At 27.5% G+C, this 130,063-nt stretch overlaps 4 protein-coding genes across 8 annotated transcripts; 3 read left to right on the top strand and 1 right to left on the bottom strand.

The window, feature by feature from the left end:
• The first annotated feature begins 29,769 nt into the window (after window positions 1-29,769).
• Window positions 29,770-43,070, top strand: LOC129987734 (uncharacterized). The gene is made up of 7 exons (XM_056095678.1): window positions 29,770-29,790; window positions 30,466-30,547; window positions 31,141-31,251; window positions 31,379-31,440; window positions 39,112-39,196; window positions 41,781-41,919; window positions 42,945-43,070. The coding sequence occupies exons 1-7, from the start codon at window positions 29,770-29,772 to the stop codon at window positions 42,958-42,960; spliced, it is 516 nt and encodes a 171-aa protein (XP_055951653.1). The 3' UTR covers window positions 42,961-43,070.
• A 4,788-nt stretch (window positions 43,071-47,858) lies between these two features.
• LOC129988286 (dipeptidyl peptidase 3-like) lies at window positions 47,859-87,693 on the bottom strand. 2 transcript variants are annotated; one of them, XM_056096473.1, is made up of 19 exons: window positions 87,536-87,693; window positions 86,915-87,075; window positions 85,272-85,421; window positions 79,257-79,376; window positions 78,428-78,517; window positions 70,333-70,470; window positions 64,927-65,001; window positions 63,523-63,622; window positions 62,286-62,431; window positions 61,924-62,054; window positions 61,254-61,312; window positions 60,599-60,793; window positions 59,196-59,299; window positions 55,774-55,926; window positions 53,099-53,223; window positions 51,284-51,404; window positions 49,947-50,123; window positions 48,191-48,356; window positions 47,859-48,019 (listed from the first exon to the last, which is right to left on the bottom strand). In XM_056096473.1, exons 2-19 carry the CDS (start codon window positions 87,056-87,058, stop codon window positions 47,886-47,888), a joined length of 2,328 nt encoding a protein of 775 aa, XP_055952448.1. In that variant the 5' UTR covers window positions 87,059-87,075; window positions 87,536-87,693; the 3' UTR covers window positions 47,859-47,885. The 2 variants fall into 2 exon arrangements, with proteins under 2 accessions (XP_055952448.1, XP_055952449.1); XM_056096474.1 differs by having other exon boundaries at window positions 86,915-86,963; window positions 87,536-87,689.
• Window positions 87,694-87,918: 225 nt separating this feature from the next.
• On the top strand, window positions 87,919-95,504 carry LOC129988287 (multifunctional methyltransferase subunit TRM112-like protein). The gene is made up of 4 exons (XM_056096475.1): window positions 87,919-88,133; window positions 90,042-90,143; window positions 92,840-92,932; window positions 95,236-95,504. Exons 1-4 carry the CDS (start codon window positions 88,056-88,058, stop codon window positions 95,335-95,337), a joined length of 375 nt encoding a protein of 124 aa, XP_055952450.1. The 5' UTR covers window positions 87,919-88,055; the 3' UTR covers window positions 95,338-95,504.
• A 4,051-nt stretch (window positions 95,505-99,555) lies between these two features.
• Window positions 99,556-128,239, top strand: LOC129989048 (dipeptidyl peptidase 3-like). 4 transcript variants are annotated; one of them, XM_056097360.1, is made up of 20 exons: window positions 99,556-99,622; window positions 99,721-99,870; window positions 102,386-102,570; window positions 103,521-103,670; window positions 105,799-105,918; window positions 106,801-106,890; window positions 106,973-107,110; window positions 110,218-110,292; window positions 112,282-112,375; window positions 115,850-115,971; window positions 116,088-116,218; window positions 117,309-117,367; window positions 117,993-118,187; window positions 120,118-120,221; window positions 120,853-121,008; window positions 122,782-122,906; window positions 123,093-123,213; window positions 125,312-125,491; window positions 126,474-126,636; window positions 128,030-128,239. In XM_056097360.1, exons 3-20 carry the CDS (start codon window positions 102,415-102,417, stop codon window positions 128,164-128,166), a joined length of 2,316 nt encoding a protein of 771 aa, XP_055953335.1. In that variant the 5' UTR covers window positions 99,556-99,622; window positions 99,721-99,870; window positions 102,386-102,414; the 3' UTR covers window positions 128,167-128,239. The 4 variants fall into 4 exon arrangements, with proteins under 4 accessions (XP_055953335.1, XP_055953338.1, XP_055953337.1 ...); XM_056097363.1 differs by lacking the exon at window positions 99,721-99,870 and having other exon boundaries at window positions 99,604-99,622; XM_056097362.1 differs by lacking the exon at window positions 99,556-99,622 and having other exon boundaries at window positions 99,643-99,865.
• The last annotated feature ends 1,824 nt before the right edge of the window (window positions 128,240-130,063 follow it).

Below are 130,063 nucleotides of genomic sequence, written 5' to 3'. Positions count from 1 at the left end.
TTTCGCTCAAAATATCTTTAAGGAGAGAGGCGGACATCAGGAGTTCATATATGAGAAACCTTGTTTCCTTAAAGGCTATATAATAATGATGATGGGAATGTGTCGACTATATCCTGATGATGGGTTACACTATTTCAGAGAGATGTTCTTGCATTTATCAGTGATTGTTATTTCATAATTGACCTTGTTTTATAACTGATCTTAGATCTGATTATTCATGTTATCCGTTTGATCATTTTAAAGCCCCGAAGAGTTTCATATTAGGATGTGACGATTTTAGTTGAATTCCTCGAGACTATAACCGAAAATCTTCCATTAGTTACTGCGACTCGACATCTTTCTGGGAAAAAAACTCAAAAGGAACTATTTTTTGTAATTGTGAATGTAGATCTTCCATTGTGCTGATTCAGAGATTCTAAAAGGAAATTGAGAAGAAATTTAAAAGTGATTGAATTGCATTTACAAAGTACCACTGCATTTTTTCTTTATTTCATTTGATTATATTTTTGTTTATTGATATATTATGTTGTTTACGGATAATATTATTTGTGTTTGCAGTTTGATATGTAAAAATATATAATAGCAATTTTATGTATTTTTCTAGTTAAATAGATTAAACAAAGAAGACCACTATATTTGCTCCAGAATATTGAAATGAATAAAAGGAACAGAAGGGATAAAAGTTGAAACACCAGTTTTCACTTTTAAATGCAAAAGCTATTAATATGAGAGTAAAAATGGACAAATTAAAAAGTTGCTGGTACAGTACACTCCCGATTATCCGCGGAATTGGGTGGCGCGGCCGCCGCGGATAACAAAAATCGCGGATAATCCGAAAAAAAGCTAAAAACGGGTATTGCAAAAGAGAAAACAGTCATTCCAACTTTGAAAAATCGTTTTATGTACAATAAAACGTAAAATAAACAGCAGGAAATGTTTAACTAACGCTTAATATTTTAGTATATCACTCAAAACTAACCTAAAATGCATTTTGTTAATGAAAACAGAAAAGTGCTTAGTATTTACGAGAGGCGTCAAGGATACACAGAAAAATGAATACATATGTACTGTTTTAATACTGTAATGTATTATGTAATTACAAAAGCATAACTGTAAAACTGCACCTTTTTGAAACAATCAGTCAAAAAAAAAAAAAAAAAAAAACTTTAACCCGCCCGCGGATAATCGGGAGTCTACTGTATTAAAAAGATTTATATAATCAGCTAATAAAATCATCAAACATTATGATAGTTTAATTCGGTCAGAAATAAATTTTAAAAACTAAAAATGTGAAAAAATATTTTTAATTTTAATAAATTTTATAGTTCCATTTTGTATTCCGTTTTTACATAGAAGAGAATAGTAAAAGTTACAGATTTGATAGCTACGCGATTTTTCGAAAAATTCGTCTTTATAAAAATAAATAAATAAAAAACGAAGTCGTCGAAAAGTATTAATACTTTTATATCTGAATTTGTTAACCGAAAAAAATCCTATTTTGAAGAGGCTATTCTAAGATTTCAGATAGCAGTAAAGGTTGGTTTGCCGAAAAAAATGGTGAAAATTTAATTTGAATTTCACATTTTGTCTCAATCACTACGTCTGAACTCATTTCCCAAATATCCTTAAGCCCGAGAACAGTAATAATTCACTTTTTTCTAGAACTAGACTCCACAAAGCTAGAATTTTTTCTTGTCTAAATGTAATTTTCGATGTTTCTTTTTTCTTCTTAAAATCCACTACTATAATGCTATCTAAAATACTGGAGCAACTTCTTTTGAAAAGAGCTTTCTTTTCAGTTGGCGAATTCAAACCGATGGAAAGGAATTTAATAGACATTTCTTAATATGTATATTTTCATTAAAAAAAGTTAAATTCTTCAAAAATAATTTAGGTATCGATTTGAAATTTTTACCGGGTATTCTTTTCTCTGCAATTCATTTTTATTTAAAATTATAAAATTTTTGTTCAAATTAAAAACAATAAAAAATATCTTTCCAAATTTATGTCTTTTTAAAATTTGCTTCAGCCTCACTAAAACAATTTAAAATTCGATGACTCATTGTAAAGACCTTTTTAATATGTATAACTTTCTGATTTCAACTTTTTTTTTCTTAGATTAACAGCCTTTTATTTAATCACGGAAAATCGTTGTTACAACTATCAATTCACTCTTTTTTTATTTTCAATAACAGATAGCAAACAGAGTGGCTTATTTTAGATGAGTATCCCAAAAACTTACATAAGTAAAATGGCGGTTACGTATTTTTTCTCCACATTTTTGTATTGTTTATGACAATTGAACAGAAGGATTTAGACAAGCTTTTGCATTTACTCCATATACATAATCCTTTACTCCATATTCATAAATCTTCAAAATCAATAAAGCAGACTTCAAATTATTTTTCTTTAACATGCAATTTTTAATTTAGAATTATCAAAATTTTTATGTTACATTTTAGTGCTGTATTTAAGAATAAAAAAAGAGTTTTAGAGAAGTCGATATCTATTTCACTGTCATTTCTTAGAAACTATATTATATTTTATGGCCATTTCAGATTTATAATTTTCTTCTAAATTAAAGTATCTTCTACGGGTGTTCCAGTTTAAGTATTTAGAAATTATTTGTATTCACATTTCAAGATATAGTTAAAAAAATGCCTGTACTTTATTTTTAAATAACTGTACTTTATTTTACTTTACTGTACTTTATTTTATTAGCCTTTATTTAATGCCTTATTTTCATTTATAGACATAGAAGTTACCATATTATCTTGTAATAATAATTAAGAATATAGACATATTCTGGGAGATCAGGCTCTATTTCCAAAGAACCCTGTTTGGAAATAATTTTCGCTTCAAAAATATTCGAAATTCTTTTTTTCAAATTCTTGAAAACTTACGATCCGAAGGGATTCTGAAGTTTGACTGAATCCTCTAACAATGCTTCAAATAAAAATAGTTTTTGTTCCATGTAATTTAATTCGAACTTTTCATTTAAAAAAACCTCATGATATGATGATTTTCACCTTAAAATAATCATATTTTGATGCTACATTGAAATAGATGAAATTTTAAATGTCGCACATTTTAAAATAATCTTTATAAGTAATTTAAAAGGCTTTCTATTCAAATCTACATTTTAGAAACGCAAAATTCTCTTCTGAAAAATTGCACATAAACTACTAAAATTAAAACAACAAAAAAAATCTCCGCACTTTTGGAATAATCTATGACAATTATTAACTATTACTAATATAATTTTATTTAATGATAACTTGTATTGCTTATAGGGTAATTTAAATTGCAATATTTTTGCAATGTGCAATTCCGGTATTCTTATTTCTTTCTTCTTCTTTTTGTCACTCCAGTTCTCTCGTATAAATACTTTATATATATATATATATATATATATATGTGTGTGTGTGTGTGTGTGTGTGTGTGTGTGTGTGTGTGTGTGTGTGTGTGTGTGTGTGTGTGTGTGTGTGTGTGTGTGTGTGTGTGTAACATATTTTGGTTTAAGTAGAATGCAGGTTCGAATCAGTGAAGACTTGGTATTTTTACATTAATTTTAATATCCATTCAGGGAAAGTAATTTATTTACAAGCAAACGCAGCGCGGCATAAAAGCAGAAGTAAGAAAGAAGCGTGAAACAAATGCTCACTAGTCTTATATAATATAGGATCTCCGGCCACGCGCTGATGGAATACATATAATGACCTCGGACAAGGGCAACGAAAATATCACTTTCATTTGATACGTAGTACTGATGGTGTATTATTTTCCGATGGTGGATTAATTAAACCGAAAGTGGAATTGGATCACGAAATAGAGTTTAAAATATCATTAGATATATATGTAGGCATAAATTTTTTTAAAAATCAGAAGGCAGTTTCGAATACATTGAAGATACTTTCGATTTTTTGACATCGTTTTATTTCATCCGAGGGAGGCACGTATTATCTACAAGCAGGAGGGTCGAGCACACACACAACACAGAAGGACACAGAGCGAAAATGAGGGAAAGCTCATGAATATTTTATCCCTGGTCTTATATAACATGAGATATTGATAGGCAAAATATTTTTTCACGGTGCTAATACAATGATATTTATATAAGGATTTTCTCTACAAGCGCGCGAATCAGGCAAGAGAAACACAGGGATCTTTTAAAAAAGAATTTGTCAAATCAGCGGTATTTTGTCCCTTCACTCGGAGTGTGGGAACGTGAGGCTTTTAACCGATTCAGCAATTTTACAAAGCTTCTGCTGAATTAAGTAGATAGAAAAAGTGGAATGGGATCAGGAAATAGAATATTCTAGAATAGTTAATATGGGCTAAATTGAGCTAAAAATTAAGAAATTAATTAAGTTTAAATTAAATTTTAAAATATTATTACATATATATATATATAGCATAATTACAGTAGTTACGTGGTCAAAAGGAAGAGACTTTTTGAACGGAAAATTAATTTTTTTACGGGGGATATAATTTTTGCTCCGGAGTAAAGGCGCAATGCGTATGTTCGCACCAGAAGGCAAGAGCAAAAGAAGACAGAATTTTTCCCATTTGTGGGTTATTACGAGAATCTGATAGGTCTACTTAGACAAGGGAATTTTAGGTTTCTCTGAAAAAAGATGCGTAAGTGGCAACTGCCAAGCAAACAACTGAATAAGCAATTTTTTAAGCACGTTAGAAATAACTAAGTAAAAAAGTGGAATTTGGATCATTAAATAAGTGAACATTTTAGAACGAAATTAACATGAGCAATTTTAAGATAAAAATTAGAAAATAAATTAGGATTAAAATTAAATTAAGAAATATCATTGTATACACACGCGCAGGCATGCACACACTAGCTAATACACCTGGCTTGGACTACAAATAATCAAAAGTATTTAAAACAAATAAAAAAGTTTTCGTTACGGTGTTGTTTTCTTTCGCTCTCAATCGTGTCATAAAGACCCTAGATCAACAGCTAAACCCCTCGTCTCCTTACATTGAATAATCTAGCGCGAATATAGAGTCCTTGGGTTCCCCCTTTTCCTGCTCACCATTGTTACGGTGACAAAAAGAGTCTCTTCAGCGTTTTCATTGTCATGATCAGAATTAAGACCAGATTCTTTTTGTACGGAAAAGACTGTACGGAAGAGACCTAGGTCCTCTTCCATCGGTTGGAATGGAATAGAGTAACCCTGAGTGTCCTTACACATTCATTGAGCTTATTTTTTAAAAAGTATGAGCGATGAACAGAGAGAGAGAATAAATTAATTTCATAGAATAAAAAAGACTTATAGTCTACTAGCCGCCTTTGGCGACCAGCCGGTTCGCCAATCTTAACGTTCGTTTAAATTTTAATAATTAAATAGGTTGAACCGGAGTTTAACCCCCTTCTTCGCCAAGTTGCGATAACGCACCAAAGCTGGCAATCTTTATTATGCACTATAATTGAACATCTGCTTCTTTGCTTTTGAACATTTCGCAAGGCCGTTGTTTGCGATTTTTAAAAATTTCGCCAAGCAGGGGATAAAACTCCGGTCGTACCATTAAACATTTTACGCAATTCCAACTTTAATAGATTCTTCAACAAAATATTTTAAAACTTCAAATTTTGATAGTCATATAATTCACTCATAATATTATAAAGGCCTTCAGTTATAGCGTGATATATCTCTCTCTAATTTTCTGTTACCCCTCGTAGAAATTATGCTTTAAATTAAAGTGTAAATGATTAATCTGCAATTAATATAATAATATTTTTTACTGAAACAAAGCATTTTTTTTAATAATATGATTACTGATAATAGAGTCACTGAGCGTTTAAACTTTATGGTCACTAAAGAATATCTTTCTTAATTTATGTAATATCTCAAGAATTTGTCAACAAAATTTTCTCAGATTCATCATGAACAGATCGATTCATTAACAATGTTTAATTTTAAAGGCATCAAACACTAAGAAAATAAAATGAATCGTTTAAAATAATCGGTCGAAAACAGGTTAAAAAAAAACTACTTAAAAAACGATGCACTTAAAACTATAAGCATATACAAAAAATATATAACTAACATAAATACATTTTACTTACAAAAGCATGCAACTAACCTAAAAATAATTTAAATCGTCCGTTGGTTGTCATGCCAACAATCAGAACAATGCGCATGCGTGGATTTTCTTCGCCAGTTACGTTAACACAAATGAGTAAATTTTTCTACGCCAGTTGGGGTAACGCTATGCAGATTAGACATTTTTAATTTCCTTTATTCTGTGTTATTTTAATTCAAAAGTACTTCAGAATGAATCTGAAACATGGATTAATTAACAATGTTTAATTTTAAATGCATAAAACATTAAGAAAATAAACAGAATCGTTTGAAATAATCCGTCGAAAAATGTTAACCCTAGCCTAATTACTGTTGGGAGAAAGAAACAACTGATGCCTTACTTATTTGGCGATGGGGAAAATGGAAGATTTTTTTTGGCGGAAAAGTTGGCGGTGGGAAAAATGGAAGATTTTTTTGGCGGGAAAGTTAGTTTTTAATTAATAATTAAAATTCTAATTAAAATTTCAAAAAAAGGGACCCCAGGTGCACATTCCCGACCTCTAAGGTATACATGTACCAAATTTGATAGCTGTATGTCAAATGACCTGGCCTGTAGAGCGCCAACACACACACACACACACACACACACACATTGAGCTTTATTATAAGTATAGATGAAATAAACACGGAAGTAAAAATTTTGCTTTTCTATGAATGCTCGAAGACAGATACATTTTTATCGTAACTGTGATAATGTCAAAAATTCATGAATGGAGGATCTAAAGAAATTATAAAATAAGACTGGATTTAATTACAAAAATTGAAACAATTGAACCTGGCTAGCAATAAAATTAATTTTGAAAAAATTTAAAAAAAATTTTTAAGTTGTAAGGCAGTTAAACTGGCATCATTAAATATAATTATATATGACATATAAATCATCTTTATGGCATAATTTTTCCGAAATTTTTGGCAAAATATTGAGTTAGCATGTGGAGGTTTCATATGACTCTTGTTTAATTAAATATCTTAAATAAACATTAACAATTAAGAAATTTAAGAATTTATTATTTTTTAACATGAAATTGAAATGATTATACAGTACAGTGATGTAGTGGCGGTAAGTTGCGCTCAGAGTATAATATAATTTTTTTGACCTTTATCTCCATTGTTGACTTTGCAAGTGCAAACTGCGCTCGACGTATGATTTAATATTTTTGTGTTTTCATCATATTTTTCTTTCAAAAATGAAATACAAGCACTAAATTTTGTTTCTAATACCACTCATAACTAGCGCCGGCGGAATCTATATCCTCCTTTTCTTTCTGTTATTATGCTTCTAATATGCAAAAGACAACGAACAATTATAAAATTGTAGTCCCGAACAGTTATAAGTTTTAATGGCCCTATAAATGAGAAAGATTCTCTATTAAGAAAGTACTGAAATTGTAGAGAATTATTAGAATAATAAGGCTTTAATGTCTATCATAACTAAAGTTTAAAAATATTTTACTCATAGAATTACGAAAAGCAAGGTGTAAAGTATTTAATCGAAATTGAACGTAACTAATACGCCCAACAAATAGATTGGTTACCGAAGGTAATGTTTAGAATTTATCGAAGAAATTTTTATAGTAACCCGCGGGAATGGTCTCCCCAAAACTTTCTCACATACTCTCTAATAGAGATTTATCCCAAAATCCTTGCATGGCATTGGCGGACATTAGTTACAAAATATTAGCTTTTGGCGCGAATTAAGCATTTTTATGAATCTTTAGTGCGAATTTTGGCGAGTATTTTGCTATTAATCCCTGGCTAGCAATCAAAAGTATCCAAAAATAGAATTTGGGTTTGAGACGCATTCTTCCCAATCGATTGACACAACAAATTGACACAAAATTGCACTTAAAGTCGCGTCTTGAAAAAAAATTGATATAATTAAGTCTTTGCATTTTTGAGGTATCGAGTTTACATGTTTCTAAAAGTTCGGAACGACAGGCGGTCAACCCCTTGGTATTAGCTCAAAATTTGTTAGGAGTCTAAACTAAAAACGTTAAACCTGTCTACCGAATTTTATCTTCGTTTTGTAGTTATTGTACTAATATATATTTGAACAGGCAGACAAATAGATTTCTTCTGAAAAAATTTTGTTCAAAATTTGATAGAAATTTACAAATTTGGTTTTAAGTCTGTACACCAAATTTCATCCTTGTAGCTAAAAGTGTTTTGGAGTTATCTTTGTCATTGACAAACGGACATTTTTCAAAAATATGTTTCTGGAACTCGGGAGGTCTAAAACATGGAGATTCGTCAAAATCTATAATTCGAATTTTTTGATGATTACTATACTTTGTATACGAGAAAGTAGAATAGGAGAACGTGTAAGTATATGTCTGTCTATTAGTGCCCTGCAGATTGTATTTAACTTAAAATTATCAAGTTTGACTTGTCATACTTAATAATATGAAAATTTTCGCGACGAAATGTTTTTCAAAAATTTTACAAACTAAAAGTCAAACGAAATTTTGGTGTTTTCCCCTGATGACTTTGAAAAATATTGTCCCACAAAACGGAATTGCATTTTAAAATCTCAAAAATTATCTTTTTAATTACACCAATTTAGTTCCTGCGTAATTTTTTTTTCCTGAATTCTTACAAAAATTTAAAACAATTTTTCGCATAGTTTTCAATAGTAAATTCGACGGCTGAAATAAAATCCAAACAGTTTTTATTGTTTCATCAAATATGTAATTACTTGATTTTCTTTCATTATTGGAAACTAAGGAAGAAGGAACACGGAATCAGTAAGTATGAATTCCATGAGGAATATATATGCACATAATTAACAGAACAGGCGAAGCTATTGAAATTATGAGTCTTTAATGTCTGCGACATTTGGTGTTGAGGGAATCATTAAAATCAAATTTTGCATAATACAGAGTGATTCGAAAGTCCGTTGACACCTGAAAATGCAATAATTTACGGAATATGTAGGTAGAGAGATAAAAATTGGCACACGTGCTTGAAATGTCCCAGGGTTTTATTGAAACCAAAAAAGAGGGGAAAGAAATGGCCAATAGATGGCTCTCATAAGATGACGAAAGCAATAATTAGCTTAAAAATTGATTTTTTTTTTATCAAAGATTATGTTTTTTATAAAAAATGTTCAGCAAATCGGCCGTCATTCACCAGCAATACCTATAATTGAGGAATAATGTTGTGCACAGCATATCTGTAGTTGTGGTGAGAAATTGTTGTCTGATATTATCTTTTAGCATTCCTAATGAGGTCGCAGTAAACTTGCGCCTTCAAATAACGTCACAATCAACATCCTGAAATGGAGTTTCCACGACAGTTATAGGATTTTCAGTAGCCCAAATTTCACATTTGTGGGAGTTGACGGATCTTCAGAGTATAAAATGAACTTCCTCGGTTCACAACACGTTAGATACACAATCGCTATCTTCTTCCATTTTTTTAAAGAAAATCCTATGTCATTTCAAGCATGTGTGTCAATTTTTACCTCCCTATCTTCGCGAATTGATGAATTTACTAATGTTAACGGACTCTTGAATCACCCGGTATATTAAATTAAAATAATACACAACAAATATTCCAGGTGAACCAACTTGGTTAATAGACGACAATTTTGCGACAATTATAGGCGACAATTTCGAAATTTAAAAAAAAAAAAAAAACTTTGAAAGCTGAAAATAAGAAGCTTTGAAAGCTGAATTTCGAAATGTTTGATCCAGCTTGAAAATAATTACTAACACAGTTTGATCTTGCGGATGTGAAGGCCAAGTAAGTGAAGAACTCGAACGCCTTGTTGCACCATCCTTCCTAGACAGAAAAACAAAATTCACTCATTTTACGGCTTTCGTAATTTTCCTTGGAAAAGCTGTCCTCTCGGCCTTACTTTTTTCCTCATTGAATCTTTCTTGAATTAAGGTCAGTCTGGAAAAACAACTGAGAAAAATCAATAACATCACCTGAGAATGTAATTTTATTAGAACGAAGAAACGTGAAGACAGTTTCTAAAAATAATATTTATTGTTTAATTATTAAGAAGTAGTAGTAATTAAACTTGTGCAAATCTAAATTATGTTTAAAGATCAATAAAATATTTATTTTTCTTTTATAAAATATCAACATGAGATAAAAAAAAAAGTAACGTTTTATATAAATATATTCAAAATCGTCTGGTATTTTATACTGAACAAATGTAAATAATTATAGCACGAATTTGCTTTCTTGCGAATAATTTTTGAAGATACGGAATTTGCTTAGTTTTTTTACAATTAAAATCAATATTATAATCGTGAAATGAATGATTTTTTTAGTAAGAGGAATATAAATTAAAAATCGACAATTTCATTTAATCTTTTTTGTGCAGTTGTAAATAGAAATTATATAGAGTGTTTTAGCTTATAAAGAATGACATATTATGGAAAATAAATAAAGTTTTATTCAAAATAATCTTTTTGTTTCGACCTAAAGTGACGGTAAAATTTTTGGTTGACTTTTCCGGTCTTTTTCAGATTATTGGTAAAATAAGAATTTCATCTGTCTGTTAATTAAGAAAATTAAAATAAAAATTTAAAAATGATTTCTGATATCTAACTATTAAAAATGAAAGTATTTTGTGACTGAAAAAAAGATACAGGATTTAATATTTTATTTTAGAAAGGATTTTCTTTGATTTTTTTAACCAGTGTGAATGGTTTCCCCAAAACTTTCTCGTATAATATCTAATAAAAGTGTTATCCACCTTGCATAGCATTGGGGTACAATAATTATGAAATATTAATCTTTGGCGTGAATTTAACACTTTTACTGAATCTATCGCGTCATCCTTAACGAATTTTTTGGCAATTAATCCATAGCATGAGATAATAGTATTCTGATATCGAATTTGTGTTTTAGATTCTCTTTATCCAACAGATTACAGCAAAAATTTGACACAAAATAACATATTAAATTTGATATATTTAAATCATTGCCTGTTTGAGTTATTGCGTTTACATTATTTCTAAAAGTACAGACTAACAGGCGGTCAATCCTTTATTGGATTTGGATCAACATTTGGCAGGTTTCTAGACAATAGATGTTAATTCTGTGCATCGAATTTATCTTTTTAACTATTTTTGTTTTGCAGTTATGTTATATTCGAACAGTCAGACAGATAGATTTCTTCTGAGCGGATTTTGCTCAAAATTTGATAGACATCTACAAATTTAGCATAAAGACCATATACCAAATTTCATCCACCTAGCTCAAAGCGTTTTCGAGATATTTTTTGTCAAAGACAGACAGACAGACAGACGGACATTAATGTGTTTTTCGAGAAAGTAAAAAAAAAAAAAAATGTAGCGACTTATAAAAAAAAATACATCTTATTGAAAGAGAACAATGAACTATTTTTGACACAATGTTTGAAAATAGAACTTAATAATAGAATTTAATCCAAAATTTAGAAGTATTTAAATCATTTAAAAATTAATGGAAATTAACTCTTCATTCAAACAGATTATTTAAATCAGTAATTTAATATAAACAGGCAAAGAAAGAGTCCCTCAGCCACAATCATTGTTCCGATTTCGCCAATTTGTATTTCATATGCAAGCGCATGACCCCTATGTATACCTTCAGTGATTACATTTCTCCCAAACGTCTCATTTCAAAAGAACGTTACTTTACTGCACATTCTTTTAAGGAGGGGGGGGGGGACTAGAAACCCCATCTTCAATCATCGCTCCGATTTCGAGATTTTATATGTATGATTTTATACGATGACTCTTACCTCTAGATATGCATTATGGTCGCCCTATCACCCTCCATTTTTTCAAAGATGTCATAAAATAAAACTTTGGCACAGTCCTACTCCTCTTGAAATGAACTGATAACACAAACTTATTAGCCAAGTAATTATTATGACTAGAGATAAGCTATCAAAATGCTCTATGTTTATAGTGCACGTATGATAAGAAATAGTATCTTTTTTCCGGAGATAAAATGTAGCCTTTGAAAACTGGTTGACGTATCCATATTAATATTATCAATACCGTGAGAGAATAGCTCATCGTCAAAGGGCGTTGTTTAATTACTTATTTTAGACTTGAAATCATCATTTTTAATGAAAGCCGTGTTCTTTTAAAAAAATGATCATCATTATTTTAATTCTGATCTGTTAATTACTAAAGAAATTATTTTTTGGAGAGGTATATAAATTGAAAATTTTATTACTCTTATTAATTTTTCTATTTCGTGATGATACAAATACAAGGAAAAGCACAAAGTTGCTAAAAATCGAAAGTTGAGGTATGAGTAAACTGAAAAATAATTTTTCTAAGACCTTTCATAAAACGTCTTCTACAAGTTCCATGGCCACCGTAGTTTATATTAAGTAACGATATACCATAAACATCCATAACAAATTCGAAGCTTTGATTTCGAAATTTTAATTGATCAGCAGATAAAGAGCATTTGATTCAATAATTTTGTATTCAAACATTTTTGAAATTTCCTTAAGTTCTTAAATGAACTAAAGAACAAAAAACTAAATTTGCTGGCTCTAAATTTGAAGCTGTAGACCTAAACAAAAATGCAAATAAAATATTTCTCATTTAAGGACCTTTAATGATTTGTATGCATCTATGTTCTAACTCACATTAACCAGCAGGTATACATGTATATAAACTGCAAGATGGAAAAATATATAGTATAAAAAATGATGTATTAAACTAAAATCTTATGATTTACATGGGAAATAGAAGAATTTGAATGCTATAGTGAAAATAATAACATTAATTGAATCATGACACCATTTATTTATTAGTTTATTTGTAATTAGAATTAAGAATTTAGTTGCAAAGGGACAATCTCAATAAAAAAAGCTTAAAAGCGCTATAGTTAAAAGTTTTCAGATAAATTTTCATATTGGAAACTCATCTAAAAGACGACACGGGTAAAGTAATTTGATACATGTTTTGAAAGAGGCAGAAAATGAATATTTGAAACACTGTTTATTCGCTCATGTAAACAATTTCTGATGGCGAAATTGAAAGTTTTGACAAAATGCTCTTTCTCGTGCCTGGAATTGCAAAATAATACACAACATTATGAAACATTCAGTAAAGGTCAAAAAACAAAAATAGCTGATTCGATCTTGGCAAAATATACCACATATTACGAAAGCCATTCATAGGAAATATTTTTTAAAACATAGATTGTAACCATCTTTAATCAATACGACAATAAGTTAAAATAAATTTATTTTCACTTTTTGATATTTTGGAACAACCAGCGGGAGTGGTGGTCCTGAAAACTTCCTCGCATATTCTCTAATAAAGGTTTTATTATTTCTCCCTCTGCCAAAAATTGTAGAGCCTGTGCAAGGACCTAAACGTCAAAAATGCACAAATTTTATAAACTCCGAATTTCCTTTCCTATATGAGATTTATGTGCTACGTAGTATATTTTAGAAACCAAGTATGCATTTTGAACACCTCCTTTTTGGCAAATTGAAACCAAAATCTGACACGGAGCTGTAATTTTAGTAACAAAATCAGATTCGAAATTTCACTTATGTGCCTATTATTATTACTCCCATATGGTATAACTTTAATCGACCATCTAGAAGTGTTATTTTAGCTTTGGGACCATCTTAGGTAGACTAGCTTTGAGACTATTTATAATAAACTAGCTTTGAAACCATCTTAGGTAGCCCAAAACCACCCTAGAACCATCTTGGGGAGTCTACTTTGGCACCATTTTGGGTAATTGAGCTTTGAGACCATCTTAGGTAGCCCAAAACCACCCTAGAACCATATTGGGGAGTCTACTTTGGCACCATTTTGGGTAATTGAGCTTTGAGATCATCTTAGGTAGCCCAAAACCACCCTAGAACCATATTGGGGAGTCTATTTTGGCACCATTTTGGGTAATTGAGCTTTGAGACCATCTTAGAAAGCCCCAAACCACCCTAGAACCATATTGGGGAGTCTACTTTGGCACCACTTTGGGTAATTGAGCTTTGAGACCATCTTAGGTAGCCCAAAACCACCCTACAACCATATTAGGGAGTTTACTTTGGCACTATTTTGGGTAATTGAGATTTGAGACTCTCTAGAATATCACCAAAACTACATATATGTAACAAATCAGGTTACGAGATGATCTTCTATCGCTGCATCTATTCATGTATATTGATAACAGAAAACTTCAATTCTCTTGAAGAGATTAATTTTTGTTTGTGATTTTTGTATCTTTAACTAATTTGGCTCTACATATATCATCAGATATTGATTATCTGCGCGAAAATTCACAAATGCTGGAAATTTGCATCCGATTTTGTAGCTGATTGTATAACAAGAAGAGGCTGAAATCTATTGTGACGATGTATGATGTATGAAGCTAAATGTAAAATATATTGCTTCTTCACTTTATCATAATACACAAAAATTGTACAAGTACGCAAGAAAATTTAGGAGAAAATACTATTGCTAGTTTTTATATGTAATTGCCTAATTTCAGAGCAAAAATTTTTTTTAAAAAAAATTCATAATTATAAATATATGATTTAATTGGTTTATAGAACTACAATTGTAACTCTAAATAGTATTTGGATATCTTAAAAAAATGCTGTGTAATTTTGCAGTGAGAAAACTTTCAACGCATTTTTTAAAACAGAATGAAAGAACCTTTAGCTTAATTACATTTACAAAGAAATTCAGACAAAATTTATCAGGCAGAGGGCAAAAGCATATCTTAACAAAAGCTCTTGAGTCTTATAGGAATTTAATAAAAATATTATCATTTTAAAATGATTTATTATTTTTTCAACTTTATATATAATTTAAACATTTTATATAACATATCGCTTCCTCTATAATGTCTTTGTACTAGAAATTTCACTTTTTGTATTTTATATGAATGGTAATGGATGTAATATATCTTACGTGAAAAAAACTTCTAAAAAATCTTAATTGCACTACATTAATTTAACATAATAATATATGTAAAAAGGCTTACAATTTATAAATTATATTAAGTGACATACAGTGTCTCACAAAAGTGATGGGACACTTGCGCTTTACAAAAGGAAACTGTAATAAAATAAATAAATAAACATGTACAAAAATTTTTTGGGTGTGTTTCAGATTTAAAGTTAGTAACAATTATAACATAACATACATTTTGTCAAAATATTAAAATATTAATTTAATAAAAATACAATTGTTTAGAACGGAGCAAAAAATGGCTCACATAAGTGATGGGACACTTACTTTTCCATCAAACATTTATCTAAAAATTTTACTTTTTAAAAGGTTTTAATATTTTGTTAGATTTTCTTTTACTTTTAAAACATGATTTAATCTTCTTGGGATGGATTCGACTAATTTTTTTGTGATTTCTGGAGTGATTTTACCCCATTCTTCTTGAAGCACCGATTTTAATTGTTGTTTTGAAGAAATGGTATGTTTGCGAATTCTTGATTCCAATTCTTGCCAAATATTCTCTATGGGATTTAAGTCTGAAGATTGTGGTGGTGTTTTTATTATTTCAGGACAGTTATACAGCAGCCAGAGTCTAACGTTCAAAGCAGTGTGATTGGGGTCATTGTCCTGGTAGAATTTAAAATCGTTATGAAGGTTCAATTTTCGTGCTGAAGATTTCAAATTTTGCTTTAAAATGTCAATATACTTGTACTGATCCATTATACTGTCAATAAAAACAAGATTACCAACTCCAGTGGACGACATACACCTCCATACCATAACTCCTCCTCCACCATGTTTTACTGTTGGCACCAAGTTCTGTGTGCGAAATTCTTCCCTGGGTTTTCTCCACACCAAGATTCTATCGTCAGTACCAAATATATTAAATTTACTCTCATCAGCAAATATAACTTTATTCCAGTAATCAGAATTCTTATTTATGTTGGATTTTGCGAAAGGTAGTCTGAGTTTTCTATTCTTTTCATTTACGAAGAAGTTTTTCCTGGCTACTCTACCGTGATATCCAGCAGATCGAATTACCTTTCTAATAGTCTCAGGATTAACAATTATTCCATATAATGCTTGTAAATCAGCAGCAACTTTAGGAGCACTCTTTCTTGGAATTTTTTTAATATTTCGAACGATAATTCGCTTTATTCCATTGGATAGCTTTGATGATCGGCCAGGTCTTTTATCCTGAATAATATGATTGTTTTTATATCGTTTAATGATATTGAAAACTGTTGAATGACTCAAGTTAACTGTTTCAGCAGTTTTTCTAATAGATTTTCCCCGTTCAATATGCAAATTAATAACTAATTTTCGAATTTCAGGCGAAGTTTCTTTTCGTTTAGCATTCATGGCTGCACAGAGCTAAAAAACACAAAAATTCCAAAACAAACTGGAGATAAATACTGCAGACGATTTTATAAATTATTGCCAATTGCTTATGAGTAAAAATAAAACCACTAAAAATATTTTTATTGCTTATTTCAGACGTTTTGGTTGCATATCTAATGGTGTCCCATCATTTATGTGAGCTATTTTTTGCTCCGTTCTAAACAATTGCATTTTTATTAAATTAATATTTTGACAAAATGTATGTTATGTAACAATTGTTACTAAATTTAAGTATGAAACACATCCACAAAAAATTTGTACATGTTTTTTTTAATTTATTTTATTACAGTTTCCTTTTGTAAAGCATAAGTGTCCCATCACTTTTGTGAGACACTGTACGTGTTTCAACAGAACTGATGAAAAAAATAATTCAAAATGATCTGCCAGACAGACTGTTGGTCCTAAACCAAATTTTGCGAGTAATTACTTCTGAACTAGTTATTATTAGTTGTAGTAGCTATTATTTTTTATTAGTTGTCTATTTAAAAATTAAATAGAGATTTAGCACTTTTCCTTAATAAATTCGAATCATATGGTAGCATAAAAATAATTTTGATCATTTTAAAATTCGAATAATTTGCTTTTCAAAAATTCCAATTTTTTTTCTTCCAATTTGTATTTAATTTTAATGAATAAAGAAAACGTGTATACGTATATATTTAACAATAATGCTTCCTATTGTTTTAATTATTGGGTTTATGCTTATGCGCTTTCAATATGTATTAAATGCATCTTTTTGTGTATAATCATTGCTATAATTAATAATAAATTCTTAACAATAATTTAAAGACAGAAGAATGAGACCTAAAATATGACTGGATAATGTTCAAATTCCCTTTGAAATTTTTTGTATGAATTTAATAATTTTAAAAAATATTATCCCAAATATTATCACGCTAAAATGTTTTGGACAAGAGGTTCAAATATCCCTTAATATTTTCCACTCATAACTTCAAAAATTAAATTTTTGTGCGGTTTTTATAAATGAAAATGTCATGATTAAAAGGAACTTTTGAATAAATTTTTCCCTTAGTAATAAAAATATAATTAAATACTATTATTAACTTATATTTATTTTTTATCGTCTGATAGAAAGCAAAAAATTAAATCTAAACTACGAAAATATTTTTGATTTGAAATGAGCCAATCAATCCTACGATAATCGTTTGAATTTTTTTTCCTTTCTAAAATATGAATGATCTAGAATAATATTAATTGGAAATTTTATTTGCTAAAATAAATGGATGTCTCAAAAGTGTGTCATAATCAAATTCTACCTTTTCATGGAACGGATTGCGTTAAATTGATTTTATTTCAGAGAAATGTTTATAAATTCACTATTAAGAGTAATGATCCTCTGAAGAAGTAAGTTTTAGTATGTAATATATGTAAAATGTAAATTATGCGTATTTCCCAATGTAAACACATTTTTCAGCTTCTCATTCTCAAAATATATTGGCCTTTTCATAGAATTTTGCAAGATTACGGAGAAATACAAGTACAGCATGAATTAGAGGTGAGAATTTATAAATTATTCAGAAAATTAAAAACTTATTTTTGAATTCTAGGTAAGATATTCAGATTGAAATAGGTATATACCTTTATAATATATTGGCTTAATGAATTTAAATCTTTTTATGATACATTATTATTGGAACGCAATCAGGAAATAATTTTTCATATATTAGATAGAAAAGCATTTTTTATTATAAGAAACTGCATGTTACAAAAGCTCTATTATTACTAAAACATTTCTTTTACATAACATTTAAAGAGCGCATTAATTAAAAATTTTTTTCATCTTTATAATTTTTATTAATTAGCTAAATTAATAGTTAAAGAATGAATTGGATCATTTAAATCTTCTCTAAGAAACAAAATGACCTTTATTGGTATAAATTATTTGCAATTAATTTGTAGGTGACGAAAAGTTGTGCTAACTTGATGCAACGCCGCCATATTTAAAATACAGGCTATCTCTTGCCTAGATGGTTTTTCAAAATACTTTTTTTTAAAAAACTGAATCTAAATTTAAATTTTTATAAATGGTCTTCAGAAATTAAATTTCAAATAAAGTTAAAATAATATGATAATATACATTAAGAAATTATCTGTTTATAGTTTTTTCATCTATGATCTATACCTCTCTAGTATTTCCTCTTGTGCATATGCATCATTTTTGTGAAGATCAATCAGCTTTGTAGAATTTCATGAGTTTAGTATTTCTGCAAACAAATTCTATTAAAATAATGTTTGTAGGCTAGATGTTATATGTAAACTGTCAACTGTCACATGTATGATCCAAAAATATTTCAGAACGCTATATAAAGCAAATAATTCATCCTAGAGCTACCACATTTGGTTCTTAATTATTTCTTGAGTAGCTGACACACCACAAGAAAGAGATTGACACAATTTTAACCATATTTTTAACTAAAAATTAAACAAATTCTTTATACTTTTTTACTCATTTACATCAGAACATATCACTGCTCAAAAAGCATTTTTATGTCTTTCAAAATTCAGAAAATAAGATATTCACTGATATCAAATATATTATTATAGGTTTTTTTTCTATAATTAACATAAATTAACTGATATTTGTAAGTATATTTTAAAGCAATAGTTTTATTGTCTTAGTCACTGCATTTATACAAGCGCATTGGGATGATATTAAATAATTATTTATGAGCACTTTATAGTTTCTTTATGATCAAGAAAGTTTATATATTTAAAATTAGTCATATCAGGCTCGCCAAGAATATTGGTAATATTTGATATCAGAAAAATCGTTTAGATATAACTTCATGTGCATGATTCCGCCAATTATTTGAAATTAAAGCCGAATAATTTTAATTGTCTTTCATGTTTATTATGTCTAATGTAGACAGTCGCATAGCGCCTATTAAAAAATTCGAGTTCGAATTTTTTTACACTGTACCTTTAGATATGTACTTTAAAATTTGTTTTTTAAAGCTGTTGCAATTGTTTTGATTGCTTGACTTAGTTTTGTCTCAGATTTTTATAATTTTAAAATTTTTATGCACCCAGTCAACAAACATCGATTTTTTCCACTGGTTTTTAACTTGAGTTTATTAAATAGAATTATATTAAAAATAAATAAACACAATTCAAATATCTTCAAAGTGTAATATTTATTTCTATGTTCTCTGGCATTCCCAAGTCACACATTGCATCTTATTCTTTGAAAATAATTTAGATTTTGTAAAAGCTGAAATTCTGCTTTAACAACAATTGACATTGAAATGCATAATTATTATTAAACATTTTCTGTTACAATTTTTAATTTATCGAATTTATCCCATTAATTTCATCTTTATGGCTAAATCTTTAGTTTTCCACCAACTCCTTAATGATATCACAGCTCTAGAAGGAAAAAAAAATATTGTTGCTGCTAAGCAGTTTCTCTGTCATTGAAGACTTGGAAAATGTATCTTTTTTTCACCAAGAATTATGTCTAGAATAGCTAAAAAAATAAATTAAAAAAAAAACCTCAACTATAGCAAATCAAAATTTTGGTTTGATTCCAGACATTCAAAATTTTTTGGAATGAACCAGCGGATTCTCACATAGCTAAAAAAAAAAAAAAAAAACGGTCTTAGATTTACACCCGTATTTTGAAAGGATTGCAATTGAAGATATTATAATATATTATCAAACATTCTCTCTTCAAAATGCGAGCTAAACATATCAATAATAGTTCACTTTTCATTAATAATCACCTTCCACATCCTTTCACCATTACTCTGTGGTTTAAATCAAAGAGGACGAAATAACTTCATGTAATTACCCAGACTGTTATTGCTCTGAATATACTAAAAAATTTTAACAAGATGATAACTTATTGGCACTTCTGAAACAAAGAAAAAGAAATTTACCAAACTCTAGAAATATTCGACTCATAGAACAAACCTATGGAACAAGTATAACCGTAATCACAAATTCATATGCCCGTTGAAATTATTATTCAAACAAAAAGAGTGGTCTCTTCAAAACTTTCTTGCATACTCTCTAATAACTGTTCCCCCAAAAAACGTCTTTCATAGTATAGGTATATAATAACTATGAAATATTAACCTTTGGCATGAATTTAGCATTTTTACTGAATCTATCATGCAATTCTTGACGATTATTCCCTGGCAAGCTGTTAATAGTATTTGAAAATCGAATTTGTGTTTCAGATGTTCTTACGAACAAAAATCAAACACAAAACTACATTTATGGTCATAAATTCCCTGACTAAATTTGATAATTTTAAGTTATCGCATCTTTAAGTTAATGCGGGTGCATGCTTCTGAAAGAACAGACCGACAGACAGTTAACCTACTGTTGGATTTAGCTCAAAATTTGGTATAGTAACATCTACATTATAGATGCTGAATCTATGCACTGAATGCTATCTATCTAGTTCTCTTCATGTTGTAGTTATCATGTTATTTTATATTCGAACAGCCGGGTAGACAGACTTCCTCTGATCGAATTTTGTTCAAAATTTGATAGATATCTCCACATTTGAAGTAAAGAACGTATACCAAATTTCATCCATCTGGCTCAAAGTGTTTTTGAGTTATATTTGTCACAGGCAGACATTTTGTAAAAATGTGTTTTTCGAACTCAGAAAGGTCTAAAACGTAGAGATTCATCAAATTCTAGATTCGAATTTTTTGACGTTTACAATACTTTCTCTATACTACGAATACGAGAAAGTAAAAAACAGTTTTTAATCAGCGCTGTATGAAAATTCTTTTTCGATCATTGAAGAATATTATTTATTAATTTTGATTTCCTGGCATTAAGGCGTGTTTTTGCTAAAGATCCCAATTAATACTTATTTTTTAAAAATAAAGAAATTATTAAGTATCTGAGCCAAAGAATCTTCAAGTTGTCTTCTCCTGATATTGCTACTTTTTAAAATTAAAATTTAATTTAAAAAAAACATTACTATAAACTTACAAACTCCATGTTCCTCGCATGGCCATTTCTATGTAGCAGGATTCTGGAAGGGAGATTTAAAGAAATTTTTACTAGTATATACTAAACGCCTGGCGCTGAAAATCTTTTTTTACCCGAATTCTTCATAGAAGTAATTAATTAAAGTTATAGTTAAAGTTTCTTATGGAGTGAATATGAAGACGGAAATATAAGCATTTCGCTTTTTTTGCACCACCTAGAACAAATGGGGGCAAGTGGAGTTGCGGTTATAACAACTAATGTTGTATAAAACATATCTCCGGATCTAGAGCCATCAAACTTGATAAATTGTTACTTCTTGAATACCAGGTACTCATTAAGGAAGATATTTTTCAAAAATTTTTGCTGAAAAATTCATCAAATGTTAACGTTTTTTCTAAATAACTTCGGAACATCTTATTGTATAAAAACCTTCTTACACTACTTTAAAAAAAAAAAAAAAAAACTTTTATTTGATATCAATCGTATTTCCATGCTTTGTTAAATTTCAAAATATTTTTGAGTATGTTTTGCAGCAATACTTTTCATTGCTTTTATTACTGAATTTATACAAGAGCATTGCGACAGTATTAAATGCTCTCTATTTTATGTGTATATTTTGCTACTTTATAATGAAGAGCAGATTTTAAAGTCAAACAAAAATAGACGAAGCAAATTTAAAACACTATCACGCCACGATCCTAAGGATTAAAAATTAGAATTTCTTTAATTTTTTTTTTACCTAAAATATTTTACAACTCTATTTCCTGCTATATTGTATTTCAAAGTAAAATAAGAGGGTATATTCTTAAAAAAACTCTCGGTAGAAAAACAGCGTTAAAATGAATTTATAGACAAGATGGTTATATTTTTTAAAGCTTATAATAGTTAGTTGTTTCTGAACAGATCGATTATTTCTAGCTTCTGTGCTATGTGTGAATTAAAAGGTATATGTATTTGAGACGCTCTCTTCCTATTCCATATACTTTAATTACTTATTAATACTTATTCTTATATTACTTATAATATTTTTAATACTTATGCCATTTTTTTGTGAGATTTTAATTAATTTACTAACCTCAATTTACTTGGCTTCTAGCTCGTCGATGTAACAGTTTACTATCTGAACTATTTTGTTGTCTTTTCCATAGAATTGAAATAGTTTGTGCCCATGTACCTCGGTAATAATTCTATGAGAAAAAAAAAAAACAGAAAAAAAAATTAATTGTAGTTTAAAAATGAGATTTTTCTATCTCAGTTGTTTAATCGATTTAGAGTCCCTATCAACTTTCACTGTATGAAATTCTGAAGGCCTGCCCTTGGAAGAGCTTACAAATATCTAAATAAAAATCCACTTAACGAAAATGAAACTATTGAATATAATTTTAATCTTTATTAAATTAAGATTTTACTTAATTCAAACAAATGAGGTTTTTAAATTTGAGAAGATTGATGTAACTCTAAATGAATAGATAATTTTCTTCGTAAACCATAATTATTTTTTATCAATTTAATTAATTATGAATATTTACTCTTTCAATGGGTGATATAATATTTTTGCATATTCTATTATAAATATGGAAATATTTTTTCTTTCTCATAAATGATCATTATATTTTAGTAACATAAGTGTAATTTTGATCGCAGTTTTAAATATGTATTTAAAAATATAGTTGCGCAATTAAAGAACTAACTATTGTTTTGTATAATTCAGGTTTACTATTGAAGCTCTACTTAATAATGAGTTGATGATGTATGAAAGAAATATAACTGTGCAAATTGTGTAAAAAAAAACTGCTTTTAATAATGCAATAACAAATTTTGGATCAAAGCAGAATTGAAATGTAATTTGATGTGTTACGAAAATATTGTATTCAAAAAATAAGCACACTACACTTGTTGCCCGATTGTTTTAATTGCGCAACTGAATCGAAAATGAAGAAGATAACAATAATTAAGTTATTGAATTTGATAGTAGAAAAAAGATTATAATCAAATGCTTGATATTAATATAACTGTGAATTAGAAAATTGGAATACTTCAATACTAATAAAAGAGTTATGGAAAAGCATTATTAGTCGCCCGCTTCATAAATAGTTTGCTTCTTATAAAAAGTGTTTAGTTAAATCACAAAAAATATTAAAATACTGAATAAAGGACATAAAACCAAAAACTCTTTTCTCGTCAGCAAAACTTTCTGTGAACCTGAATAGAATTTTCGATCTCCATTTCATAAAAGTGAAATATTTTCACTTTTTTATTCGGGGAATTAAAAGGCTTTCAAAGTCTTTTTATTACAGTCATTCCTACTTTTTTTCCTCCTAGACGAGGATTATCATATCCAAGATTAAATTTATAACCCTTTACCTAAACCTGGCTTTTAAAACACTCGAAAAATGTGCTACTAATGGAGATTTTATACCACTTATCTCTTTCCGTAAATTTTCTCTCTGTTTATTGCCATTACTTTCATCTTTTAATGGGAGTGCTGGTTTCCAAATGGCTTCAGTTCAGATAAAATTTCGTAAACATCAGTCATTCGTGTCACCCAAAAATAAATGTTGTTGCCAAGAATTTTTTTTTTTTTTTTTTTTTTTTCTAAAAGCAGGGATTTTTTTTTCTTTTAATGATAATGTTTTAAGACTGGCATACTATAGATAGTGAGATATAAAAATCGTTACGCCTAGAATACAACATTTCATTAAAGCTACCAAATTTCGACGTAATTACTTTTTTGGGTAGTAAATATTCACCAAAGAAGTTTTTTTTTTTTTAAAAATTTATTATAATTTTAATTCCTTAAAAGTTAATCGAAATTTAACATTTCTCTTCAATAATTTCAAAACATATTGCAGCATAAAAACTTATTTTTAACTCTTCAAAATTAAAAAAAAAAATAATATCCTAGTAATAACAATTTTTTTAAAAAAAATCAATATATTTTTTAAAACACTACTTGTTACTTTGTTTTTTATTGTTGTAATGATAGTCAATCTAATATCATTATTTCATCAGATCTTTCGGTCGCATATTTTTTTCACTGTTCACATTATGATTTTTAAAAAAAATGAGGCTTTTTTTTTAGACATTGGCTTTAAAGCAGAATGTTTGTTTTTTCTTTGGTTAATGAGCAGATATAATCATCTATCGTCGTCTTTAATACTTGGAATTAAAAATATCCCTATCCTTTTGATTTGCGTCATGTGCTGTCACATGTACTTTTCAAAACTAGAAAATAATCACTGTCTATTTTTCAAAATCTAAGAGATTTATCTGCGGTATATACCAAAAACGTTGTTTGAAAGAAAGAGTTCTACATCCTCTTAATATTTAAAAAAATGCCTTTTTAATGATATTAACTTAACTATCGAACAAATTTTTCGTTTCAGTAAATCTCTTATTTAATTTTTTTCCTATGACTTGTCACAATACTTTTCATTGTTGTAATGAAATTCAGTATTCCGCCAAATATTTTAATAAGTTATCTTTCTTCATTGTTTAACAAAATGGTTATGATTAACAAATTTTGACACGTAAATTCGAAAGTAGATTTCCACCTACTTTTTATTTCATATTACACATTTTTAAAAAACGTGTTTTTCCTCTTAACTTTATGGAATGGAAGTGATTTTTTTTTTAAATTTTTGTTAAAGAAAATATATTTTGGATCCAGCTTCCAGTTGGTTTATTTGCTTTTTTTTAAAAGTCATTAAGGACATTTGCTTTGCTTTTTAATCATAGATTTTAAATATTTGCATCTATAATTTGAACTTATTTTCTTGTAGATATTTTGTTTCAGAAAAATGTAAACAAACTTTTATGTTTCAAAATTTATAACTTGAAAAATTCTGGTAATTAACTCTCTAAATAATTTTTAAAAAATTTATTTTGACATCCTTTTAGAAAATTAATTTTTTTACAGGTTATTTCGATTCTTTCTTTTTAAATATTATATTATTCTTTCATTCAATATATATAATATTTCAATCAGTATATTGACATTTTTCAGTTTTTTTTTCACCTATCAATATTGCCGCTCGATTTAACATAAGCAATCAATTAACCTTAAATACTTAATATTAAGCTACTTTATTTCGATAGCAAGTGTAGGAGAAAGGTACTTCTTTTCCGCATAAATCACAAAATTCATAAATTTTCAACTTTATCAAACAAAATTGCTGTAATTATGAATAGTTATGCATCCCTGATTAATAGTTTATTATAAAGGAAAAATAATGTTCTAGATGAATAAGTTATTGCCAAAGATGGCTATTCTATTAATGAAATGATACTAATAAATATTATGTTTTTATGTAAAATAGTTCCGTTTCCAGCCTCCTACAATTTTTTTGGTATCAAAAGACTGTACAATTCCAAATTTCTTGCTAGTTGATACATATAGAAATATATAACGTGTTTATTTCTAGAAAAGTGTTCATATTTATGAATGTTGAACATTTTAAAAACTTTTTTTTATAATTAAGTGATATTTTTTATTTTGAAACATGATTCATTTTAATAGATGCTTCTTTCTTTAGTTTAAATTATTTACTCACTCAGAACTAATAGCTCAACATACAATACAGCGATTTCGTTGCATTTTTATGATTTCATTTATTTTAAAAACACATATAAATAATCCAAAATTAGCCTTATCTAAATGAGCACTGATTAAAAATGCTTAAAAGGAAAGAAGGAAATGTAACAAAATAGACACGTTTTCTACATTTTCGGATATGAAGAATACAAAGCGAAAGTATTGTGGTTGTCAAAAGACTGGATTTCAATGGATTTTTACTTTATGTCCCCATGAGTCTGTTAAATGCATTTTTTAAAATTGCCTGTCTATCGATCTTTTTATGAAACACAAAATATGATACTAAAAAAAACTAGCAAGCTATATGTATTTTACTGTGAAATTTTATATATGATCCGAATACCTAATGAGCAGAATTGTATCGAAGTTTGAACTTAATCATCGCCAATAATATCTGCTATATTATTATTATTATTATTATTTTGCATAAAAACAAGTTAACTCAAAAATGTAAGTATATAAAATTTTTTATATTATTTTTACCTTAAAAATGTTTGTATCAAATGCAATGTCAAATATGTTAAAAGGAAAATTTGTTTGTACATATATGCTAATATGAACGTAAATACTCAATCGCAACCACCTCTATTTGCATTTACTGTGCAGTTAAGTCACATATATTCAAATGACCTTTATAACTGAATTGTCCTTGGATATGTCAAAAAGACTCGAATGAACGAAAAATCCATAAAACTGCTTTTATCGCCTTTTATTATTGTGTAAATATCTAAGCATTTAAGTACATAGCAATGACAATTTGATATTTCGCATTTTGATATTTGCTCTCTTTGATATTTCCACAGAATTCATTCATATTTTATTGAAGTTAAGTTCCTTACTTATTGATGCGTATAGGTACCACTAATAACAAATAAAAAACAAAGAAAGAAAGAAAGGTAACGAAAGGTGTCGGTTGAAAAAAATACAACCTAAAACAAAATTTATTGAATACATTTATTTCAAACGAAAGTGCTAATTATCAGTCATCGCATGAGAGTTTCCCAGTAATGCAATCTCACTTTCGCCGAATTGATTTTCGCAAGAATCAATTAATAGATGCTTATACTGCCGAATTATGTACGCATATAGCATTTTTTTTTTCCAGAATAAATTTAAATAAATTTAAGACTCATTCAGTTAATGGATTTTCGTTTTTTCATGAAAGAATATTAGAATAAATTTCTTTCCATAACCCAAAATTGTTCTCTTTCACAGAGTGGTTCTTGAAATAAAGTGATATCTAACGTCGCATCAACAAACGAGAGAGAAGATCGGGAAACAAAAAATTAGTAATTGAAAAAATAATTGTTGAAACCAAAATAAGGAAAGATAAATTTTAATATACAAACAGAATATCTATTTTGGAAAAAAAAAAATGCCTAAAAGAAACGTTGCGCAAGAAACTAAAGCAATGTATTGATTATCTTAAAATTATTTGAAAGACCTCTCGATTAATATTGGCCTTGAAATTAAAGAATTAAATACTTAATCTTTTTAACTACGAATTTTCCTAAATGTTTCTTCCCCATTTTCTACGAGAAAGAAGTCAAAAGATTCCAAATATGACAAATCTATTATTTAGAAGTTTTCTTTAATAAATTTTAAAACAGTAGCCAGGACCCATAATCAAAATATTTTTTGATTGTAGCTCTTTTATGACTTTAGAATCTATTACTTACAAAGGAAAGAAGTACGAAGGCATATTCTATTATACTCAGTATGCTACGAAATCTATTACAAAACGAACTATATAGTGAACGTATCCTAGAAAATCAGAAGAGAAAAATTCTTGCTACTAAGTAAATTCTTTCGTCTAATCTTTCTTTCATTTTTTCTTTTTTTACTTTTAGTCATCTTATTATGCATTTAATATTTCTTTTCTTTTAAATTAAAATATATATGATAGTAAAACAGTTGCATTACTCTATCTTCTCTTTTGGATAATAGATGGCGATGCCTGATTAGGTACGCATCCCATGGTGCACTACGATCGTAAATATGAGGAGATAAGATGCTGTTCTGTTAAGGTGCGCGCGTTAATATCTTGTCTTTCGTGTTCGTTTGTGTAAAATGTTATCATTAAAGATATGCCCCCCCCCCCCAAAAAAAAATACGTCCTCTTGCTTCCTTTGCGTGGATTATAATGATATTCATTCCACCACAATAAGATATTTTTGATTCCTTTAAAGGCAATAAAATTTAAAGGAGATTTGAACTTTTAGCCCGAAAAAATAGATGTGAGAAATAAAATTCATGGATTTCACAGAGCGAAATGGGCTCACATTCTTATAGAAATAATTTGTTATTGTTAACTTTTCCGCTTTATTCCACTCATTTTTTACTATGTTTTGAGTGACAAACAGACATAAGCACGTTTGATAACATACTGTCAAGTTTTACTTGTTCAAGACCTTTAAACTTACTAAAATTACTTTAAACTTTACTTCAAAATTAAAAGCAACAAATCGCGAGAAAACCGAAAGAGTTTTATTTACAAAATATAAATACAAGAGAATTAGAGACAACGTATTTTGTCTATCAGAAAGCTCTTAATGTGCAGGAAGCACGTTTCTATAAGCAATGCTAATCGCTGGTGTTGCCAATTCATTCAAAAAGATATCAATCAAAAGGAATTAACGTATTCTTAAAAATTTGCCGAGTTAAAATTTTATAAGGTGACATCTACATATTTAAATAATAATAATAATAATAAAAACTTTAAAATTTCCAACAGTACTCATTTTTTATACTCATTTTTTTAAACTACATCAAAAGATCTTCTCGGAAATCAAATTTTTATTAGTTTAAATCTATTTGTTTCGAAATTATGAGTTGGCGAAAATTTTGGCCTTCTAATGTTAAAAAAAAAATTTGAACTTTTATTTCATATATTTAAAAATAATATAGTTATTCACCTCAACTTTTTTTTTTGTTATGAAAATATAACGTATTCTACGCTTTTTTCACATATAATTATCATTAAAAAATAATTTTTAATATGCGAAAAAAATTGAAAAATCACAGTTTAAATATTTAAATGGCAACATAATTAAATCTGGGCCTAAATCGAAGGGCAAGGTCATTTTATGCTTGTATGAAAAGTTTAAGCTCATTCCTGCAGGTAGTTTTTCCGTTATATAAAGTTTTCTGTTGCCTCTAAAACGGTACACTTACGGATACATTCATGAAATGTTGATAGTATTTTATTTGACATTCAAATACAACTGATCTTGCATTAAGTTAATCAAATATCATTTGTAATGTAAGCATATATAAAAAAATATTTCGTCAGCAGCAAATAAAATAAAATAAAAATGCTTTCCACTGCCATAATATTTTATTCCTTATGTTCAAGCAACTATTTTTACTCGTCAGCTCATATAATGTCACTTACAGAACGCCACAAATTATTTAAAAATTAGAATTTTATTACCTATAAATATTTTGTAAGATTATAGCTTTAATTTTACAAACATACTGACTAACTTATTTTTCTTTATAATTAATGCACGAATAATTAATAATGAACTCCATATTTTTTAAAAAGAAAAGGGCAGTTTGTGTTTATTTATATGCTCAATATTCTTAAAAAAATTTCAAATTTTATAAAATTAATTCGCCGTAATTGTAATTATTATAATATTGTATATAATCATAAATAGACTGAAAAAAAATCCAGTCATCAAAACTTTATTAGATAACACATTTATTACTAATATTTTAGATGAAAAATGCATCTTACTTTTATTCCCTACACATGCGAAATGAAGAATTTCAAGTAATTTTATGATTCACGAAGTCTTGACTGATATTTTAGATTAACATAATTTTTATAAGTATGAAATTAAGCATATTTTGAGTAATATTTAAATGAAGATTAGAAGTGGATAAAATAAAATTTTAAATAATAAATTTCAATTTATTTGAATGTCGAAATAAATAAACTTCATGAAAAATAACATTTTGTAAAAATTTCTCCTGATAATGCAAAAAATAATATATAAAAAATTTGGTTATTTCAAGCTCAATGGTCGTTATTGTAGAATGTTTTAGCGAATTTTGGCTCACGTATGACATAATTTTCAGAAGTCTCCAGATTATAAAATTATCATATTAATAAATTAGCTTTTATATTATAAAATTTTTATACTACAATTATTTTTTTGAAGAAAAAACATCAAATATTATAGCGAGATCCTATCACATAAATTAGACGAATTCTTTTACCCAATATTATGAGTGCACATTTTTCAATTTTAGTTTGGGAGCTCAAAGAAATAATTAAATTTTAATATATATTAATCAAGTATTATAAATTTTATAAAATATGCACAAAAACTGAGATAAATAATATGAAAATAATATGTGATTATAAAATTTTTAATAAACTAGTCAAGCAAATAAACATGCCCAAAGCTTATAGATTTACACGCATTTTATTCTATTCTTACAGAATGTGATTTTCCATATTTTAAACATTATTCAAAAAAAGAAGGAATTAACAGTGTGCACATCTTTATTTAAATTAAGTATTTGTATCCTTTGAAAGTATTTCTTGGTTTGAAATTGATGAAAATAATGAAAAAAATTGTTCGAATATAATTTTTTTTTATTTTTCTGATCAAATTTATATCTATTTATACTTTTATATATCACGTGTTCACAAGAAAAAAATTTTATGTGACCCTACCATGAACATTATTAAAATACTTATTAATAAGAAATAATATTAAACATGAAAAAAAAATAGTTTTTGTCAAATTAATTAATTAAACTGATTAATTAATTTGTTTATTTTAGTAATTTTTTTAAAAGAAAAAGTTAAGATTTTACCTTAAATTATAATAAGTTTCTTTCTTTCTCTTTGACAGAAAAATTGATATAAAAATCGTAAAGAAAGAGATATTTAAAAATTAATATCTAACTTATGAATTAATTTCTTTTATTTAAAGATGTATGTTGATATTTAGCTTCAATTTACTACAATTAACAGGTTTTCAATGTTTAATAAAATGATTTCATTTTTTAATGACTCTTTTTACAAATTTATTACAAATGTAATAAATTTGTAATAGATATAACTATTCTAGAGCACTTCCATTTGTTAGAACTTAAAATAAAATATCAGATATATATCCTTGGAAACTCTGCACTAAAATATGCTTCAAATCATCTAAAAATGAATTTTACTCTGCAGCAGAACATCAATTTCTGCTTACTTTTCTGGATAACAATCAAAGTAAGGGCAAGAATCATTCTAAATAATTTTATTTTAACATTCCAAAAAAAATTATTGCTATTTTTTCGTAAGTCTTAATTTTCTCGATTAAAAGAATATTATTATTATTATTATTATTATTTTACAGAAGTAACTGAATCTTCACATATTGTAGAAAATATCCATAAAGAAAGGATCCATAATTCTGATGTAAGTATCAATTAAGAATTATCTTGCATTTTATCCATGACTTACATGAATTATTCAAGATCTTTCTCCTTCCAAGAAATGAGAAATAAATGAAATTAAATCAAACAAATGAAAATTTAAAAAAGTCTTCAAAAGCGTATTTTTTTAAATGTACGACGAAATGTTTACGAAAATTCTTCTGGTGGATGTAAAGTGAAAGAAAGTCAACGAACTCAACAACTGATAACAGCTTGGTTCTATGAAAACACACACACACACACACACACACACACACACACACACACACACACACACACACACACACACACACACACACACACACACACACACACACACACACACACACACAGTCGAAGTGTACACAAAGATTAGCACTTGTAGAAATGAGAACCACACTTGCAAATAGTAAATCTTTAACCAAATAGCAAAACAACAATGAATAACGCTTGACATCACTAGCTTGCAACGCGATCAGCACTCCAAAGAGAAAAATGACTGAATCGCTTCAGTCCTTCGCGTTTATATAAGCTTTCCGCCAGGACATGAAATTTTTTACAATAATTTTTAGTTCTCGATTCTTATTAAAGATAGAGTCAAAATGCTTGCACCTTCTAGAACCTTCATTTTTCTCGTCAAATCGTCACCAAGCTAATCTTGGATATCTTCTCTTCCTTATTTCTTGGAAATAAACGGTATTACAGATTCGTAACAATATATTTTTATGAAAGTAGAACATGTATTAATGAGAGTGGAACATAAAAGGTGATTATAATTAAAGTTACGATTTCAAATATCGATCATTTTAAAACTACTGGTCAGAATGACGATATTTTAGCAGAACAATCGTGAGGCAATGGAATTTTGTTTGGCGAAGAGGAAGGGATATTCAAGCCAAAAGGAAACATTAGAGTTCAGGGGTTTACTAAAAAATTATTAGCGATAAGACAAGAATACTTGTTTATAACGGCGACAACAATTATAATGACAAAAAAAAAAAAAAAAAGCTTCATGGAACAAACACCTTACTGATGGGTGGTTAAGGCATAAGTGGTTTGATATGCCTTCCGCCTTGTTCCGCTACTAATTCGAAGCACAAAACGGCAATCTATACTGATATCATGAGTGTGGGGTGTGATGCTTGTCTTCAAGTCGGCTAGATTCTCAATCTGTCCGCTGTAAACAACATTCTTCAGTACCTCCAAAGTCAGAAATCACACGGGTTTAAGTCGGGGGAACGTGGTGAATACGTTGTTGGAAAATGTCGGTTTAAAATCCCATCATCTCCAAAATGAGCATTCAGCAACTGCTTCACAGGAGTAGCAATGTGCGGAGGAGCGCCATCTTACATGAATATTGTGCGATCCACACACTGACGCTACTGAAGTGCCGGAAGGACATGGTTACATAAAAGTGCTTCATACGCTTGCCAGTAACGTTGCATGTAACTGGACCACAAGTGAGATCTCATCGAAGAAAAACAGATCGACGATAAACGCTGCCGTTATTCCCCACCACACAATGACCTTTTCAGACTGAAGAGGTAATGGTTGTAGCTGGAAAGGATTCTCGATCGCCCATATTCTGCAATTTTGCGTATTTGTAAAACCGTGCAAATGGAAATGGGTTTCGTCAGACCACAGAATGTTCCATGGCCATCTGTTGTCCACTTCCATCTGGGCAAGAAATCGTAGTCACTTGCTTCCAGGTCAGCAGGTAGCAACTGCTGCACGAGTTATCTTGTACGGATAACAGGGCAAGATGTTCCGTAGGACTTTACCGACCGTGCTGCTAAGCATATCCAACTCCCAGTGAAATGCTGATTCCAAAATCACTGTTCTTGTAATGCTGTAGCCACATCCGAAACTGGTTTCATTCCTCTACCCCTTTCACGTCAAATGAGCCGGTCTCTTCGAATTGAGCAATCCTTTTTCGCAAATCATTTGTGGCTATTGGACTCACTTTTATAGATTTTAATGTCCGAAACTTCCTAATAGCTGTAAGTGCACAATCATCATTCGTCAAAAGTTTTAAGAGCATAGTGCGATCCTTCATAGTCCGAGTCATGATGAAGCATTCAGGCAAAGAGCTGATGCTCTGCATTTTCATGGCAGCTATGTCTGCGGTGCTTATGTCACGTATAAGTAATGCGTATATCTCCACACAATGTGAATCCTGACAGCGTCATCTATCGACAAATTTGGGAACTATTTTTTTTTCCCCTTCGCCAAACGAAATTCCATTGCCTCGCGATTGTCCTGCTAAAATATCAAGCCATTCTGACCAGTAGTTTTAAAATTATCGTTTTTTAAATGTAACTTTAATTACCATCACTCTGAATATTAATGGAAGTAGAACATATATTTTTTATTAAAACATAGAAGTTAAAACAATATGATATAGTTAAAGCATAAGGCGCAAAGAGAAATACCCAAATGAAATTGAAATTCTATATAACTTCATGACGCACCTTAGAAAAACATTATTTAAACGTTTTTTCATTTACACGTCGCTTAATCACAATCCGTATTCATTCGTAACAATATTTGTAGTTCTTTGTTTATATAATGAAAAGGAAACAAAGATTCGACTGTATGTCGCTTCTTCCTTTTCTAAAATTTGCGTATATTCTGCCATTATAATATCTTTTTTCGTTCCTATTAAGAGAGAAAACTTTTCTAGTAAAGCAAGAGAGATATCATTTCCTTCATGTTATTCAGTTAATTTAAGCAATGGAAAAGATTGCGAAGAAATTATTTTATCCTCTTCCAAAGATGCAAAGAATCCCTTGAAAAATATTTTTTAAAGATAAATACCTACTCAAATCACATAAATTGTATAAAATAAGAAGTATATTATTAGTGCTCAAAAAATTCTTTTGTTTTTATAATAAATGCTTGATTTTAAAATTTAATTATTGTTCTCAATATTGTGCGGCAATATATTGAAACTGAGCCACTTTGTTAAAGAATTTCTATTCGTTTTAAATTTATAATTAACGAAGTGTTTATTAAAATTTCGATTTTCCATTTTTTCATTTATACGTCATTCTATTTCCCTTAAATTATATATAAAAAGTGCTTCACTTAATTTAAATTTTTAAAGAATTTCCTTCGTTTTAGAACTGAATTTTTTTTGGAGTGGGGACGACTTTCATAAACAATTTTTTTTTTTTCATTTTCATCATTTTATAAATAAAAGCGCGTTTAAAATTTTTTAATTACTAACCTTTTTAGTCTTTTATGTATTTCGTAATTCATTATTATAATTGTTTTGCTTTTTTCTGAAATTATGAATCTTCTAATATTGAAATTAAAATTTAATTAAAATAAATCAATTAATTTATAATTAAGTTCTAGAAATATTAAAACATAGTACAAAAATTAAGAATTCTGGTACATCAACAACTAAGCGCTAGAGAAAAAAAAATTGCTTCATCTTCAGAAATATGAAGCAAATCACTTTAAATAAATGCGTATAGAAAAAAAACTGTAATTGTTAGCACAGATTTGAAGATATGTTTTGTCAATATAAATACAAGTTTACTCATATTTGATAATTCAGTTGTTTACATTCGTCTGATCATTTTACAAATCTACTGCAATGTGAAACCTCATTCCACGAGGTGACTAGCAAATCAGCCGAATTAAAAGTTCCATCTATTGACAGTCATCTACCTGTCTCGATTAATACCAAAACATCTCTTTTGTCACATTGTATTGTGTTGTCGTTCTTAAACATATATTTGAATATATTTTATTGAGAGAACAATATCCAATTGCATTTAAAACTTCCTCAGATCCATAAATCGGTTTGACTCCATAAATCTATTTAATAAATCCAGATGAAGTTCCTACAAACCCTATGGTTTTTATATAACTGTGCTTTTATGAAAACATGCATGAAAGAAGGCTATTGATTTGAACTCTTATAAACATATTTTTTATTCTTATTTATTGTCCATTAATGGGTGCCTTATTCATGTTTGTTAATGAGTGCTCTTTGTTGACTCATGAGCGATTAATTTTTTTAAAAAGAAAAATTAATTTTTATGGTACAAATTTTATATTCCTTTGTTGGAACAATATTGAAAAAGGAAATCATTCCCATTGATAATTTTGATTGAGAGAAAAAAAATTATGCTTTTTTTAAGCTTTGAAAAGCTTATATAACAAAATACATGTTTCTAATAAATATTATTAGCTTTGTGCAATTTACTTTAATACACTAAATTTAAACAAATGAAATTTAATTTAAGGAGTACCATGTACAGTAATGTAATAATGCCCTTAGTACTTACATAGTTGACATTTGGATATTCAAATAACTGATGCCCAGAATCAGAGACATTTTATTGCATGTTATCTATCTGAGAATGTATGTCAAAATGATGCATTAGAGATGAACTGAATCTAATTTTGGCAAGTTCTTTAATAAAATTATTCGAGTATGATTCCACTTCAGTACAAGAAAGTTCAGCTGAGCTTTCACTCTTGACATTTAAGCTGATTTTTTTCTCTCCATAGTTCTGAGATATTAAAGAGTCTGAGCGTGCTAGTTAAGGCATCAAGTAGAAATTTTCTCCTACTCAATGCCTTGTTGATGCAATATTTGCCTGCTTTATTCTAACCGATAATAATATATTTCCTTTGTGAAAATATAAGATATTGTAGTCCAGTGCACCTTGGATATTCCATAGCAAACGTAATTCAATATGCAGTAGTCTACTGCCTAGAAATTAGAAACATTCTTTTTTCATTGATGAGCAAATATTCAATAGACAGAGTGATTCTTGACTATTCGTCATCCGAAGACAGCAATTGCTACCACCCCCAATTGATAGGTTCGATTTGATAATAGTCTTGAGTATGAGTTCTGTGATGCATATCTATATAAAGAGGATCTTTTCCTTGGAAATATTAATGATTATTTTATTTTTATGGACGGCAATGCAAGCCAATCAGAATTCTTAACCAGAATCAATTTCTGGAGAAAGTTTGCTGAATGGCGTGATAAGCAAGACCACCAGTTCACAATCAATTAAAACGTATTCGAAATACCAAAAAAGAAGATTTGTAAGGCATCAATTCACAGCAAGGGCATTTTAGAATTTGAAATCGTTGCTGTTGGTATTTTTAATCACAGCTTTTAATGAACAAGCTCATTTTTATCCTGGAGATTCAATGTGAAGCTGTTCGGGCTAAGCAAATTTTTTATTAGTAAGAAGAAGGTGTCAAATTCTGGTCCCTTTTTATTATATCTCATTTGAATGAATTTTAATTTTTATCATGTTACTTTGCTGTTACCTGTCTTACAGAACCATATATGTGTGCACAAAGCTCCATCTACAGTATTAAATTGAGTATTATTCCAGATATCATACGTTTAGGGTTTCTAATTAACTTTTGGGTATCAGAAAAAATCATGAATTGTTTATATGAGGAGAGCATTTTAGTTATGTTAGATAAATCTAAGAGAATTTTTAAATATATATGTCGGTTTGAAATACTGATTTCTGGCAAATGTTGGTATTCGCCAGAGATTTCATAGTCGCTTCGCACGTGTCCGAAATATTTGCTAAGCATCATTTCTTACTTACTCGTTCCGAATGTTGATATTCCACATATGTTAATAGTGAATGTTGATTAAAAATATTTTTGTTATGTTAAGACAAAATTGCAACTTTTTCAATCATACTTTATTATTAAATCATATTATGATATACAAGGTGGCAGAATTAAAACACTCTTACTCTGGGCTATTTGTACAGCGAACTACTCAGTGTGAAGGCTCCAAAATTGTTGAACATACAATTCAAGACATGGGGAAACGGATTAGGGGAAAAAAATGGTTCCAGAAATACCGATAGATGGCGTTGTGCAACAGAAAATATGCTGAAAATATACATTTGTAATACATTTTATTCGAACGTATCAAACGTTCAATGACAAAGACCTTATCGATACAGGGGAAACTGTTCAATATGGTTCCCTTCTTCGACATGTAAAATCTGCATTCTGTGGACAGCTTGTTCAACTGCGGATCGCAACTGCAATATTTTTTAAGTATCTCCACATCAAAAATCACAGCGATTAAGATCTGTAGAACAAGATGGTTAGGTTGTCGGAAAAGCGCGACTAAATTACTCTATCATTAGTAAAATGTTGCCCAAGAAACTGTTGTACTCAGAATCCATCGTGTATAAAGGTAATTGAATCAAGACACTGGCTGTGTAGCATTTGGGATACAAAATTTTTGGGCATGTTTTGGTACTTTCTGTTGCTTTGCGCAAATTCTCAAAACTCTCGAAATGCAGCTGCAGCATTTTCTTTGTTTTCAAAAAACAACTTCACAAGCAAAGCGCGAAGTTATCGCTGATTAGAATGACATTTTCCCAGCTCTATGCCCAGAACAGCAGCAGTGAAACAAGGGTTTATGCGCATTTTTGTGTGCAGTTCGAAATTACAGTTACAATCACAATTTCAATTTCTTCATATCAGCAATAAAAATTAAAAAAAAAAAAGAAAAAATTCCATACCGCATGTGTGTGTGTTTTTGTGATTATTTGTGTCTTTTCAGCATATTTTCTGTTGTACAGCGGTATCATTCGGAGTTTTTGGAGCTAAATTTCCCCCCTGTAATCCTTTCCCCCATGTCTTGAATAGTATATTCAACAATTTTGGAGACTTTACACAGAGTAGTTCGATGTATAGAGAGCTCAGAATAGGGGTGTTTCAATTAGGATGTGTGACCACCTTGTATATCAAAATATGAAAAAGCTTAAGTGACAATTGATGTAAATAAACTACCGAATTTAAAACGAACAATAACTCTAAATTAGAAAATAAAATAATACTAATAAAAGACTGACACAAAAAATTATATGAGAAACGTTATACAATCTTATTTATTGCAGCAGTTTGAATTGTTCTGTTCACCTCTCTGGCTGATTCTTTTTGTCTCACATTGAATCAGATTTTATTTGTGTTCGTCAACATAAATCGGAGATAGTTCAAATGCAAAAAAATATAATCGAAATTTCACCAATTTATTTGGCATGTGCCGAATACTTATCGGAGAATGTGGACGCCCTTTAATTTCGATCTTTTACGTTAACATATGAAGATCACTGCATGAAGAAATTAAAATCTATTTAGTTTATTTGTGTTTAGAGTTGTTGATAAAAGTTTTGTATTGCACAATATTTTTATGTCAAATTGTCCATTTTTTAAATTATAAAATGCATAGTTAGAGTCTTATTCAGTTGTGTTACTCTAAATCGCATTTCTCAATAATTTTTTTATTCAATCTACAGCCATATACTGCTGGATTTCTAACCATTTACACAAACAGATTACATTTTAAGTATAATTCATCAATATAATGTTTTTTAAAGATAAAGGTAATAAAAATTAAAAAAAGTAGTTTCAAATAATGGTAGAAATAAGTCTTTAAAGAATTCCTTTTTGGTTTCTTTTTTTTTAGAGGAGAAAATGAGTGCCAATTTTTCATTGATCTAAAAGATAAATTGTCATATTATTACGTTATACTATTCAGCAATTGAAGAATCGGACGAATGAATAAAATTAAAAAGTTCTAATTGAAATTATCCTGAAACGAATAGAGAGCATTTTATCCTTCTATTAATTAATATGCAAATGTATCTAATTTCAGAATTCATCAGATATTCTTATTGTGGATTCAGAAATTACTGAAATAAAGGAAAGGCTACCCACAAATGGCGATTTTGAGAATGCAGGTAATGTAATTTAAATACAGGGTGTTTATAAAGTCCCGGACCCATTTTGATGTTTAATAACTCATAAAATAATAAAGATATAAACAAACTTATGGCATTTATTGATGGAATAACTCATATATTTTCCTTTTCAGGTTTGAATATTTTTACTTTTGTAAATATCGTCTGCGCGTGTGGTTAATTTCAGATAATTTCATTTTCCAGTCTAAATATCTGTACTTTTCTAAATATTGTCTGCTTATTAATTGCATTTTTCTCTCTTTTGTTTTTGGCAACTATTGCAATGTTATGTTTACTTTTGATGTGTTTATTCTATGTAGTACTTTTGTATGTGATGTTTTATTCGAGCGGATATTAAGGAGAATGCATAAACCACAAGAGAAAGCACAGATTTTATGGTGGTTCATAGAAATGAAATCGATAGTGCAAGCACAGAGAAATTTCAGAAGAATTTACCAAAAAGATCCTCCATCCAAAAACAGCATCTTGCGGTGGAAAAAGAATTTTCTAGAAATTGGAAGTATCGCAGATAAGAAACGTTCCAGACGTCCTTGCACAAGTGATTTTGATGTTGAGCTTGTCAGAGAGACATTTTTACACAATCCTAGAATATCTGTGAGATCAGCGGCAACAGAATTGGATATGCCAATTTCGACGGTGTACAAGGTTATTAAGAAAAAATTAAGACTGCATGCATACAAAGTTCAAATTGTTCAAGTTTTGGAACCGAACGATAGGCCTAGGAGGATGGCCTTTGCAACAGATATGCTAAGAAGGATAGAAGGTGCTGCTGATTTTCTGAAGAGCATAATGTTCTCCGATGAAGCATCCTTTCATGTTTCTGGCATTGTTAATCGCCATAATGTGCGCAAATGGCTCTGTGGATGCCGACATGCTTGTCGCTACCTGGCGTGAAATTGACTATCGACTTGATATTCTCCGTGCGACGAAGTGGGCACACGTGGAAGTTCATTGACAAGGGTCATGAAACTTTTTGAGTCTATTTAACCATTTATGTTATTAATTTAAATCTATCTTTATTATTTTATGAGTTATTAAGCATCAAAATGGGTCCAGGACTTTATAAACACCCTGTATAATGAATGAAAATAAATATATAATGGCTGTCCCAAAACAATAATTTGCTACGCTTGTATTTCGAATAATGCCATATGGAAAAATGATTGCAGTATCTCCCAAAATAGCCATATTACTTCAAAATGGGACGTCAATATAGCTAAAATGAAATGGTAAGCCGGCAATAATGTAGGCATGTAATTGAAATTAACTCACTATAGAACAGACCGTGAGGCAATTCAGTAAAGAAAAGATGTTTATAAATATATTGAAATCTAGCAAAATGGATTTGTTTTACGAGTAAATTTACAGCAATTAATCGATTTCACTAACATATTATGTATTCAAGTTATACATAATATAACTTAAATTTTTCATCGGATATGTCTTAATAAGACATCGCAATTCTTCCTTTAACATCGAGAAGAGATCGCTTAAAGTAAGATTAGAAGCTTACTTAATCTGCGATATTCGTATTTATTACTTATAAAAATATAAAACGTAAAAAAAAACAAAAAACACTTGGCTTGAAAGTTTGCTTATCATAAAATTGTGAATGGAACTCGTTTAATGATTTATTGCTGTTTCCACATCGATTTAACTATATCACTATTGAAATAACCCAAACGCCGGTTCATTGGATGCCAGACACGTCTAGATTTCTTTACGAAATTTCTTGCTCTTATCATTTAGCGTGATTGATTGAAACGTGCTTTATTCGTTAGAGACATTCGCCAAATGGATTTCGGGGACAGGGAGGTCTCTCAAGAGATGTTCCAAACAGAAATTTGCTTCAAAACCATCAGCTTTCTTTATATATATATATCAAACACCGAAGAATACGGACTGTCATTGCAGTTTTAAAAGGGGGTGGGGTAAAATTTTTTTTCTTATATTTGAAAGAGAAATTAGTGTTCCTATATCGAATGATTCGAATTAAGGGATATATCGTTTCTGAGCTCGAATGATTTTAAGAACGAGAAGGTTAAAATATATATCTACATTATATAAATATCTTTTCTCACCCTTAGATTTTTTGGATCATTAAGCTTTATCAAAAATGTTAAGCGTTTTTGCTTCTTCCATTATACTTCTTTTGACAATGTTCAGCAATTTAAAGTAATAAAGTAGCTAATTACGTAAATTAATAAAAAAATAGCTAAAATGTAAATAAATATTGCATTTCTACTTTTTCTATCAGTTTACTTTATTGAAAGTGGTCATAATAGAGTAACCCTGCTCGAAATAAGAGTAAAAATGGAAAGAAAATATTTTTAAAAATAGACAGATATAATTAGTCACCCTTTTAATATGAATTATTCACTTGCATTAAGAGTTTGGGACATATAATTCAAACTCCGAACATTATTGGAATTCCGGAGGGGAAAAAGTGACCCGACTGATCCGGTATATAAACCAGATAAATTTACAAGGGAAAGAAATAAAATCTTAAGGAATTACACACCAATATAATAATATCTTTCCTTTCTTCCAAACTTCCTTTCAGCCAAAAAATTAAAAGTCTGTAAAATGGAAGAAGAAAGGTTAAAGAAATTATCAAACATTCCGATACTTGAAATTCCGAAAGTGCAGAATCCTAAAGAGCATACGAAGAAAGAGAAAGGGATACTTTTTCGAATTTTCAGGTAAACAAAGTTAATTTTTCTGTAATTTTAAGCCTTTTATTCAATAATTATGATTCAGATTTTTTAATTATATATTACCACAAACATATTACTACAAAAGTACAGCTAATCTGTTTATAGCTTTAATCAAAAAAAGCTACGAGGAAAACATTTTTTGTGTAGGACATAATATTGAAGAAAGGGAGAAATGATTAAAAAAAAAAAAAAAAATGTTAAGGCACATTTTAAAGGTACTGTCTGTTCACAGATACTGAAACTCTTCATGCTTTTGCGCATGCACCAGGAGCCGTTTATTTCGCTAAACTAGGAGTGAGATGAAAGAAAAGGCGTATAACGAGACGGATGTCAACGTCAAGGTTTAACAGGGAATTTCAGAAATGCGCACAATTTTCTAATTATCATCCCTTTGCTAAATTAAATAGTTTGGTATTGAGATCCTGAAATGAGCGTAAGGTCAAGCATACAAAAACAGAATATTTATTACAACCGAACATAGTAACAAAAATGCAAAGGATTATCTCTATGGGATTGCTTGTTAATGAATTAAGTAAAAGAAATGAGAGCACAAGAGGTTAAGAGTGCAACTAAGATTTCATGGGATACAAATCTATAACCGCACAATTGCATGAATAACATGAGAAGTATGCATCGTTTCTCACAGCGAGTCATTCGAATCCTTGTTTTAAGTGCGCCAAAGTTTACTATTGGTATTACATTCTATTATGTAGTTTCCACAATGTTGTGCATATGATTTGTGATGCTGTTAATTTTTGAAGTTGTACTCATGGGGTATTCCCTTAAATCTGTATAATTTTCTTTGAGGAATAATTTTCTTTCCCTTAATTTATAAAGCCTCTTTTAGCAACCATCCTTTTCAGTTCGTGACTCAATGTTCTACTGTAAATATAATTTATTTTGTATGCCAGAGCTATCCTTAAAATTGTTTAAAACTTTTAAATCATAACTGTATATTAATAGTTTACTTCGTTATAAAGTGTATTAATCTTCATTTCTTAATTTTTCAGATATATTTTTGGATGAAAGACTTGATGTAATGAATTTTCACCAAATTAAGATTTGGAAATTAAAGTTGGCAATGCTACAGAAATTTTTATTGCATAGGATTTTTCAAACTGAAAATCATTGGCATAATTTAGCAAAAGATAAATAATTTAAAATAAATTATTACAGTCCTCGCCTTTTTGTTAAAACTTTTATTATATTATGTTTATCGAACAGATATATAATAAAGTTAACATTGCAATTAAATTTAACATTTATTGTTATAAATACCATTAATTAACGAGTTTAGAAGAAGTCTTCAGCAACACTATTCAATTGCTAGGGGGGGGGGGGGACACCCTGCTTTATAAACGTTATAGGAAAGAACCTTATTATTTTGAACCTAGATTTGATGATGAACATGATGTAATATATTACTAACAAGTTAGTTTGCATATAAATTTGCAAAATGCATCAATGCAAGGATTTTCAAGATATAGTAAATGATAGAAAATATATGGCAGATTTCTTGTGGAATGATTTCGAACTCGCAATAATGCAATTCTAAAGCTACATTCTGTAAAAGTCATTCTCCATTGGGGATCTGAATACAGAATTTTTGCATGATAATTTTACCGTATAAAATATGAATGCATATCATAATATGAAGTTAAATTACTAAGATAGAAAAAAAAAAGAAATATTATAAATATTTCAGCATTCAATTAAATATTGTTTAAATCCTATCATGGTGTTGTAGCAATATTATTAAGATTCTCTTCAAATAAAAAAAAAGTTAAGGATTTTGGACATCTTTTCCCCCTTAAATGAGGATGGAAAGACGTAGATGTTCACTTTAAAAATGTATAAATGTGCAAAAATTTATTTAAATTCAATGATAGTACTCAAAATATTTATTTTAGAGTTAAAAAGAAAAAATTCTTCAGTAAAATTAGGATTTGCCTAAAAGTGTATTACTTTTTTCGCATTACAAACAAGAATGTCAGCGAAATTTTGCTTAAAAATGATTTACACTGAGTTTTAAATTATTCACCAATCTGAATATCATTCAGAAGCAAATATTATTATACAATATCCCTCCCCAAAAAACTAAGATGCAAAATAAACTAGCAAGAGTGATCTCAAAACTTTTTCGTATACTTCCTAATAAAGATGTTAGTACCACCTCCCACCCAACGGTGGACCTTGACCAAGGCTATGAATGCCATGAGTAATCAGATTTTTATTTTCAGTCTCGCAAAAGAGTGCTTTATTCTTTGTAGTATAGTGACAAAAATGAATTTACATTTTGGACTCCTTCTTTTCAATTGATTGAAATTAAAATTCAACATAGAACTATGATTTTAATAACATACAAAATTTTATTTATCTAAGCATGTTGTGTTACCAAGTTATCGCTTTTATACAGATGCAAATACACAGACGAATAAATGTTCAATCAATGGACGGATTCGGTTCAAAATTTTACAGGATATATTCTTTCGTAGCAAAACTGTGTACCAAAATTTATTTATCTAGCTCTTTACTTTTTTGTAGTTATGCTCACTTGTACTGATACTGACAAATATTTTTCATTTTCACTCAAAATTTGATGTAAATACCATAAAACAAAATTTAACCATCTAGCTCAGGACATTTTTGAATTATATTGTTCATAAACAGACATAATTAGAATTTTTTTTCTTCCCCTTTTGGACACATGGAGATCTGAAGTATGGAGATTCATGAAAAGCTAGAAGTCGAAAATGCTTTAAAGATTTCAATTTCTCTTAGCATACTTCATATACAAGAAAGTAAGAAATTCAAGCTGAATTCTCAAATAGCATACCAAATTCTTTTTCAATAGAATTAAAGTTATTTCATGATACATTTGATGTTCTGATATTACATAATAGCTGATTTTATAAAAGATTCAAGGGGAAAAATTTTTTATCTGCTCTCTCACACTACCTCCATCCAAAATTAATCACTGCTTAGTACATAGGGTTTTATGTAATGCAATTTTGCAAAGGAAACTATGCATCATTAAGTAGTTTATAGTTGTGAACATGAAATATACAAAAATGGTAATTATTTTTCAATTGTATAAATGCATTGAATAATATTCTATTTTTGTGAATATTTTGAAGTTCATCTGCATTATTGTAAAAAATTTATTTTTAAATTCAAACAATTTTTTCTCAAATATTGTTCAAGTTCTCTCAAATATCAACATTGTTAACTAAGTTATGACATTTAATTAATACAGAATGATACAAAGTTCTGTAAGGAATGGATATAGAATTCTAAAGGAAAGTAGAAAGTACTAAAATTGGCCAGAACAGTAGAGAAATAAACAACCAGAAATGGTACCAGGATAAATCACAGAAAAACAAAAATGTAGAAATGGAAAGTTAATAATCAGTGAAAATTCTTTTTTTGATGACGATGTTAGTTTTTGGTTTGAACCCATATTCATACACATGGTTTTGCAAGAACTGTTCCAATTTTTAACATTCACAGTTAAGCACATTCCACACCAGTAACATTAAAATGGCAAATCCTTAATAAAATACCTAGCATTTTGCAAGACACTTACAATGTTTACAGCATAAATTAACTCATCCAATTGGTATTTCTGGCTTTGTTTTCCTATGATTTTAGCTTGGATTTGTATTTCCTGACTTCCCTAATTTTGAAATGTCCCAAATTTTATCTTTTACCGTGTCAAAATGCAAAACGAAATAAATGAGCTTAAAAAAGAACCAAATGAATATAAATGGCCAAATAATGATTTAACTTTACTCAAATAAGCATTCATAAAAAGCTGAACTATCCCAATTTTATTTTTAACAGGTAATGCCAATCTTTGCCTTTAAGCAGATATTACTCATATAGATACCATAGTTCATGATAATACCATTTTTGATTAATTTCCCCTAAACCTCCCCCCCAAAAAATTCTTTAAAATCCTCACATTATACATTATAATAAATAAATATAAGAAATAGGAAATTGGACTAATTTTAGGAAGTAATATTATTGTTTTAAAATAAACTGTTCACGATTAATTATTGAGAAATCATACCAAAGGATTTTCTTTAAACATTAAATAAATAAAATAAAATATCCAAATAATTACATAAAAGTGATCATTAATTAATTTTTTTGCATAAAATCTGATTTAACAATAAATTTAGGTTAAGAATATAAGTTCTAATACCTAATTTATTTGTGATATTCAAAAAAATTAAAATAATTAAGTGAACATTTTCCTTATCATAATAACATAGAACTAAAAGATTTTTGCAGAACAGGATTGCTATGCAAATAAGGAAAAAGAGTTACCTGTGTTTTCTCTGTATGTATATGGAATATAAGAGAAAACTTGCAAATGGTATTCATATGTTAGTTATAACAGAATAACAATACCTCCTAATTTTTATCAGCATAAAAATCAAAGGGAAATAAACAAAAATTTAACATTACCTGATATAAAAATGCATTAAATGAATATTTACTTTTACAAATGATAAAAAAAAAAACCCCAATTAATTTTTATTACTGCCAAGAATTTAACAAGACAAATTCAGATGATAAGAGGAAAAAGAAATTAATAAATTCCTCATGCTCTCTAATTTAAAAACACATAAAATAAAGGACTTTATGAAATAAAGCACAAAATGGCATTCTTACAATCATGATGCAGACTATTTAATGATTACTTAACAATTTTTTTTTTCCAATCTACATATTTGAGCACAAATTTCTATAGATTTTTTAGTCATCAGTTTCATTTTTTTACTATAAGCTTAATTTGAAAAAATATTTTGTGTTTGTAGACATGTTGTGTTTTCTTGCTTTTTCATAACTTCACAACATCTCAAATGTGCTAACTGTGCATAATGCAGCAAATCTCATGAGAATGGAACATTTAAAAAACCAGAATAAAAGTTCATGGAATCATGCACAGTTTTAAACCAATTAAAGAATCTTCTTTTAGAATTTCAACAAATATATCCTTATTGATAGTAAATCCATTTTCCACAGCTACTTTGCCATGTAACAATACAAGAATTGTTTAAGACTTTGCAAAATTAGAAAATTCTTTGGACCTCAAAACATTAAAATAGAAATAATCTAAACAAATTTCTTTGTTAAATGAATCAATTCTTTAAATTAACTTTTTAGTTTTTTTCAGAAAAATTTCAAATTGAATCTTTTTATGCCCTGAACATTCTGCATGCTTTGGAATAAAGAATTTGAAGCAAATCAACTATTCTTTTTCACATAATACTGCGTCGTTTTTCAATAATGTAGATTTAAATAAGACATAGCTTTTAAAATAGCCAAAATTTTAGAAGATGCATTGAAATATTTTTTAAAGTATTTTTCACACACACAAAAAAAGCATTATTTTTTTTTTTTAAGTTTTGGCAACTCCATTATTATTGAAATAGCTGTATTCATTATTCCCCTTTTTTTCAGTCTTGTAAATAGGACTCATCTATGAAGAAAGGAAACTGAGTGAACAGAAAAGGGATAAGCTTTCATAGTTTAACAGGCACAAATGGTGTGGTTTAATTTTTAGAGATATAGCAACAATCTTATTCTTGCAACATTTAAAGAAATCAATATTTTTTGGATTTGGAAAAAAAAGATTTTAATTCCATCCAAGAAGAATTTCAAATATTCCTGTTTTAGAAATAATTTTTAAATTGCTTGCATTTATTCGATTCTCCTGTGCCATGACAAATCTGAAGAATTATAAACTGTCAACCTTTAAAAAAAAATTTAAGTTATCTGTTGTATCATAAATTCAGAATGCACTGAATTGCAAGATCCAAATGTATGGGGAGGGGGAGACGAAATTATATTTTAAATAATTTATGTTTAAGAATTATGTGTAAATTTTTTTTCACATAAACTAAAACAAATATTAGACAAGGATTTTATTGAATTCATCAAAAATGTTGTTTATCTTTTTTCCACAATTCTTCTAAGATGTTATCAACATCTACCTTTTCAAATCTCATTATCCAGGACTGAATCATTCCTTCTGGTGTTGATGGGTAGGTTTGTAATTTCACCTTATCATCTAAAGAAAAATGTATTAAAAAATAAAGTAACAAATTGAAAGTTTTCATGCAAAGAAATATTAAATTTGTTTGAGATACAGATTAATATAATAGATATTTAAAAAATGAGACTTAAAAATTAGAACTATTTGATAAGTGAAATGAAAACGATCATCCATGCAATTACTCACCTTCAATATATGTATTGGCTTGAACAAACATTCGTCTAGGTTTCTTTCGATCCATAACAATTTCTCTGTATTCAAGGAAGGGATATTTGTTTTCTTCTGAACCAACTAGTGAGTATTTGTCATACATTTCTTTGGCAGCAGTTATATTTGCTGTTGACTTATAAAGCTAATTTTCAGAAAATTCCATTAATAATAAATCAGCAAGGAAACTTTAAAGTAACATATATTGATATAAATTCTTACTAAGTATGAAAAAAAAAATGTATTTTTGTATACTATGCTATAAAATAAACAAAGTTATAACATTACTTAAGAATTGGACCAGAACCTAGAAGTAACTTTTTTCTACTGTTATAACTGGTTACATAACAATCAGTAGTATAACTAATTTTTAATGAAATAATGAATTTATAGAAACAAAATGGAATGAAATGTGTTAAGCAAAATGAATCAGCTTTAATTAAAGAAAATTATTAAAAACATAATAAAATTATGGAAAAACAGCTAATGCAGGTATATGTAACTGTTTCAAGCACTATATTGTGAACTTTCAATAAATAATTTGCATATTTCTTGTTGGGTGAAAAAGATGGAAAACACTGGTTTTAAATTGCCATAAGTATATTTATAAAAACTACCTCTAAAAATCATCAATTTAATTTATAATCTACAATTTTTCTGTGAGAATCATAAAAGCTAAAACAAAAACAATTTGGGGGTTAAAGTTAAAATTTTAGTTACAAAATAAAAATACTTCTTACAAGTACTGTTTGAAAGTGAAGTTAAAAGGCCATACTCAAATCCATATAAATATTTCACAATGAATCGAATTTGAATGATTCTAAAATAAATGACAGTAAATTTGCTCAACACAAGAAATCATGTCATTTTTCATATTGTCATCTGAGCAATTTACCTTAGATTATTTTGTTAGACCTTTCATAATAATTATTTAGTTATGAATTTAATTGCATTTTAATCCTTCTTTTAAAAATTAGTCAAAAAAAAATAAATTTCAGAGTCAATATGCCTGATGGCTAATCCAGAAATGTACATAACTATTTTGCAATTTTGAAAACGGGAATAAATAGCACGAGAAGAAAAATTAAAGCCCAATTTAATGACAGCATTCTTCATAAGTTTTCTGTTTGCAAATGGCAACAGTAAAAATGCAAATAAAAGAGTGTATTTAAAGTCAACTGTTATAAGAACTTACATGGAGATGGTATCAGATGTAATCTAATGTTGCAATAATAGTCCCCCCCCCACACAATGTTAGATTATTTTACTTTTAACTTGACTGAGGAATCTTAATTAATGCAATTAGATTTTAAGTTGAATAAAATTATTAAAAACATTTAAAAGACTCTGAATGTCTTATTCATGCTTTTATTCATGAACTTTCACTACATGAACCAAATGTATTTATCATCAATGCAACCATTCAATGAATTATGTTCTGCTCTAAGATTCAAAGAGCACCATTTGCAACTGTAGATTAAAAAAAATAATAATTATAAATAAAAATTTTGAACAAATAAATCATTTAAATGAAGTATTAAATTCTTAATACTTCATTTTACATGTACTGTACATACAACAATTGTGTGTGTGTGGGGGGGGGGAGCATTTTCAAAAGAAATTTTTTTTTTAAATTTTTCAAATTTATTTTCTTTAATATAAAACATAAAAAAAAAGACAAATTTTCACATAATTGGAATCAAATATTGATTTAAAAAATTACGAACACATTTACCTGCAATTTACCAAGGAAGTCTCCTACTGCTTTCTTTCCAACACTTGCCAGCTTACTACGATCAACTGTTAGTAAAAGATCTGGTTTATCATCACTACCAGTAACCTTCTCAATTTTTACAAAATCACCACTCTCTAGCATTACTTGAAGTATCACGAAACGGGCTTGAGAATGAGCCTGCAAGAAGAAAGAGAAGTTGATAAACAACTTTGATTCTGAAGAATGATACTGATAACGCATTCTATAAGAGGCATTTCTAATGTTCTACATAATTATATCTGATTTATCCACCAATCAAAGCAATAAATATTGTAAATATTGAATTTACATTTGTTATTTGAAAAACTATAGCATGATTATCTGAATAATAAGTAATAAGCAATTTTCTTCAACATATATTTCTTAGTATGCATTTTATAAATACATTATATCATTATTTCTGCATCACTGAAATCTTATTTAATTGCATTAGAAAGTTTAGAAAAATTCAGTTTAAAATGTTTTTTTTCCCCCCTTTCAAATAAATTTTGTACCTTTTTGCCGCTACCTATTTAACAAGTTGTGATAAATTTTTTCCACTGCATATTAAAAACTTTGGTCATATGAAAACACATGCTTGAAAAAACAAGTTTTTTGCCCTCAAAATGGATACTAAATGACATAGTGATGTATTTCATAATCAAATGCCTTATGCTGAGATTATAAATTAAAATCCATACATTAGTCACAATTTACTGAACCTTTACCATACTTAAACAGTATTTTAATAAATCAACTTACATCTACTATTAGTGATTTGAATCAAGCTGTATATAGAATACGATTTGAAAATTGTATTCTCTAATAAATTATTTCTCTCTCAAAATTAGTTTGCAAATTTAATCAATAATTTCATTATATTTTTCTTGACACTAATACATTTATTGAAGATCATTTCTCATAAGAATTACTGATCACTAAACTTATTTCGAATTGGAAAAAAATTGATGGAAAATTATACTACAATGCAAAATTGAAAATTGCATATTTTTTTCAGCTCAATTTTGAACTAATAAACTAATAGTTTGAACTAATAAAACAGAAATCTTTTATTATAAATTTTGCTAAAATTCCACAAAATATAATATTGATTTCAGTTGCTTATATGATTATCCAAAACAGTACCCTTTTATGAATGTTTATTGGAATCAACAAAATATTATATGGTGAAAAAATTAATAATAATCGAATTCTTCAAAATGTTATAAGCACAGATTTAAAAAAGTGCTAATGAATCTGATATTTAAAAAAATCATAAAAAAAAGCACTGAATTGAGGAGGAAAAAACAAAAGAAAACCTGGAGCCAGGAGTCAGTTTTTGGATCATACATTTCAAGTCCCTCTAAGCCTTTAAGAGCCATACCTAGCCATATAATGTAAGTTATGTCTGATGCTTCTTCCCCTTCATAGCCAAAAATTCTGCAATAAATAAATAAATATATTATACTTCAAAAGTTAACCTATTTTTTGAAGCTCACTATTAAGAGAATGCAAATACACATGACAAATACGTTTTATATAAAGATTGTTGATTAAAATTAATTAATCAAAAAGAAATATAGATGCTACTTTTTACAGAAATTAATATTTTTATACAAGTTGAGAAAACCCATTAATCAAGCTTTCATAATTTGTAAATCATTTTAGTGACTGCTTGGTGATATTAAATTTTATTTATGAAGAAATTGTTGTAAATGGCTCAGAAAAGATATTTAGCTGATTGTCAATCAATTAAATTGGTTGGACGTAAGCTTCTACTGCCAAAAAGTCTAATATGTCTAAGAGCATGGTCTTCAGATTCTGGGATCAGTTTCAATTTCAAAATTCAAACATGAGAAGACTTGTTCCATGTCTATAATATGTTACACCCACATAGAAGATCCCTTTCTAGTACCTTCAATCAAAAGAAGAAGGACAAGCTTCTCACTACTATGCCTTAGCTCATTTTACTGGAACAGGAACGAGAGTATTGGCTACTAAGGCAAAAAGATGTTTTCATAATCAAAGATTTTATGAAGATCATCACTTGTGTGCATTTCTTTGAATCAATGATCGAGAAGTGCCCATTAACGTTAAGCAAGAAAGCACATTATCTGAAATAGAGAGTAATGGATTTCCATATTCTTCACATAAAAATCCACATTTACTTTAGAGAGTGATTCATGTCATGCTGATATGGAGAGAATAAGGTACCATCTACCATCAATCTAACAATGTTGAAAGACTGAGTCATTAAGGAGGTGGAATCAGGGTTTCAGCTTTACCTATTAAGTTGTCACTCTGACACCTAAGTATTACATAGAAGAACTCGCATTGCTAAGAGATACAGAGGAAAGAACTTTGATTCATAACCAGCTATATGCTGATCCAACTGGTGAAGAATTCATTCTAATGTATAATAATGCTTGACCTTCACAAAACTAGGCTAATCAAAGAATATCTCCTTTGGGATTACCTGAAGGAGAAAGGAGGCCTTTTTCAGGTATCTTGCTACGGTCATCAAATGAGTTGGACAAAACATATTCCATGAATGTGATCTTTGCTCAATATTTCATTATTCCCCAATTAATTGAAAGAGTTAAAAAAATCGAAACTACCAATACATTATACTTACAGAGATGATTCTTTTCTTATTAAAATTCATTTAAATATATTTTTAATAGATACCATTAAATCAAATATAATTTATAATTTCATGCAACAATGCACTTTTGTAAAAAAAGGAATGTAACTGTAAAAATATTAATTAAATTATGCTTGATCCAAAAATTAGGTAAAATTCAATAAATAAGTATTAACCAGCTCCAATTTTCATATATTTATGTTCATTACTTTTAAAATTAGATGCACACAACACACAATTAAAAAATAAAAATAAGTTAAGCTTTAACTTTTGGAGGTTAATGAAAATCATACAGAATTTTAAGAAAGTTTATTTTCAGAATTTAATGAATAATTTCAATCTAAAAACACAATAAGTTTTTTTAATGTTCCAAGCTATCTTATCAAACTGAAATAATATTAATTTCGTTATTTTATATTAACTATAAACTTTATTTTATTTCATTTTATTTTAAACAACAGCAAATCTATGAAAAGACCTTGTTCCTTACTTTAATACAGTACTGGAATCACAAAGATACAAAGCAACACTTTCAGCTCTACATTCTTCATATGATGAACCCAAGGAGCCAAACACTGAATCATATGTTTCACCCTCTTCATACCAACTACTTACCTGAACAAGAAAACAATATAAACTAATATTAACAGAACATATTTTTTAATACTATGTTATTAAACATATAAAATTTTTTAGAGTAATAAATTCAATAGTTTGCAAAATTCAATGGATTAGGAAATGAATTTTTAAATCAGTGACTATAATCTAATAAAAATAAATTCATAATATAACAAATTTAAATGGTATTTGTATAAGAGTTACAGAACAAAGAATTTTGATAGTAATGGATGATTTATGTATACAATGAATAAAACAGAAAGAAGCCTACTAAGCAACACATATTTAATGTCTATGTTTATTTGATGCTTCAAAATAAATTGTTGATGGAATCATGAAAATGAAAAATGCCTAACAGATTTAAATGAAATTAAGTACTTTCCCGCAAACTAGCCGATTACCAAAGGTAGCTAAATTGCTTTCCAATAAGCAATATTAATACTATGAATATCAATAAAATTGCTTCATACGCATGCACACAAAATTCCCCACCATAATACATAATCAATTTCAATGTCAAGCATTATTAAATTATTGTTTTACTCAAATTATTACCTGAAATTGTGCATATAATAAAATATATATGTACATATATAAAATATATATTTTGGAAAATATACTTTGGATGTTTGATAGAATCAGTTTTTTTTTAATAAAGCCATACAGATATATTTTAATTAAAATACAACAATTTATCAATGAAGAAATACTATAGATTTAACAAAAATGTCTTTGCAAAAAAAAAAAAAAAAAAAAAAGTACACAGGCAGTAAAACTGAGATTAACAAAATTTCTCATCATGTCAAGATAATAGTTATTAAGGAAACCTTTAACATTAATTACAGTATTGCTGTAAATTCTTACAAATTAAGCACATTCTTTTTTTTTTTTCTTCAAGTATACTGATAAAATAAAAATAAATCTCCTGTTGGTATTTCTAGATAGTATTATTTCTGATTAAGAAATTTCAATACCATAGATTTTTTAATTGTCAAAGTCTATGCCATTTCTTTATCTTTCCCACAGAGAAATATATCTCACTTGAAATTTCTTTTTACAAACACATATAACATATGTAATCTAACTGAAGTACAATATTAAATATTAAAAAAAAAAAATATTTCAGACCTTTGCATATACTATAAGTGTGTTTACAGATACACATAATTCTAAATTATTACAATAACATAAAGTTTCATGGTAGGTGTGATGCAGACAGAATACAAATCCTTTCTCATTGTTCTTAATTGTTTCCACCTTTGGTTTGAGAGACAAAAATGGATTTTTCAGAGATCTAATACCTATTCATGATCTGAGTCTGGTAGGCTGTACTGAACAGCACTTGTTTTCAGCTTCACATTGCAGTGTTTTATTTCATTTTATGTACACATAACTAATCTTTTAATGTCATCTAAACATGCTGTCTCTTAGTTATTTGACTGTCATTTACTTTGCATGATACAGTTTTTCTTTCCTTTATAATGTTATTTTTGCAGTAATTGAATTCATTCAAACTAAATTAAAAATTTTAAAATTCCAACTTGTGTTAAATTTTAAATTCTTCATAACTGTAGCCTTTTTTAGTGAATAGCATTGTTTTATTTTACTTTCTGGAAACCAATAAATTGTTTGCATAATTTCTTTAATTTTTTTCATTTAATAAATAAAACAGAAATAAAATTAAGACTTTTAGTAGTAATTCCATAAGGTCCTGAGTAACATTCTCTCCTCAGTTCTAAGACATGGCATAAATAGAGGTTAAATATTCAAAATTAATTCTCTAAATAAATATAATTCATGCTGCATTTTCAAAAAAAAAAAAAAAAAAAAAAGGAAGTCCTCTAAGTAAGCCATGTTGCATCTTTTGAGTTAACATTTGTATAGAGAGAATTTAGGTATTGTTTGACAATAGATTCTAAAATCCTCCGCGTTTTTGGGCATGCGTCAGGATGGGTTTAATTCATCAAAATAGGGGTGAGAGGAAAGATGAAAGGAGGAGGTGTTTACATTTAACAATAAAATAAACTTGGATTACTCGCAGACTGAATTAAAATATTACGGTCAGAAACAACACAATATTCACATCATCGTGAAAAAAAAATTAACAAAAAAGTATCTAATAGGCTGAAAATCAAGGTCAAAGAATGATGAAGCATTCTAGAAATGCACTCATCCTTCCATTTCTCTCCCCTTAATGACATAAAATCCTCGAAAAGTGGTTGTCACAGAATACTGAAATCAACAGTAATTGAATAATTCCTATTTTGTTATATTTATGATTAAATTATACATCCACACACAGCTTTGGAGAGTTCCATGAAAAACAAACAGTGTTCAGTAATAAATAAATCTGAATGTGCAAGTTCAAACAAATTTCTTTTCTTTAAAATAAAAACTAATCAATGATATAGAAAGTGCCATTCCTCTTTTTTGAAAATGAAATAAGTATCTCAAAAATATGTTACAAACAACATTCATATCTGTCCTATTTTAATAAGAAATTCCTGAAAGGTATTAATAGTTTGAACAGAAATCAAAGCAGCTAACCTTTTTGTTAGTTACAAAATCTACAATTTTGTCCTTGTCAAAATTAAAGGAACCATCTTTTTCTTTGAACATTTTCCCACTACCATGGCCTAAAAGTTCATGCAATCCTACATTAATTTCAAAAGCAGAATTTCTGTATTTCATAACAAGGTCCTATATAGGAAAATAAAAACATAATATTATTATAAGAATCAAAAAGAAATTAAATAAAAGTAGAATAACGTAAAATATGAAACAATGTTAGTTATTCGTAAACATTTATTAATCTAAGATATTAAATTTCAACTAGGATAAATTTTTTGTGTTAGATATTAAAATATTGAAATAAATTATTTAACAACAAAGATTTTTAACTTTCAATTAATAAGTGTTATTATAGTAAGAATAAGATACAAAAATAGAATATCACAATTAAATTTTCCACAAAAAAAGATTTTAAAATATCATTAATAGATAAATATTGCCTTTCAATAAATTTTTATAAAATAATCTGCAATAATTTGCATTGATTATATTATACTTCACATTTCAATAGTCTCTTGTGCTAAATTTTTCAAAAACATTTTCTTTTACGCAGGCCAGAATAAATAAACAAATCACTTCTGTCTATTGAATGCTTTTGATATAAAACATGTAAATATGCAAAAGCCTTTGGCAATAGTAATAAAAAAAAAGTTATGCTGCAAATATGAAGTCAAAGTCACAACAAATATTTATCTGTTGTAAGATTGTAAATATTTAAATTACTCTTGAAGGTTTATTTATTTATTTTAATTTTTAAAAATAAACATGTCTTAAAATAACTTAAGATTTTTTGGAAATTGCCTTCAAGCTAAATTTAGAATGGACATCTATTCTGTAGTGGCTCTTCTATCAGTCACAACATAAATATTGATAAAAAAAATAATTACAAATACTTTTTAATAATTTCTAGGACAAGAAATGGCTTCAGAATTTTAATAAACACACACACACACCATGGTACTATGGAATAATATAGGTATAACTGGTGCATCAGAACATTGTAAATTGATGTTCATATTAAACATTGAATTTCATTCATTTACTGCCATACAATATCGGAAAAACAGTTTATGTGCAGAATATAAAGAGTGAAATTCCAAACAAAGAAAAAAAACAAAAAAAAAACATGAGACATTTTGGATCTTTGGAAATCAACAATCTCTGAAAAAAAAGTAATAGTAAAAAGAAATTAATATAAACTTGAGTTTCCTAGAGGAAAAATTTTTTTTCAGTCTTTTGAAGAAGACATTCAGATAATTTTCTAAATGCTGTTCTTAATCAGTAATTAGAATTAAGTCAATACTTTTTACAACATTTTTCTATAAAAAGTTAAAATCTGAAGTGTTTTTTTTTTTAAATTTTAAATCTGCAGTGATTTTTTCTCCTCCAAATATTGCATTTTATTGTTACAATGACTTGAATAAGAAAATGATTTTAATAAAGAAGTGAAAAATAACCTAACTTAAAATTAAATATATTAACTAAATTTATTGTTAAAATGTTCTGAATCTGCCTTGAATACCAAAAAGATATTTGAAGGGTGATATTAAATAATAAACTATCAAAAAAAAAAAAAAAAAAAGGAAGAAGAAGAAGAAGAAAGGAGGAAACATACTAAGAAAAGACAAAAAGTTTGTGGAATGGTTTTTCTTTCTCTATGTATAAAAAAATATCATCCAAAATAAATGTTTTAATTTAAAAGCCACATTTTAAAAATTTAGTTATAATTTTCCATCAGCTAAAAATTGAATATGCCTCAACTATAAAAAATAGGCAGTGCTCATATGTTCGACATAGGGATTACATAATCAAATGAATTTTTTGTTTTTACATATTTCCTTTTCATTATATATAAGCAACACCTTAACTTAGCCAGAGCCCATGTGGGAAGCTTGTTGGGATCAACAATGAGCAACCCCACCTAGCACAAAAGAACAAATGACACTTGATGATACTGGACACTTGCAAACAACAAAGAACTCTCTGGAGATAATGCATTTTGGTCTTTTTACATTATGAGAGAACTAAAGACAAGGGCTCTGACAGAATGTCCTTAATAGAAGATTTAATGACTGGAATTTTCAAGAGTACTTTGACATCAAGAGACATTCAATTTCATGGTCATTTGAGTCTGTATTCTAACCATGGTGCACATGCTTCAATCACCTGATTTATAGAGCCTTCTTTGGTGCAACATTGACAAGCCGAATTTCCATCAAATAAACCACTTTGATTTCCAGAAAATATACCATGTCCAGTATATACTTGGTTAAGATAAAAATCACCCTCAATTTATTTAGTAGAAACATTTTCAAAATGTTGATAGGTAGTTCTTCTCTTGAGAATTACCTAAAGCACTGAATTTATTAATTGTGCAAGAGATAACAAATTGATTATGTGCATGATTTCTATAGACATTGAAAATGTGTTTAATGCAATTGTATGGTCGAACGTCAAGATAATACTTAGAAAATATGGGGTGAACAAATCATTATATAGACTTCTGGACAGTTGCTTGAGTAAACGTGCAGTTCTTTATAACAACAAAGCTTGGTATTATAAACAGGGAGTTCCTCAGGACTCAAATTCTGGCCCAATTTTGTGATTGCTAATGATGAAGGAGTAATTGAATAAATTTGTGGAGAATCCTGAATTTAGAGTGCAAGCATTTGCAGATGGCTTGGTAACCCTTATTAGAATTAAAGCAACTTTTCATTTTGTCCAATAAGCAAAACTGTAATGAAAATTTTGGAAGATCAGGCAGAAAAATATAAATTAAATTTTAGCACAAATAAATGCAAAAATGTCATATTTAAATATAGAAAAGAAATCAGCCATTTTCCAAGAATTAGATAAAATGGGAGAATACCATATACAAAAAAAAAACAAAAAAAACTAGTATTTAGGAATCAATTTTAATCCTAATTTGTTATTTATACCACACTTAAACAAAATGTTACGTCAAATAGGAAAATCAAAAAAATAAGAAGACTGACTAAGGCTACTTGGGAATTTACTCTCTTTACAGCTAAAGAAATATATAAAAACGTACTTGAAAAAATTATAACATATAGATCTGTTATTTGATTTACTGGAAAAGTTAGGCAAATAAATAAATTTCAACAACTTTGTATTCCATTGCTTGCTATAACTAAAGCCTTTAGCACCGCATCCATAGATGCACTTCCTTTTCATTATATTTAATAAGAAATCTAAACAATTCATTAATGTCAGTTTAATGTTTCATTTAATAAAATAAACAAAATTTTCTTTTCAGAATATTTTGCAAACACAAAATTCAAGAACATTTAAGGTGTTTCAAGAGAAAAATTCCTAATATAACAGAATTTCTTCATTAAAGCATACAATACACAGGATAAAAAAATAAAAAATATCACCTGATCTGTTTTATTCAAAAAATTTGGTGGTTCTGTCATCTTTACATGTATTGTGTTTCCAAGAGAAACATTCTTAAAACCTTCCGATTGGCGAATTTCATTATCTACAGAAAAATGATTTATATATATTAGTCAACAAAAGCAGGAGAATTAAAAATTTCACATAAACCTATAACATTCTAATGAAAAAATATACAGCATTTTCACATCTTTTATATTGTAATAGAAATACACACACAACTAAAAGAAATTTTTATATAAAATAATAATACATTTTTTTTCTAATTTATTTATGCATTAGAAGTACAAAGATATAAATGAAAAAAATTATAATTAAAACAAAATATAAAAAAAACTTTTTTTTAAAAATTATAATATTCTATTTCTTTTAAATCTCAATTATGGAAGACTAGTCAAAATATTCACTCCTTTTAGGAAGGTACGATATTTTTTTAAATGCACAGTTAATCCTCTTAAATGCTCAGGATCATGTGTGGTTCAATTCTGTCAAGGGAAATTAGAATTTATGAGGTTGAAGCAAACAAACAGACATTCAATTATATATACAGATTAATTTTAAAATTTGCCGAGATTCCAGAGATATTTTCACATTAACTAAACTGATAATACCAAAAGAATTAAAGATATTTATTTTTTAATGGTGTATAAATCAATATTTTCAATGGTGCATATTTATTTTATAACATTGTTTAAAAGTTATAGTAAAAAAGATAATAATTTTTTTTAATTTCTTAATTTCTTAAAATTCTAATTAAATTTTAAAAAATTGCTCTAAGGTACATATTTTTACCCTCTAAAATACATTTGTGCCAAATTTGGCAGCTTTAGATCAAATGGTCTGACCTGTAATACCAACACACACACATTCTGCTTCATTATTAGTAAAATAATCAATTTCAATGCTACTACTACTACAATAAGTTCACATATTATTAACTTCAGAGATGATTCACAAATTTAAAATGCTATTTTTTGGATATAATTATTTTTAATAATTAGAAAAATGTATTACTTAAAGATGACTGTTGAATAAAGAAAAAGTAAATAAAAGAATTTTAAACAAATAAGTTTATAATATTTTATGATACACTTATCAGAATTTAAACTTATTAAATTATTTTATACACTATAGAAAATTATAACCTGTTAATAACCACAAAATTACATTAAACATTTATTCCATACATTAAAATTTAAAATATTAACTTTCCAGAATATATATTGAAATTAAGAGAAATTTCTTTTATTAGCCCAAAAGAGAAAAGTACTTCAAAAAAATGAAACTTCTAAAAAAATTGTGAATTAGTATTCAGCTTTTTCTTCATTAAAAAAATAATTACTTAACCATTTAACTGAAACTGTGTAATACGAGAAAAACTTACAATTAGGAATGCAAATTCCAGCAGGTACACCACTGCATGCATAAGTTAAAACATCTAATGAAGTAAAGTCAGGTTGCAAAAAAGTATCTATTTCATAATCTTTAGGCCAAGGCAAAAGTGGAAGCAATGTTTCGGCTGATTTTACTAGTTCTGAAAACTTAGCACTCATCTTTTTATTAACAATTGCTACAAAACCTGGTGAAGAAAAATGATTGTAAATAAAATGACTATAATAAAAATGACAAAAACATAACATCAAATGATTTGAGCTTAAGTAAAACTAAAATTGCAAATATATCTGAATAAATTTGAAATAAAAATTAAAACTAATTGTAAGCATTTTAATTAATTTTAAGATGATGTGCATAATCAATACAATTAATTAAGTTAATTATTTGGAAACATTTTGCATAATAGAAAAAAGCAAGATGCATAAAATTTCTGAAAAAATTGGGGAAAGGGAGGGAGAGGAGGAAAATTAATACCACTTTATAGAAGTAATATGTAAAAGAAATAAAATTTCTAAAAAGTCATTCATTTACAGTAATACATTACAAAAATTTAATTTTTATGCAAACAGTATTAATAAGATATTCACAACAAAATTCACAAACTATTCAAAATAATTGAGGAGACAAAAAAATTAAATACATACCTTCAAATTCTCCCCTTATACCTGATGGATCTCTGTATGTTTCAATAAATCCTATATAGCTATTAAAGGTAAATTTTGAGAAAATAAATAAATAAATAGCCAGACAAAACATATTTGAATAATAACATGAACTCAAAATTATTTTTCCAAAAAATTTAAAGTTTCAGAAAAATTATAAAAATTTAAGCAAATTAAGTACTTTGCATATAAAAGGCAAAAGAATATATAACACTGATTTTGTGCACTGCATTTTCACGATTTTGTAAACAAGATTTATCGAACAAAACGAAAACTGAAAAAATTTTCTCCAGCAAAAAAATGTAGCCTAGTAACTAAGTTAAACATATTAAATATCAAACAAGTTTTCTATGTTTCTTATAATTTTAAGATTAAGAATCACAAAATCTGAACGCTTAATTCAACAAACAAATTCAAATTCAATATAACACAAATATTTCCAGCAAAATTCCTTTTGGAGCTTTGGCAATAAGATGAAAAATAAATAAAAGAACATCATAGTTCAATTAATTGATATTCTACTTAATGTAAAAGTGAACTCCTTTAATTTGAAAATAAAAATTAAATAAAAAATGGTTTTATTAATGATTGATTAATAGAAAGAGCATATAGAATTACAATTATTATTCAAGAACATTTTAGCATATAATACCTTTCTACTATGGGTCCTTTATCTCTTATCCAATACCTAGATCCATCCTTATGAGCATCAATTGAACCAGTACGGAAGCTTTTTACATAATGCCTAATCATTTCCTCTTCATTTTCATTAGCTGCAAATTTCTATGAAATAAATAGTATTAAGAATTTTTTTAAAGTTAAAAGTATTTTGAAATAACTGATTTCTTTCCTAATGGAAATCAAAACAAAACACACAGAAAAATTTAAAATTTGTAGCTTTTCATTTTCATGAAAATTAATATTCAAATGAAAAAGTACATCATACACAACTGCAGAAATTGAATTAATACAGTTATGACATGATAAATTGTGATGTATTAAAAGAGTCTATACCTTAGCGTGCTTCAAATTAGAATTGACAAGTCTCAAGAGTTTACTATAATCTCCTCTAGTAATGACAAAGCTATGGCCATTAACAGTTGTAGTACTAATGAGATCCTCATCATCACTATCATCATCTTCTTCTTTATCAGCACTATCTAAAAAGACATTTCAAAGATATGTCAACAAATTTCAAATATTACGAAAGTTGAAAATCTGATAGTAGCAATCATGCATTTAAAGCCAATTTAATACTGGCACTAGCTTGAAATGTTTACAAGCCTTTGGTGTAGTCACCAAAGAATTTTATTGACATGGAAGCTGTAGAATTCTTGAAATAATAGCAGTTCTGCTGATAGTTCAAATGGAAGTCCCAGTTATATTGATAGTATATAGTTTTAAGAATCCTTGGAAATTTCAATTGAGAATGACAAAAGGCAACTCTTTTCAAAATTACTTGAACATATTTTTAAAAAATTAAATCATAATTGCAGGAGCTGAAATACAGAAACTATAAAAGATAGTAGAGCAATGACCAATTTCAATAAACAAACCAAACAGAGATGAGATGCAACTGAATTTTTTGTAATATTCTTAAACCCACAGACTGGCAACTATTTCCTTAAGCACCTGGAGCTCTTTAAAACAAAGATGCTTGAATGTACAAAGAATAACTTTCTACATTCCAACTGTTGTTGGCGAAATTTTCTACATTTCAGTTGGATGAAAGGTTAAACTATAATTGTTCTATTTGAAACATCATAGGAATTATTAAGACTTCATATATTTTACAACCACCACAGCACTGGTGATTACAATATTACATTATTATGTTTCAAGCCTGTAACTATGTTGAATTATTTATAATTAAATTGTGAATATTAAATTTTTAGTTAGCATATTTTCCAAAACCTTTATTAACAACTCTTTACAAATTGTTTATTAAAAAAATTCATTATTTTTTTATAATTGAATATATTTATAAAACTCTTTGACAATTTAAAATAATACAGTATGATTTTAAATAGACGTTCCTCTAAATTTCTGAGACAACAGGCATACTCTATTTTAGTAAATTAAAAATAGTAAACCAAACTCTAATGTCCTATTTATAAACCAATTTGCCATGCAGCCAATAATAAGTTAAACATTTAAGTCAAATGAATCAAGATAGTTATTAAATATATCTATTTACATATCCAGAATATGTTTTAAATAGATTAGCATGGCTGTATTCACTATTACATACCTGCTTCTGTTTTTAAAATAGATGCTAGGCGAATTTCATATATGATTCTGTCATTATCATCAACAGTTTTGAATAATCTTGTATTAAAAGGTTCCAAATTCTGGAAGAAAATTAATCATTCTACATTATATCATAACAGTACATCAAAAGCAAGAGCAAAAATTTTAGGAAAATTGAATAATATTTTAAAACTTGCAGAGATTTAAAACTGATATAATTAAAAAATAATAATACTCAGGAAAAAAACACAGAAAAAAAAATCGATGCCAATGAAATATTTTCGTTTCTTTTAGAATTCTTTTATTCATAAAATATTTTAAAAATGTAAGCAAAAATAATTTTTATTGTATTTATATATTATTTTCATTGTATTATAATTAAGATGGCATGCTCACATCTTTTGCAAAGCTGTACAACTAATGACCAAAATTATCTTTTAAATTTGTATAAGGTGTATTTAAATTAGACTTTTATAAAAATGGAATTGCTATGGTATTCTTGGGCTATTTGTTAAGACTTTGTGTTTTTTTTAGCTTGTAATCTTACATCATTAGTGCACAAATTTTATGGTATAGTAGAATTTAACTTGATCAAAACTGTTAGGGCCACAATAAAAATTTAAATTATTTAAAAATTGAAAGTAATTGGGAAAGAAAATTGGGAACAAAAAAGGGGACAAAAAAATGGGTATAAAAATGAGTACAGCAGAAGAGACTGATAATTTTTAAATATAAAATGGCAATTATTTAAAAAAAATATTTAAAAAATAGTTAACAGTTTTTTTTAATAAATAACACATATTAAACAATTAATTATTTCAATAAAATAATAAATATTATTAAACAAATTTTCATAATTTTAAAAATAATTACAGGATATGTAACTAATTTTGATAAACAGACTTTACACAACACTTTGAATAGCCAATTACACAATAAAATCTCAAAATAAACAGTGTAGTTTATATTTAGCAGTTTCAACTAAAAAAGAATATATATATATATATATTGAAATCATTTGATTAGTTTTATTTAAAAGGATTATTTACTTAAAAATCGCTGTATGAAAATATTTTAAAAATAATTCAGGAATAAAAATAACTCACAAATGCAAATTTTTTTTTTACCATAAACTAATCCAAAAAAATAATTAAAGATAATATTTTAACATTATGTTAATGCAAAATTTAAGAGAAAAATTATAGTAATAAAAAATTTGAAATAAATATGTTTGAGTTAGGCAAATTCACTGCATTGATATACATTACATTCAAATCAGCTTTTTAAAATTATTTTTTGTTATTAAAAATTACACCATATTTTTATTATAAGCATGTACATGAACTGCATATTATATGCCTATATTTTTATTATATTATATATATATTTATATATGCAAACTTACTTGATTTTTTAAGAATTTTTTAACTGCTTCTAAGTCTTCTTCTGTTATATTCTTAGACATATAAGTAGTGGTACCCTAGCAGAGGGGGAAGAAATATATACATCAGAAGGAGAAAACTTTAAAAAAAAGTATCAAAAGACTAAGATAAGTATATTAGCCCATCTTACACAAACTCAATACAAAAAACATTATTTCTCATCGATTTAAAATATTATTATTAATTAAATATTAAAGCAATGATAGAAAAATATATAATTGCCATTAGTGAAAATTAAATTATATTTATCACATAATATTAGCTAAAAAAACATTGAAGCTTTAACACAAAATTTCAAAACATATCTTCAAAATTTTGATGCTATTTATTGGGAGATGGACTTTTATTGTAATAGATATCCTGTGACCATTATCATCATAAGTAATTTTATGTTTCTTCATTTATATATTTAAATAGATATGTCATAACATGTCTTTAAAATATTATGCTCAGTGCCAAATTATTCCACTTTATATTTGTTTAAAACAACAAACCTGTGGTATAAAAGGAAGTGCTTGCATATATGTATTAGTGCGTAATTTTAATAAAGCAATTTTTTTAAAAATATTACTTTAAATATTTTTTCATGCCTATTTTGATGATTAAAGAAACAAAAATTTTATAAAATTAACAATTGTAATTTACATGAAATTTGTTTTGAATGCCTTAAATAATTTACTGAATTTTGAAAAAAATTTTCATAAAGAATTAAAATTCTTACATTTGGCATTTTGATATCACTATCTTTTTCAAACTTTTTGAGATAATAATAGAACATACCTCAATAATTTTAAACAAGAACAGTCCAAATACTTTTTTTTTTAACCAGCACCTCACATAACAAGTGATTTGCATAATGAACGGAAAAAAAAATTAAAAAAGCTTAAATAGCGATGGCCAACACTATTCTGACAGTTTGAGCAAAGGCATGTGGAGCCTTAAATAATGAGATTTTGTATCTAGCCAAGATTATGGAGCTAGAGTTAGATAGCAATAATATAGATAAGCTCCTGGAAGAATATAGCCAGAACTATTGAAGAACTAATTTAAGAAGCTACATCATGTCAATCAATTTGGTCAGCAGAGGAAAAAATAAAAAGCAGCAGTTCAACTATGTTAAGTGAAATAAGGGAATTGTTGAAAGAATGGGAGATTATTGCATTGTACATTGAGAAGCATCATCCTAAAGGGTAGTAGTTATGTGTGGAAAAAATTCATTTAATAATATTGCTGTATCTCATTTTTGCCAAATTTTGAAGAATAGTCAAGGACAAATGTCTTTAGAAATTTTTCTTGTAAAAAATCATGGATAACAAATAATATATTAGATTATTATAAATTAATTTGAATATTTGTTTTTGGAATGGGATGCATTATCCTATTTTATATGAATTCTTACAGGAAAAATTGTTTTGCTTAACAAGTATTTCACATTACAAGTAAGATTCGTGAAGTATTTTTATACAATTTAAATTCTCATACCATTGTTTGCAGCAAATTTTTACATTTCTTCTTTTAAAAATGCCTTCGTTCTCAGTTATTTCTTTTTTTCATTTGCAATTAATTAGAGTATGATTCCCAAGGAGAAAAACAAATGTACAAAATATGATTTTTTTTTTCTTATGATTTTGTTTATATAACTTTCTTTCATGATAGTCTAATTTTAATACTCTAATTTACTAGTTTTCATATATCTGACATTTGACATATAAATTACTTCTTAAAATAGTAACAAAATTTGAATCAATTAAAATATTTAGCTGCCTTTGTCAATCTATTTGTTCACCCAAATTGACTTTCTAAACTGTTAAACTATAAACACAGAATAAATGTTTCTCTCTCTCTCTTTTTTTAAAATTTCACTTTGTATTTGATGCAGTTGAGGGGGGGGATGGATTTTATTTAATCAATGTTTTATTTATCAATGTTATTGTGGGTGCAAATTAAAAAATGTATATACAATGAAATAAAAGCAGAAATAAATATCCAAAGAAAGAAGTTTTTTAATATTAAAATTGGCAAAAGCATAAAAATGAATGAATCTGAATCTCATCATATCATAACATTAAACATAGATATAACATAATACATATATATAGATGTTCTTATCTACTATGCTTGTATTTTGTTCAAATAGTGTATTATGGATGATTAAGCTAAAAATTGGATTTCCTATTTTATTTCAAGGATCCCTGTCAAAGCCTTATTTTACAACAGAATAAGCCAGTGAAATTCAATTTATCATAGTTATAAATTGTGCATTGAATTTAAAAATGTTATTAAAAATAAGGAAAAAGTAATTTAGAAAAGAAATTGATATCATTAAAATGATATTCTTTTGTGTTTTAATATAATGTAAAAGACATTTTTGTGAATAATAATTTTCAAAGAAATGGTCAATTTCCATAAGTAAGTCATAGCGATTACCCATCTGGCGATAGTCAGGTCTACTTCAAGCTGGATTAAACTTTGTTTAATGACTACTTTTTAATTCCTTTTATCTTTTTTCCTCCAACTAAATAGAGTATTTGATGATATTTTGAGCTCCCTCAAGTGTATTTTTAATAATATTCTGCAACTCTACTATTTAACAAAGCATTGAATAAACACAACTATAAAAATACAATTGCTTTTATTTGACAATAAGGAATTAGAGCGATTTCTATGCTATATACATTTTATATAGAGAGTTAGTAAAAAATAAATTTTCCACTTTAGAGGACTCAAGAATGGAAATGGAGTTCTATAGGTTGAACTGAATTAAAATTTGAACAACAGATAATTCAAATAATGTGCTTATTAATTAAAAAAAAATTAGTACTAAAATCTGCCGCTAGGCAACATTGTTTTACACATAAAAACATTTAATATGATTTATAAATGATATATAATAAAAAGAAACAGTAAAACTACTCAGTATGCTCCACTTCATGTTCAGCATTATGTTCTAGTTGCCGAAAAATACATTCAAAACTTGACGGATAAGTTTATCAAAATATCAAGTACGTGGCATTGAAGGTTATCCTTCAGCTCTGGATACTATTACAACTGTAATACTAGATATTGTTTCACAGGAAACACTTCAACGAGAACTTGGGGGGGGGGTAATATCTGGAATACTAGGCTATTCTATTGGAAAATGATGGCTGATCACTGGGCAATGCTGTCTTAGCAACTACTTTACATGATGATCAATGGGAGGAGGTGCACCATCCTACATGAAAATGATATCCAGACATTTGAATTAGGATATTATAAAATCCCTCAGTATATCACAGCATAGTTGTTTTGGGATGAAACAGGTTTTAGATTCCGTTCATAATTTTCTGTTCAAAAAATATGGTTCAATGTTAAAGGTAGCTGTAAAATTGCAGCATACTGTCACTTTTTCAGGATGCAAAGATTTTTCTTGGAGAGTGGAGGGTTTTCAGGCAGCCCAAATTCAACAATTGTGGGTGTTAAATTGCCTATTGAGGCCAAAGATGAGATTTGTCTTTCTATAGAATGTTGCATGGCCAAATAATGTCAACCATCATTCCAGCTAGGATCTTAAAAGCAAAAGTTTCACAAACTTCCGAGTCCTCGTCCTGCAACAGATATACAAATTTGAATTTATAAAGATAAAAAGACAAAAATCCACAATAAGATTTTTTGCACAGTACAGCATATCCAATATATAAGAAACAACTGGCCTATTCACATTACCATGTGATGATTGACCACTGGTTTCAATGACTGCATTTTTGATGCAAGAAGCTGGGATTTGTTTTTGTCTTCTACTATAAGAATGCCAAGTTAAACAATTCTTTCAAATTTCCCTATCATCTTGCATAAGACACATGAAGACATTGGAAGTCAAATCTTTGAATCAAATTCATAAGATGGAATTCTTTTACAACTGCTAAGGATTTCTGCTGATTTTGATAGAACAATTTTACTAGTTCTTGCAATGTAGGCATGTTACATGTAGGCACTTTTAATCCGTAAAATAAAATTAACGGGCATGTGTTGTAATACAAATAATGTTTCACATTTTAAATATATCCCTATAAATACCATTTGTGTTATGATGCAATCTATTGGGGAATTCTGCTACTATTTTTTTATTTAATAAATACTAAGTACATTCTTTGAATTTAAATTTTATCTCATTTGAACCAATAGAGCATAAGTTTGAGCCTTTTGAAGGAGGAAACTTATTTCTTGCTTATAGACTGACGCTATTTTAAAACAACTCACTTATTATTAAAGATGAATGGGTGTGTACATATGTTTGCATTCAATAGGATTAACTGTTATTCCTAGAGCTATTATATTTTGCATCAATATAATTAGGAAAGTAAAAAAAAGCAACTTTAAATGTTTCTTTTTTTTTAAAAAAATTTTTTTAACTAAGTAAAATAAAAATTAAGAAAATATTGGTGTTTTCTGCAATTAATTTTAAAAAAATGTATGAAAATTATTTTTACACCACTTTAAAACTCAAGAAAAAACTCACATTTTCATTTACATTAGTATTAGAGTTATATAATCTTTTCCTGGATTGATGGCAATTTTTTGGGGGGCATTTTTTAAATTTTATTTTAACAAAATACTGCACTATTGTTAATCACAAAATTTGGATCAAATCACATTGAATAGTCAAGACAATATATTAATTTCAAAATTAATTTTCATCTCATATTTTTCTAAAAATTGATTACAACAAGGCCTTCTGAAATAGTAAAACAAAACTTTTAGAACAGGATTCTTATTTTAGTCCACAAATCTAAAAAATGGGTTCAAATTTTGTTTATTTTTTCAAGGACTTCTCAAATAAAATTCAAGTAATTTTCAAGGATTCACAGAACTCTGTTTTAAATAAAAAAAAAAAAAAAAATCTTTAGCTCTAAACAGCAATGTTTTTATATTAACCAGAGTTTAAATATTTCAATTTTTCACATTAAATTTCAAATTTTAGATGACATGATTGAAAAATTAGGGAGATACATTGGATGATAAACAGAACGGCATAGAACATTTAAAATAGTATGTGGTACATATCTATGAAATCTTAAATTTCAGAATGCTTCACTGATTAATCCATCAAGAGAAAACTTAAAATATTTAATTGAAAATTTTGGCAATTATTAATCCAGACAAATCAGCTACCCAACAAAAGCCATCAATTTCCTTCACAAATTACAAAGAAGAAAATCTGTACTAATAAAATCAGACAACTGAAGAGAAAGTTAGGTATCCGTTATTATTTTCTATCATAAAAACTAAGATAATTTAAGTGGACTTAAACAATTTTATTCAGTTTGTAAAATGAGCATTTTAATGTGGTCATATTTAAATAAATTAAAATATCATGTTTAAAAGATTACCTTATAAGGAAAACCAAGGCAACACTCTTTGTCTTTCAGAGAATAAATCTTTTTTAAACATTCAGAAAGTAATTTTGGAGCATACTCATCATAAGTTGCAGCAAAGCGACTGGATAACACTAATTTTCCAAATTTATCCTAATTAAGAAATGCATATTATACAAAAAAATGTGAAAACAATGTACTAACAAAGTTCTTTTATTTGATGATCTTCACTATAAATAAACTGGATGAAAAAAAATGAGTAAAAGCAAAGTATTGTCAAAAGGGGATGGAAAGACATTTCTTATTATTATAAATTTGACTGTTCTTATTGTAAAAGAAATACAATTTTTTTAAGAATGTAGATAGGATTGAAGAAATGTTCTTGTTTGAAGAATTATGTTTATAAAAATTCATTGACTGCAAACTTAAAAGAACAAAAATCATATAAATTCACATCAAATAGGGATTAAAAAAAAAAAAAATATTAATAAAATGCATTTACAAATACCCCGCACAAAAAAATATAACATATTTCCTTCTTAAAAATGAAATTTTTATTTTAAAATTTAGTAAAAATTATCAAGTTATATAGGACCAGATTTGCCTATTGCACAGCAAGGTTAAATCCGGTCCATGTAATATGAAACATAAATTCACATATCCTTTCAGGATATAAATAGAAATAAAACATCATTAATTTATTATTGTCATCATATTTCATAAAATTGAGCAAACAGGAAGCTTAATAAAAGTAAGGCGAAGCATATTTGATTATAATTTTAATATATATATATACTATTTTAATTTAAATAAAATACAAAGTTTATTTATTTATTTTGATAACAGGGTTGCCAATCAAATCTTAAAAAAGAATTTTCTGTGTTTTCTCTGAATGTCTATGTAATAAAAGAAGAAATGCATGAACAGCACTCATGTGTTAGTAATAATTCATGTGTCGCATAATGTGTCTAACAATAATTCATAATTTAAATAAGTAGAAAGAGAGCACGATTCTTTAATAAATATGGATTTAAACAAGATGCAACTTTTAAATTAGTACAAGTTTTGACATGCATTCAAATATTTTTTATAGAATTTTTCCCAAATATAAAACACTGCTAAAAAGCATCTCCCCCTCCGTTTCCCCCCAGTTTCAGCAGTTCTACTAGTAATCAAGCACATTGCAGTCATTATTCTAGTATCATTACTTTTTCTCAGTCTTATATTTTTGGAATCATCAAGCTCTATAAAAATAAACTGTCTAATACTTTTACTACTTTTATCATGCTTCTTCTGACAGTATTTTTCACTGCTACAATTTTGTACAACCCAAAGTACATTTTTTTTAGCTATTTCACATTCAGTGAACATATGTGTTATTTCCAATATATCACTGAATACATTAAAAGACAAATGTGACACAATAAATTTTACCCCTCAGGGGCTCACCTTCTTTAGGTGGGTACGGGTGTCCCAATCCCGAGGTAACCAGAGATCTTTACTCTTTCTTCTCTCTTCCTGCTCTCCCCTTCTCTCTTTAAGTTCCCCCTTCCCCTTCTGTTTTCTTCATTCTTCCATCCCTCGACGGTAAGCGAGGGAGCTCTCCATGAGAAGCTGTCGCTGCTCTGTTTGCTTCTTGCTTCTCATGGACAGCCAAAAACCTCACGTGTTTGCCGTGCGTGGCGACCCTTTAGACGGGTGGTACATTTCGGTCCCTGATGTATCAATCGGCCGGTATCCCAGATATTTGACCGGGCTGTTCAAGGGGATCAAGCGAAGGGGTCACTGTCCCCGGGGGTGACTCTCAGCGTATAGGTTCCGGTCAGCATTATGGCAAGTGTCGAGGTTGGAAAATTTCCAGAGCCGGCAACTACCTTCCCTTGTTGGGCTCCGTGGTGGGCCCAACAAGGGAAGGGGGGGGGGGGGGGGTCTAACGTCGTCGAAGCCAAATCTACTACTCGTTACATGGTCATTCATACACCTAGCACTTTTAATTCCATTTCTCCTTTTCTCATTAATAAACTTATTTTATCTGCTATTGGTGAGGTACAAAATATAAAAAAGTTACACTCTGGTGATCTACTATTGCAGGTGTCCGAAAAACAAGCATTGCAGATCAGTAAAATAACTACACTGGGTTCCTTTCCAATACAAGCATCGTACCATAAAACAATGAATATGTCACGTGGTGTACTTTCCGAACCCGATTTTATAAAGGTTTCTGAAGCAGAATTTTTGGAAGAGCTACGAGATCAAAATGTGTGTGCCGCTCGTCGCATTAATATTCGAAAAGGTGACAGACTTGTTCCCACGCAACATGTTGTTCTTACATTTCAAACACCGGTTTTGCCTAAAACCATCAAAGGCGGTTATATTAATTGCAAAATTCGACCCTATATCCCCAATCCTCTGCGATGTTTTAAATGTCAGAGGTATGGACATTCACAAATAGGTTGTCGAAGCAATGAGCATATTTGTGGTAAATGTGCAGAATCAGGCCATGAAATGAATGCTTGCACATCTGACATTCTGAAATGTGTCAACTGTTCTGGCTCCCATGCTGCATTTTCCAAATCCTGCCCTAAATGGATCTTGGAAAAAGAAATAATTTCCATTAAGATAAAAAATAACATAACTTTCCCGGAAGCCCGAAAAATTGTGAATGATAGAACTCCAAAAGTTGGCGTTTCCTATTCATCTGCTCTTAAATCAATTCAGAACACATCTTGCTCCCAAACTGATGCAAGCATTACCCACTGTCACTGCGTAATAATTAATCCAGTGCCACCTGATTACCAACCATCTACCTCCGCTCAAGCACAAAAAAGTTTTACAATCTCAGAAAATTTGTCTTCAAAATAATCAGCGGCCCGACTTCCTGGGGGTTTCAAAAAAAAAAAAAAAACAGGAAGAAACTGAAATCGCTTGCAACAAGACCTCATGTTGTAGAAGATTTTTTAAAAATTAACACTTCATCATCTGAATTTTCAGATATGGAGCTCGATTCTTCAGCTTCACACAAGAAAATTCCTGCAGAGGGTATAAAGAAGAAGAAAAAACCTCCAGATAAAAATTGAATTTATGGCCATTCTGTTTTCCTGGAATTGCCCCGGTTTGCGTAATAAACTTTCTCATATTAAGGATCTGATTAATGAAACTCATCCCGCATGCATTGCACTCCAGGAAATCTTCCTTAAGCCATCAGACCTTGCAAAAATTCGACGTTACAGTCTCATTCGAAAGGACGTTATTTCTGGTCGAGCATCTGGGGGTGTTACCCTCCTGGTCTCCCATGACATTACGTCGTCTGTTATTTCTCTACACACAAATCTACAGGCAGTTGCAGTCCGAATAATGGCTCCTTCTCTAATTACAGTATACAGCATTTACTTGCCACCAAATGTGTCTATAGATCAAAAAGACATTAATTCCTTATTAAATGAGCTTCCACCTCCTTTGATTCTTGTTGGAGATTTCAATGACCATAGCACTCTCTGGGGTAGTGAGCGGGTTAATTTTCGTGGGAAACAAATTGAAGAATTAATTGATTCTCATTCTCTTTGCCTCTAAAATAACGGAGAACCCACATATTTTCATAAGCAAAATAGAACATTTCAGTCACTAGACCTTGCTATTTGTACACCATCTTTAGCACCGAAGTTTAATTTTAGAGTGGGAAATGATCTATTGGAAAGTGACCATTTCCCTATTTTTTTAGAACCACTTTATTCAAATAGCTCTCTAATGCAACGTCCACCTCGTTATTTGTTCTCAAAAGCTAATTGGGCGCTTTTTTTCTGTTATGGCAAATATTACAAAAACGATGATAACGGCTGAGAATATAAATGATGCAGTTAGTTTAGTTACTGACACATTGATAGCAGCAGCTGATTTTGCTATTCCTAAATCTGGGGACTGCTTTCTAAAACATCGGAAACCATGGTGGAACCAAGAATGCACTAAAGCTAGGCAAAGTGAAAAAAGAGCATGGAATAAATTCAGAAGACAACCAACAACAAAAAACCTCATTCTATATAGTGAAGCAAAAAGTAAGGCGCGACTAGTTAGAAGGCGAAGTCAGAAAAGTTGTTGGGTGAATTTCGTATCTAATATCAAGTCCTCTGTCTCGGCAAAAGAAATGTGGATCAGAGTAAAGAAGGCTTGTGGGATATACCCCGAAGTCTCTCTTTCCTGTCTAAAAATTAACAACAGAGAAATTACCAGCTTGCAAGAAATGGCGAATGCTCTTGCAGAAGCTTTTGCGTCCGTATGTGACTCTAGTAGTTATACAGAGCCCTTTCTTTCAATTAAAAGTCGATCGGAACGAAATCCTCTACGCTTTCATACAACCAAACTTCTGCCATATAATTCTGATTTTACTCTTTCTGAGCTACAGCATGCTTTATCAAATGCAAAAGAAACTGCTCCTGGTCCGGATGGAGTGACGTATGGTATGCTTAAACACCTCTCTCATGATGCTTTGGTCAATATATTGTATATGTTTAACAGAATCTGGAGGGAACATGTTTTCCCCATTCAATGGAATAATGCTATTGTGATACCTATATTAAAACCTAATAAAGACCCTCAAAATCCCATTAATTACAGGCCTATTGTGTTAACTTGCTGCCTGTGCAAACTTCTTGAAAAATGGTCAATGCTCGCTTGATCCATGTTTTAGAGACAAATGAATTTATATCCCCTTTCCAAAGTGGTTTCCGAAAGCGACGTTCCACTGTTGATAATCTTATAGCTTTGGAGACAGACATAAGAAATGCCTTTGTACGAAGAAATCACTTGGTGTCTGTCTTTTTCGACATAGAAAAAGCTTATGATAGAGCTTGGAGATTTGGAATTTTAAAGGATTTGTTTAATTTTAACTTTCGTGGAAATTTACCTATTTTTATCAAAAATTTTTTAGCACACAGACTATTTAGAGTTCGATTGAGGAATACTCTGTCTAAAGCCTTTTGCCAAGAAGAAGGGTTTCCGCAGGGGAGCATATTGAGCGTCACTCTATTTATTATAAAAATCAACCATATTCTATCCACAATTCCAAACACTGTACATAAAAACATCTATGTTGATGACGTGCAGATCTCCTGTTCTGCTAGAGATATGCGTTTTATAGAACGGCAATTACAAATTGCAATTAACAACATGGCAACCTGGTCTGAAAGCAATGGTTTCACATTTTCTGCTCAGAAGACTAGATGCATGCATTTTTGTAGAAGGCCACTACATACAGATCCTGAATTGACGCTGAACGGTAATCCTCTGACTGTATGCGACCAACATACATTCCTTGGTGTTATATTCGACAAAAGCTTGACTTTCCTCCCCCATATCATGGATTTACGGAACAGATGTCTGCGATCGTTAAATATCCTTCGAGTTCTGTCAAATACTACTTGGGGTGCTGATCGCACTAGTTTGTTGAAAGTATATCGAAGTGTTATTCGTTCCAAATTGGATTACGGCTGTTTTGTATATGGGTCGGCTCGAAATTCTTACTTATCTCGTCTTAATTACGTACATCATCAGGCTCTGCGTGTATGCTGCGGTGCATTTAGAACATCCCGATTAGCAGTCTATATGTTGAAACTTATGAACCCTCGTTGTCTTTTAGACGAAACATGTTGTTCGCCTGTTACTATTTCTGTGTTTTATCAAACCGATCTCATCCTTTAAGGAGAATCTTTTTAAACTGCAGTCAATCTCCACTATTCAACATCTGCAGAACCTGTATACCTCCTTTGGGAACACATATTTTTAGGATATTACCAGAAGCTTACCATAATGTTGAAATTCATGATGAAAGTCCTTTTTGTATACCACCTTGGTGTCAATATGATATTGTTTTGCTTCATCCATTTCAGAAATTTTTAAAGTCCAATACTCCTGATTTCATTTTTAGAGCACTTTTTTCTGCTCACAGACATATGTATAATGACTACATTCCTGTATACACGGATGGTTCCAAAGCCGAGTCTCACATTGGTTATGCTTTTGCTTGTGAGAAAGTAGTTATAAGTCACAAATTACATGAATTTACTTCAGTTTTTACTTCGGAAGTCACAGCCATATATAGTGCTATACAATATATTGCTAAGAATAAGTTTAGAAAGGTGATCATTTATTCCGATTCTTGGAGTGCCCTTCAAGCCCTCATTGGAAAATCTCACAATCATGCATATATTTCTGATATCAGGAATTTGCTTAAGGACCTATATCAAAATAGTTTTGAAATTCTATTCTGTTGGATTCCTTCCCATATGGGTATCCAAGGGAATGAAATAGTGGACATTGCAGCAAAAGCAGCAACCAAATCCCACGAACAATTAATTCCTTATGCTGATGTACATTCTTCCGTTCGGAAATGGTTTTTGCAAAATTGGCAGAACCAATGGAACCTTGAGATATAAAACAAACTATACATAGTGAAACCTTTTATTGAACTTTGGTGTTCCTCCTTAAATCGCAGATGCGATGTTATTCTGACATGATTACGCATAGGGCATTCTCGAATAACGCATAAATATATACTTTTAAAGCAGCCACCACCAATTTGTAATCGTTGTGGTGATAGTTTAACTATCAGACATATATTGATCGAATGTCAGTCACTGGACTCATTGCGTCTTAAGTATTTTAATACAGTTGTTCCTTGTCTTCCGCTTTTAATCGGACAAAAACCGCATTTTAATATTTTTCTGTATTTAAAAGAGGCAGGTTTTATCAAAGAAATTTGAAATGTTGTTTTTTCCTTGTCGTTGTTCTTAATTTGTAGTTGTATTTTTTAAAAACAGATTATAAACATTTTAAACAAAGTTTTAAGATGTAGCACCAAAATTTTCATCTAATTGCGGCACAGTTTATCCAGAGAATGGATCTTGAGCTAGTATAATATTCATTCACTCACTCAATAAATTTTAATGTTTACATAGTTCAATTTTAGCTCTTGATCTAAGAAGTTCGAAATTGGCTTATTTTCAAATTTGATGTCAGTCCAATATCAATTATGACTATTTTTAACTTGGATATAATTTTGTATTATTTCCTCTTTTGATATGACTCATAAAAGCCTGTATTCCCATATTAATTAAGCTCATACACGTCTTACTAAGTGAGCAGTATACAACAAAACAGATTTTACGGAATTTTTCTAATCAATTTGGCAAAGTCAAATTCATATTTTTATCCATCAAATCCATATTTAATATAGATTTCAAGCAGCTCATTATTTAAGAAAGTTCTCTAATTAATCTGATTCACAATTTCTCATAAAATAAACAAAGTATTCATTAAAGTGTGAGTGACTAAACACCAAAGCAATGCATCAGCAGATTAAATTTTACTATTCTAACAAGAGAAATTTATTCTATTCACTCAGGCAGTTATAGCGATCTCACACATCTTCAATAGATACAATCCAGGAATCTCATAAAAAGAGAGCAACTGTCTTTGAAATAAAAATTAGACTGATCTACACACAAAAAGGGGGGGGGGAGGTACAAATAGAAAAGGAGTGAGTTTCCATGATTACACATTTGTTCTATATTTGATGATATGGATACAATCTTTTATTCTTGCAATGTTCACAAATTAGCACTTTTTTTAGATGAAATAAAAAAGGAACTTAGAAACTTAAAATTCCTTGTATTTCCCCAGATTTTACAGAAATTTTTGAATTACACAGATTTGCCCTCTTTTTTAGATGATATTTGAATTTCCCGCATTTTCCCAGTGCTGTGGCAACCCTGTATTATTTTTCGATTCGCGACTAAACAAAAAAAGAATTTTAAAAAGAGAGAAACTTAGTTACCATTATTGAGTTTGTAATTCTTGTCATTATGCACAAGACAAAAGTTTTATTATCATAGGAAATGGAAAAAATACAAAATAAACAGCATTTGAAAATATAAATATTAGAGTTTTATTAGTATATGAAAATAACTAAATAAAAATACTCATAAAATATACTTAAGAAAAATAATATGAATTAAGAAAATTCCAAAAGATAAAATGCACTTTTAATAATATAATTTCAACTTAAGTGATACATTATTAATCACTATCATTAGTAAATTATGATTGTAAAAAATATTACCTTTGCCAAATTTGGAATAAATTTAGTGTCTCCAAAGCCTTTGTAATTACCCATATTGCTTAAGATCCCACAAGTATAAATCAAAAAGGCCTATAAGAATGTAAATGAAGAAAGTAAGGAAGTGATGATAAATGACAACAAGCTAATTTGAAGAACTGAGAAAAGTATTTTGAATGTAATTACGAAAATTTTTAAAGTATTCTAAAGTATTTAAAGTACCCAACTTTCACATAAAAATAATTCTTAACACTTCATTTATCCACTTTACTTGTCCATTTGCTTATTCTTACCAAATTAAGAAAAGGAAAAATCAAATTTAAGAAAACTGTCTAGGTAGTTGGCAAAGGAACTTTCATATTTGCATGTGAAAATTGATTGAAATAATCACTAGCATTTGTTCTATAAAATAAGGTAAAGTTTCGAAAATTGCAGTTTCCTTCAGCAATATTTTGAAATTTAATTTAGTGCTAAAGATTAAAAAACACCATCCATATATTTAATTATTATGCTTAAAATGTAAAATAAGACCCATAAACTTAGTTTATAAATTTTTGAAATAATTTTTAAAACCTGAAAAGAGCATGAAAGAGAAAACAAACAAAAACTTAAAAAAACAGCAACAGATAGTTAATATAAAATAAACGAAGTATCAATTAAACTCATAAACACTACAGCTAACGGAGCTAAAGATTACATTAATCAAACCAGCATTTACATTTCTTAAAGTTGCTTAATTCATAATTTCATTTTTTATGTTTTTGCATATTTTAAAACTTAATTTTAAACTACATCATATCACTAATCAGTAACTTTTAAAAATAATACTAACTGTAAAATCATCCTCCGTAAATCCACATTTGTTAAGAGCAATCTCTTTCAGTTCACTCACAGTATTATTATGAAATAACTTATTAATCAGTATAAAAATTAATGGACTTTCTGGGGAAGTCTGGAAAAAAAAAGTAGCATTAATTCACAACCATTTTTCATAATATTTTATTTAATAATATACAATAGCAAATAAGAAAAATAAAAATCTTTAAATTAATGGTCAATAATAATTTGTTTAAAAGGTAGGTTAATGACACAGGTAATAACAACAACAAGTACAAAAGAAATGCAATATAAATAAATCTCTACATAAACCTGTTTACTATTTAAGCAATTAACTATTCTCAATGCAAATTCTTTGCTTTAAGCTTCATATAAAAAATAATTTGTTAATGTTTTTCATGAACTTAATAAATATAATGCATAAAAGTAATGAAAATTAAAGAGGATGATATGACAAGTTAAGAGAAAAAGTATTTTATACAGATAGAGATATTCCAATCATGACTTATGATAATTGTTGCATCACAATCAAACTCCATGTAAGATAAGTTTCTCTTTTCAGGAGTGACAATAAATGTAAGATAGAAAAAAAGCTGCAACGATTGCTTTTAAAAATATGGTGAAAGAAAAAGCGCTTAATGTTTTTGCTGTGTTGTTTTGATTTAAATATATGTTGCTGATGTTTCCTTCAGCGTTGTCATCATTGAACAAAACTGCCTACATTCATTTTCACAGTCTATCCTAATAGAAACTAAATTTCTGGTATCCCTGGGTGGGCGGATTTTGTTTTGGAGTTTGATAACGGTAAGAAAATTGAATTTCCATTTTGAAGTTATTGATATAGTTATATCTTGAACATAGATATTTATCATTGAATGCAAGAACTAATTTAATAAGTTAGTAAATATCAAACTTATTAAACAAAATAAAAGAGCACAGTGTGCTTCATTTACAAATATTAAGTTAGTGAGTGTGTTAACTAATGAAAATGCTGCAGAAGAAATAGAAATGTGTTTATATTTGCTTAAGCAAAAAAATGGACTTGTTAGAGTTAACTCATAATAATTATTTAAATACTTTAACAGATGAAACAGAATTCAAAACTGAATTTAATATTGTAGAAGAATATACAGAGAAAAAGTTTTGAGAATGGAATTAAAGTCTTAACGGGTATTACAGAATATTAAAAGCAAACAAAATAATAACAAAAGTAGTAATTCTGGCAATAATTCTTATTTGAGTGTTTAAGAGAATCCGTACAAAATGATTTTCCCACGACTTTCTGAAGTTGAGCTGTATAAATTTGGCAATTAGTTAAGAGATTGGTTGACCTTCTGGAATCAGTTTAAAAACATACACAAAAATAAAAATTTAACTGATTGTGATAAATTTTATTACTCAATTCAATGAACAAAAATTAAGTTAGAAGCTAGAAAAATTGTTGAATAAAACTAATGAAAACTACTTTTTGGTGATAGAAAGCTTAATTGAAAGATAGACAAAAAGAATTATTGATAGATTTTTATGTAAAATAATTGTTAAAACTTATTTTAAATAACTAAAAAAAAACAAGATTCTTTAAGTAATTTGTATAATAAACTTTCTATTCAACTTCGGGCTCTAAGTAGTTTAGGTGTAGCTTTGAATCAGTATAGCATAATATTATATCTAAGTCGAGAGTTTGTTACATACACATATTCTGCAATCATTTGAAAGGCAAAGAAAAAAATATTGAGTTCAAACAGAGCACATCAACACTTCATGTTATAGCTTCATTTCTGAAGAGCAAAGTGCAGTCAGAAGTCAAAAATAAAATTAATTAGATCGGAAATATTTCCCTAGGAGCATGAATACAAGCACTTGATAGAGGACCAATGCTTGCTCCCATCTCCTGCTGAATCATTCATTCAAAAATCAAATGGAACGTGCATTTTGTTTAAAGGATCATGAAACTTGCTTTAGAAAAAAAGTGTTTTCATCCCATTAGAAGAAAAGATCACAATAATAAAAAAGAAAGAATTGTGCTGAATTTGCTTGAATAAGAGCCATCTTGCTTCTAGATGTCAATCTCAAATAATGAGTTAATTGCATTCTAAAAGACATTTAAAGTTCATGTGGCCAAATATTGAATGTAATAATTCTGATTCACCCAAACAAGATATAAATGGCAAAAATATTAACGAAAATTTTTTGAAATATAATGAAAAAGTTGGTTCTTTACATTCTCGAGCAATATACCTTGGAAAGTGGATTGTGTGTTTCTAACAGACAACTTACAAGTTGTGCTTAAAAAGACTTGAATCTACTACCAGGAAATTGGAAAAAAATCGGATTTAGAGAAAAGTATTATAAAGTCTTTAGAGAATGGTTGGAAGAAGGAGTTATCGAGGAAGTTCCTGGAAAAGAGTTACCTGCTGGTACCAACTATCTTTCACACCGACCTACCATCAAAGAAACATCCACATCTTCAATGCAGATAAGACTGGTCTTCGATGCATCTGCTAAGATACATAACCATCTATCATTAAATGACCATTTGGAGACTGGAAATAATTTAATTGAAACTATTTCTTTTATTTTAGGGAGATTTACTGAAACCAATTGGTGCAATTTCAGATATCAGAAGGGCTCTTCTACAAATATCTTTACATGAGAAAGATCGAGACTTCGTACATTTTCTTTGGTATGACAATGAGCGCAATATACAAACTTTCTGGCATGCCTGAATTGTCTTTGACATCACCAACAGTCCTTTTCTGTTAATGGAGGTTATTAATTACCATTTATCAAATAAAACAATAAAAGAACATTACTCTGAAGAATTTATTAAAAAATTGCAAGATAGTTTAGTTTGTTGAAAATTGTGTAACTAATGTACAAAATAATGCCAAACTAGAAACATTTGTCAAATCTGCAACTAATGTAATGAAAGAAGGAATGTTTGATATCAGAGGATAGGAAAGTTCTGTCATTCATGCATCATCAGAAAGTACAATGTTATCAGTATTAGGATTGATTTGGAACAAAAATTTAGATACCTTAGAAATAGACTCAGCATCTTTTAAATTTGATGAAAGAGAAAATATAACTAAAAGAAAAACACTTTCAATGGTTAGACGAGTATTTGATCACATAGATTTCTTACACCTGTTATGATTCAACTTAGGATTTTGCTGCAAGCCACTTGGGAAAACCAAAGTATAATGGCATGATGAAGTGAACAATAAAATAAAGAAAAAATTTTTAAAATGGAGAAAACAACTGAAATATTTCAAAAATATAAAAATTCCAAGATGGTTAGGTGTGATGGAGGAATCCAATATAAGTATCCATACTTTTGTCGATGCCAGTAAGACAGCTTATGTGGCATGCATTTTCTTAAGAAGTGAATCCAGTATGGGCTCAGTGAATGTTTAATTACTTCAAGCCAGCTCACAAATAGTTTCAATGAAGACTATTACTATACTACATCTTAAATTGATGGCCACTACCATCAGTACTACGTTGTTTAGTTCTGTGAAGCAAGCTCTGAAACTTTCCAACATCAAGACTTACTTTTGGACCGATTCTTCCATAGATCTTATGTGGATAACTCATCGAGAAAAGTGTTTGGTAATCATTACCAAAAGAATATATCAGATAAGAAAATTGACAACTTCGGAATATTGGTTTCATATTTCAACTGACCAGAATCCAGCAAACATTTTATCAAGAAGTTGTGGACCTAAACAACTTCAGAAATGCAAGTGGTGGCAAGGGCTAGTCTGGTTACAGAATGTGAAGGAACAGTGGCCAAAGTCAGCTGTAAATATTAAAGAGAAAGAAGTAGAGATAGAGGAATGAAAGTCGGTCATCTCTGCTAATAACACAGAGCTAGAGTCCATTTCATTGCAGTTAGAAGAAGACTTTTTTTTGTATTTTCAAATATGCCTGAAGTTTTTTTTTTTTTTTTTTTTGTATTTTCAAAGATGAATAAGGTTATGTCTTGGGTACTGTTTTTTTTTAATCAATAGCCAGATTTAAGAAAATGCACGGAACTTAAAAATGAAGAACTGTTAAATGAACAAAAGATAATTTTCCATGTAGAACAAAAGGAATGTTACTCTAATGAAGAAAACAAAAAAAAATTTGAAAGGTTCTCTAATATTTGAAGATGAAGAAGAAATGTTACGAATGAAGTCCTAAATGATAAACGAGAAAGAATCGGAAGAATTTATTTCTCCAATAATTCTACCATCAAAACACCTGGCAGTGAGATGATTTAAAGTTCAAGAACATCTTGCTAACAAATATGCTGGGATATTGATTCTCCTGACTATTTTGCATGAAAGACTTTGGATAGTGAAAGGGAAAAGGACTGTCTGGAGTGTTATCAAAGAGTGATTAACATGTAAAAGGCAAAGAGTGAAACATCTTGAGGTATCTTTTTCTGTCTCTTTCAAAAGACCAAACAGAATTACCAGCAGTTTTTCAAGTATTGAGTGCAGACTTAGAGGGATCTCTGTTGACTAAATCTAAACAAAAGATGTGGATAGTACTTTTCACTTGTGCCATATTTAGAGTTGTCCATCTAGAACTAAAACCTTCACTTAGTACAAATGACTTTATCCAAGCTATGCATAGGTTTATTGCCAGAAGAGGAGGAATTTCTGTAGTGTACTCATACAATGGTACTACTTTTATAGGGCTAAACAAAGCTTTGAAACAATTAGATTGGACTACAATTGAAAGAGAATTTAGTGTCAAAGAAATTTGTTGGAAGTTTAATCCACCCTTCTCTCCATGGTGGAGAGGCTTCTAGGAATGCTTGATTGGAATTTTGAAAGATCTCTTTAGAAAAAAATCACGAGCACTCCTTTTTGTCTTAAGAGGAATTGTAGACTCTCATCAATGAGTGCGAATCTGTCATGAGTAGCAGATCATTAAATTGCACATAAAAGAAAGAAGAGCTGAAAACCTTGACCCCCTCAATGTTTCTTCAGGATATTTCATTAAATGATGTTCCTAATTTGGATCAAATTAAAGAGACTAATATTGCATTGAGATGGAAATATGTTCAGAAGGTTCGTAAAAATCTAAAACAGAGGTTGAAAAGGGAGTATCTGGGTTTCCTTCAGTTACCAAAAGAGAAAATAAAATAAATGTGACATAGTGTTAATTGGTACAGATGATAAAAAAGGGATTCATTGGCTGCTAGAGAGAGTACTGGAACTCTTTTCAGGAAAAAATGGAATCATCAGACTTGTAAAACTGCAAACTGAAACATACTAAGACCAATCCCGACCTTGTATCCCAAACTCAAAGTGGGAAGAATGTTGTGTCACAATCAAACTCCATGAGAGGTAAATTTCTGTTTTCAGGAGTGGTAACAGATGTAAAAGAGAAAAAAGCTGAAATGGCTGTTTTTTTTAAGTATGGTGAAAGAAAAAAAATGTTTAATGTTTGTGCTCTGCTGTTTTGATTTAAATATATGTTGTTTATTTTTCCTTCAACATTGTCATCTATGAACAAAACTGGCTATATTCATTTTCACAGTCAATCCTAATAGGAACTACAATAATAATTATTTTGCTTCAAATTCATGCTAACTTAATAAAAATAATATATATCAGAGTAAATAGCACCCAGAAGAATATAACAATTGTTTTGCCCCCTTGTCATAGTTGACAATAAAATGTATACAAAGAGTGCCTTAAGATAAGTGTCTAAAGTCTTGTTCCTACCCCCAGTCACTACATAATTGAATATGAATAATATCAAAGTCATTCTTCACATTAAAAAAAAAACATTTTCATTGTTTTCTTACTCAATCTAAATGCAAAATAATTTATGTTACATATCAGTAGCTATATTCAAAGAGTAAAATAATTCTTTGGTAGTAAGTATAAGCCACAAATAACAAGCCAAGTTAAACTTTCGTTCATTTATTCAGAGTAAAATTCAAAAAAATTTACAAAAGAATAAAAATGAAAAAGATATAAATATTAATAACATTTTGAACTTAACATACTTGCAGCAAATCAATAAGTCCACCAAACCAACAAGCTTTAGAAAGGTAATGAGCATAATGTTTTTCCTTTTCTGTAAGTTCATTAAACGCTGCTTCACAATCCAACTGAATGATTGGTGTGTTATTTGGGTAAATATAATTTGACATATTCTGCAAAATAAAAACAGAATTAGAGGCAAAAAAATATACAATACTTAATATTTTTGAAAAATACATGTACTTAAACAAGCTTTTTTTTTTAAATGAAGCACAGTGCATGTATTTTTATTTATACAGATGAATGTGTGTTGGTGCTCTACAGTTAGACTGTTTGACCTGTCACAGCAAAAAAATTTGTTGATATTTCATCAGAGGAAGAGGAAATAACCTCAGCAGACAAATAACCTTCTAGTAAAATTAGGAAAATATTGAAACTAAGAGAAATTGTTACATTGTACTTCAGGAAGTATTATTCTAATCAGGCAATAATGCTGTGTCTTTTTCACTGAGCCTTGAATCATAGCTAAAGACATTTTTTTAAAAAGTAGTTTGATGAAATGTAAACCTTGCATCTTATAATATAAATCTGTCTCAACGTAATTGTATAACTACTCCCCAAAAATTCCTTCTTTTTCTATATGCTTGAAATGATGGTCAAACAAACAAAAATATAACTTCTTCATTAGAAGATAATGCTTCTCCACTTAAGGTAATCTGGCTAATACCGAATTGTTTCTTCCAGAGATCTAACAATCTATCGCTGGCAGTAAGCTTTGAATCTTGTCCTAATATTTGTCGCTTAAATTTCAAAGCTTTCTTCCATAATATTGGTCCAGTTACATATATACTGTTTTCTTTTCACATGTTCATGACACAAAAATAATGCTTCTTCAACTTCTGTATGCTTACCGATCAGGTTTTTTTACTTTCATTCCACTTCCACTAACTTGTGCAATACATCACTTTTCAACTGTTGTTCAATTTTTCCAGCCACAACCTTGCATTTTTAGCAACTCCTAATTCTGAAGCTATCTTTTTTGCTGTTACACCAGATTGTAGTCACTGTACAACATATAATTTCATCTTCACTGTGGTACACATAAAATAAATATTATGCATAGTCCAAGAAGAATTTACGAATACTGTATGCACTATGCAGTTATAATCAGGAACAGTAGCAACCACCGAGATTTGTTTGCCACTGACGAAATAATGAACGACGAGCAGAATGCTGCTCTTTTTCTGTCACAACTTGTATTTTGTACATGACACATAGGAGCATCTTAGAACATCCACTTCCAATGCCTTGGTAATGTTGCCGATACAATGCTTTGCTTTCCTCCTTTCATTACAACAAAAGTAAACTAGTTGCAAACTGGATACTCAGGAGTGAACTTTTTGATGAAGTGATTTTTTTAATTAATGTTTTATGATGGTGAAATCTTATATGAAAGTATTAAAATCTTTTCAAAACTGTAATCAAATTTCTCTAAAAAAGGAAAACTTACTGAAATGATTTAAATCCACTTCTATGAAAATTATTTAAAAAATACAAACAAAAATAGTTTGCATGTCACAATTACAATTTTTCAAAATCATCCCTAATTATAATCTAATATTCATTATAATCCTTTTAATCTTCTGAAAATTTCAAAGAATATTACCTTTTTGGAAAGCTGGACTTTGCTGGAGTAATTGGACTGCAGTAGATAACTGTAGGTATAAGGCAAAGATGTAGTCTTTTTCAAAAGTGTAGAAAATTTTGCCTTATTTCTACCATTACAAATCAGAAAATTCAATAACTTCATATAATTAGAGTATTAACCTATGAAAATAAGGTATTTATCAACTACAGTATCTTACCTTTTACAATTTGGGTAAATATAAATTTATTTTGTTACATAAAGAATTTTAAAAATTAACTATAAACGACAGATAATTATTTTAATTAAAGCTCTAACTATTGAATTCGTGTCAAATTCAAATAAAATTACCATAGCTCATAAAATTATTTATTAATAAACACCGTATGTAAATGAGCCAGAAGAAATATAAGCATCAGCACTATGTAATTATTTCTTTGCAATAGGAGTTTTTAAAAAGCAGCTATAATTGAATAAAAACTATAAAGTAAAGTGTTAGACAATTTTAAATTATAAGGAATCTACTATCATTATTTCTCAACATTCACTACGGTTAATTGAAACATAACACAACATATTTCAAGAACTAACAGAAAGTCTTAATTCTTTATGATACAAGAAATTAAATAAACATTAACTTACAGATATTGTCGGTTCAAATATTTAACTTTCTCTTATAGATATACATATATAATTTTTTCAAAAGAAAATTTTTTATTACAAGCACTACTCGAAAATTCCGACAATTACACACTTTTGAACAGCAAAATTTTAAAAATCGCGTTTTCTGTTTTTGTTTTGCTTTTTCTCTTTTCAACACTTTCACTTCTCTAATAGAATCATTCGTACTTTACTTCACAATAATAGTACTCGATTGTAATTTTCCTAAAAGCACAAATAATGATTTGTAAATTATTATATTGGGGATAGTTTTAAAACTATATTATATTTTTCTAAAATTTATACCATAAATTGAAGCAGAAATCAACATTAACTCGAAGATCTGTAATTGTAACTGTAAAGTATCACCTCATTGCAGTTTGCGGCATGTTATGTGGTTTGTTTTCTTGCTGAAGCGAAGAAATATATTTTAGTGTTCTCCCGGTTATAAACTATAATTATATTGATAATAGTTTTTAATTTCAAAGTTTTCATTTTCATCATGAAGCTTATTACTCACAATTTTTTGTCCGCAAAATGCCTGAAGCGTGTAAATGTCGGATATCCTTTGAAAATCGTTGTAAGTTTCAGCATGTGGTATTATATGTGTTTGAATTTAATACGCATTTCTTTCTGATGACAGATGAAAAAAAATATTTGTCATTGAATTTTTTTTTTTTAATTCTGAGAATACTATTTTTTATATGTGATTATTAATAAGAAATTTTTAATGATACTGTATGTTAAAAAATTATGATAATAATTTTAGTATCTATTGATGCTTACATTTTCAATTACCGCTTGAATTTTGTCTGTATTTGTTTGTATTATTTTTCACTTATCCGTTTTCAAATTTTTCTATAAATCCTTTCTATTTATAAAAATAAAATTCGGAATTTAATGCTGATTAGATGCCTATGTTTCATACTATTAGTTTCCTGCCATCTTTAACTATTTAGTATTTTTTAGCTATTTAGTACTCTTTTATATGGCTTTTAACTCTGATTACAGTTATGAGTTTTTCTAAAATTCTCTAGCACTACACTGATTGATTATGAATATTTGCTGCAAAATTTTTCATTAAAAAAAATCACCTTTTTCAATTATTCAAAACAGTTAATTCAATATATAACCATTAAATGATGTAAGAATTTCATTTTATATGCATTTAAAAAAAATCATACCTATTTCTGGTTTTGAATATGAATTTTACCAACAATGAATATGTAATATTATGCAATATTCTATTTTAAATCATTGGTGCTTATTTGTATAGTACAAAATGTACAGAAATAAGTAAATTTACTTAACTGCATTTGCAGAATAAAAATATTGTGAGTAGTGTTTAGCATTTCATGTAATAAAATATAAGAAGCTGTATTGATGTATAATATTCCATTGAAATTTTACATAAAATATTATGAATATTTGTTACATATTAAACTAAATAAGTTTTTTATTCATCATAATTACCACAGGGGTGTTTGTGCTCCGGGGATTTTGAACTTCGATACCCGGAAATTCCGGGGATCGTCGTTCAAAAGGAAGTAGGAATAATAATGAATTATTTATTTTGATCTGGGTAATTTTGTTTGCTTTGAAAGCAGAAAACGCAAGGTCAGTATGTGTGGTGAAAACTTTTCCTTTCTTTCTCCAAAGGCAGTGATAATGCGTGAAAAGGGGGAAAAAACTTCTTTTTTGTTCTTTCCTTATTGCGAGTTATGAGTTATGACTCATTCCCCCAGTTCTCGGACATTCTCTTCTGGATTCTTTTCGGCAAGTAGGCGCGGCAGAAAAAAAAAGGGAGAGACTTCGTTCGATCAGATGTGCGATCACGTGACCTGGGTTCAAAGGTCTTAATTTTGCAAAATTAATGGTTATTAATTTTGCAAAAAAAAGTAATTCATTGAACTTTTAAAATTAGGTCATTCAATACTTCATAATTGTAATTTTTCATTTCTCTCCCCCCCCCCTTCTCGAAACTCCAAAATGTTGGTAGTAAGTCCGTAAAAGTTTCAGGGGATTTTTTGGGGTCCCACAGACACCCCTGTTACCATATATCATAACAAACAAATGTTTGAATGATAATGTTTCAAGGTGTTATTCTATACAATTTTAAAATTTACTGAATCTCCAGTATGTTGTTCTCAATAAATCAGTGCTAAAAGTTCAATAACATTTTTTTTATTAAATATCATTAAAAAATAATTGGGTATATATTAAATAGCATGGAGAAATGAATTGACATGGAATTTGATACAAAATATCTTATTTAAAATTATTGATTTTAGAATTGATTACAGAAGATGTATTTCTTGTTTTGTAATATTGATATATCTTTTTTTTTTTTTTATGGAAAATAGGCAATAACTGTGTAACCTGTAACCATGTCATTAATCATTATGTGTAGATTGTAGGAAGTTAACCATTAAAAGTGTAATTAGATTTTGATTTATAAATCATCACTGTTTTTTGTTTTTTTTTATAGCCTAAAGAAATTCAAGAAGTAAAAACTGACTTTAATGCTGAATTCATTTGCAGAATGATTCCAAAACTGGATTGGGATGTCTTGTATTCAACTGCTGAATCAGTAAGATATTTTCATTGCAATGCAAGTGTATCCTGAGAAATAATATAATTCTGGAATTGAATTAAATTTGTGAAATATCTTTCCAAATGCTGCAATGTATATTAATACTATATATGTAAAAATAAGCTATACTAAAACCTACATATCTAAAATTTACATTTTTATCGAGGTCTATTTTCTGTAGCTACTCTTCCCAATAATCCAAAACAGTTTTTTTTTATAACAACTAGCTCTTGAATTATTTTAATATTTATTTTTCCCACACTTATGCAAATTACTGACAGACCAAATTTGGAAAAGGTGACTGTCGTTCCAATACAGAATTTTTGAGAATACTTATGAAATCAATAATTATAAAATTTTGTATTCTAAATGTGCCAATAAATAGGAAATTTTTTATACTATGTAATATAATGATTCTACTTCATACTCTGTTAGACTTTTATTTTATGAATTACGATGAAGGTAGTGCTCTGGTTAGGATTTCTGATTTCTTGATACTTTTTCTTCGGGAAAACCAGGGAACTTAAGTTATTTCCAGAAATGTATCAAGATTTTTAAAAATAAAAAAATTAGCTATTTTTAATTGATATTAATAATAATTACACAGAATAAGGATATTCATAAATTCTTAAATTTATATTTCTTTGTATATAGGAAAAAAAAAAAAATTATCAAATGTTCATTTTTAAAATATTATTTAAGAAACCAAAAGCGAACTATATTTTTATCACTTACAATTCTTGCTCAAGTTAGAAGAACTCTTGTTAGTTGAACAACACAGGCCCTTTGTCTTTGACAGATTTTTTTCTCTTTTTTTTTTTAAAGAGTTTTCTTCCAAAGTTTAAGTTCCCTCATTTAATTGAAAAAATTTGGTCAATGATTTGTCTTCATTAAAAAAAAAAGAAATCATTTATATCAATTTTTTGAATTTAGAGATATTTTGTTTATTTTATTTTTTAAGCATTGAATGATCAACAATAAATTGCAGCAGCAGCATACATTTTTTTTTTCTTCCAAAATTTAGGTAGTCTATTAATTTAACTAAACTAACATTGCATCTTTTACTAACTCTTTCATATTTACAAATTGTGCTCTGTTGGTTCAACTTTCTTATTGTGAAAGTAAATAGGCCTTTGGCAGTAAGCAAAGTTACATTTGATTTTCTAAGCTAATTTTTAATGGCCTCAACTTGCTACTGTTGAAGTCAGAGTTTTAAATTCTACGCTAGTTAAAATTTATTATTCTATGATATCAGTTTGTACTTTTGAAATTGCTGATTTTTTTCTCTGAAAAATCTTTCTGGCATTGCTAACAAACTATTCCAATGTATATTTGTGTCTAAACAAATAATCTTTTCACAGAAAAATTATTTTAACATAATTTTATGAAATATGATTCTTGAAAGATGATTTTATGAATAGTTTTGCTATATCCCTATTCTTTTTTTATAGATCCATTTATATTTGTTTTAGAATTTTTCGCTGCTTAAGTAATATAAAATATAACATCTATTGCTATACTACTTTAAATTCTAAATCTAATGCTTTGTCAAAATCTTTAATTTCTTTATCTTAATCAATATCTTATATTTTCTATTTCAATAGTGCTTTTTCCCAAACCTCATCTTTTCTTATAAAGAATTTGCGCAGTATATGAGGTGTATATGATAAGTGCATAGCATAAGTGATACTCGCAATTAATTATTTTTCTAAACATAAGCAACAATAACAAATACAACTATGCATATTCCAACTGTGATTATGAATTCCTTTAGTATATCATCTTTTGCTTTGATATAATTTTTAGCTGAAAAAAATCCACTAATAGCATTTCTAAATTAAAGAATATGTTAGATTGAATTGAAAATTTTTGTTTGTCTATTTTTAAGCAGCATATATTCATCAAGTGTCAAACTGCAAACTACTTGTGCATTTATGAAATTTTATTTGTAACGTGAGTTTTAATCAAATCATAGAAATTTATTGTAGTTTATAATTTTATATATTGTGGCTTGGCATGGCATTTTCATCTTGATAATTTTGTTTATTGTTATGCAATTTTTTTCCCCTCTCCCTGCAGTGTTCATAATTTTTATCACTCCTGTTTTTGAAATGACTTTTTTAAAGTCCTCTGTAAAATTCATTCAGTCATGTAACTGCATTTATTGGGCTATTCTTTCCCAGTATTTTTATGTGTCGGAGTGGAGATGGTATTTATTGTGTTGCTTCTATGCCAACAGATAGCATTGTTTTTTTTACCTATTTCAGTGTAATAAGTATATAAAAACCTGTGCGTCTTTAAATGCAACATTGTGTCAAAACTTTAAAGCAATTGGTGAAGAACTTATTGATTTTGAATAAACGAACATTTACATTTTTATTTATCTAGATATCATGAAGTAGTAACTCAAAATAAATAAAAGCATGTAAAAATCGATGTTGGCATATGCATTTTTTTTATTGAAAATTCTCTTGCTATTTGTTAAACTTATGTTAACTTTAATTAGATTTTTTTAAAATTTCTTTTTTATTTTCTAGTTTAGAAAACTGTTCGCTAAGATTTTAAGGAAATCAAATTATGAAAATCACGTTTATTTTTATATTTAAGAAAGTTTAGTTTCTTTCAATAAAATGTCATGTTCTTTAGCGTTTTGTTTAACTATTTTTATTTTTATAATATATTTTAAATTATAGATTGGTCATTTAAATGACTTGCCCAAGACATTATCACCTCAGTATGAAAATGATGAAGAACTCCTGAGAAAAATTCATCATGTCCTGCTTGAAGTAAATTTGCCATTTTTATTTTCCTTAAATATTTTGTTAAGTGATTATTAAGATAAAAATATGTAAAATTAAAAAAAATTAAATTCGTAAAAAGCTAAAATTTTTTTTTTCATGATCTGAAAAATAATATTCATGATATGAATTTATTAATGTGTTTTCTGTTACATGCTTTAAAACTTTAACATGTCCAAATACTTCCAGTGTTAATAGAGAAAATGCATATACTGTAATTATTTAAAATCATTCAATGCTAACTGTTATTTTTCTTTATCTGTTAAGAAGTTTAATATTTCTAGATGTTGGGTTTGATGATTTTTCAAACCCGGCTTTAAAAAACCGGTTTTTTTAAAGGAAATTTGTCACATTTGAAAACCAGTTTTCCAGAACGCCTGGATATTCCAATTCTTCAAAAAATATATATATATATATCGGTTGGGACCGATTTGTCTAGCAGCTGGGGACTTAAGGCGACAAGATGCAAATTTATTAAGAAGTGTAGGTATATTTGAATTTCTGTTAAATGAACTAAAAAAATTTGAGCACTGAAATAAATTTGAGATTATTATATGCTTTAGAAGAACGAATTCTAGAAAGTAGAATTAGCGACTCTTTTGCTGTATTCGCACACTTCTAGTTCAGCGAAGAAATCTAGTGTACTTTCCTTAGTTTCAAAAACCATAATTATTAAGTTATCTGGAAAGATATTGTCTAGAATATTTCCAAATTATTATGTGGAAACCAATTCTGATGAAAAGCAAATCGAAGAAACTACTCATCAGAGTAATGTTTTTTTAAAAGAAGCCATGGAAAAATCAATTCATAAGTTTCTTGAAGACCCTGAAGAAAAACTTGCAAATCCAAAGACACTGAAAGCTGAATTTTAATTATTTGAGGCAACGAATAAAAGAACAAAAATTTTAGATTTGTTATTTGATGCCATGAAAACTATAAAACCAAACTTAGTAGTTAGTAAACGAGTATTTTCAATTTCTGTCAATATTGTGTCCAAAATTAGACTTAGCTTTAAAACTTAGCCACCTTTCAGTCGATGTTTTATGCTTTTTTAAATCCTATTTTCTTAGGACAAATTAAAATTATTGAAAACAATATAAATATTATTCAAAATTTTTGTTTAAGTTTTCGTTATTTTGTGTAAATAATAAGTATATGTAATCTTTAATTTTATTGAATTTGATATTGATTTCGTTTTTTGTTATTTTATATAACTTAGAGAGAATATTTTTCCCTATTCTATTTTTTTTTTTTTTTTTTTTTTTGACAAAAATTCGAAAATTGGTTTTTTAAAAAGTCGGTTTCTGTATAAACCCTATTTGGATGTGATAAACAAAAGGAATCTTAATATTTTTCATACTTTATTTGGCTCTCATTAAAATTTATGTTTTATAAGAGAATCTAAATAGTTTTATTTAATCTCTATTTTTAAATATTGTTTTGTATTATTTACATTCATTCTGTGTTCATTCATTTATTCTATCTTGAGTTGATAATACATTGCAATCAAATCAAAAGTGGATAATCCAATATATCTTTTTACACCTTTAATATCTATTAAAAATGAAACTTTTGTTTTAAATGCAATTTTATAATACATATATGATAACAGGTTTTTAAAGCCAAATACTGTCGCATAGAAATTAACTTACAGTAAGACGTAATTTTTTAACCAGATTTATTTTGCCGCAGTACTTTACACACACAGCACTACCACTGAAAATTTATTCAGCTGTAGTCTTTTTATATACCTTAAGGAATGCTCTAGAATACTCAATCAGGGAGAATATTTACATACATTTAATTTGCATATAAATTAAATAAAGGAAATAATTGTAAATAAATGTAATAATTATTCTTAGATTTGAATCCGAGTCCTTGGCATGATAGAGCAGTTCTCTAACTGTTAGGCCACCAAGTCCTCAGCTGGAATGTGACAATACTATTGAAATATAATTGCATTTCAAATAAAAGCATCATATTTAATTAGGTTGTATGATGCATCGTGTCATTTTTTCTTATTATAGATGTTTTTTAAACATTTTTAATACCACTTCTTATCACATTTTGTTATAATTACTAAGTAAATTTAAATTTATTAAAGTTTAATATTTTATATTATGTTGGCTTATTCATTTTTGCTTCCTAATATATGTAAAATTATATTGACTTTACTATCATTTGCCAGAAATGGATTTGGCATATTCTATTGTAATCACTACATGCTCAAAAACTTTGATTTTCTTTGAAATCTTTTTGAAATAACCCTTAATGATCAAAATGTTTTGCAGGTTGAAGTTATATCTGCTGATTTAATTTGTCCTGAAACTGGGGTGAAGTTTCCTGTAAGTGATGGTATTCCTAATATGCTTGCCAATGAAGATGAAGTCTGAATTCACTGTATTCCACAACCAAAAATTACATCTAACTTTCATACAATATTATTGTTGGATGCAAGTTTTTAAAGGATTTTTCATTTGTCAAGGATTGGACAGAGATGTATATTGCTTGTATATAAATTTATCATGTTATTTAATAAAGCATTCAATTTTGAGTTTTATTATTGTGTAGTGAATGAATAAGAAACTTTCTACAATTAATTTAACACAATATGATCAATATCATAACACATAAAACATAGCTTCGAATTTTGATTGTTACTTATAATTTCCTTAAAGGTGCATATCAGACTTTTCGATTATTTCATAAGACAAAAGCAGACATTACTTTAGAAAGCTTTATGGTGTTTTTGAATTTTAATTTTAAATATTTAGTAGCAAAAACTCCTGAATTTTTATTGGATATTTTTGGCATCATTTGAAAAATTTTGCAACCCAATTTTCTTTTGAAGAATTATTAAAACTAATAAAAATAGAAAATAATGAAAAATACATTAATTGATGAAAAAAATTAAAATAGTTATTTCACAAATATTAATAATGCTTTGTGTAAAAGGATTTTTCACAATTATTTTTCATTATAAATATTGAAGAATTTTTATTTTCTGCAACTGTTATATTATTCTATATGACCCTATTTGGATCGTAATATATAATTTAAGAAGCACTGATTCAATGGCTAAAATCTGAAGACTATCACAATCTGAAAAATAATGTTGACAGTCTTTACAATTGCACTACAAAATAGATTTAATTTTCGTATTTTTTTTTTTTTTTTTTCAGTTTTATGAATTTGAATATATGATGGTTTAAATATTATCTCTATTCAGATCAGATATTCATGATACCTCTGTAATGTTGTTTCATATTTTAAATTCTGTACAATATTGTGAAGGATGTAACATTGCGATATCTACGCTGAAAAGAATCAAAAAATTCTCCAAAAAGGAAATTTGGGTAACATACAGATTCTAAACATTTTTTCATTTTCAGACTAATTTAAGTAAATTGCCTTTTTTTAATGAGTGATTGTATAGTTTTTCAAAAATTAATTAATTTAGCATCTTTTTATCAACAAACTTAATTGGATGAAAGCAGCTCCCATTTTAGTCTCAATTTTTTTTTCTTGTTAAAGTTGATTAACAGATTTTGTGTATTGAATTGTAGATTAGAATGATTTTTTTATAAATATATTCATAATTATTCAAGATTTAATGCAAGAATATATGGATAAAGTTAGAGCTAATAAAATTTGTATAGTGATAAAAAAATTTTATGAACAGATTGAAGCTAAAGTTATGCAAGTTACATTTTCTTTTTTTTCTGGAAATTAATGTTTTAGGATAATACAATATAATTAATACAATTATATTGTATTATCCAGGATAAAAAGATTTATTAACATTTTTGAATTTTTCAGTTAGAATCCAGATTCAATTTGATGGGTGAATTAAATTTTAATTTATATTGGCTACAATTTTAAACATAATTTTATTTAAAGTTACTTGTGAATATAAATTTTAAACTATTTATATTATTTGAATCTCATTCAGAAGTAGCATTTGAAGAAGAACACTTCACCTTGGGCATCTTTTACATGTTAATTAGTGAAAAGTAACTGAAAAATTAGATAACAATTTTTGTTGTCTTTGTATTATGAAATATCAGAAACAATATTAGTTAAAACTATAAATTGTTATCTAATTTATAGTTTAATACAAATACACATACATTATACACAAATGTATAAGAACTTTATTTTAACAAAATATTAAAGGAAATTCCTTTGATTCTAGAATTAACTGGAACAGAATGAATACTATCCATTTATTAAAATAATAAAGAATTCTTGAAATGTGTGAAATAATTTGTATTACTCGAGGGCTTCTCCATTTTCTAAATGATTCAATACACTAAAAATGCCATGTTCACAAAAAAGGAAATTAATATTCTCACAATTGATGCCATTTTTATGTTAATTTTTCTGAAAAAATTAAATTTCAAGGATATAAAATTGAAATTGGATATATTATACACAAAATGATACTAAATTATATAGGATTGTAAATTTTTGTAAGATTATCATGAGAGGATTTAAAAGAAAGCTGTTGTAATGTGTTTCATAATAACATAATTCATAATAACAAGTTGTTATAATTTTAATGAGTTGAAACAATATATTCTTATCTATGATATAATGGATAAGGTCATATCATTGACATAGCTGTTCTGAGCACCTGTTTTAGGAAAGAGCCTAACAGAATATTCTTGTATTGCCTTTTAGGCTCCTCTAAATTTATAACATCTTTGAAGGTAATGGAGAAGAAATGCAAAACTAACTGAAAATACTTAATGGGACAACTAGTCACTGTTTCAAAGTGTATTATAATTTCAAAAAATTATATATGCGTGAGATTTACCCTTGGAAAAGTAATTTGATGCATAATTATTCACCTAATACAAAGATTTGTTTATTGCTCTGAAAAATAAATATGCATAATTGTTTTAAGTCGAATTTCTTTGAAAAATTAATCTACATTTTTTTTATTATTCTGCAGGCGTTTTTAACAATCAAAATTGAAAAATAAATAAATAAAACACCAAAATGATGCACCATCTTGAATGGTGTTGAGATTCACCATCTAAGTGCAAAGGGTTAGATATGGTTTATAAAGTTGAATATTGTATCATTCTTATTATTTTGCATCACAATGAAAATGAATATTATAGTATTCATGTCTGTAAATCACACCAGCATGTTTGCAAAAAATTAATGCCACAGGCTTTATTTTTCTTCATTATGGATCCTGTTCTCTCCTCCCCTCTGAATTCAACTTGCATACATCACTGAGCTATGGTAAACTTGAAAAGCATTTAAAAAACATTTTTAGTATTTTATAATACACCACTACAAGTAATGTAATTAACTACTGAAAATATAAATTTTTTACTGAAAAAAAGCTTCTTCCCTTGGTTTGTGTAATTTTCTATGGAAAATATAATCAGTGTATTAATAGTTGCGTAACTGGAAAAATAACATTTATTGGCTCATATTTCAGAATTTCATTGTTTCTTTAAATTGGTGAGAAAAGAAGGCCAGACGTAAAATAAATATCCATTCATCTATAAGTTGTTGTTGTTTTTCTTTTGCGAAATGTAATGCTTATATTTTTTTTATTATTATTATTACTATTTAAAGCGTTTTTTTTTTTTTTTGTAGTTATCCAAGATAGCTTCTTTTGATAAGTTTTGGAAGATTGGCAACTGAATTTTAAATAACACATGCATGAAAAGAAATTACAAATGAAGATCGAATTTTCGATATTCAGCTGATTCATCTTCTTCCCTTGGTTTGGTTCCTTGGTTCCTTCTATTCCTTGGTTTGTGTAAGAACCTCCTATCACCACATTAGAATTAAACGAATTAAAAATATAGTTTTTAATTTTAATTAGGGAAAAGAACAAAAGAAATTTAATTTTGGAGTAAGACAAGTGTCCGGATTTTCGCCGCACATCTTTCAAAAACTGGCTCATGCTCGACATTTTGAATGGTTGCAACATATAACAACAAACGGCTTTTTGGGTAGCAATAAAAAACTTTTTTTTCTCCATGCTTTATTATAAATTGACATCTTTTAAATAAATCCTTAAGTTATCTTGCACAATCACTTATTTAAGAATCTGATGGTCATGCCATTTATCCGAGTCGCTTGTTACTTCCGGAGGTTAAGAGCCTCGAGTTCAAGCACTCCATTACATCCACTCGAATCGGCAGCAATAAAAAAACACATTATTTGGCAAAAAATTCAACCTTGGCGAACGAGCATAGGTCAGTATTAGTTAAGAAAAGCAGTTAACCATAAAGAAAGATTAGGTCGAATAGAGAAAATGGTAATGGTTTCAGTAAATACAAAAGGTAATCAGTAAAAATGAGAACGAAAAGGATCGATTCGATTTTTTTTTAACTTTTATTTGAGGAGAAAAAATAGTGGGCTATTCATTATAAATAGGAAGAAGTGTAAATAATTGCGCGATGTTCACAAGATAGTGTATTTGAATACATTGAAGCAATTTTAAAAAATTCATTATAATTAAAAAAAAATATTAATCAGACGTTCTCATGTATTTGAACTTTCCACGCAGTCATCGAACTCGTTCATTAGCGTAATCCGATGTCAGGGCCCATCCACAAATTGTGTCCGTTTCTCATTTTCATCTGTACGCTGATTCATTCTCATCATCTATTTGTTTTCGCTTCTTCCCACAGTTATTATTATTAAGTAAAAATCATTTATTTATCTTCCCTTTATTTAAGATTTTAATGTATAAATTAAAAGAGTAAGATTTAAAACTTTTTTTTCTCTAATATTACAAATAGTATCGTAATTCTTTGTATGGTGTCGGAAACATCGGACGAATACGTACATTGTTGGATGATCCGCCAGACTGAAATTGAATAATGTGACTGTTTTTATCTCTGAAGCTGGATTTTCGATATTTTCCTAAATTAAGCATTTACTTTGGTGAGGTAATTACTATTCATTTTAATGCATGTTTTTAAAGTTCATTTTTGTGCTGTGATATTGGTCTTATTAAATCTGACAATACCGCCTATTCAAAAATTATGTTGCAAGTGTAAACAAACTGGATCATGAGTATTATCGTGACGAATTTTATTACCTTTTGTAATCTATTCAGAGTTTCAAGAACATGAGTCTTTTATAAATTTTTTTTTTACCGATGATTCTCCTGTTTTACCCAATGTACCAATATTCTCAAATGTACCAGTAAGTCTATTATTTAAGAAAATTAAATGTTTATACTGTTTTTATAATAGTGGTATTATTGCAATTAAATGAACCCACTTTATCAAAAATATTTAAAAGGGTAATAATCTCTAATATTTTTGAATACATTAAAATTACTGCACTGTGAAATTTTAATTAGAAACGTATTATTAATGTAATCTAAATATGCATTTGTTGAGTAAACCATCTGAAAGTAATAGATAAAAAAAAATAACATAAGAAAAGCTTCCTATAGGAAAAAAAAAGTGGAATTAAATATTCTTAAATGTAAAATTTGTATAATTTTGATGGAAAAGTTCAAATAAACATTTGCTTGTATGAATTTTGATGCTTTTTAGTTGATTTTTCAGACTTGAATAAAAATTATAAATAGGCAAAAAATGTAAACATTTTTTTGTATGTGTTTGTAAATATTAGTAATCTTTTCCAATTATAGAATTATTTCTAGAACAAAAAAAAAAAAATGAATAATTACTTTTTTAAATAAATATAAAATTTTATTTATATGCAGAATTTCTGCAATTTTTTTTTACTGTAATTTCTTTTTTAATATGATGATTTTCAATACCATTTATGTACTAATTTTCTCTTGAAAATTCAGTCTTTTTTTTTTTTTTTTTTGTACTGATTTGCTTCAAGTAAATGCAATAAATATGCTAATTGCTTTTGTCTTACCAAAAAATAATATTCCATTGAGGATTGCTGATTGAATTGCTGATTTTTTTTTTTTTTTTTACAAAACTATTAAATGTTTTTTTATTCAGTATTCTTCAGAATGATTTTATTCAGAACAGTCTTTTCTATAAAACTGTTTGATTACTTTTAATGTAACTTATTATTAAGTTAGTTACATTGATTTTTATATTTGTGTAATACTAAATTTATTATGTCTTTAAATGCAATTTTCTCAAGTTCTAAATTTTGGCATAATTTTCTTATGACAAATATCACAAATTAAAATTTAATGCATACTTTTATTCAAATTTGGTGTAATAATTCAAATTTAGTGAATAAACAATCGGTTCACTTTTTTTGTTTTAATACGGGGGGAAAAATTAGGAATTTCATGTTATTCATCAATTGAATTCCAATATTTAAAGATTGGATAGGAGATTTTTTTTTTTAATTTAGGGAATAGAAAATATAGTTAATTAAGCTATTTGTATATTATTTGATGAACTTTTTTTTTTTTTTTTTTTTTTTTGTTTTATACCTCTTTTTAATGAAAAGAAAAATCCAAATTTCAAAAAAAAAAAAAAATCATATTTAGTTGATATATTTTGGTTTCATTGATGTTTTTTCAATTTAATTTATATAAAATTTTAAAAAATATTACAATTTTAGAGCATTTTTCAAAAAATTCATTCCAAACATAGTTGTATACCTTAATTGTTAAATCTATGCTTATGCCTTTCAATATTCCTTTAACTAATGTTTAAAATTTTAGATTATTGCTAACATATCATTAAATATTAAAGAAAATTTAAGCCTGCTGTATTTGCTAGATGGTATTGGCCTTACTGCTAATCTGTGATCTATTTTAAATTTTAAGCTTTAACATAAAAGTAAAAATGCAATACTTAATTGATAAGTAGCCAATTAGCTAAGTATAAACCATAGGTAATAAGCATACTTATTAAAATAGTATCTTTATACCATTTATGCTTTATAATTTAGATAGCACTATATAGAAATTTTCGGCAAAGAATATGAAAAGATAAGTAGCATCACCAGTTCTTAGTTTTTCTCAATAGGATGGATGTGATTATATTGTTATTAATTGTAATTCGTTTCTGAAACAAAAGGAAACACATTTTACCTTTTTTTACATGAAAATCAAATTATGATTCTTTTTTATAATTAAGAATATTTTTAATATTTGTAAGTTAATTTACATAATAGCTCTTCTTTGTAGTATTAAGTATATTTATTAAAAACATCTGAAAATAATTATGTTATTAATTAGTGTTGAGAATATTTTTTTAGAAAATATCTCCAAAAGTAAGTAAAAACTACAATTTATAATTTTATTATTACCCTTTTTATCATTCAAATGATGAGGCAAATGTTAAATTATAAAATTTTATTAAGTTTATAAAATTAAAATTTTTCTCAATCTTTTGAGGTTGTTTAAAAGCTAAAAATCAATAAGAATTAGAAATTTTATTAATGTTTTATGTATTAGATAATATTTATATTCTTTTTTACATTTTATTATATGATTTTTATTTTCAGGTTAAAAATATTCTGCTGTTGGATATTTGATGAGATTTCAACTTTTACATGATTTTCAAGTAAGATTTTTTCAGAATTTCAAGTGCAGAAAAATTTCAATAAAAAAGGCAGTAAACAGTTTCCATAGATCAACTTTTCAACTTTCATCATCATATTCTTACTCGGAGGTTTCCAAATTAAAAACAGTGAGTTTGATTACAGTTATTTATTTTATTTCTATTTCTTTAAAATACTAGATTATTATTTCTTCAAGATAATTAGAATGATTTAATTTAGTTTTTAGTATAGCAGCAGATAAACTATGTATCCATTTATACAGTTTTATCTTACAAAATTATAATTTCTTGTCAATTTGCCACTAATTTTCATTGCTGACTGCCATACTAATAGATAACATTTAAAAGCAATATTTGTTATTGAAAATTATTGCTTTAGAATTAACAGAATTCTTCAAAACAAAAGATGATAATCTTACAAAGATATTCTCTATGAAAAGTTCTTTTTTTAATACAATAATTTCATTTAATGTTGTTAAACTTATATAGAAAGGAATTTTTGTTCGTTCATATTTTATGTACTGTCATACCGTTCGTGTGACAGCGATAAAATTTTGCCAATTTATTGTTTGTACTTGTGCGAAGGTTATATACATAGTACAATTCTTATATCTAATATATAAAAGCAAATTTTTGTTTGTTCATTTTATACACTGCCATACTGTTCTTCTGATTGCAATAAAAGTTTGCCAGCTTTACCAGTTGTATGTTGAATGCTCCCTATTCGGACAACCACAAAATTTATCTGTTTTTGCTGTAGACAGGAAAACAAATATTGTCTATCCTGAAGTTTCCTAGAATAATAATGTCAAAAATAGAATAAATATTATTTATACTTCTCCCTTATATATCATTCAATTTCCTTGAATGTATTCATTGCCAATAAGAAAATAAGTATCATTCATTTTATCATTCCTAATTAAACAAGATAGCTTATTTCAAATGATATTTCCAACATTATTTCTTCTCGGCAATGATGCGCCAGGTACCGTTTAGTATATAATAACAGTAAAAGTAATTTCATTAAATTAAAGTCTAGTTTTTCTTTTAAAACTTGTATCATATTTTTAATTTTGCAGAAAATGTCAGATTACTTCATTCCAAACAATACTCCTTTCATATTACTGGAATGTGAAGAAGCATTTAATCAACTCTCAGAGCAAGAAAAGCTTTATTCTCATTATTTATCAAGAGCTAGTTGGTTAGGGAGTCTTATAATTTCCCTACAGGTATGTATATTGAAATTAAATGTGAAATTTTGCATTTCAAGATAACTAACCATCTGAGGGATAAGGATTTTAATGTATAGATGCACAAAATATTATTCAGGGGATATTATGGGATTGATAGAATAATTATTGTGTTTGTGCCATTTTTTAAAAATTCAATTAGGATTACAAAAATAACATCATGTTCCAATAATGACCACTAAGACTAAAAAAAATGTATGATTTGACTCATAACACTACTTATACTGGCTACACCACTGCTGCACTTAATATAACACTGATTACAAAGATGATTAATTTATGAAATTAGTTTTACTTTGAGATGTAATTATTGCAATGCAAATGATTGTGAACAACTGATAAGCATTTAAATATTTTTATATGTATAAAATTTTTATTTATATAATATATATCAGCTGAAATATTTGATTTAATATCTGCTAGTATACATTTCAAACTTTCATTTATAAGTATTCATTTAACATTTTAAAGGCTGCTTGGTATTTAAATGTCATTTTAGAGCATTTTGTATTCATCCATACTAAAATAGATGGGTTTTTTTCCTTGCATTTAAGCTGAGTGACTTTTCAGCTATTTAATAAGCATAGATTAATAATTTTTTGAAGTATTTAATCTTTTGTATCTAAATTAATCAGGAAGGAGGAATTACATTTTGTGCAAATGAATGTAATTTGTATTCTTTGTTGGGGGAGGGACAAACTGTGTAAAAATCGAAAAAATAAATTGGATCAGATTTACAGATTTTATTCATATTATTATTGCATTATACCTTAAGACCTAATAAATGTAAGGTCTAAAGTAATAGTAAAATAATTGAAATTAAACTGAAGATAAATTTTTACCCAAGATAATATTTTCCATCAAAGTTGATTTATATGTATCCATTTTTGTACTTCAAATGATGCTACCTGATTAAATTTCAAAGCAGTGATCTTTGAAAATTTGTGCAGTGAATTTCTCTTTAATGAGAAACCAATTGGTATATATCTGGGATTGGAATATCTTTCACAAAAGTCATTTGACTATTTCTTTTATAATTATCTTAAATGTATTTGATAAATCATTTTATCCATAGAGCTGTTTGTTGAGTAGATTTAAATTCATTTCAATTTCTTTCTCCCATTATTTTTATATCAAAGTACTTGCATAGTTTGATTTACTTCCAAAATCCTTTTAAATTGTCAAATCAACATTTAGATTTTGTATTGTCAAGTTTTCTCTATTTTACACTTTTCTGCTGTAGTTAATTTAAATTTTTCGATACTGTTTTTGCATTGGTCACAAATTAATTTTAATTCTTTTGTGTTTATATAAACTTTCATAAATCTAATCCATGATGGAAACTTTTATGAAGTATATTGTCAAATTGAAAGTCAAGATATATATCTTGAACTTTGGATTTGTTTTAACTTCAACTGTGGATTCACCATTCTCAGCATGTGTACAGATGGGGTGAATGGTGAATAAGCCATCCATTTTTTTATGTTCCCTATCTACTCAATGTTTGGAATTGTGAGATCCATTCATACTATCTTTTCATAGCTGCAATAGGAAAAAAAAAAAAAAAAAAAATCTCATGAAACAGCAATTGGGCTATTGAATCAATATTAATTTTTATTTTTGTACAATGGTCAAAGACTCTTGTCAATCTAAAAATGTTTTCAATTCTTTATTTGTAAGATTCCATGTGGTTAACTTGAATAATATGCTTAAAAATTGTTTACAGAAAATACATTATTTTTTACTTAAATGGTGATTTATATTAAAAACTACTCTCTCTCTCACACATACAAACAAACAAAACAACAATGTTTCTTGAAAGGGGAAAATTATTTGCTTTAAAATTCAGGTACTGAACTTAAATTTACTTGGTATGTATTATAAAAATATCATAATAGTCCTAAAGGGTATACTGTTTAATAAATTATTCAAATTTCTTTTTTTAAGCATAAGTTCTTAAACAGTTCCCATCAGATGTTAAAACAAATTAAACTAGCAATTAAATTATAAATATAATCTTATGATGTAAGCAAAATGAATGTTTTTCTTGTTTCAAAAATCCTTATTCAGTATTTAATGGCTTTTTTTTTTTACTCTTTCTTTTTAGACATCTATAGAAAGTCCTCTGATTTTCAGCATGCTGCATAGATTATTTCAATTTCAGTCTGTTGAAGAGTTAAAAGCAGTTGCTTTGGAAGTCTGTAATGTTAATGAAGATGAATTTATGGTAAGTTTTATTTGAATACTATGCACAACCAAGATGAATGAATTTTTATTTATTTCAGATTTTCATCACCAATTTAAAATTTGAACTGATCTTTATTGAAATATTAATACAACTTTATTTTATAATAAGATAGTGAGATGAAAATTTACTATTTTTATTTTGATATTTTACATGGAAGAATTTTGCTTATGTTCTGTGTTTCAGAATTCTGCTTTTGGTATGTAATATATATATATATATATATATATATATATATATATATATATATATATATATATATATATATATATATATATATATATATATAAAGTTTAAGATGATTTTTTAAATACATGTTTGCATTGATGAATTTTTAAATGGGGGGATAATTAAATCATCACAACTTGCTCTTACATAAAACTATTTAATGTAAGAAATGTTTAGGTAATATGGATTTATGTAATAATATAAGGGCAGTGATCTTCTTTAATAAAAGCAAATTATATGCATTTTAAAATATGTTATACATTTACTTTGCCAACTACAAAAAAATAAATAGCATTTATATAATGGCATGGTTGAAAGCAAATTTGTGTTACAGTTATTTAACTGAATTAAAAATCTTAGCAATGCTCTTTGATATTATGAAGAAAATTCATGAGAATTCTGTTATAAAAAGTAATTATTACATTTTATTAGCTTTCAAGAAGCAGCTTAAAATGTAAAATTTCACCAAAAAAAAGGACAATCTATTGAATAAAGGTTTTCTTAAAGACATCCTTTAATGTTTACCTTAACAAACTTATCATACAATCATGTATTTTGGGTAGCTTTTTAATTTATATACAATTGAATTTGACACAGAAACAATATTCTTATTCTATTTTTCCTCTCATTCCTTAGTCTTTCTTGGTTTATACATGCGGGATATTTGCTAGTTTTGGAAATTACAAAGGATTTGGAGATACAAAATTTATCCCAGATTTAGAGAAGGTGATTATTTATTATTATTTATATAAAATGCATTTTGAAATGATTAATAGAATTAGTGCTTATGTGCTTTCTTAAAATTTAGGAAAAATTTGAAAAAATCATAAGGGCTAGTAAATTTGCTGAATGTCAACCTCAAGATGTAGAAATTTTACTCTCAAGATGCTTGGAATCTATTTATTCTTTGCAAGATAAAGAACGTCAACTTGGTTTTCCTTATGTGGTAAGTTAATTGTAATGTAATGCAAAAAGTTGCACATTTGTTTTATGAATATTTTCATTTGATGAATAATAAGAATTTTAAATTTCAAAATTTTATTAGGTACTAAAAGAGAGCATTTTTTCATGTTTAAATTTTATGAAAATATTTATTTTGAATCGCATTTCTTGTGTGTAAGAAATGTTATTCAAAATGTTTTGCATTAAAATTATTTATTGAATAGGCAATTAAAAATGCTCAGTAAATTTGTCTTGCAAAATAAACTTATCTGAATTATAATCATTACTATTACATTTCATCTTTGTTTTAACTTTAACCCAAAATTTCTTTAGGCATCACAGTATATATCTCTTTTGTTGAATACGATCTAAATTCTGCAACTCTGTAATTATTGTCATTCTAACTTTTGATATTTCTTGAGATTTTTAAAAAATTATCATTAAAACTTTCTGTATGAAGAAATATTCTTCTCAACTTTAGTAAATTTTGGTTTTTCTTTTTCAAAAATTCTATTTGAGGGCAATTAAATTTGCACGAGAAGATACAAAACTTCTTGTTATTGAATGTTAATCCAATAACTCTATTCCAGCTGCATGATATATTAAAGTATATATCTTTTATATTAAGATGCTGATAGTGACATATATTAAAAAAATATAAAAGACATTAGTACAAGCCATTGTAGCATGGTAATGTTATAGGCTCAATTTATCATCTTATTTTACTCTTAAATTTATTCTTCATGATAACATCAATAGCATGCATGTAAAAATGTTTAATATCATTGCATCACTCATGTGTATAAATTTTCATTATATTTTCTCTTTACACAAAGCATGAGCGGTTACAGCAGCACATCATCCAGTTTGGTCTGATGGTGCCTCCTGAGTATATCTTCTTGGTCAATCAGAAAAATTTCTTTTCTCTATAGCCATGTAACTCTTTGTCTTCCTCTTTCCATCTTGTGCTTGTGACAGCAAAAAATTTTTTGTAATATCATTTGGCTGCATCATTCCAATCCACATGTAGCACCACTTTTTAATTTAGACAGAAATATGTTTGGCAGAAATTTTATTACAACAATTCAGCATTTGAAATTTTATTTGTACTTAAAAAGCAAGAATCTTTTAAAGATCATTTGATTTCTGTTCTTGTGATGTAGTAGTTTCCAAGCTCCCCTTATGATAATGAAATAAATATAAATGCACTAACTAAAACAATGACAAGTATTATCGTAAAATATTCTTATATATATTTTGAAAAAATTAACATTAAAAAGTGGCACAGAAATAAAATTGGTATCCTTGAAAAGATAATTTTAAAAATTTTTTTAAGTAATGCAAGTATATGATTTTTATATGATAATATACTTTTAAGTTACTGGGAAAAAAACATTATCATTTTGATTAATATTAAAAAATCCTTTCTTATTGAGCATTTAGGACCCAAGAATTAATTGTATGCCAAATTTTGTCTCTCTTTATCCAATAGCATGCCCTTTTGAGCATTAAAATTAATTTTTATATGTATACAGGACCATTGGCCAGCCTAATCAGCACTGTTATGCAAATGTCACATTGGCACCTTTATGCAATTGCAGTATTAGAGAAAAATAGTTTATGATAAACATTTGGAAGTTTTATTGATATATAAATAGTGTATAATTTTTTCATATTTATAGACATTTTGTACTTTGTTTTGGGTTGTAGTTAAATTATAGAAATTGCACGTTTTAGATTTTTTTCTTTTTTAGCTGATTTGTTTAAAGTAAATTTATATTTGATTTTTGTAAAATATCACTTTTAGTGGAAATAATTACAAGATTTCTTCATCTCTTTTGAGCCATAGGCAGTTTTTGATTACTGTCAATTTCGGAAATGATCTCTCTGCTATAACAACTGAAAACTTGAATTGTTAATAAAATTCATGAAGTAATAAAAATATTATGTTAGGCTAGGAGTGAATTAATTGTTAACAACAATATAGCTCATTACTAAATTCTCTCCAAAATTTTGCAAAAACTGTAATTTATGCATAAATTCTATATTATTTATGTCATTTTGATTTTTATCAGTTATTACTTATTCATATTTTTGGCATATATTGAGCTGATCTTTTGTAAAGTATGTATTGAAATCAAAAAATTCCACAAATGTTTATAAACATCTGAATGAAAAGATAAATGAGGAAACCTTTCACTTAAAAATAATATTGCAACATTCCAAAAACATTTTACTTCAAGGTTCATTTCATTTTGTGTATGCTGGTTTTTGATTTTGTAAGAAAATTGGTACAATAAAACACTGGAGTGCTTTAAAGTAAAACAGAAAAATACCTTGACTGTTTGATCTTTTTAAAAATAAACTTTTTATATTAGCCCATAATAGCCCGATTGTTTCATTTTCAATTTTATCTTCAAGGTAATGAGATATTACATTTTTGAGTTTGAGTTCTATTAATATGTATAATTATCATATCATATTTTATTATTATGGAGTCAAATCTTGCAATTGCTTTTATACATTTTAAAAAATAAACATTTCTTTCAAATAATTTGTTGTTGGAACAACAAAAGACTTAAGTTTTGTTCAGCTAAAAATGAATTGCATAAGTGATTTTTTCATAACATTATAATAATACTTAGCTTCTCTTTTTAATAAATTTTGAAATGCTGAATCAATGGTTTTATGTTTTTGTAGTTGTTCTAGGAAATCAAATCAAACATAACAATTTGTCAATCACATCTACCTTCAACATCATGTGTTTTCATGTTTATGAATGTTTTATCAAGTCAAGAAGTTTCCCTTTTAGAGAGGTAGCAAGGCAAACTTCTTATTTTAATGATCCTTAAATTATTACCATTCTCATGAAGGCTTAAATTTGGATTTTCTGAAGAGAAATATATATTTCTCCATTTGGGGTTTATTAGAGATTCAGAACCCATCCATTTTTTTCCGACTTGGTGCAGTTGTGCACTGCATAACTTTGCACACGTAGACAATGCAGGCCTTCGTATATGTCACAATTTACATAGAACATCAACCTATAATCATTATCACATTAAACTTTCATTATTTGGAACTTTAATTATACAATTGCTTCTATTTTAGGGAACTACAACTTACCTGTCTAAAAATTTTACTGAGGAGGACAATAAAATAGTAACAGACTTCTTGAAAAAGAAGGTAATATGGTTTTTAAGAAAAAGTTTTATATTAAGTCTTTTTTGATTAATTCTTTAAAATTTAGACATGCTATGTTGGTTGATGATGTTGTTAGTTTTTTATTGTTATAGTCTTACTTTGATTTAATGCTAAATAATAGTCATAGTTTTTAACAGATAAAAAAGTATGAAAAGATCCTTGTCTATTGGTTATATGATTCTTACAAATATATTACTTTCTAAATATATAATCAGAAATATTTAATGTTTCTTTTTAAAAGAATTGCATTAACTTTTTTATAAATTAAAGAATTTTTCTAATATTTTTATGGCGATTTTACTTTATACGTATATGTTATTTATGATTTTAATATAATTATTAACTGATGTAACATAATACCTATTTAAATAACAAAGCAAAATTTCAATAAAATGTATATAATTTGCATAAGGAAGAAAAGTTTATAATAAACTCATAAAAAGTTTTCTTTAATAGTTCATACTGAACTCTTAAAGAAAATTTCTATAAGAGTTCATTTTGAAATTTAGAATTAAAATTGTTTTTCTTATTATTAATTTTTAAAATTTTATGTGTCTTTTAAATTAAATTAGATTTATTTTTTTATATTTATGTTGTTTCAGTCTTCATGATTAAAATACTAATAAACATTTTCACAAATATTTATTCTGTATTTATATATTCTTACAGTTTTAAAACTTGTAGCAAAAAGAAAATATGCTCTGTTTCAGTATGCTAAATATGAAAAATTTCTTTTTTAATTTTAATCTTAAAGAAATTATATATAATTTTTTTCTATAATTATTGTATTAAGTTTTGCTATAATCTGTGCAGTTAATTTATTTAGATTTAGAACTAATGTGAGAAAGATTCCTTTTAAAAAACTGCTTAGTATGTGGATTTAGCTAAAATTAGATGTGCATCTAGCGCTACTTGGGATAAAAATATTTTCACTCGTTATTTAATAAAAAAAAAAAAACAAAAAAAAAACACTCTTTCATTCATTATTACAAAGCATCCATTTGCTTTTGTAATCGGGAATACAAAGAATATAATTTGCAGATCAAACTATCTTTTGCCTGCTATGTGGAGAGTATTGCATTCATAAAAGTAAAAATATATTTGATTATAGTTGTTGACAAAATTCTGATATGCATATAAATAAATGTATACTTTAAAAGCTTATTTAATATATTTTATGTGAAAAATACTTTTGTATGAAATAATAAGAATTTTAGATCAAATAATATATTACTTAAAATCTTGTTATGATCAGCAACTTTAATCGAAATAAGAATATCAATTAAAACAGAAGATTTTGAACAAATCCCTTAAATTTATTTTATTTTAGTTTATTAATAATTTTTAAGACATGGTATAAATTTTAAAGTAACTGTAATATTAATAAGTACAGTTAATAATTTAAAGTAACTGTAGCTATGTATTAATTGCATGTCTGTGATTAATTGCTAAAAATGACTATGTTTGCCAGGGGTCTGCAATTTCAGTCAAAAGTTTCCTAATGTCATGTAGTTTATACACAAGTGTCTAATATTTTTATTTAATAGGAATAATAACAATTTAAATAAAATCATCTTTTCCATATATGGAGATAATTTTTATTTATTGTCACAGAATATTATAATTTTAAAAAAAAATATTTTATTGTTGCTATGAGGACAGTTTGAAGAAAATTAAATGTTGAATTTTAAATGAAAGGTTAAATAAAATTCTGGATAATATTGAATTCAAAATTCTTTAATATTTGGCATATTAAAACTGAAACATAAAATTTGGATTTCTTCATTTGAATTATCATACTTCATTTCAGTGCATATAAGAATGATATGTACGGCTTTTCAGAAATCTGTCTGAAATTCTTGTATTTTGTGGAATATAATCATCTAAAGACACATTAATCATTTGTGTTATTAATCATGTTTTCTTGTTTTGAATCAATGTATTTTTCTTTTTATCATGACTATTGTTTAGAATATTGAAGTATATAATTCAAGATTGTTTAAAACTTCAGATGAAAGTGGCATGAGTTGTTATGAAATAAGGCTTGCGTCAGTTTTAAAAACAGGTAATAAATTTTATTAGTGTGGTTTTTGTTAAAAAAATAATTTTAAAGAAAAACTTTGATTTTTCTTTCGTTTCCTTATTTATATTAAATATATATTACAGATTTTAGCATTTCAATGTAATTTTTTTCACCATTCTGTATAGATTATAAAAAATAGAATATATATTTTCATTTCAGAAAATTTATTATCTTAAAATTTAATAAATTCAGATTCATCAAAAACATATTGTGCCTTTTAATTCTTTGGTTTTGTGAACTTTTCCATATATGTTTATATGAAATGATTTCCTCTCTCTTTCTCGCTCCCTTTGCTATACAATGTATACTTTAAACTAATTATAAATGTTCCACTTTAATTTTAAAATCCTCCTTTTGACCTAAAAATTAAATCCTGTTTCATTTCAAATTATATATTATAAGTAAAGGTTGCTCAAAACAGATGACAGTGAACATTAGTATTTCTGAGGGACACTATTACTGACAACACTATTGATTCAACACAACAACATTACTGATATAACCTGACATTGATACAGAAGATAACTTTAAAAAGATAGCAAAATATTTCCTTCCATGTATAATGACAATTCTACACTGGCTTCACAGCAGAATTCCAAAATACTTTGTTTATCAAGTTATAAGAAAGAGTGCATCTTATCTCTTTCAAAAAGGTCATCCATTTTTGAAGCAGAAAATGTGATGAAACTTCTGTACTTTTCGAAGGTCCTCATCCTGTCTTTTTATCTAAACAACCTTAATGTCTGCTCTGTCATTAGCTGATGAGTTTGAATGCTAGCTAGCATTTTGTCTGGGTGTTTTATTAGTATTGCAAGTACTACTGATCATTATTTAGAATCTATGCACATATTATATAAATATACTTGAAGTCATAAGTAAATATAATAACAGTGATTTTATAAGAATAGAAACTCAAAGCATAATTTTCTTTAGCAAAAATATTATGATTATCAAGTTTTAGAAGTCTTATTTTTTGAAATTTATACCATATAGCATCTTTATAAATTTGTTCATTCATTTGTTTTTAAAAATTTACAGTGCTTAGTTTTAAAATAATTTTCAAAATTCATTTTGTATATGAATTTAAATCAAATATTTTTTTAAAATTTTTTTATCACTTATTATATTGCATCCAATCAAAATATTTTTTCCTCTAAAAATATTTCATTAAAATAATTTTTTATGCAGAATTTTTAATTAATTAAAAAATTTTGATTTAATTTGACAAATTAGTTTTATTTATTGGAAACAAGTTATCAGCAACTTTAAATTTTTCATACCCCCAAAAATTTTCATTTGTATAATTCAGTTTGTAATTATTTTTGTGTGGCAACATTTTCTCCTAAATTATTATCTTTTGTAACAGCTTTTTAATTGAAATGCAAATTATTATTTTCTTTTTTGATAAAAAGTTCCAGCTTCTGTTGCTTTGTATTAAGATTGAAAAGTGTTTGCAAGTAACTTGATTCTGCTGATTGCCTGTTCTACAGCTTATCTTAATGCAGGATAGATCCAGTTCAGTCAGATTTCCTTCTATTTTTTTGAAGATATCTATGACTGATGCTGTTCTAATTAACTCACTGTAATACAAAATCATGAAGTCCATATCAAAATGACTGAACTTGATAAGAATAAACTGATCTGAATAAATTTAATTAAAGGAAATCTTATGTATTATCAATATTACTCATGTTGAGCACTTCAGAAGAGCTTTCATGTATTTTTTTGTTAGTAAATTTTTGTTTTTTATAATTTGCTACAAATACTTTATATTTAATATAGATAAGAATGTTCTCATTTTCTTGGTCCAGTTTTTATGTTAGCATTACTTATGCTCAGTTGTATTTAGCTAATTTTTTGTTAGGTAAATGAGGTGCTATGCTAATTTGCTTTGTTCAGCTTGTTTAATATATGAAATTTGGTTATTAATAACGATTTAAAACTATTTGACATCAAACTGACAAATTGATGTGGAAGAAATAAGAAAACTTGATGCTGGTGGAGGTATCCGAAAATGATAATTTTAACGTTTTTCAGCGAGAAAGAGAGTTGTGGAGATGGAGAAAAAGGCTTATTTCAAATCATTTATGATTGATTTTTCACCAGATAGGTTTATTCAACTAACATCAAGATATCAGAATAATTGTCTTTAAATTTTATGTCTACAAAGTTTTTGTCAACAATATATGACTGATTTGGAGAGCACCAATCTGATTTGCTCAAAATTTATTTTGGTGATTAATGGTAGTTTCAGATTTCCAATGTCCAGAATAAAGTTATACTGCCAGATCCTATCATTGAGTTAGATTTTTTTTATAGTTTAAATATTTTTTTCAGATTGTGTAAATGATTGTGTAAATTTTTTCTGATTGTGTATTAAACAAATCAAAATAAACCAGTTTAATAGGCTTGAAATGAGAGTCTTAAATTAAATTATTATTTCTTACACATTTTAAAAGATGCTTTCTTTATTTTATAAATTTCTTCTTGACATATCAAAATAATCAGATCATTTCTATTTTTATAAAGGTTCCTGTCCTGAATAAATTAAAAATAAAATGATTACAAATAACTCAAAATATTAAAATATTAAATATATAAATTAACAGATATTATAGTTAATATACAATATTCTATGAAATAGAATATATTTTCTTGAAAAGCAATATTTTCAGGTAATTAGCAATGAGTTGCAAAATAAATTCTGAAACAATATGTAATTGTTTTTCATAGTTTTAAGATATATTTTCTTCAAATCTCTTGTGTTCAGATGACACAAAATATTTGTTTACAATTATCCCACAGTTCTTTGGGAATACAGTCGTGTAATTATGAATTTTCCTGTAATAAAAGCTGATTAATAACTTAATTTTGAATAAAGACATTGTTTCATAAGACTTGTAGAACATGTTTAAGCACACATATAAATTATATACCTATTTTCTATCTTATATAATCATTTTAATTAAAAAAAATCTACAAAATTTTATCCCAATTGCCCGAACTTACCCGATATATTTTTGTGTTTTAGGAAGAGAGTTTTAAAACTTTGTTTCAGTGAACCACTTATTTTTTTAACTAAGCCTAATAGTTTTAATAAAATTATTTTTATACAATGGAAAGTTATTTCTTTAGAATTATGCTGTAGAGATTATGGTTATAAAAAAATTATTATTTTTCAAAACTTACCCTAGTAATTTATTTTGTAACTTTTATCCTGGCCTATCACATATCGCATTGTTTCTTAAAAGTGACACTTTTGTCAGATGAATCTCAAATAAAGTGATAAAAACTTCCAAAGTCTTCATGTTTATGGCTTGCAGACATTTTATTTTTGATTATTTGAATTTGAGAAACTTTATTAAAGACTCTGACAGAAGTACATTTAAAAAAAGAAATATTTATTAGTGTAAATCAACGAATATTATTGACTATTTTATTTGATTTACATTTTAGAAGATGCTGAAGAAAAAGAATTGCTGATATCTGAATCTGTGAATTCTCATAAATTTATTGTCACTCGTGGTGATTACAGCAAGTTACTGAAACTAGTGAATCACAACTTATTACTTGCAAAGGTAATGAATGATATCATTGAATCTTTTTTTTTAAAAAATTATTCTTACTTGTATTTATTTGTTTGTATTCTTACATTTTTACTTGTATTCATTTTTTTTTTTTTTTTTTTTTGTAGGATTATGCTGGAAATGAGAATGAAGTACAAATGATTGAAAAATATATACAAAGTTTTCGTACTGGTTCATTAGATGCTCATAAAGATGGTTCTCGATTCTGGGTAAAGGATAAAGAACCCATCATAGAAACGTAATGTATTTTAATTTAACAAAACATTTTCTTTGATAAATGATGCATTTTATTATTTAAAATTAAAACAACTTATTGCTAAAATATAAAAGGACATATATTTATTCATTTATATAATATAGTTTTACTATTCTCTTAAAATTTTGAAATATTTGAATTTGATTCTAAACTTTTGTTGGTAATTTTTGCTTTTTTACCATTAATAATAGTTTGTTTGTTCAGAAATAATTTCTGCTGAAAAAAAATGTAACAATTAATAATAATTTAATAATTAATTTTTTATTAAATGTAATAAAAAAATTTAAAATATTTAAGTGTAGAAACATTTTAAAAAAATAATTAATTTTCATTTTTTAAAAAAATTTTTGATTGTCATGCCAGCTTTTGAATTTTCTGCATGCTCATAACTGTTTTTTAATATGTTATATTAAAAAATTGTTTATAAGAATCATTTCCTTGTGGCCTGAAAAGTATGGTGCAAAATTACATACCATATGAGTTCCATGCAGGAATATATACTAAAATACTTAGTGTATTACATTATTTTGTTCCTGGAACATCTGATAAATGCAGTTATTTCTTTCAGTAGTTATAGTTTATCTTAATAATGATCTTTATGTGATGTACTTTTAAGAAATCATTAACTAATTTTTATTGAAATAATGTATATTTTAAGACATATAAATATTAAAATAAACTGGTTTAAAAGCATAACAGTTATTTTTATAAAAAGGAAAAAAGAAGGGAAGTAAAAAAAAAAAAAAAAAATATGCTGGGCAAACATCAACTAATTTCAAAGTTAATTATTTTGTATGTAAATGTGTAATATTTTGCCAAATTAATCTCAAATAAGGAAATAAAAGTATCCATAATGTGTAATTTTTCTATGTCCATTAAATAACTTTTGACACTTTATCTCCATTATTTTTTCCTTTCAGACTATTTTCATATACTTATCACATCTTTTTCTAATTATTTATTTTTTGCCTTTTATTGATTTTTAATCTTTTAGTATTAAACAATATGCTTAATGCAATTTGGTGGATGTAATTATTTTCATATTTTTAACTACTCATTTTTTTTCTTTTAGTTATATTGGATTTATTGAAACATACAAAGATCCTACAGGCATGAGGGGTGAATTTGAAGGTAATTTGATATGTTTATGTGTGTATTTCTTTTACTGGTGAATAATAGAACTGGCTAACCTCTTCCTAAAAGATAATTTTCAGAACAAAAGCAAAAATAGTGTCATAATCATATTGAATTCTAATTATATTGATGAAATACTAAATTATATGAATTATATTGATTGACAAGATGAACAAAAAAGAATAAAGTTGCAATACTGTAAAAGAGATAGATGAATCACAAATTTATATTTTTAATAGTGCTATAATATCATGTGACTAGTCTCCAATAAACAGGTTTATATATAAAATGAAGGACATACGAAAGACATTTAAAATTAGCTGGTTTTAATACCTAATAATTTGGTGAAATCATGGATATAAAATGATTTAAATGAAATTAAATATAATCAATATTTTTGGTGGAGCAACTGGTCATCAAAAGCAACTAGCTTTTCAGTACTATGCATTTTATAATTTGTTTAAAAATCTCTCTCTCTCTCTTTTGTGTGTGTATGTGTGTGTGAAGGAAAATTTTTCAGATCTTATTGAAATGTTATTTTTAAAATTTATTTAAATTTTTTTATTAAATAAAATTCAAAATAATAATTTTAGGAATTTAGTTAAGTTTATTTCTGTTAAAGGTTTTGTAGCGATGGTGAATAAGCCAATGAGTGCCAAATTTGCAGAACTTGTGAAGGCAGCTGAAGATTTACTTCCATTGTTGCCTTGGCCTAGTGCATATGAAAAAGATAAATTTTTGCAACCTGATTTTTCGTCTTTAGATCTCTTGACATTTGCTTCAAATGATGTGCCAATTGGTATTAATATACCAAATTGTAAGTTAATTATTTCAAATTAATTCCTTATATGCAGATTATTTTGAATTTACTGTATTGTTAAGAACTGCTTACCTATTATTTATATGTCTTTATGAAATGAAACATTTTCATACTAATTTATATTTAGATATTATTTTTTGTGTATGTGTTGTGTAGTTTTACTTTGTTGTATATGTAGTATAGAATAAGTACAGTTATCATCAAAAAAATTCAAAACTTGAGATTTTCATAAATCTCCATATTTTAAACCTCCCTGAGTTTGACATACACTCTTTTGGAAAATGTCGATATGTCTGTAACAAAGATAGCTCAAAAACGTGTTGAGCTAGATGCTTGAAATTTGGTTTTGCAGATTTCTATCAAATTGTGAGTAAAATCTGTTAGGAGGAAGTCTGTTTTGTCCTGATATTTGATTACAAGTTAACTTGATAATTATAAAACGAAGAAAGCTAGATAGATAAAATTCGGTACACAAATTTAATGTCTATTGTGTAGATATCTGTCAAATTATGAGCCAAATCCAACAATGGGTTGACTGTCTGTTAGTCAATACATTCAGAAGCATATAAATGCGGTAATTCAAAAATACAATGACTTAAATATATCAAATTTGGTATGGGATTTTGTGACTATAAGTGAAGTTTTGTGTCAAATTTTTTTTTCAATCAGTTGAGAAAAACTTGTCTAAAATACATATTTGATTTTTGGATACAATTAATGCATGCCAAGGATTAATTTCAAAATAACTTGCCAAGGATGATGCAATTATTTCAATAAAAATGTCAAACTCTTACCAAAAGTTCATATTTTTTAATTATTGTATGCCATTGCCAAATAAAGGCATTCTCTGCCATGACAAGTTTATTAGACAGAGTATTCGATAAAGTTTGAGGGAGACCACTTCCACTGGTTGACTCAGGTTTTTGAAAAATAAAAATAAAATAACTTCGTTTCCTAAAAGTTCATGTTCATGTAAACTCTATTTTTAACATTAAGGATTTTATTATTATCACAAGTTTTTTAATTCTTATTTGTGATGGAATTTGTTAAGTTAAGTTGTTAAATCCAGTTTTATCTGAAAAGAATATTATTTAAATAACTGGAAAACTACATAATTAATGGTATCAAAAGTCAATTTTTTTTAAACTTAGTTACTTATCTGTTTGTGATTATTTCTCCTACATTTTATGAATTTTTCTTCTGTATTATTTCGATTAAATAATGGAAATTAATTTATGATAATTTAAAAAATATCAAAGATAAATCGATGTTTAAAAATAAAAAGTGAAAAAATCATTTAGAAGAATATTTAAGTGTGCTATATATAGAGGAATTTGCAATTAATTTTGTTCTGAAAATTGCTTTTGTAGTTAATGCTAATTTCACATATACAAAGAAAGTTTTCTAAAACTCGGAATTTTTTTTATGTGCCATCATTTATAATTGCAAACCACAGTTAAAGAATATTTGGATTCGAAAAAGTAAGCGCTAAAAGAAGAAAGTGATTAATCAGTTGCAAGTTTCTCATTGTGTGAATTCATAACAATTTGAATTTGTCATGTTCTGAACTAAGTATTTTGTTTTTTTTAATCTGTATACTCTAATTTGTTATTTTTTAAAAAGCATTTTTAATATAAATAAATGAGTCAACACAAAATTTAATGCTGTTTAAGTTTGTATACTTTTATTTCATTTAATCTGTTTCATATTAAAAATATCATAAAGCAATAGGAATTATAGGTTTCTCAACTGGCTTAAATTAAAAGCCTCTTAGTTAAATAATTTGAAAATTACTTTAGCAGGTTTTATAGATATTTGGTATATAAAAAATTATGTGTTTCAGAACTACCTTACTAACAATAATATTTATAATGTTATTTACTTTCGATAATAAAATCTTTTCTTTTAAATGCAAAAATATTTTCAGATGATGAAATAAAGCAGTCTGAAGGTTTCAAAAATGTTACTTTAGGAAATGCAATTCGTGCAAGAGCTAGAAAGCCTCCCAATTATCTAAGCAAGTCAGATCAGGTAGGTTTCTGTGATTTGAGAGATATTGTGTATCTCAGCCTTTCTTACATATTGTTCTATTATTTTTCAGCATTTTTATTCTGATTTGAAAATTTTGTGAAATCTTTCAAGACTAGATGAGCTAATTTTTAATATGAGCTTACAGCTCATCTTTAAATGATCTCTTAAGAAGAATTTTAGACTTGCTTTTATTTGCAAAGTGCATTAATACATAAGACATATTTTGTTTACTTTTAAAAAGTTAAATTTATAGAAAATGTAAAGTATATAAAGTAAACACAAACAAATTATTCATTTAGGATTCAACAAGAAAGTTTATTTATCAGCCTACAAATTCTGTAATTTTCATTATCTAATTCAGTGTTTTCTTAATATAGTGTCATTTACTTGATATTGCCTTCATCTTCCTAGAATTTTAAATTGATACCTGTAAACTGTTGACATATTTAAATGCAAGAATTTGCAGAATATACTTAAAAATATTATGTGCAAAAAATGTATAATGCTTGTTTTTTATAACATTAATAAAACTTCTATTTTTGGTTCTCCACCACATTTTATCATATCTTTAACAATTATAGAATATGTAAAACTGGTTTCCTTTTATATCTGATGAAAAACTTTGTTTCAGGAATTGTATATGTTGTATCGCATTCCAGCATTGGAGTTACAAACTGGTTTGCATGAACTTTTAGGGCATGGAAGTGGAAAATTATTTCAAAAAGATAAAGATGGAAAACTAAATTTTGATAATGAGTGTGTCCTACATTTAGAAACGAACCAAAAGGTATTTATAATTTAAATAATTTTTTCTATGTTTAAGATTTTATGTGTAAATAATGTTTATTTAATTAGTAATATAATTTACCTGAGAATCACTGATAATGAGAATTAATTAACCATTACTATTGTATCAACTTTATTAATTACTGTGTTAATTAACTATAATTAAACTGTCACTATTGTATCAATAAAGTTACTTTCTGTGTTTCTCCTAAAATAAGAAACAAGCCTTGATTAACTTTTGTCCCAAAAGACCCATTAGGATTTATTTTCAAGGAATGTTTTCATTTTTAATTCATAATTTATATTTATTTATTTAAAAATATCATTGTTCCTATTACTTAGGGAAGCTATCCATCTAGTGCAATGATATTTTGAATTCTTCTTATGACATGTCTAATGGGAAGACTAACATAAGAGCAAATGCTTTTGTATAAACTTTGCAAATAACTTAAACCTTTATCGAAATAAACAATCATAAATATCTTCCAACTCTGGAAAAAGTGTTTGTTGGTCTGATCCACATTTATGATTTTTAGTATTTTCCTTGTCCACCATTTAAGTTATCTTACTTTAATTGTCATTTCTCGTCCATTCAATATCCACATTCTCTTTGTTGGAAATTATAAAATTCTCTAATCTATCGCAATATATGTCTTGTACTTGATGAAATGACACTTAGGCTTTAAACCTATTGAATTTAAACCTAAAGTACCTAATTAATCTCAGCCATGTGTTCAAGTGTAATTGCTATTTATGCTGAGTATTTAGTCATTCATGGACCCCTTCTTTGCATCCATCTAGTTGAAAGTCTTAACTAAGCTTAATTTTGGAAATAGGGCATATATTGAGAATATCGTACAAGATTTGCTTTTTTGATTGTGTCCTACTATTGAAACTTGCGAGTAATTTTGTTTTATTTAATTCATTGCTTGCTTTTAACTATTGAAACAAATTAGGGTTTAATGATTAATCATTGTTATTTTATAAATTTGATATGAATTATATATATTTTAGAAAAAAAATTGTAGTTTTGATAGTATTTTTTTAGACTTAATGTGAATAGTTTAGCCATACACTCATTTTTTTAGTGGCTTAACTTTTGAATATATGTATTTTTTTACTCTGGCAAGAATGTAAATATTATTATCATGGAATATCAGATGCATTTATTATGATAAATCTAAAAATGCCAATACTGTCATATTTATTAGAACTCTTATTTCTTTGTACCTTTCTCTTCATCTCATTCTCCACCCACCTTTCCTCCATCAGCAAATACAATCATTTGCCTGAGGTCAAATATCAGCTGCCAACTCATGAAAGTTGTGGAATTATTGACAGTTAAATATTATCAGAGTTTTATAATTTTAAAAATATACATACTATTGAGGTTTAGTGCATTTTTTATAAATTATTATTGTTTAATTATTTTCTTTGTCATTTTTTTTTTGTAAGAAGCAGAATGAAAAATGCAGCTTTTATAATTTTGGTGATTTTTAAACATAAAGGTGATTTTTCAAATCACCTTTATGTTTTGTTAAAATTAATTATGCTATCATACATGCTATAATTGTTTTTTTTTTTATAAAATTTAAATGTTGATATATGTATGGAAATTTTGTAAAAAAAAAAAAAAAAAAAATTCTTCACTTTACAATCTGTTTTATATTTATTTCACCTTTTATTCATCCTTTTAAAATATTTAAACTCTAATTTTTAAGATTACAGTGAGGTTTAGAATCAGTTTCAAAGTTAGTGTATTGTTCATTTTTAGGTAACAAGTTGGTATGAAGAAGGAGAAAATTACAATTCAGTTTTTGGTTCTGTAAGTTCACCTTATGAAGAATGCAGAGCAGAATGTGTAGGGTTATATTTAAGTACAGTTCCGGATGTATTGAGGTACTAATATTTTTCTTTAAAAATATATTTCACAATATCTATAGATTGAAAACATTAAAAAAAATAATATGTTTAAAAAATATTTTTTCACAGTCATTTTGTATTAAATATTTTTATGGAGTTATTAATGAATTCACTATTTTCAATCTAAATGTTGGCTTCTTCCATTTGTTTGTTGACAAATAGAATATTTGGGCTTGAAGGAACAGAGGCAGATGATGCAATGTATGTTAACTGGATAGATGTAGTTTTTGCTGGACTTGAAGCATTAAAAATGTATGACCCTAAAACTGGATCATGGCTTCAGGTAAGCTGATTTTAAAAAGAAAATAAAATTTTGAATGAACTGTGGAACTTTATTTTTACCTCTTCCTTTTTACATTTTTTTTTTTTTTAATTTGCTTCCATTTCAGATTTTTTCCTAATTTAAATAACTATGAAAGTATTAATACTGTATGAATGAAGTATAGAATAAATCTTGGATATAAATATGTTTAGTAGGAAAATGAAGAATAGAGATTTTGTAGAATTATATGTAGTTTGAAGTCATACAGCAAATTAAAATGAATTCCATAATTTCATTCCATAAGTTCAGTTTCACAGCTAACTTTTTACTTTCTTATTCATAATATTGAGAAGAATTTAGCTCTGGTAGATTTAATTTGCCTAAAAAATCCTATAAAATTTAGTGGAATAGGTCTTGAATCCATGATTCTTTAATTATAGATGCAGCTTTGAAAATAAATACTCTACTGTTTAAGTTATTTGGAATAAATTTACAAATAATCTTTCCCAAAAACTTTGTCATTGTATCAGTCTGTCCCTTTATAAAACAAATACATGCATTAATATGAAGATTGCTCATATTTAATAAAAATTACCTTTATTAATTCATTTTGGCATTAAGATCACTAATTTAGTTCTTGTTTTACTTCTTCATCTAGTAACCAGCCTTGTATAATATTTATTATCATGCATCCTTTAGTTGTGCTATCCATTTGTCCTAAATGGTTTTTTTTTTTTTCAAATTTAAATATTTTTTATTGAATGTTTATTTCCCATCATAAAAGACTTGGCCACTTTTGAATTGCAACATGTTACCAAGTTGCATCTAAATATCCCATCATTTTTTTGGAGAAAAAAAAAAGCGAAGTCAAATATTTGGATGGATTCATCGTACTTTGGAAAGAACTAAGGCTTTAGAGCATTTTTTGCAGAGGACCCCCCCCCCCCCCTCCTAAAAAACCCCCCACCTATTTCATGTCTCTTAAGAATTCAAATTTGCTTCATCTAACAACATTTTTCACCCTGCACAGTTAACTGAGTTTATAATGTAAGATTATTTTTCCAGCCATCAAAAATCATGATATGTTGACTAATTCTAAATGTTTTATGTTCATTTTATCAGTTGAATAAATTTTTCTTTGGTGTTCTTGCTTTTTTTTTGAGAAGCTTGTAGCATGCCATTAGTACATTAATATCAAATTATTAACCAATGAATCTCTTTAAATATTTGTGCTTTTTTAACTGTTTCTTGTTAGAATTTCATTGATTACCAAAGATGTTCTTTCCTCACAATGTTTTTTTTTTTTTTTAATGATGCCCCAGTTATTCTTTATATACGAATTTTTGTTATGTTTGATTTGTCAAAATCAATTGCAAGAACCATATTCTTTAATATGATCTGTAATTGTTACTATTTTTTAAGGCTTTCTTGGAGTCATATCCATTTTTAAATATATGAAAGCACACTTAGCTCTTCAAAGAATAAAAACTAGCATCCACTTTTTGCTGGCAAAAATTTCACAGTTGAAGCTGAAATTACTATTTCCAATTCAGGCCATTCCAATCACACTCTTATTCTCAAGTTTGAACAATTTTCAAGGCAGATGATTTAAGCCAGCTTTAGATATCAAATGGCAATCATATCACAATTTTTTAGAGGGAGGAGATATACGAGCTTATTCCAAATAATTTGCATGGCATATTAAATATTGCCATGCCATTTTTCTCTATTAATGCTTATAATTTATTGTGGCTATAAAAATCTAAAAATTACTAAGAATTCAAATATTATCTCTGAAGAGGAGAGATAAACTAAATGCTTGAAAAATGTTACACAGATTTAATTTGTTATGATTACGGAATTAAATAAATATCATTTAACTAGCACAGTTTATTTCAGTTGTTGGAAGATAGTAATTTGAAATTGCATCACATTAATTTCTTTTAATAGATATTATTTAGTAACTTTTACATTTATTTAACTGTGTAAAGAATAGAAATTTTGAAAAAAAAAAAGTTTTTAAGTCTTTAATATACATTTCTATTTTATAGATTTTTACAAAGTTGCCGTATTATTACAATTCATATCCAGTATTTATCTGTAAAAATTTATTTTTCAGGCTCATGGCCAAGCTGCTTATGTTATACTGCAAGTCCTTTTAAAATGTGAAGGGGATTTTGTGAAAGTGGAAAAAATAAAAGGTGAAGATGGTAACCCAGATCTGTTGTTTACAATGGATCGCAATAAAATTTTAAGTCATGGGAAACCATGCATTGGTGAATTTTTAAAGAAACTTCAGGTAATTATACATATGATTTATTTTTTAAGAATAGTGTCAAAAAGATATAATGCTTCAGCGCATAAAAAGATATCTGGAAAATCAAACTTTGCTCAATGTTTTTTGTTTTTTTTTTAGAAAATATTTAGATACGAATCACTTACTGATTACATATGAATATTTTTCAATCTTATCTACATATGAATTGGTCATTTAAATAATAATAAAAAAAATCATGAATGCACTTAGGTTTAACATGTTATTCGAAACAATATGCTAGCTTACTGTATTCGTTTTACAGTTTAGCTATCATTACTATTTTGTAACTTGCACTCAGTTTTATCACGGTTAAATCGGGTCCGAGATGGCTCTGTATGATATTGTCAGCATGAGAGCAGATAGAAGAAAGGCTCTAATATTTAGTTAAAAAAAAATTTTATGCATATGTATGTGTGTATTTGTAAAATCGTGTTTTTCAGGAAAAATACCTTTATATATAAACTTAAAAAGCAAAATATTAAATATAAATGCATAAGTAAAAAAACATAAAGAAAGAACCACTGCTCACATTTATTTTGTTCTGACCACTATACTGCATTCCTATACTTTGAAGTGAAAGTTGAATATTCTTATTCTAATAGTTAATTTTAAAAAATGTTTTTGTCTGTGTGTGTAAAATTGAGTTTTTTTCCCTTCAGGACAGACATTGATTTAGATAAACTTAAAAAGCAAAACCATATCTAAATATAAAATCTGATCCAAATCATTAGAGTCATTTCCAAGATACCTGAAATAAATTCATATATATATATATATATATATATATATATATATATATATATATATATATATATATATATATAAAACAAGAATTTATCATTTGGAGTTATAAGATATGACGTAGACTTGATAAATTTTTATGAATTATATTTAATAAATAAATATGAATAATTTATTTTATTATTTCTTTATTATATATATATATGTAACTATTTTTTTCCAGTTGTACAAATCCACTGCTGATGCAGCTTCAGCTAAAGGAATGTTTGATATGTATTCTGCTGTTACATCTGAAGAAGCCTATCCATTCCTTGAATATAGGGAAATTGTTTTGGCCAGAAAGAGACCGAGAAGAATTTTTGTGCAATCAAACACATTTTTGAGTGGTAAGGTCTTTTTCATTACTAAAAAACATAATAAATGTAGTTATTTTATATTAAATTCTAGAGCAACTTTCATTTAAAGTAAATTTGTTAATGATAATTGCTTTGTGCATTCTTTAAAATGCTGATTCTTATTTTGCGATAATATTTTTTAAATTAGGTGATCAGTTTTCTAAAGCAAATGTATTTGTAAATTAATAAATGATTTTATATCTAAATCTTAGAATAAGAAACTTTGTTTTTAGTTTATTATGTTATAAAAATTCAATTAGTGCATTTTAAGATCTAAAAAAAATTATCTGTAATTGGTGTAATTTTGATTTAATATACATAATAATATTTTAATATATAGAAAGACATTTCTTATAATAGCCCAACAACTTAATTTTAACAATTAGAAATAGGCATATACTTTGAATTAGAAAAATTCTTTCGATAAAGAAATGAATAAAAACTTTTTATGTTGTTTGAGTCAGTAAACATATTGTTGAAAAATATAACAAATTCTTATTCAATCCCATTAGTTATATTTAAGAAAATAGACTTTATGCACTAACATTTGAAATTTAAAAAAAAAAAAAAGGTTTGCACTGCTGTGGCTATAATTGGCTGAATTATAACAGTTTGAATTTAATTATTTTAGGTTGTTTATTCACTTTAAGGAAATGGTATCTGTTAATAGGTAAACGTACGAAGTTGCTTTTGAAATAGTTTAAAATGTTGAAATTTAAAACTTTGTAATTCAGTCAATTTGGGTTACAGAAGGATAGAATTTATTTATGTTGAAAATATTTCTGTGTCAAAATTATTTCACTAATTATTGCTAAAAGATCCAAAAGAATTTTAATATTGTTTTATTTTTTAAAAATTTAAATTTTGTGATTTTTTGTAGTAGTACTTTAAATAACATAATTTGGTTTGAGTCAAAGTATTTTATGTATACCTATCTCTAACAGTTTAGAAATTAGCTCTTGGATCTCAATTAAAGTGATACCTTGTATATATTATGTACATAACTAACTTTTTATCTTATACTGCATTTGAATCTAAATTGGTTTTGAATTTATCAAAAACCATAAATTGAGAAATACATTCTGTAGTTTTCATTAATATTAGAACTGATGATAACTGAAATTATTTTTATTTCATTATTTATTGAGCCACAATATCAGATAGATATGTTATATATGAGTTGCCATGAATGTATATAATATGTCATGATAAAAAGTTTAATACATGCTATTAAGATGGCATTCTAAATATTGTTGTTAAATTTTCTATAATGTTTTTGTCTGTTATGTGCTTTTTTAAACTATCTAAATTTTACTACATCTATTAGAAAACTGGAGAATCATGATTCTAAACATATTACTTATTTTTATTTTTCTGTTTCCAGATGGTGAAGTGACATTGAAAAATTATGAATCATCACCTAAAGGGCTGATCCAATCTTATATTGAACGTTACCAAGATGGAAGCATTCATAAAACTTTGCTAGAACTGTGGGAGAAAGACAAATGCCATTTTACATAAATGTGAATGAACAAATTTGGAAATAAAAAAAAAATGTGATATTCATATAAAAATAAATCTTTATTAAATTTTACCTCCTTTGTGGTCATCTTTTTATGTTTACTTTTTTTCACTTCTTAATACAAAATGATTTTTTCTTCTTCTATTTGTGTGATTAATTATGATAATAGCACATAGAAAGTTCTGACCAATCAAATCATTTATAAATGATATAATACACTGGTGGGTAACAACGAATGATGAGGCCATGTTTTAAAATTGCATTTATGAAGTCATGTCACATGACTAAAGAAAGAAATAGGTGAAACATGATATATCACTAGATTTATTTTTAAAAAAGAACTACAAAAAAAAGAAAGAGTTTGGAACAGATTGCCTTGTGATTGACTTGGAAGCAAAATGGGGCAAAGAATGCAGATTACTTCAAGCTGTCAATATATAAATATATACCACTTACTAAATAAATCTCAATGCCATTTTAATACCCATATCATCTACTCAGCCCGGAGGTTAAGAACAGTAACCATGAGTCCGAGGTAACTTTCCATTTATTTATATTTTTTGAATGATGTGATCAAAATGGTTTGAAGGAACTCCTCATCTTTTATGCAAATGAGGTATAGCTTATTTGTTAGAAAATATGGGCAAATATCAGACACTATTCCAACATGTACATTTTCTATGAGATTCTGATTGGGTGAAGAAATTGATCACATGATATGATAAATACTTTACGAGGCAAAACAATCCTGCGTGGCATGACGGTTCATTATTATTCATCAACAGATGGTTTTCCCCGAATCGACTTGGAAAGGCGAAAAGGAGGAAACAGAACAATAGTTATAGATTGTGCAGCTTTCATGATTGTTTGGAACACATGTAGAACAAATTACTATTAACCAATCCCATGTACAAAAGGTTTAATAGAGTGCTTGAACTTGATGGTTCTTATCTTTTTATATATGGATAGTATATAAAATATATATAGCTATTGTTTGGGAAAAGTGCATATCATTTCAAATATTTAAGAAATCTGAGGTTGCCTGAAGAATAATAAGGTGCATTTGAAAAGAGGTAAACGAATTAGTTTCAATGTATGAGTAAGACAAGAAAGAGAAATCTATATATATGTATAATACACTGGCATAGAAAATCGTTCTTATTACTTAAAGTTGAATGGCATCAGTCAAATATAAACTCATCCCTATATAAACTTTTCAAACTACTTCTCTAACTATTTTTACAGCTGCATTTAATCTAATGTTTCACTCATTACGAAGCTGCAAAGTATTAGAAATACCCTCATGAGGGTTAACATTCGATTCAGTCAGAGGAAAGAAGATGTATAATAAATCAAGAAAAAGGTGCCAATAGAAAGTTTTTCATGCGTCAAAATAAACTACCAGATGGTAATTGCTACGACTTAACTATTCCATATGAATCATTTAAAAAGTCCATAATATGATAGAATAAGCCAACCGTCAAAGGCGGCTAGTTTAAGAAGTGATTTGAATGTTTACTTAATAAGATTTATCAGCACCATTTTCAGTCACTTCGGTATTGTGAGGTTTTAAGTTTTAAGGGAATAGTATCAGAGCAATCTTAGGGATCTTGTTAGATGTTTAGCATTATGTCTTTTTAATTACAACATTCCCGTTTTTATATTATTTTTTTATAAATATATTGATGGAATATTTTTGTGGAATTCATTTACTTTTGGAAGCTGCAAATCTTTTAACTGTCAATATTTTGGACATACCACGACTTATTGCTAATTTGTCATGCACTTTTATCTTAAAGGATTTCTGTTACTTTGACATGTGTTGTTGCTGCATTTGTCCACATGAAGAATTAGTTATTAATCATAACGTTACGAGTATTGTATCTGCCTCTTTTC

This window comes from Argiope bruennichi, chromosome 10 (assembly GCF_947563725.1).
Source record: "Argiope bruennichi chromosome 10, qqArgBrue1.1, whole genome shotgun sequence".
NCBI classification, from domain to species: domain Eukaryota; kingdom Metazoa; phylum Arthropoda; class Arachnida; order Araneae; family Araneidae; genus Argiope; species Argiope bruennichi.
Note: the sequence above shows the minus strand (reverse complement) of the source record. Positions and strands in the feature narration are given on the sequence as shown.

What these genes read in the sequence shown, in the direction of transcription:
- LOC129987734 (XM_056095678.1), top strand. Translation starts at nt 29,770, where the DNA reads ATGCGAAATGAAGAATTTCAA. An exon ending in TGCGAAATGAAGAATTTCAA is followed by an intron (nt 29,791 to 30,465) that starts GTAATTTTATGA and finishes CTATTCTTACAG; the next exon opens with AATGTGATTTTCCATATTTT. An exon ending in AAAGGATCCATAATTCTGAT is followed by an intron (nt 31,441 to 39,111) that starts GTAAGTATCAAT and finishes ATCTAATTTCAG; the next exon opens with AATTCATCAGATATTCTTAT.
- LOC129988286 (XM_056096473.1), bottom strand. Translation starts at nt 87,058, where the DNA reads ATGAAGTTATTGAATTTTCTGATTTGTAATGGTAGAAATAAGGCAAAA. An exon ending in AAAGGACCCATAGTAGAAAG is followed by an intron (nt 61,313 to 61,923) that starts GTATTATATGCT and finishes TACCTTTAATAG; the next exon opens with CTATATAGGATTTATTGAAA. An exon ending in TTTTGAATAAAACAGATCAG is followed by an intron (nt 55,927 to 59,195) that starts GTGATATTTTTT and finishes TTTCCTATATAG; the next exon opens with GACCTTGTTATGAAATACAG.
- LOC129988287 (XM_056096475.1), top strand. Translation starts at nt 88,056, where the DNA reads ATGAAGCTTATTACTCACAATTTTTTGTCCGCAAAATGCCTGAAGCGT. An exon ending in TGTATTCAACTGCTGAATCA is followed by an intron (nt 90,144 to 92,839) that starts GTAAGATATTTT and finishes TTTAAATTATAG; the next exon opens with ATTGGTCATTTAAATGACTT. An exon ending in TTCATCATGTCCTGCTTGAA is followed by an intron (nt 92,933 to 95,235) that starts GTAAATTTGCCA and finishes AATGTTTTGCAG; the next exon opens with GTTGAAGTTATATCTGCTGA.
- LOC129989048 (XM_056097360.1), top strand. Translation starts at nt 102,415, where the DNA reads ATGAGATTTCAACTTTTACATGATTTTCAAGTAAGATTTTTTCAGAAT. An exon ending in AGGTTTCCAAATTAAAAACA is followed by an intron (nt 102,571 to 103,520) that starts GTGAGTTTGATT and finishes TTAATTTTGCAG; the next exon opens with AAAATGTCAGATTACTTCAT. An exon ending in ATCAAACACATTTTTGAGTG is followed by an intron (nt 126,637 to 128,029) that starts GTAAGGTCTTTT and finishes TTCTGTTTCCAG; the next exon opens with ATGGTGAAGTGACATTGAAA.